General features: G+C 41.5%; 2 protein-coding genes across 9 annotated transcripts; one reads left to right on the top strand and one right to left on the bottom strand.

The window, feature by feature from the left end:
* The first annotated feature begins 31,341 nt into the window (after positions 1–31,341).
* On the top strand, positions 31,342–69,432 carry slc25a15a (solute carrier family 25 member 15a). Of its 8 annotated transcripts, none has more exons than XM_041199264.1 (8): positions 31,871–32,008; positions 33,897–34,043; positions 43,477–43,602; positions 46,567–46,825; positions 48,780–48,920; positions 51,327–51,499; positions 65,092–65,250; positions 68,749–69,432. In XM_041199264.1, the coding sequence occupies exons 3-8, from the start codon at positions 43,533–43,535 to the stop codon at positions 68,868–68,870; spliced, it is 924 nt and encodes a 307-aa protein (XP_041055198.1). In that variant the 5' UTR covers positions 31,871–32,008; positions 33,897–34,043; positions 43,477–43,532; the 3' UTR covers positions 68,871–69,432. The 8 variants fall into 8 exon arrangements, with proteins under 8 accessions (XP_041055201.1, XP_041055198.1, XP_041055196.1 ...); XM_041199265.1 differs by lacking the exons at positions 31,871–32,008; positions 33,897–34,043 and adding exons at positions 32,691–32,929; positions 40,494–40,561; XM_041199263.1 differs by lacking the exon at positions 31,871–32,008 and adding an exon at positions 32,691–32,929.
* Positions 69,433–70,824: 1,392 nt separating this feature from the next.
* Positions 70,825–141,770, bottom strand: tpte (transmembrane phosphatase with tensin homology). The gene is made up of 19 exons (XM_041199270.1): positions 141,671–141,770; positions 135,732–135,817; positions 133,746–133,823; positions 126,535–126,582; positions 122,597–122,758; positions 119,448–119,567; positions 116,715–116,814; positions 112,537–112,600; positions 112,112–112,176; positions 99,893–99,953; positions 94,322–94,403; positions 94,113–94,201; positions 85,870–85,931; positions 85,635–85,715; positions 84,861–84,966; positions 77,511–77,608; positions 72,184–72,279; positions 72,026–72,096; positions 70,825–70,959 (listed from the first exon to the last, which is right to left on the bottom strand). The coding sequence occupies exons 2-19, from the start codon at positions 135,791–135,793 to the stop codon at positions 70,848–70,850; spliced, it is 1,557 nt and encodes a 518-aa protein (XP_041055204.1). The 5' UTR covers positions 135,794–135,817; positions 141,671–141,770; the 3' UTR covers positions 70,825–70,847.
* Positions 141,771–144,179: the final 2,409 nt, after the last annotated feature.

Below are 144,179 nucleotides of genomic sequence, written 5' to 3'. Positions count from 1 at the left end.
GCAGAATTTTCCATTTTTGAGACCCACTGCAGGAGTTCCTCAAGGTAGTGCCATAGGACCAACCATCTTCAGCTACTTCACCAATGACCTTCCTTCCATCATAAGGTCAGAAATGGGGATGTTCGCTGATGATTGCACAATGTTCAGCACCATTCACGACTTCTCAGATACTGAAGCAGTTCATGTCCAAATGCAGCAAGACCTGGACAATATCCAGGCATGAGCTGACAAGCGGCAAGTAATGTTTGCGCCACTCAAGTGCCAGGAAATGACCATCTCCAACAAGAGAAAACATAATCATCGCCCCTTGACATTAGATGGCATTACCATCACTGAATCCCCCACTATCAACATCCTGGGAGGTTACCATTGACCAGAAATTGAACCGGACTAGCCATATAAATACTGTAGCTACAAGAGCAGGTCAGAGGCTAGGAATCTTGTGGTGAGTAACGTACCTCCTCACTCCTCATAGCCTGTCCGCCATCTACAAGGCACAAGTCAGGAGTGTGATGGAATACTGTCCACTTGCCTGGATGAGTGCAAATCCAACAACACTCAAGAAACTTAACACCATCCAGGACAAAGCAGGCTACTTGACTGGCACCATATCCACAAACATCCATTCCCTCCAACACCAACACACAGTGGCAGCAATGTGTACCCTCTACAAGATGTACTGCAGGAACTCACCAAGCCTCCTTAGACAGCACCTTCCAAACCTATGAGCACTGTCATCTAGAAGGACAAGGGCAGCAGACACATGGGGACACAATCACCTGGAAGTTTCCCTCCAAGTCGCTCACCATCCTGATTTGGAAATATATCACCACTCCTTCACTGTCGCTGGGTCAAAATCCTGGAACTCCCTTCCTAACAGCACTGTGGGTGTAACTACACCATATAGACTGCAGTGGTTCAAGAAGGCAGCTCACCAGCACCTTCTTAAGGGCAATTAGGGGTGGGCAATAGCTGCTAGCCTAGCCAGCAACACCCTCATCCCATGAATGAATAAAATAAAACTAAGTGCAATAGCTGGTGGGTTTCGCAACGAGTGTCCCGCTGGGTAACATGGCAGGAATTCGCGGCCAATTTCACACTCAGAAGCTCATTAACTGTGCTTCAGCAGGTAGCTCTCTGAATCACAGGACAGGGCGGGCACTGATTCGTCCACCCCCCCACCCCCGCTTACTTAATGAAGTTGAAGTTCCGGGCACCATATTTAAATGCCATCCAAACACACACATTCACTCTCTCCAGCCCAGCTGTGTGGAGGAGACGTCAAGAAATGGCTGTGTCCAGGAAGAAAGCTGCATCAAGGTTCAGCAATGACTCCCTTGAGACCATCGTCCATGCAGTCTGCCAGCACCGGGATGTCCTCTATCTGAGACCTGTTTCCCGGAGGCCCATCAGCCTCACCTGGCCGGCCTGGGAGGTGGTCACAAGGGAGGTCAGCTCACTGGCCACCTGCCCGAGACACATAATCCAGTGCAGGAAGAGGATGAATGATCTCATCTGCTCTGCCAGGGTAAGTCTACCTTCAACTCACTCTAATCTCACACTCTCATATAGGCATCATGCACTGAAATGGTTATATTGCTTAGGGATCTCACACAATGAGCGGAATTTTCTCCGAATTGCACTAAGTGCGGTAGCCGGCTGGTAAAATGGAGTCCGTCCCGCTGACAAAAATGGCAGGTTTTCACACCACATCTTCCCGAGCCCGCCTCACTAATTATGCATTCCTGGAAAACACGTCATTTCCATGGTGGGCAGGCTCTCATTCGCCCGCTCGCCATCACCCCGCAATTGCATCACACCGGCTTCCGTCTTTAAAAAGCAATCGCCAGCAAAGCACTCACCGCCACCAGCTCACCACTGCTGTCCGGGAGATATGGCCAGCAAAGGCAAAAAGACTGCAGCCCCACCCCCTGCTTCAACAATGGGTCCCTCGAGCGATTGCTGGATGCCGTGAAGGCCCGACAGGATTTGTTCTACCCCTGCTGCTAGGATGGGTAGCAATGTCACCAACCCGGCTTGGGAGACGTTGGCAGCGTTGGTCAGCACGAATGCCTTACAGGGGAGGACAGGCATCCAGTGCCGCAAAAGGATGAATGATCACCTCCATCCCGCCAGGGTAGGTCACTCTTTTCATCACTCCCAACTCTCGCACTCACAAACCCATCACACGTCGACAGGGCCCTCACTCACTGCCAGTGCAAGGGACATCATCATTCACTCTTTCACGCACACCGTCATTGTCCTCATCCCGTCCATGGAGCTACTCACCACCCACACGGGCCAGGCATACTTATCATCTGGCCCACCAGGCATTCTGATACACTCTCCCCATCTGTATCCATGCAGGCCAAACTGGCTCACAACAGGAGGGAAAGGTCACATACAGGTGGAGGGATGCTAAAAGTCAAAGTTCTGACATAATTTGAAAACAGAGCCATCCAGCTGGCCATCGATGATCGGGACCAGTCCTGTGCTGACGGTGAGGTCGCGCTGCTCTACCAAGTGAGGCTCCAGCAGTGCAACATCCATCAGAAAAGCATGCCGTGAATGATATGTCCTCTTTCACAGGCCACTGCCATGCACTAATTATCTCCCCTTGCTTTCGCAGGCATATCTGCCAAACAGCCGACAGAGTCCATGACCCAGGGCCTCCAATCAAGCTCTGAAGAACCCTCTAAAGAGGAATCTGAGGGCACACTCCCTGAAGTCCTGTCACAGTGCTCACCCATACCCTCCACCAGCGCAGACACACACACCTTGGTGGGACCTAGCTTTAGAGTAGCCTCGGAATCACAATCTGGTGAGCACATTGGACTGTCTGATTCACAGCAGGCAGAAGCAGGGACTTCCCAGGTCCCCGGCACTCGGAGGATTGCTGGAGGTCAGAACATTGCTGAGTCGAAGTCAGATGATGAGCCTCTGGATTCGGTCACGTCACAGTTGCTGGAGCTGTAAAGGCAAACTAGGGAACATCAGAAAGAGATGTTTGCTGCACTCCTCAGATTGCAAGGCACGATGGAGGATTCCATCTGTCTTCAGGCTGAGGTGATAGCGCCGGCATTGCAACGCACCGAGGTCAACACTGGCAGGATGGCGGCCACATGGAGACCTTGGTCCAGGTCATCACTCCTGCACTGTTGCGCGGGCTTAACTCCATCGCTGATGCCATAGTTGGTCTCCAACAGTGTGTACGCGAGATGGGTGCTGGGCAGCTCAATCTCACTCCAGCTACCCTTTCCGCTCATGGAGTTCGCCAGGGACCCTCGGGCACCCATCGGGAGGAGGATCAACAGGTGCACGCTCCGGGGCCATCCACCCAGGTGACTCTAGGAGTGACTGGCCTATCTGAAACCTATCTTCCTGTGACCTCAGGAGATCCAACATCACAGGCCAAGGAGGGTGCCACTGCCACACAACAGGACCCCAAAAGTAGGCCGGGGCACTCCAGAGGAAGCCCACCAAAGTCATCACAGACAGGGCATCACAGTCAGCAGGCTGACTCCACCTCCACTGTGGATGTCTGGGAGCACCAAGATGTAGTGGCAGGGTTAGGAAAGTTAGGTAAAACTAGTTGCACAGCCTGACCACAGGTGTTGATCACTTGTACATACTGTTTACTATTGTCAATAAACTAAGAATGTCACCTTGCCTGTGGCTCCTTGTTCTGATGAGCAGTGTTCTGTCACTCAGATGTGAAACCTTTCTGCACAAGATAAAAGGCAGGTGTCTCAGTCCAGGGCCTCTTCCCTGTGCTCTGTGCAGCCTCCAGGCCATAGTGATGGTCCAGCCTCACACTCCCTGGAAACACTACTGATGCCTGCACCTCAGTGGTGCTGGTCATTGCTGCCAGAATGTAGTGGGCAGGCACTACAGAGTTCTCTCATACTCTCTGCACCTTTAAGGTGGGGCTGGCCCCCATCACACCGGCATCTGCGACCAGTGATGCTGTGCACCAGCTCCTGAAGGGCCGAGGTGCTGAAGATAGGCACAGCATCAGATGCGTCTAAAATTTCATGGCTGTGTCTCTGAGATTGCCCTGATCATGGAGCGCAAGCAAGCTGCCTCGGCCAGACAGGAGTCAGACATTCTCTACGTGAGGATCTATGGAGTGTCCTCACTGCATGTCATCATCATCCTCCACAAATCTGGCAGCTGTGAGGGCCTCCCGCGTGCACCTACCTCGTCTAGCCCGAGATCAGGGTGAATCCAATGGCTCTGGCTGTCCCGGTCCCGGGCGAAATGCACAAAGTTGTGTGCCAGGGAGAAGATGGTATCCGTGACCTCCTGGATGCATTTGTGGGTGGTGGATTGTGAAATCCCACAGAGTTCACCTGTGGAGCCCTGAAAGGAGCCACTGGCATAGAAATTGAGCGCCGTAGTCACTTTCACAACTACTGGCAGTGGATGCCCTCCATGTCCCCTTGGCGCCAAATCCTGCAGTAAGTGGCAGATGTGAGCCACCAGGTCTCTAGACATGCACAGTCATTGGCAACACTGGTTCTCAGTCATCTGCAGGAATGGCAGGCGGTGTCTATATACCCTGGGTGTCACTCCTGGGAGCCCCTGCTGCTCCTTCTTCATGAGGTTGCTGCTCCTGTCTTTGAGCGGCAAGATGCCTCAGTCGCTCTCTCCTCCGTCTTTTATGGTCTCTGTAGGCCATCAGCACACAACTAGGTCACCAGGATCCATGATCCTGATGTGGTCCTCCTGCAGCATAAGAGAGAGAGAGTGAGCTGTGGTTATCATGACTGTACTTAACACCTTTCCTGGTCCTGGGTGACGGTCTCTTAATGCTTCCTGGAGGGTGCTGGTCACCCTTTGGATGGCCAGAGATGAATGCGCTGCATGGCTGCCCTGTCAACATGCGACATGGGAGACACTGGCCCGAAACAGGATGCTGAGATTGCAAGGGGCTGTGAGCGCCTCCAGCAGTGACTGCTCCCTGGCCAGCTTTGATGAGGAAATTGTACAACGTTTGCAATCCAACTGCTCTGTGGTCCAATAAAGTTGTGGCGGACTCGAAGTCTGTGCAGGGGGTGGGGAGGGGTGGGGTAAGGTATGGAACGCTTGGTGGCCCATTGGTGCGTCCACGATACTTGCACGGGAAGGTAGGCTCAGAGCCTGATCTGTCTTAGTTACAGAGGCATAGTCAGTATATACAGCTGTCCTAATGCATGGTCACTTCCCTCGCTTACCCTGTCCCCCACCTCGATTACCTATGCACAGGATGCAGAACCAGGGCAGTACTTGACCCCACCTCCTTCTCAGCAGTCGCCTCTGAGGCTGGCCAGCACTTGCCCCCGGACACCATTCCCCCCCCATCAGCAGTCGCCTCCGGGGCCAGGCATCAGTCTCCCCTGCCCCTGAGGCTTGTAAGCAACAGGCGAGCTCTGGAGAACACTGCTGTTCACTCACCTCAGTTCCCCCAAAGTGAAGGCCGCCACTTGCAGGTTGCCTGCGTGCTGTTGTGAAACACATCGGCGCGCTTTCTCGCCGACATGGACGGACGATACAGCGGGGTCCCAAGAGCCTGGTGGGCTGGCCTTTTAATTATATTCTAATGCGTTACAATTAGCTGCCGTCAACTGATGGTGGGAAATGCGGCCCACCATCGGTGGGCTGAGAGGATGATTGTGACCTGTCTTCAGGCTGTCGTGAAGCAGGTCACGCCATATTTTCTGCACACGCCACCTATCACACCCGCCACCAGTGGGCTCGGAAAATTCCGCCCAATATTAGTGGGGGAGACACCAACACTGATTGTTTCACGGGCACTTTAACGTCACCAGCATCTCATCTATCATGCTGCATAAACTCCATCCTCAGCTCTTACGGGGAAGGACTCAGCATACACAGCAGGCATGCATGATCCCGACCTCTCCTCCATCTCTTCTCATCACGTTCCATCCATTTGATTCATGCAGGTCAAGCTTGCCCCTATCAAGAGAGAGAGATCCAGGCTGCAGGATGGACGGCTGTCATGGAGGAGCTCTCCAGATTCGAGGACGATGCCACTGAATTGGCAGGGAAGCACAGAGATCACTCTTGTGGGGAAAGCGAGATCGGCCTCTCCCAGCAAGCCAGTACGGCTGAGCCCTCCATGAGTTGATCACATCCTGACATTTCAGTGAGTGACATGCAATGTTGCATTCAGCCTGTTCGTGGACTAAAACTATCTGCTCTCTCTCTCTTACAGGCGCCAGCAGGTCCAGACGGACCAGCAGAGCCAACATAAACCCAGCCCACCTCAGAGAGGCTGATGAGGATCCATTAGAAGGAGACTGCACCCTCCACCAGAACTGAGACACACACCCCGGTGGGTCAGGGTCACCTTCTGCGAACAACTCACGGACACATCTCCACAGTAGTCGGAGGCAGTGACAGCCCAGGTCTCTGGCACTCAGAGGACACGCACCTGCTGAGTCCTAGTCTGATGATGAGCCTCTGGAAACAGCCATGTCACACATGCTGGAGAGACAGCGGAAAATCAGGTAGAGTGTGAGAGGCAGTCAACAGATTAGAGTGAATGATGGAGGAGGCCATCTGTATTCTCTCTGATGTCATGGCTCTGACATACAAGCACCTCGAGGTCTCAATGGGAAGCATGGTGAACACCTTGGACTCCTTAGTCCAGCAGATCTGCCGGATTTGCACTCGGAACTGCACTCCATCACTAAAGGCATTGGTGGGATCCATCAATGGCTAGCTGAGGGGGTTAGGGGACAGGCACCTGGACCTCCCTCCAAGAGCACCTTCTCCTCAGGGAGTTAGTCAGGAGCCCTCGGGCAACCACAGGGAGAAGGATCAGCAGCTGGAGACCCTGGGGCCATCCACTTAGGTGACTCTGTGAGCGTCCAGCCAATCCCAATCCCCTCTGCCTGTGACCCCATCACCTCCAGCTGTACAGGCTGAGGATGGTGCACCTGCTCCACAGCAGGACACCTAAAGCAGGCCAGGGCCCTCCAGGTCTCGGCCCTCTAGAGGACATCCACAAAAGTCATTAAAGACAACAGGGCAAAGCAGTCAGCAGGCTGCCTTGACCTCTACTATGGATGTTGGGGATGCACCAAGACATCGTGGTAGGGTTAGAAAAATTAAGAAACTTTGCTATCACTTCTGGGTCATGTGTGTTCAATCAGTGTTTATATCATGCACCTTTGTAAATACATTTGCTGTTCATCAGAATGGCCTCATCATTTGAAAGTGTTGTGCATATGCATCTATCTCTTATTGCGAGGCTGAGCCATAATCCCACTCAGTGTTCTCCTCCCTTTGTGAGCCTCACATTCATGTGATGTGTAGCTGACTCATGATAGTTTACTGTTGTGTTATGTTAGGGAGATGTGTCAAAGTCTTTACTGAGAGTGTCTGCAAAATGCGCTAGTAACCTATACTGCTTACAAGACAGCATGGAGTTAGAATTTAACTGCTCACTAACCTCTGAGGGTTAGCTGCAATATTCTCTCAAAATGAGAAGGCTGCCTTTATTAGTAGTGCCTGTAGTCATGGTGCTCTCTCCAACCATGCGCACATCTCAGTGTCTGCTAAAGGCATCTCGTAAAGGTGGCAACTTTCATTTCCCAGAGTGCATGGATACAGGGTTCTCCACTGACCTCTCCAAAGATTAGGGCTTAGTGAATCATAAGGATTGAAGGTCCGAATGCTGATCTTGCTCCCGATATTAGTTGTTGTAAAGGCCTTTCAGGCCTTGGCACTAAGGGACAGAAGGAGTGAGGTTGTGTCCCGTTGCCTGTACCTTACTCCTCTTGGAATCTTGTGGTAACCCATCCCCCTTGTGCCACACTAGCACAACCACCCCTCATGTTCAGGAGGCTGCGTGCATCCTTTTCCATTCATACAGTTCAATACCCATTCACCAACTTCTGTGTCTGCGTTGTAGTCTTCCATGTTGGGCTCAGCTTCCCCAGCTTCGGGACTTTCCCACCTCTGCCTGCCATCATCCACCCCAGCCTCCAACCCCACCATAGCCCATTTTCCCCCATGTTTCCTTCCCTCCCCCCACCAACCCCACTGTAGCCCAATGTTTCCAGGTCTCCATCATCCTTCCACCACCCCCCCGATCCCGGTCACAATGCTGGTTTCTGTCTCAGAGTGCAGCCCTGCCTGAGACCTGCAGAACACACCCTCCCAGAGCATGGAGGAAGCCAGTGAGCAGACCAACCCTACGCCCCCACCAGTATGGCGTCTCACTGGTATTTTTGGGAAGCTGGAGCAGTGCTGCTGCATGTAAGATTCAAATGTTTCACTCACCTCGAAGTCACGAGTAAAGTGAAGGTTGACAGCTGCATGCCACTTATTCCAAACGTGATTTAGACAGGTCTAATTTCCCACTGGGAATGTGATTCCAGCGAGTATTGTTTTTAATGAGTGTTCATGACATGGTAATGCATATGAACATACAAACAAAAGAATTAGGAGCAGGAGTAGGTCACTCGACCCCTCGAGCCTGCTCCACCATTCAATAAGATCATGGCTGAAATGAATGTAACCTCAACCCCACATTCCTGTCTACCCCCGATAACCTTTCACCCCCTTGTTAATCAAGAATCTATCTAGATCTGCCTTAAAAATATTCAAAGACTCTGCTTCCACCATCTTTTGAGGAAGAGAGTTCCAAAGAATCACTACCAACTGAGAGAAAAAAACTCTCCTCATCTCTGTCTTAAATAAGTGACCTCTTATTTTTAAAGAGTGACCCCCTAGTTCTAGATTCTCCCACAAGAAGAAACATCCTATCCACATCCACCCTTTCAAGACCTCTCAGGATCTTAAAGGTTTCAATTAAGTCGCCTCTTACTCTTCTAAATTCTAGTGGATACAAGCATAACTTGTCCAGCCTTTCCTCATAAGACAACCCACCTATTCCTGGAATTAGTCTAGTAAACCTTCTCTGAACTGCTTCCAATGCATTTACATTTTTCTTTAAATAAGGAGACCAGTACTGTACACAATGCTCCAGATGCGGTTTCACCAAAGCCCTGTACAACTGAAGCATAACCTCCTTACTTTTGTAATCAATTCCCCACACAATAAATGATAACATTCTATTAGCTTTCCTAATTGCCTGCTGTACCCGCATACTAACTTTTTGTAATTGATGCACCAGGACACCCAGATTCCTCTGAATCTCAGAACTCCTCGATCTCTCACCATTTAGACAATAAGCTTTTTTATTCTTCGTGCCAAAATGAATGATTTCAAATTTGCCCAATATACTCCATTTGCCCACTCATTTAACCCATCTATGTTGCTTTGTAGCCTCCTTATATCCTCTTCATAATTTACTTTCCGACTTATCTTTGTGTCGCCGGCAAATTTAGCAACATTCCTTCAGTCCTTTCATCCAAGTCCTTTATATAAATTGTGAATAAATTGGTTGGTTTTAGGCCCCACTGGAATTTACTTTCCATTGAAGTCAGTAGAAGGCAATATTGGATCATATTCCTGATATGGATAAAAGAGCGCGAGGACAGCGGCGGAGACACAGGATAAAACTGAAAAAGTGACGTCACAGGAAAGCTGTGACCTGATTGGTTAGTAGGAAATCTGCACCAAATTTGTAAAAAAACACGCAAAGCTAATTAATAAATTATTTAACTAAGTAGAGATGGCTGGGCAGGTGATGTGCTGTAGCTGTATGATGTGGGAGCTGGCAGATCCCATTGCGAGCCGCAGTGACCACATCTGCAGCAAGTGTTGGTTCCTGGAGAAACTCCGGCTCAGAATTGATGAGCTGGAGTCCGAGCTCCGGATGCTGCGGCACATCCGGGAGGGGGAGAGTTACCTGGACGCTTTGTTTCAGGAGACGGTCACACCCGGTAGATTAAGTACTTCAAATTCGGCCAGCGGTCAGGGTCAGCAGGCTGTGACTGCAAGTGAGGCAGGTAGAGGGATCCTGTGTTCAGGAAGAGAGGAGCCTCAGCTCTTGACTTTGTCCAACAGGTACAAGGTACTTGCTCCCTGTTTGGATGAGGAAGAGGGCTGTAGGGAGGATGAGCCAGCTGACCACGGCACCGTGGCACAGGAGGCCATTCAAGTGGGGGGAGCAAAAAGACAAGTGGTAGTTGTAGGGGATTCTATAATCAGGGGAATTGATAGCATCCTTTGTAAGCAGGATCAAGAGTCCCACATGGTATGTTGCCTGCCCGGTGCCAGGGTGAGGGACATCTCTGACAGGCTTGAAAGGATTTTGGAGAGGGAGAGGGAGGATCCAGTTGTTGGTGTCCAATTCGGGACAAATAACAGAGGTAAGACTAGGAAAGAGGACTTGTTTGGGGATTATATGGAACTAGGAACTAAATGAAAGAACAGGTCCTCAAGGATTATAATCTCCGGATTACTACCCGAGCCATGTGCAAATTGGCATAGGGACGCAAGAATAAGGGAAGTAAACATGTGGCTAAAGGAGTGGTGTGGGAAAGAGGGGTTCCATTTCATGGGGCACTGGCATCAGTATTGGAACAGGAGGGATCTGTAGCGTTGGGACGGTCTCCACCTGAACCAATTTGGGACCAATGTTCTAGCGAAAAGGGTAAATAGGGTGGTCAACTGGACTTTAAACTAGAAAGTTGGGGGGGATGGGTAAAACTCCAAGAAGTATGACTAATGGGAAACAAAGCAGCAGGTTAGCATGTGGGGGGGCTGGATTCAACTTCATGGAAAATTATGAAAAAACTGAAAAGGAAGGAGAGCCCAGGAGAGGCTATTAAAGTCTCCAGAACACAAAATAGGACAGAGTGTTTGGAAAGGGCTAGGAATCTAACTTCAAGCACATCAGATAAAGGGATGATAATGAGAAGGGGGACGGGAAATACAGGACTGAAGGTGTTGTATCTGAATGCATGCAGTATACGAAATAAGGTAAATGAGCTTGTGGCGCAGATTGAAATTGGCAGGTATGATGTGGTGGGCATTACGGAGCCATGGCTGCAGGGGGATCAGGACTAGGAGCTAAATATCCAAGGATATACATCCTATCGAAAAGATTGGCAGATTGGCAGAGGGGGTGGGGTTGCTTTGTTAGTAAGAAATGAAATTAAATTGATATCAAGAAATGATGTAGGGTCAGATGATGTAGAATCTGTGTGGGTAGAATTGAGGAACCGCAAAGGTAAAAAAACCATAATGGGAGTTAGGTACAGGCCTCCGAACAGTAGTCAGGATGTAGGGCACAAGATACACCAGGAGATAGAAAAGGTGTGTAAGAAAGACAAGGTTACAGTGATCATGGGGGTTTCAATATGCAGGTAGACTGGGAGAATCAGGTTGGTAGTGCATCCCAAGAAAAGGAATTTGTGGAATGTCTACAAGATGGCTTTTTGGAGCAGCTTGTGGTGGAGCCCACTAGGGAACAGGCAATTTTAGATTTAGTGATGTGTAATGAGGCAGATTTGATTAGGGAGTTAAGGAACCCTTAGGAGGAAGTGACCATAATATGATAGAATTTACCCTGCAATTTGAGAGGAAAAAGCTGGAATCAGATGTAACAATATTACAGTTGAATAAAGGTAATTACAGAGGCATGAGGGAGGAGCTGGCTAGAATTGACTGGGAGATGAGCCTAGCAGGAAAGACAGTGGAACAGCAATGGCGGAAATTTCTGGGAGTAATTTGGGAGACACAGCAAAAATTCATCCCTAGGAAGAAGAAGCATACTAAAAGGAGGACGAGGCAACCATGGATGACAAGGGAAGTCAGGGACAACATAAAAGCTAAAGAGAAAGCATACAATGTGGCGAAGAGCAGGGGGAAGCCAGGGTATTGGGAAGCCTACAAAGACCAACAGAAGACAACTAAAAAAGAAATAAGGAGGGAGAAGATTAAATATGAGGGTAAACTAGCCAGTAATATAAAAGAAGATTGCAAGAGTTTTTTTAGATATATAAAGGGTAAGAGAGAGGCAAAAGTGGACATTGGGCCGCTGGAAAATGACGCTGGAGAAGTAATAATGGGGAACAAAAAAATGTCAGAGAAACTGAATAGGTACTTTGCGTCAGTCTTCACGGAGGAAGACACGAGTAACATCCCCAAAATGCAAGAGAGTCGGGGAGCCAGAGGTGAGTATGGTGGCCATTACCAAGGAGAAGATGCTAGGAAAACTGAAAGGTCTGAAGGTGGAGAAATCACCTGGACCAGATGGATTACACCCCAGAGTTCGGAAGGAGATAGCTGAAGAGATAGTGGAGGCGTTAATGGTGATCTTTCAGGAATCACTGGAGTCAGGGAGGGTCCCAGAGGACTGGAAAATCGCTAATGTAACCCCCCTGTCTAAGAAGGGAGTGAGGCAAAAGATGGGAAATTACAGGCCGATTAGCCTGACCTCGGTCATTGGTAAGGTTTCAGAGTCCATTATTAAGGATGAGATTTCAGAATACTTGGAAGTGCATGGTAAAATAGGGAAAAGTCAGCATGGTTTCATCAAAGGGAGGTCATGGCTGACAAATCTGTTAGAATTCTTTGAGGAGGTAACGAGCAGGTTAGACAAAGGAGAGCCAATGAATGTTATCTACTTGAAATTCCAGAAGGCCTTTGACAAGGTGCCGCACAGGAGGCTGCTCAGTAAGATAAGAGCCCATGGTGTTAGAGGCAAGGTGCTAGCATGGATAGAAGATTGGCTGTCTGGCAGGAGGCAGAGAGTGGGGATAAGGGGGTCCTTCTCAGGATGGCGGTCGGTGACTAGTGGAGTTCCGCAAGGGTCAGTGTTGGGACCACAACTTTTCACTTTATACATTAATGATCTAGATGAAGGAACTGAGAGTATTCTGGCTAAGTTTGCAGATGATACAAAGATAGGTGGAGGAACGGGTAGTATTGAGGAGGCGAGGAGGCTGCAGAAAGATTTAGACAGGTTAGGAGAATGGGCAAAGAAATGGCAGATGGAATACAATGTGGGGAAGTGTGAGGTCAAGCACTTTGGAAGGAAGAATAGAGGCATTGACTATTTTCTAAATGGGGAGAGAATTCAGAAATCTAGAGTGCAAAGGGACTTGGGAGTCCTAGTCCAGGATTCTCTTAAGGTTAACTTGCAAGTTGAGTCGGTAGTTAGGAAGGCAAATGCAATGTTGGCACTTATTTCGAGAGGACTAGAATATAAAAGCAGGGATGTGCTGCTGAGGTTTTATAAGGCTCTGGTCAGACCACATTTAGAATATTGTGAGCAATTTTGGGTCCCGTATCTCGGGAAGGATGTGCTGGCCCTGGAGAGGGTCCAGAAGAGGTTCACGAGAACGATCCTAAGAATGAAAGACTTAACATATGAGGAGCGTTTGAGGACTCTGGGTCTATACTCGATGGAGTTTAGAAGGATGAGAGGGGGATCTGATTGAAACTTAAAGAATACTGAAAGGCCTGGATAGAGTGGACGTGGGGAAGATGTTTCCATTAGTAGGAGAGACTAGGACCCGAGGGCACAGCTTCAGAGTAAAGGGAAGACCTTTTAGAACAGAGATGAGGAAAAACTTCTTTAGCCAGAGAGTGGTGAATCTATGGAATTCATTGCCACAGAAGGCTGTGGAGGCCAGGTCATTGAGTGTACTTAAGACCGAGATAGATAGGTTCTTGATTGGTAAGGGGATCAAAGGTTATGGGGAGAAGGCGGGAGAATGGGTCGAGAAACTTATCAGCCATGATTGAATGGCGGAGCAGACTTGATGGGCCGAATGGCCTAATTTCTGCTCCTATGTCTTATGCTCTAATGGAAAACCCGACCCACCATCAACCCGTCACGAAAGTGGTGAAGGGAAAATTCCAAATTGAGTTCCCACTAGCGGTAATCCGATTTTTGGTATCTCTCTAAATTTTCTGCTCCCGCCCACCACCAAACCCACTGCTGGCAGGACCAGAAAATTCCACCCAATGGCTCAAATTTTTAATTGGAACAAATTTCTGCTCATCCAGTACTGGATGTCAGATAAGTGGTCTGATAACTTAGCAACAATAGAGGTGGTAAAATAAGCTGGGTGCCTTCCTCATACATGTGAAAACTAATGCTGTGCCTTCAATGATGTCGTCAAGGGGCAGCATGTTAATGAGAAATAGGATGGGGCCAAGGATTGATCTTTGGGGGACACCAGAGACAACAGAGAGGATTGATGATGGTACTGCTGTTGCTGTTCCTATGGCAACTGTTCTAATTGAACCCACCCATTGGGTACTCATGATATGGTGCAAAGGTTGGTTTTAGACCCCGCTGGAATTTACTTTCCATTGAAGTCAATGGAAAGCAATTTTGGATGGGGCTTTGTTGTTCCACTCCCTGCTGGGGGCTTCCTGCCTCTCAAATTGGATTAAATCACTCATTATGGATCTACATGAAACAATAGCCTTTGAGCTACATTGGAAGAAAAGAGCGGGATTAAATACAAACAGGAAAAAGTCATAATTTGTTCTCACCATTTCCACAGCACTTCCTCATAGTAAATCACATTTTATGCTCCAGTGGCTCAACCTGCAAAATGTCTCTTAAAAAATAAACCTAACCAGGCAAAAGAAACATTGTAATTTATTCTTATTTACATAAATCACCCTAAGTGCCAAGGGTTTTTTTTTTTGAAAAAAGGATTACAAACTAGGCCGTGGTCACAGCAACATAACACCAATTCCTAGGAATTATTTTCTAAGCTGTTTCTCAGCCAGAGGACTTAATCATGCAGCAATCTGATTATAATTCGAGTTGTGTACTTCAGCTCAGCAGACTCCTTAATCAACCCATGCACAGAATCAGTAAAAGAATGTTTAATGCTGTCAAGAGAGATTAGCAAAGAACTGCAGTCACAATCTCCAAAACAATGGTTTCCCCTCAATGAATACTCCTTTTGGACATCATATACCCATAAAGGATAAATAACAGGATAATCAAATATTAAGGGCCATGAGTAATTAATATGATAGCAGAGAAATTGGAGGATTTAGAGGAGTTTTGATTCCTGGTATAAACAACGTACATATATATTGGCACAATGTTGAAAAATGGCAGGATTGGAATCTAGCCTATTAAAATGTCTCCAAATTGATCATGTGTTCTACAGGTCTAGAAGATAAACAACAAGATAAACTTTCAAAGTAGTGTCTTTTGTGTTTATTCATGCTGATTCTTATCTTCTAGCCAGTTACAATCCACAAAGAGGTTTTATCTAGAATTTCTACTGGGTTGCAATCTTTTATTAAAGATTTCCTGAAAATCCATCATAGAATTTTCCACTGTCCACTTGAGATGTCAATTCCCCCAAAGGTCAAGGAGGCTGAGCAGGCAGGATCGCCTTGCCTTGTTCCCCCATAGGCTTTGTAGACTTTGTTTATCTCACTTTTTGGGTTGCTTTTTAATCCATTCAGAAGCATGTTTGTTTAGTTTCTGTATAAATTTATCCCAAATGGTCAGGAGTATGTCCTAAAGGTATCCATCCTCGATTGAAGTTTCATAAGTGCAACCCCCAATATAACTGAGTTTTTATTTCATTCCCTTTTAAAGTTATATTCCTAATTCGTGGTGCCAATTAAAATCCCCATTGGTATGATCTTTCTATTTGTTCCTTATTTCTTCATAGAGCAACCTGTTTTTTGTTGTTTTAATCCTAATCTATAACAACCTCCTTAGAATTAACTTCACATGCTTTTTATTACACATATGCAACTGGACTAACTCACTAGGAAGGTTATCCTAACTACTAGGACTACTTCCTTCAGCTCATTGGTTTTCTTGATAAGTAAGTGGTAATTCTGTGATGCTCTGCTCTTGGCATGGAGCCTCTCTAGAGGGAGACATAGATTAGGTCCTGTAGAGTTATCTCTAACCTGCATTCATGTCTCTTGAGGCTTTGTGCTGAAAGAACTCATTCAGAAAATTGGCCCCAGTAAATAGGTCTGAAATTTCCTGTGGAAATGCAATCAACAGTTTCCGCTGGACTCTTATGCAAAGAGTAATTCCCATTGTTGATAGCAATTTACGCCAAATTTTCTTGCCAATTTTCCGATCTAGTCTGCCTTTCTTGAAAACTCTAAACCTGTGTATATTGTACTCATCTTCATCATTAGGGGCAAGCTATGCTGCTAGGATAGTTATTTTATAATAATTCCCAATTGTCACACTAAGCTTAAGTTCAGTCACCTTGTTATGCATTGGCATCAGACCTGGTTTGCAGAATGTTCAGGTAGTCTGTTACACATTTAATTTAAACGTTTAGAAGTAAGCTTCTAGCTCACAGAATATTTTAATGTTTCATGTTTGGGGATACAGGTCTATGCAATTACATATCCAGAATCGTGCAGAGCCTAGATGCAGCACTTCCAGTCAGACTGGTTTTGTGTTAAGGTGAACAAAATTTATTTTTAAGTCTGAACTGTAGAGCAAATGCAAAAACAGAACCTGACTTCTCAGGAGCAAATTAAGAATTTCTACCTGACTGGAATCGAACTGCCAACTGTAGTACAATGCATCTTTAATTGGTTAAGCTTATTCTTCAAAATATTTGTTTTCTTTTTTTAATTTTTCTAGTATTGATATAATTAATGTTATTTTATGGTCTGTTTTCTTTACCTATTTGCTTGCCTTAACTAATTTAAATCATCCCCTAATACTGTTCTTACCATTTCAGCAAGGACAATATGATTTGGATGAAAGTAACAATGTGCAAAACAGCACAGGCTGGTAGACCCTTCAACAATCTATCCCATTTCGTAATGGCCTGACTACCATGAACTTCGAAAAAACAGTATTTTAAGATAATTTGATAATGATGCACTCACTTCTCAGGCATTTAGAACAAAGAACAAAGAAAAATACAGCACAGGAACAGGCCGTTTGGCCCTCCAAGCCTACGCCGATCATATTGCCTGTCAAACTAAAACATTTTGCACTTCCGCGTTCCGTATCCTTCTATTCCAATCCTATTCATGTATGTGTCAAGCTGCCTCTTAAACACCACTATCGTACCTGCTTCCATCACCTCCTGTGGCAGCAAATTCCAGACACTCACTACTCTCTGCGTAAAGACCTTGCCCCGCACATCTCCACAAAGTTTTCTCCTCTCACCTTAAATCTATGTCCCCTAGTAATTGACTCTTCCACCCTGGGAAAAAGCTTCTGATTATTTACTCTGTCCATGCCACTCATAATTTTGTAAACTTCTATCAAGTCGATCCTCAACGTCCGTCGCTCTTGTGAGAATAATCTGAGTTTCTCCAACCTCTCCTCATAGCAAATAACCTCCAGACCAGGCAGCATCCTGGTAAACCTTCTCTGCACCCTCTCCAATGCCTCCATATCCTTCTGGTAATGTGGCGACCAGAATTGCACGCAATATTCCAAGTGTGGCCTAATCAAGGTTCTATACAGCTGCAGCATGACTTCCCAGCTTTTATACTCAATACCCCTGCCAATGAAGGCAAGCATGCCAAATGCCTTCCTGACTACCTTATCCACCTGCGTTGCCACTTTCAGTGACCTGTGGACCTGTACACCCAGATCCCTCTGCCCGTCGATGCACTTAAGGGTGCTGCCATTTACTGTATAATTCTTACCTGTATTAGATGCATTACTTCACATTTGTCTGGATTAAACTCCATCTGCCATTTCTCCGCCCAAGTCTCCATCCGAACTATATCCTATTGTATCCTTTGACAATCCTCTTCACTATCTGCAACTCCTCCAACCTTAATGTTGTCTGCAAACAAAATTAGCCCAGTTATATTTTCCTCCAAATCATTTACGTGTACTACAAACAGCAAAGGTCCCAGCACTGATCCCTGTGGAACACCACTAGTCACAGCTCTTCATTCAGAAAAGCACCCTTCCACTGCTACCCTCTGTCTTCTATGACCAAGCCAATTCTGTATCCATCTTGCCAGCTCACCTCTGATCCCGTGCGACTTTACCGTCTGTACCAGTCTGCCATGAGGGATCTTGTCAAAGGCCTTACTGAAATCCATGTAGATAACATCCACTGCCCTTCCATCGTCGATCATCTTTGTCACTTCCTTGAAAAACTTGATCAAGTTAGTGAGACACAACCTCCCCTTCACAAAACCATGCTGCCTCTCCCTAATACGCCCATTTGCTTCCAAATGGTAGTAAATCCTGTCACAAAGAATCTTCTCCAATAATTTCCCTACCACTGACGTAAGGCTCACCGGCCTGTAATTTCCTGGATTATCCCTGCTACCCTTCTTAAACAATGGAATAACATTGGCCGTTCTCCAGTCCTCTGGGACCTCACCCGTAGCCAGTGAGGATACAAAGATTTCTGTCAAGGCCCCAGCAATCTCCTCCCTTGCTTCCCTCAGTACTCTGGGATAGATCCCATCTGGCCCTGGGGACTTATCTACCTTAATATTCTTCAAGACACCTAACACCTCTTTTTTGATCTCAACATGATCCAGGCTATCTACATACTCTTCCCTTGACAAATCAACCGCTAAGTCCTTCTCTTTGGTGAATACTGATGAGAAGTACTCATTTAGTATCTCTCCCATTTCTTCTGGCTCCACACACAGTTTCCCACCTCTGTCCCTGAGTGGGCATACCCTTTCCCTGGCTACCTCTTGCTTTTTACATATGTATAAAAGGCCTTGGGATTTTCCTTAATCCTGGTTGCCAATGACTTTTCATGATCCCTTTTAGCCCTCCTGACTCCTTGCTTAAGTTTCTTCCTACTTTCTTTATATTCTCCATATTTCTTTAGTGTTATTGCAAAGTTAAAACACATTGTGCCACCTCTAAATTTGGCATATAAATTGAATGTGAAAATCCAAGCTGACTTCAAAGGAAATTGGAATGAGGCTGCCTTTTTCATGCACTCTGACGCTATTTTGGTCCAGGTAGAGCCCTGGCGCTGGATTCAGGCTATATTTACGTCATAATTGCAACATCAGTACAAACCAAACTTGCTTCCCTCCTAAATACAACAGTTAGGCTCCAGCTGTAGTTCAAATGCACCCTAATACATTTAGACTTTTATAAATGCCAACACTTAAATGCTTCATTGGAAAATAAGACGAATAGAACAGTAATGTTGCACTGTTCTCTGATAATCACTTTGCAATTGATACACTACCTCAGAATAACCCCTTCTCTTAGATTTGATTATCAGTTTGTTTGCATGTCTTTCAATTTTAAACTGATGTTAACATGTTTTTCTCTAAGGGTTATCAAAGTAATTGCCTGACCTATTCAGTAACTCAAAGTACATAGTTGTTTGTGAATGTTTCATTTGGCTTAAAATAACAAAGACAATGAATACCTTAGATTCATAAAAAGCACATAATGTTAACTGAACAAATACATTTAGAATATATTATTTTATTATTTATAATTCAAATCTGCTCCAACGGTTAATGGCCAATTTGTCCTTTCATGCAATCATCTGAGTGAGAAAAGCAACAACAAATAACACTTCCAAGAAGTTAAAACTCTAGACATCCTCGCGGACCTGACACAATCAAGCAAAAATATTCCAAGATACCAGTGCATAATTCAGCCCAATATGTTGCATTCTCATTGTCATAATACAACTGGAATCTTCACTCTCCATAGAGTATTTGTCAATTTATGCTCCAAGCTGACTCCGTCCTGTCCGCATCAAATGCATCCCACCATGGGACCTCTGATTTTCACATTGGGCTCCTTTCTTTTGTCTTTTCTCTATTCCCCATTTATTACCAAGACATGTTGTAGTAATCTGATGTGTAATATGACTTTAAGACAAGTGTTGTAACATAAGATCACATGATCTTAATACCCAATAGCAGAGTGGCGCGGGCTACCACTGTGAGAGAGTCTTGAGTTAAATACTGAAGAGTGAAGACAGAGTTTTGAGTTGTGAGCACACAAATGTAGCTGCTGAGTTTCGTTTGTAAGTAAACAGCGTGTGTTTATTCTAACAACGATCTACTAGTATTCTCTGTCTCTGTATCAACTCGGTCACCCGAGACAAGTGTGCAACCCAGATCCTTTAGCCCCAGCAAACCAAGGGCACTGCATCTGTTATGCTTTACTTTGAGATTGCTTTGCTTGAGAAATCAGTTGCACGCTTATCTGTCGGCAGGTGAGTCGATTACAATATACTGCAGATACAGAGACCAATATTAAATGAAACACATGCTATTTATTCACATAGATAACAGAGCACTAACACGATGCATGCATCTCCAATCAGACCCTACTCCAGGCTAACTTAACATGGTAGCCCACGCTCCACAGCTATTGGGTCTTACAGTCACGTGGTCAATCTTTTCACACTCTCTTAAAGGTTTATTACACCTCAAATTACCACAGGATCTAACAAACTGGCGACGAGAGTAAAAGCACGATAAACCCCGGAAAAAACGAGGTAAAAAGCCAGGAAGGATGAAAGAAATCAGAAGAACCGAATGGTAGTTGTAAGTAAAAATAAACAAAATTTCCTCCTTGATCGTTGAAGTAATCCCCTCAGAGCATGCCACAATTTGGAAGAGTGGAGTCTTTCAATCCAACCTCGGACAACTAGTCTCATTATGTTGAACATTCTTCTCCCAGGCAAAAGACATTGCCGGGGGAGGAGAAGAGGCGTGCGATCCTTCTGTCCACATGTGGGAGTAAGACATAAGGAATAATTCGAAATCTGTTGGCGCCGAGTGCCCCAGACTTGAAAAGTTTTGATGACTTAGTGAACCTCATAAAGAATAATTTCCAGCCCAAGCCATTGGTGACGATGCAATGGTTTAAATTTAACTCAAGAAATAGAGCTGCAGGGGAGGCAGTTGCTTGTTATGTGGCAAGTCTGAAGCAATTAACTGAATATTATGAGTTTGGTAAATCTATCAATGATATGTTTAGAGGTCGTTTGGTATAAACAAAAATGCGATTCAGAAGAGATTAGTGGCTGAGACTAATTTAGATTTTCAGAAGGCATCGGAAATCGCTTTGGCAATGGAAGGTGCAGTGAGAGACTCAGAAGCCAAATGTTGGGTGGGGAGCCTCAACCAAAATGAGCGCAAAAGCACAGAGCTTTACTCAGAAGTGCGAAGCAGCCACCACTAGCTGACAAATGAAAAGGGAGCAAAAACATGGCATAATAGTAACAGAGATAGAAGCAGACAACCTTGTAATGAACCACAGTTCAAAAAGATTGAATGTTTCTTCTGCCATCGAAATGGACACCTCATGAGACATTGTAAAGATAGATTCAGGCAGACTTTCAGACAAAGCAAAAATGCAAAGCGATAAATAACATTGAAAAGCCTGAAGTAATAGATTCTGATATCAATTCATTATATAATTTAAAGGTAGGAAGAACAGAGCCTATCCATGTAACCACGAGAGTGAATGAGAAGCCTATCAGAATGGAGGTGGATATTGGTGCAGCCACTACAGTGATTGGTGAGCATTGTTTTAAATACCTGAAAAAAAGAGAACGTAAACTGAATTTAGAAGAAACTGATAACAGATTAAAAACTCTCACAGGAGAAGACGTACAAGTCAAGGGCATATGTAAAGTACAGTATATTGTGGAGCACAAACAGTGAGATTACCCTTGAATGGTAGTAGCAGGCGAGGGACCTAGTTTCCTGGCTGAATCTGGCTGAAAGAAATTAAATTAGAATGGACAGAAATCCTCCAACTGAGAACTAATGGGCTTTCAGAGCTACTACAAAAATATGCCTCAGTTTTCATGAAAATTGAAGGGTTACAAGCAACACCAAGATTCATGAAGGCAAGACCTTATGCAATGTGAGATAATGTAGGCGCTGAACTAGACAGATTAGAAAAAACTGGGAGTGATACAACCAGTACAGTTTTCAGTGGGCAGCTCCAATTGTACCTATTCTCAAACCTGACTGAAGCATTCGAATATGTGGGGACTATAAATTAACAGTCAATAAAGTGGCAAAATTGGACAGACACCCCATACCAAAAATTGAAGATTTATCCTCTAAATTGGCAAGTGGAATGGCTTACACAAAGTTAGATTTGAGTCATGCCTACAAACAATTGGAATTAGAGAAGGCATCCCGGAAGTTTGTCACCATAAATACACATAAAGGATTGTACCCGTTTACCTTTTGGCATATCTTCTGCTTATGCCATATTCCAAAGAACCATGGAAAGTTTACTACAGGGATTGCCCCACATTGTAGTTTATTTAGATGATGTTCTCATGACTGGACTCACTGAAAAGGAACATTTGATCAACCTGGAAGAAGTTCTGAAACATTTTTTGCTGATTGGAGTGAGATTGATAAAGGAAAAGTGCATATTCCAGGCGAAAGAGGCAACTTACCTAGGTCACAAGGTAGATTCACAAGGCCTACATCCAGTTGAAGAAAAAGTGAAAGCCATTAGAGAAACCGAAGTGCCAAGGAATACATCCGAACTGAAATCATTCTTGGGGATGATCAATTACTATGGATGTTTCTTGCCTAATTTGTCGACAGAACTGACACCACTGCATTACTTGCTCAAAAAAAAACCAGAGATGGGCATGGCAAACACCACAAGAAGAAGCTTTCACAAAAGTGAAACAGTTGTTACAATCATCTACACTTGTAGTACATTTGGACCCAAAAAAACAGAATTGAAATTAACGTGTGACCCATCACCCTATGGACTGGGAGCAGTGCTTTCCCATCGAATGGATGATGGATCAGAACGACCTATAGGATGTGTGTCAAGAACACTCAGTACTGCAGAAAAGAAGTACTCTCAAATTGAAAAAGTAGGTCTGGCAATCATTTTCGGTGTTAAGAAGTTTCATCAATATGTATACGGTCATTATTTTACTATCATATCGGACCACAAGCCATTATTAGGACTATTCGGGGAAGACAAGGCTATACCCCCTATTACCTAAGCAAGTGTACAAAGATGGGCGCTGATCTTGTCAGCGTATGAATATACTTTTATTCATAGACCCGGAAGTCAAATTACAAATGCAGATGCACTCAGTCGTTTACCCTTGTAAGTAAAAGATGAGGATGTTCCAATTCCTCAGGAGTTCATTTTGTTATTGAGCTTCCTGGACTCATCACCGATAATGTGCAAGACAAATGAAAGATTGGAGAAATCGCGGCCTAAAGTAAGAAATCAAGTTCTTCATGGTTGGTCACAAAAACAAGAATCTGAGGAAATGAAACTGTATTTCCAGAGAAGATACGAGATAACCAGTCAATCTTGGTGATAACCAAGAAGGTATTTTATTGTTGGGAGCTCAAGTGATTGTTCCTCTAAAAGGACGAAAGCCATTGTTACTTGAACTTCACAGTGCACATCCCGGAATTTCCAAAATGAAGGCAGTAGCATGTAGCCAAATGTGGTGGCTGGGAATGGGTGAAGAAATAGAAAACTTAGTGAGATGTTGTATGCAGTGTCAATAAGTACAAAAATTACCTGCAACAGCCCCGTTACACCTCTGGGAGTGGCCAGAAAGACCATGGGTATGAGTACACATCGACTATGTGGGACCTTTTATGGGAACAATATTTCTACTTATCATAGACGCCCATTCAAAATGGATGGATATATACAAAGTGAGGTCACCCACATCTTCCGCTACAATAGACAAGCCATGACAAAGTTTCACAATTAATGGACTACCTTAAGTGCTCGTATCAGACAATGGAACAGTATTCATGAGTGCAGAATTTAACCGTTTTACAAGCCTCAACGGCATTGTTCATGTGAAAACATCTCCATACCACCCTTCTTCAAATAGGCTCGCTGAGAGAGCAGTTCAGGCATTCTATCTGGTATGAAGAAATTGTCTGGAGATTCAATAGTGACTAAATTAGCATGATTTCTTTTCTATTATAGAACCACCCCTTATATGACAACAGGTGTCACAACTGCAGAATCGCTGATGAAGCGTTGTTTCCGATCGAGACTGAGCCTAATCATGTCAAACTTGAGGGGGAAAGTAGAAAGAAAGCAGGAAAGTCAGAAAATTAGACATGATTGTCACAGTCGGGACAGAACATTTAATATAGGAGAGAAGGTATTTGTGAAAAATTTTAGACGAGGGCCAGCATGGTTGTTTGATGAAATAAGTGCCATAACCAGACCTCTTTCCTATCATGTGAAAGTCAAAGATCGAGTAGTCAGGAGACATGTGGATCACATAAGAAGAAGAGAAACCAAATACTCAGAAATGGTTCCACCAGTGTTGAAACTGAATCAACATCTCCTGTTGAAAGAACTCAACTGAGCACAAATGTGTTTGAAGGGCAGACTGCACCTGAAAGAGTCAAAGAAACAGAGTTACATGTACCTACAGAAGAACCAGATGTTCAGACAACTCCAGTAAAGAAGGTTCCAATTCAAACTTCAGAGGCTGTAGAGCTGAGACATTTTACACACATAGGGAAACCCCCAGACTGACTTTGTAAATACTTGGCGTGTGTAAATAACTTGACATATTGAAAAATTACAAAATATATTTTTCAGTAAAGGGGAGGGATGTAGTAACCTGATGGGTAGTATACTTTTAAGACAAGTGTTGTAATGTAGGATCACATGATCTTAATACCCAATAGCAGAGTAGCATGGGCTACCACTGTGAGAGAGCCTTGAGTTAAACACTGAAGAGTGAAGACAGAATTTTGAATTGTGAGCACACAAGTGTAGCTGCTGAGTTTCATTTGTAAATAAACAGCATGCGTTTATTCTAACAATGATCTACTAGTGTTCTCTGTCTCTGTACCAACTTGATCACCCTGAAACAAATGTGCAACCAGATCCTTTAGCCCCAACGAACCAAGGGCACTGGATCCAACACATGTCTGTCCTAATATTAGCAAGTAACCACACCTGAGTAACTTGAGATTCCACGTCCATTCATGTGTTTGTCTTGTCAACTGCTCCGGACCTGGTCCCATCACTTCTTTTTCCCCTCCTTTTCTCTATTATTTTACTTCTTTTCTCTTTAGCCTTCCTAGGCCCTTCTCTCCTGTCATCATGCTTCCTTTCATTTATCCCTCTCCAGTACTCTGCCCTCAGCGCCATTTGACCTTCTTATTCACCTGCTGCTTTCCCAGACTCTTAGATAAGTCTACAGCTTCTCCCTGTGTCTCTCATGGCAGCCTCTGAAGGGCCAACTGAAGCAATTGTTGCTGCCTCCTTTGAAGCAGCAACATGATGTTAGTATAGAAGCTGCGGCTAATGCTATTTTTTCCCCAACCTTCCCACCCAGCATGCTTGCTGAAGGCTAATCTTGCCAGTCAACTTCCTGTCCTATTCTGACCCTTTGGACGCTACCAGAGAATCAGCTATCAACTCCACTTTCCACATCTCCCTTCAGAATGCCCACTCACTTGTGATGGATTTTCGTTCCTGAGCTTATTGTGGATGATTGCATCGACATCATGGTCTTGACAGTAACTTGACCAACAGGTGATGACACCTCCCGATTTATTGAAGCTTCCCTCCCTGGCTCTACCTGTCATCACTTGCCCCATCTAGACAATCGCAGTAGCAATGTGACTCTTAGCACCAAGTCACTCGTTTACCTGTCCTTCTACTCCTCTGTCACCTTCTCCTCCTTTGGACATCTCACCTTGTTCCACCACATTTGCCTCTCATTTAAATTCCACATTATCTACCATCCACCAAAGCGTCAAGGCAAGCTTTTCACCAAGATGTCACTGCTGCCCTCCCTGAACTGAACAACTTCCCAGCCTCAGTGATTCCATCTTCTATCTTAATTCATCACGTTTTCTCTCCTCTGAGTTCCCTGACCTCATATCCTCCCTTAATCAATCCTTCCTGAATCTGCTCTCCTATTCTCCCATAATCTCCCTGAATTTACAGCCATCTCCTCAACCTTGTCACTTCACATGGCCTCTCTACTCCTATCGGGTTAATCACAAATAAGGCCATTTGTCATCACTTCTTTGTCTCACTTTCCACTCACATCCCCAAACCTCCTCCTAACCTCACCCCTTTCTGTACTTGCCCTGGAAAACAACTACCCCAGTTCAGTTACAATTGCTCCTTCAAATTTGCCGTGGAACGCTCCAAGTAATTGGACTGTGCTGTACCACCTGTCCCTTGTGGAAAAATTTATGCAGAGAAACACCTTTGATCACGAGTCCATCAGGGAGTGGTTGGCAAGTAATGTCCTAGAGGCCCTGTGGGAAAAGGAGAGGGTGGATCCTGTCGGATGGTTCCCCGAGCAGACTGTCAAAGTCATTTGGCAGCATGCCTCACCGCCAGAACTTTCCAACAAGCACCAAAATGTAGCTTGGCTGGTGGTGAGAAAGGCCCTCCCCATCAGATCCTTCCTACACGCCAGGAGTCTCACCCCCTCTGCACGTTGCCCTCGAGGTGGCTGTGGTGGAGAAGAGACCATTGTCCACCTCCTTGTGGAATGTGCCTTTGTAAAGAAGGTCTGGAGAAAGATGCAGTGGTTTTTGTTGAGGTTCATCCCGAGCAGTGCTGTGACACAGGACTCTGTGCTCTACGGGCTGTTCCCAAGAACACACACCGAGACAAACATCAACTGCAGCTGGAGGATCATCAACTTGGTGAAAGATGCTCTTTGGTCTGCCTGAAACTTGTTGGTCTTCCAATGCAAAGAATTTTCCCCGACCTAGTGTTGCAGACTGGCACGTTCCAAGGTCCAGGACTACGTGCTGAGGGACGCACTAAAGCTTGGGGCAACCGCTGCAAAGGGAATACACGATGAATGATAGGACCCTGGGAAGTACCAAGAATCAGAGAGACCTTGGTGTGCATGTCCACCAGTCCCTTAAGGTAGCGGGACAAGTAGATAAGGTGGTTAAGAAGGCATATGGGATACTTGCCTTTATTAGCCGAGGCATAGAATATAAGAGCAGGGAGGTTATGCTGGAACTGTATAAAATGCAAGTTAGGCCACAGCTAGAGCATTGCGTGCAGTTCTGGAATCCAAATTATAGGAAGGATGTGATTGCACTCGATAGAGCTGCAGAGGAGATTTACCAGGATGTTGCATGGGCTGGAGAGTTTTAGTTATGAGGAGAGATTGGATAGACTGGGGTTATGTTCCCTGGAGCAGAGGAGATTGAGGTGTATAAAATTATGAGGGGCATAGATGGGATAGACAGGAAGGAACTTTTCCCCTTGGTGGAAGGATCAATAACCAGGGGTCATAGATTTAAGGTAAGGGGCAGGAGATTTAGAAGGGATGTGAGGAAGAATTTTTTCACGCAGAGGGTGGTGGGAATCTGGAATTCACTGCCTGAAAGGGTGGTAGAGATAGAAGCTCTCATAACATTTAAGGAGTATTTGGATGTGCACTTGAGATGCCATGGCATACAAGGCTATGGGCCTAGTGCTGGAAATGGGATTAGAATAGTTAGGTACTTGTTTGACTGGCGCAGACTCAATGGGCCAAAGAGCCTTTTTTTGTGTTGTAGACCCCTATGACTCTATGACTGTATGACTATGACAACTGTGTACCCCTGTGTACAGCCCTCATTTCTTTTGTTCTTTCATGGATGTGGGTATTGCTGGCTAGGCCAGCATTTATTACCCAGCCATAATTGCCTTTGTAAAGGTAGAGACGAGCTGTCTTCTTGAACTACTGCAGTCCATGTGGTGTGGGTACACCCACTGTGCTTAGAAAAGGAGTTCCAGGATTTTGATCCAGCAAGAGTCAAGGAACGGCGATCTAGTTCCAAGTCAAGATGATGTGCAGCTTCGAGGGGAATTGTATGTTGTGGTGTTCCCATGCATCTGCTGCCCTTGTCCTTCTAGGTGGTAGAGGTCACGGGTTTGGAAGGTGCTGTCTAAGGAGCCTTGGTGAGTTGCTGCAGTGCAACCTGTATATGGTACACACTGCTGCCACTGTGCATTGGTGGTGAAGGGAGTGAATGCTTGTGGAAGGGGTGCCAATCAAGCGAGCTGCTTGGTCCTGGATGGTGTCAAGCATTTTGAGTGTGTTTGCAGCTGCCCTCATCCAGGCAAATAGAGAGTATTCCATTACACTCCTGACTTGTGCCTTGTAGATGATAGACAGGCTTGGGGGAGCAGCTTTTGACCTGCTCTTGGAGCCACTGTATTTATGTGGCTTCAGTTTCTGGTCAATGGTAACCTCCTGAATGTTGGTAGTAAGGGTTTCAGTGAAGATAATGTCATTGAATGTCAAAGGCAGGTGGCCATTGCCTGGTGCCAGTATGGCACGAATGTTACTTGCCACTTATCAAGCCTGAATATTGTCCAGGTGTTCCTGCATTTAGACATGGACTGCTTCAGTATCTGAGTTGTCATGAATGGTATTTAACAGTATGCAATCGTCAGCGAACATCCCCACTTCTGACTTTATGATGGAGAGAAGGTCATTAATGAAGCAGCTGATGATGGTTGGGCCTAGGATCCTACTCTGAGGAACTCCTGCAGTGATGCCCTGGGAATAAGATGATTGACTTTCAACCACCACAACCGTCTTCTTTTGTGCTTGGTATGACTCCAACCAATGCAGAGATTTCCCCCTGATTCCCCATTGTCTTCAGTTTTGCTGGAGCTTCTTGACGCCACAAGTGGTTGAATGTTGCCTTGATGTCAAGGGAATACACAAGAGGTCAAAATCAGAGGAATGCAAAGATCTTGGAAGGTTGTGGGACTAGAGGAGGTTACGTAGATAGGGAGAGATAAGCCTATGGAGGAATTTGGTCTTGTATATAGCGCCTATAATGCAATAAAACATTCCAAGGCACTTTACAGGAGATTAATCAAACTGTCACAACTCACTGGGGATAGTGTGCTGCAATATCAAGCCCCACTGTTCCCTGAGTTGCGACAAAAGTGAAAAAATTTGATCAAAGCACCAGATTGCCCCAATTCTACCTGTTTAATTTAGGTTAACAGAATACGAGCATCAGGTTTGTAAACTTAATAAGTAGATAACTGTTTATTGAACAAACTGTTGTTAACCAACGGAAAAGAAAGAAAAATGAACTGCTAATTTCTAACTCTATAACCTAAACTGCACCTTCTTAAATCCCTATACACACAAATACAAGACACATAAGACACACAAAAAACATGGATTTTAAGGGTGGGATAAAATAGTTCAATAGCACCAATTCCAGAGTACAAGATTCACTGGGCTGATTTTGATTGATGTCTTCCAAATTCCTTTCAGTTCTTGTTGATGACACAAGGTAGTCTTCCAGCACCTTCGGTATTTAGTTCACTGGTTGAGCACTTGCCTTTCAATGTCCCTAACAGTGTTTTTCCACTTTGCCTCTTGACAAGGGTTTTCAGAGAGAGAGCAGGTTATAGAGATATGAGAAGAAAAAGCCAGCTAGCTTTTATTGTGGAATTACTGGAATCTTCCACACACAGGAGAAAGCTTTTAGGTCTTGTTCCTTTCAGGTAAGGAGCTATTCTGCTGCACTGCTTCTCACACAAAACCTGGTTACCTGATCAGGAGCCAATTAAAATGTTGTTGCCAGCCAGCTCCCTTGGTCCAGGTCTCCTTTGTGGCACCATCCTGTATTTCATGGCACAGTCTGTTCCAGGACTGCAACATTGTATACATTTCTCATCCCGTTCCAGTAGACATGTCTCTCAAACTGCAGCCGTTGTAATTTTAATCCCCAGACCAACAGAAAATAAGAAAATATGTTTACAACAGTCCAACAGAAATAAAATGATATGTTCCATACAAAACAAACTTTGGCACTGAGCCACATAAGAAGATACTAGGACAGATGACCAAAGTGTTGGCCAAAGAGATAGGTGTTAAAGAGCATCTCAAAGGAGGAGAGAGAGGTAGAGAGGTTGAGGGAGAGAAATTCCAGAGCAAAGAGCCTAGATCAATACTGGCATATACCTGGCTATAAGGAAAATTGCCCAGGTATATTCTGTACACAAAAAGAAAGATAAATCCAACCCAGCCAATTATCACCCCATCAGTCTACTCTCCATCATCAGTAAAGTAATGGAAGGGGTCATCAAGGGTGCTATCAAGCAGCACTTGCTTAGCAATAACCTGTTCACTGACGCTCAGTTTGAGTACTGCCAGGACCACTCAGCTCCAGAACTCATTTCAGCCTTGGTTCAAACATGGACAAAATAGCTGAACTCCCGAGGTGAGGTGAGAGTGACTGCACTTGACATCAAGGCAGCATTTGACAGAGTGTGGCATCAAGGAGCCCTAGCAAAATTGGAGTCAATGTGAATCAGGGGGAAAACTCTCCGCTGGTTGGAGACATACTTAGCACAAAGGAAGATGGTTGTGGTTGTTGGAGGTCAGTTATCTCAGTTCCAGGACATCACTGCAGGAGTTCCTCAGGGTAGTGTCCTCAGCCCAACCATCTTCAGCTGCTTCATCAATAATCTTCCTTCCATCATAAGGTCAGAAGTGGAGATGTTTGCTGATGATTGCACAATGTTCAATACTATTTGTGGCTCCTCAGGTACTGAAGCAGCCTATGTCCAAATGCAGCAAGACCTGGAAAATATCCAGGCTTGGACTGACAAGTGGCAAATAACATTCGCACCACACAAGTGTCAGGCAATGACTATCTCCAACAAGACAGAATCCAACCATCGCCCCTTGATGTTCAATGGCATCACCATCACTGAATCCCGCACTATCCACATCCTGTGGGTTATCATTGACCAGAAACTGAACTCGACTAGCCATATAAACTCTGTGGCTACAAGAGCAGGTCAGAGGCTAGGAATAGTGCAATGAGTAACCCACCTCCTGGCTCCCCAAAGCCTGTCCACCATTTACAAGGCACAAGTCAAGAGTGTGATGGAATACTCCTCACTTGCCTGGAAGAGTGCAGCTCTCACAACACTCAAGAAGGTTGACACCATCCAGGACAAAGCAGCCCACTTAATTAGCACCACATCCACAAACATTCACTCCCTCCACCACTGAGCACAGTAGCAGCAGTGTGTACCATCTACAAGATGCACTGCAGGAATTCACCAAGCCTTCTTCAACAGCACCTTCCAAACCCACGACCACTACCAATGTTTATGCTGTCAGGCAGGTAATTTACAATGTAACTTGCTCTGGGCTAGGGAGGGAAAAGTAGTGAGGCTGAATTCACATTCCTTGCTAAAACTGCAGGTATGTAAATTACAGGTCGGCACATGGTGAAATTCAGCTGCATTATTTTCTTACAATCAAATAGTCTTCAGGCACTGATGCCAATTTTAACTCACTCTGACTTGCATAAACCAGTCAATAGTGGACTCAAATCGGCAGCGGTGCTGCTTACATTCTTGGATTGCCTGCTAACAGGTGAATGAAGATTGTGCTGCTACTGGCATTGGGGAGTGATGAGTGTGGGGAGATTGGATGTGGAGGCTGGGGAACCATCAGATCTCCCAAAGTGCTTTGCAGCTAGTGAGGTACTTTTTTTGAAGTAAAGTCACTGTTGTAATCTCAGAAAATTGATTTGATTGGCATGAGCCAGTGCTTTCAGAAGTGGATAAAAGCAAAATACTACAGATGCTGGAAATCTGAAATAAAAACAGAAAATTCTGTAAAATCCCAGCAGGCCTGGCAGCATCTGTGGAGAAAGAAACAGTGTTAACGTTTCGAGTCCGTGTGGACTTCTTTCAGAAGTCGAGTCGAGACACGGGCTCACAGAATTGTCTGACTTTAAATCCGGTCGTAATTTCCTTAATGGAAAGTTTCCAATTTTAGGAAGGACATGAAATTGAACAGATTTTTTCATACCATTTGCAGTCACCAAGCCAAACAGGTGCTTTCTCTGTACTCCTTGTAAATAAAAAGATTTCAAATAAATGTCGATTTCCATATTCATTTTAAACATGCAGATGTTTCACAATCCTTTTTTTTGGCAAATTGAAGGCTCCATGGTGATAGGCTGGTAATCGAGGAAGCAACTCCTCCCATCAGCGAGGTGGCAGTGACTAGCAGCAGCATGTTGTGGGTACACATTCTTTTCACCTCAATTCTGAAATTAAAGCCAGGCAAAATAAATAGATAAGCAGGAGCAAAGACCTCTGCAACAGCTGCAAGGAGACAGAACTGTAAGTGGAGACCCGTCATCTTTCACCATTTATTTGAAGACTGTTTGAAATGACCGTGGAAATGAGAGATATTAGGGAGGGGTGGAGGCTGATTCATTTTTGAATGATTTAATACTTACCCCCTCCCCCCCCCCCCAACCCAGCGAACTGACAATATTTGCATCAAGCCATATAAGCCAGAGGGTGACGTTGATAGCCTATAAATAACTCGCTTTCCTTGAGGTTGCACAGCCGCTGCTTCTGAGAGCCAGCTCCGCCTAGCGCAGCTCACTGTCCCCGACGCTAGGCCATTTTCCACTGTAACCCCACAAAGCTTCTCAACTTGTGCAGCCAGAACAATATACTTCTGTTTTCGAAAGTACCGATACACCGCGTTGCTCCTCCCGAAATCTGCAAAAGTGGTCGAATTTGAGATTAACGCAAGACAGTTTGTCCCAGCCCCACAAATATAATTCACTGGTTATTTTTAAAAGGGCAATTTTATTCCATTTCAACCATATACTTCGAAAGTATTTTCATTCGTGTGCAATTGATGATGCGGGGGTGGGAGGAAGCGGATGATGGTGGAAGAATCAGCCTCACTTATTGGTGTCTTGAAGGCAAGAGAGAGAGCTCTCTCAATTGCCTCTCAAACGTTTTGGGAAAATGTATTTGACAGTGCATGATGCAAACGCGGAAGAGGTGGGGAGGAGGCGGAAGTTTGCATAGCGACAGAGGCATTGCTACGGTGCAGCCTTTGGGATTTCGTGCAGCAAGGTGATCGCTCCGGCGAAATAAGAAAGGAGGCTGCTCCCAGCTCCAGTTACTGGAGCACAGGGTATTCTGTCCATGTGAGGCGGACACATGTGGGTCAGTGCCTTAACATCATACTGTCTGGCTGCAGAAACTATATTCTAACTGCTGTGCCCTGAAGGACCGGTGGTAAGGATTTTGCATTGCACATTCTGTCTTTAATTTTTTGAAAAACATCGTTGCCCTTTTTTTTAATGAATGCGAACTTTCACACTTGTTGTGCAAGCTCAGCTGTAGCCTTGTAAACTGTGTGATCTGTTGCCAAACTTTAGGGAATACGTTCAATATAAAAATATTTAAAGGAGCGATGGTGTCACTTCTGTGGATGGAGTAAGCGCCACGATGTTTCTGAAGTTTAATTTTAGTTTTCAAACGCAGCTTTCTTCTCTCTTAAATTGACCACGAGGCTACCGTGTGTTGTAGTGTAAATTTGTCATGCACTTTTTTTTTGGGGGGGGGGGTGCGTGGACAGTTTTACTTTGCTAAGCTAAGAACCTTCTGAAATGTTTAATAGTTTACTCCCCTCCCACACTATCACAGCACAGGTAGCCTAGTTATTTAAAAATATCCAGTCGAAGATGCACAGAAGCCACCCAGGGTGACATAATTGCATTTGATTTTAATTCTGGAGTAATTCTCACACATTGCCTTGTGCTTGCAGCTTTATTATCCTTGTCTTTGTGTTGCTATTCCTCCTCCCCTTTCTCCATTCTGAGATGGGATGGCGTAAAATTGTGGAGGTGGAGTGAAAGGAGCACCTCAGTGGAGTGGGGGAGGGGGTTGTCCACCTGCAAGTTTCAATGTGCAAAACGTTGGGGAGGAGGGTTGTGAAATGGGTTGGGGGGGGGAGGTGGAGAAACATCTGAAATTTGGGGACTCTTCAAACTCTCAAACACCTCATTTTTGCCTGGATCAGTTGTTTGGGGAGAGAAGTTGGGTCTGACTTGCTCAGAATGCAGCAGTGGCGTAAAAGTAGTTCTTTACAATCTTTACAGATAGGCAGACTGTCATAAAGGTAAACAGGAAAATATTGGCTAGTGCATTATGGGCATTTAAGCTGTGCTGGCATTAAAATGAGTATCCTTTGTATTTTTAGTGAGGAACTTCAAGTCTTTATCTTATCTCACATCATACTTCAATGCAAAAGAGAGCAGGCTGCATTGTAGGTGAAGGGTCATGAGGACTCGAAACGTCAACTCTTTTCTTCTCCGCCGATGCTGCCAGACCTGCTGAGTTTTTCCAGGTAATTCTGGTTTTGTTTTGCATTGTAGGTGATGTTCAACACACCTCTATCAACCAGTACTAGCAAAACCAATAATCAGGCAATTTTCTTATTTAGTGTTTGTGGGACCTTGCTGTATGTCAATGACTGTGGTACTTCCCTACAGTGCAGGAGTTACTATTTTTCAAAAATGACTATTTGGCTGTACAATGATATCCCAAAAATATATTGATATTTCATAAATGTAAATCTATCTTTCCTTATGTTTGCCTGAAACAGAGAACCCATTCCCCCACCTCCTTTCCATGTGTGGTCATTCTTTCATGTACTTCCTCCCCAGCCTCCACTGCCTGTCATATCCTACTTTAAAGGACACTGAATTTTTTCCTGATATTTCCCGGGAAAGAAATCAAGCAGTACCATTAATATCTTTATTACCCTTGTTCTCTTTCATTTGAGGTATAAAGGGTGCACTAGGAAGAAACTTCTGTGTGTTTGGAATTTCTTTCACCAATTCAATGCTATTATGGATTGACATTGTTAATTTTGGCACATAGGGATTCTTCTGAACACTACGAAGTGGTGAAGCAGCCCATAATGTTTTTAATTGAATTGTGATGTTTGAGTGAATCTTAAGAAGATAGTTTGTGGGCCTCTTTGATTTTGTAGGTATTGCCTCATGGTTGGAATCTATTTATCATAGCTGCATCTTTCAACTGCAAGCGAACCACTTTTACAAGGCCTGATAATGGGTAAACAGCATTTTTGCAGATTAACCATTAAGAGTTTAAACATATTAGGGATTCTTGTGCTAAGCAACAAAAGTTACCTAGCAACCACCCTGCTTTGAAAGGAGGAGAGTTCAGTAACTGATTAGGATGGCCCCAGAATTTGGAGTCAATACAACAAACACATGTCTTTTTCTTTGCTGCTTGGAAAGGATATTGTATCTCCCATCACGTTGCTACAAATTGCACCACCGTAATCTGCAGCAAGAATATTTGACAAATAGCTTCTTCCTTAAAGGCATTCTTTCCTATTTATATTGTAGTAAGCAGGACCACCAACATCTAATAGCCCATATGATGAACAAGGATGCCAGAGACTCCTTGAAAAAAATAAATGGGCTAGAAGAGCAAAGAGACATAGGGGTGGAAGTTCACAAATCATTCAAGGTCGCAACACAAATTAACAAGACTGTTAAATGCAACTGAGGAGGTGTTGCCACCCTGCCTTTGAGCCAGAAGCTGCGAGTTCAAGACCCACCCTGGGATGTGATGACTAAGAAGGCGTAGTGATATTGTCGCTGGACTAGTAATCCAGAGACCCTGGGTAATGCTCTGGGGACCCAGGTTCAAATCTGAATTCAATAAAAAGAAACCTGGAATTAAACGTCTAATGACGACCATGAAATCATTGTCGATTGTTGTAAAAACCCACCTGGTTCACTAATGTCCTTTAGGAAAGGAAATCTGCCGTCTGGTGACTCCAAACCCACAGCAATGTGGTTGACTCTTAAATGCAGCCACTCTGTTGTAACAGACCGCTACAAAGAGACAAAAAAGGAATGAAACCGGACGGACCACCTGGCATCGACCTAGGCACCATAAACAACAACGGCAATCGCAGCCCTGTCGTCCCTGCAAAGTCCTCCTTACTAACATCTGGGGGTTAGTGCCAACATTGGGAGAGCTGTATCACAGACTGGTCAAGCAACAGCCTGACTTAGTCATCTTCATGGAATCATACCTTACAGATAATGTCCCAGATACCACCATCACCATCCCTGGGTATGTCCTGTCCCACCGGGTGGCAGGGATAGTGGCACAGTAGCATACTGTCGGAAGGGAGTTGCTGTGGGAGTCCTCAACATCGACTCCCGAGCCTATGAAGTCTCATGGCATCAGGTCAAACGTGGGCAAGGAAACCTCCTGCTGATTACCACGTACTGTTCTCCCTCAGCTGATGAATCAGTGCTCCTCCATGTTGAACATCACTTGGAGGAAACACTGAGGGTGGCAAGGGCACAGAATGTTCTCTGGGTGGGGGACTTCAATGTCCATCACCAAGAGTGGGCTCGGTAGCACCACTACTGACCGAGCTGGTCGAGTCCTAAATGACATAGCTGCTAGACTGGGTCTGTGGCAGGTGGTGAAGGAACCAACAAGAGGGAAAAACACACTTGATCTCATCCTCACCGACCTGCCTGCTGCAGATGCATCTGTCCATGACAGTATAGGTAGGAGTGACCACCGCACAGTCATTGTGGAGACGAAGTCCTGCCTTCACACTAAGGATACCCTCCATTGTGTTGTGTGGCACTACCACCGTGCTAAATGGAATAGATTTTAAACAGATCTAGCAACTCAAGACTGGCGTCATGAGGTGCTGTGGGCCATCGACAGCAGCAGAATTGTACTCGAACGCAATCTGTAACCTCATGGCCTGGCATATCCCCCACTACCATTACCATCAAACCAGGGGATCAAGCTTGGTTCAATGAAGAGTGCAGAAGGACATGCCAGGAGCAGCACCAGGCATACCTTAAAATGAGGTATATACCTGGTGAAGCTATAGCATAGGACTACTTGCGCGCCAAACTGCAAAAGCCGCAAGTGCTAGACAGAACATTGTGCAATCATCAGTAAACATCCCCACTTCGGTCCTTATGATGGAAGGAAGGTCATTGATGAAGCGGCTGAAGATGGTTGGCCCTAGGACACTACCCTGAGGAACTCCTGCAGTGATGTCCTGGAACTGAGATGACTGACCTCCAAAAACCACAACCATCTTCCTTTGTGCTAGGTATGACTCCAACCAGCGGAGAGTTTTCCCCCTGATTCACATTGACTCCAGTTTTGCTAGGACTCCTTGATGCCACACTCTGTCAAATGCTGCCTTGATGTCAAGGGCAGTCTCTCGCATTGACAGAACTAAGCAATCACACAACCAACGGATCAGATCTAATCTCTGCAGTCCTGACACATCCAGTCGTGAATGGCGGTGGATAATTAAACAACTCACTGGACGAGGTGGCTCCACAAATATCCCCATCCTCAATGATGGGGGAGCCCAGCACAGCAGTGCAAAAGATGAGGCTGAAGCGTTTGTAACAATCTTCAGGCAGAAGTGCCGAGTGGATGATCCATCTCAGCTTCCTCCGGAGGTCCCCAGCATCACAGATGCTAGTCTTCAGCCAATTTGATTTACTCCACATGATATCAAGAAATGGCTGAAGGCACTGGATGCTGCAAAGGCTATGGGCCCTGACAATATTCCGGCAATAGTACTGAAGACTTGTGCTGCAGAACTTGCTTCGCCCCTAGCCAAGCTGTTCCAGTACAGCTACAACACTAGCATCTACCCGGCTATGTGGAAAATTGCCCAGGTATGTCCTGTACACAAAAAGAAGGACAAATCCAAACCGGCCAATTACAGCCCCATCAGTCTACTCTCAATCATCAGTAAAGTAATGGAAGGAGTCATCAATAGTGCTATCAAGCGTCATTTGCTTAGCAATAACCTGCTCACTGATGCTCAGTTTCGGTTCCGCCAGGGCCACTCAGCTCCTGACCTGGTTACAGCCTTGGTTCAAACATGGACAAAAGAGCTGAACTCGTGAGGTGAGAGTGACTGCCCTTGACATCAAGGCAGCATTTGACAGAGTGTGGCATCAAGGAGTCCTAGCAAAACTGGAGTCAATGTGAATCAGGGGGAAAATTCTCCGCTGGTTGGAGTCATACCTAGCACAAAGGAAGATGGTTGTGGTTTTTGGAGGTCAGTCATCTCAGTTCCAAGACATCACTGCAGGAGTTCCTCAGGGGAGTGTCCTAGGGCCAACCATCTTCAGCTGCTTCATCAATGACCTTCCTTCCATCATAAGGTCAGAAGTGGGGATGTTTACTGATGATTGCACAATGTTCAGCACCATTCGCGAATCCTCAGATACTGAAGCAGTCCACGTCAAAATGCAGCAAGACCCGGACAATATGCAGGCTTAGGCTGACAAGTGGCAAGTAACATTCACGCCACACAAGAATCAGGCAATGATCATCTCCAGCAAGAGAGAATACAACCATCACCCGTTTAATTAAAGTTAAGAATGCTGCCCGTCCAACCTTAATGTTGGGCAGGCGAAGAGCCCAGGTGGCCTTCACATTTTTCATGAAACCTCATCCATGGGCAGGATGAGGTTTCATGAAGGATTTATTAATTAAATAAAATGTTTTGAAAAAATTAATGGACCCATGTCCCAGCTCATGTGACAGTTTCACATGAGGGGACATGTCCTTAAATTCTTTTTTTTTAACCTTTCTTCAATGTTTCATAAATGAAAGTATTTTCCCTGAGGCAGCTCTGTGCCTCGGAGATTTCTGCACTCTCGCACATACCCTGACTCGGAATCCACCCACTGGCCTTCACAGGGGGTGTACATTGCTTCCAGGTGTGTGTCATGCTGGGCGGGCCTTAATTGGCGCAGCCCTGATCGGGGGCATTGATCAGGTTTGCAACACCCCCCCCCCCCCACCCAATTGCAGGAGGGTGGGGGGGGGGGGGGGGGGGGGGGGGTGGGGGGGGGGGGGGGGGGGGGGGGGGGGAGGGATTGGGGATTTCTGCCCCAGGTTTCCACCAATATAATTTTGATGCCAATTTCCATAGTAAGCTCATGACTGCTGCAGGCATGGTTCAGAAATGTGGGAGATGTGGAGAAGGGTGGTGATAGCAGCTGCTCTGGAATAGTCCCCAGGATCAGTATTGAGAGGGGTGAGTGGGATGGGAAGGAAAGTTGTAAAGATTAGCCTCCAGTGTGCACACTGTGTGAGAAGGTAAGCAAGAGAGTACTATAGAGCAGGTGGAGTTGCTCCTCCTAAAGTTTGAAGCAACAAGTGCCTCCATGGGCCATTCAGAGGATGTCAGGAGAGGCCTAGTGGAAGTTGAGCCCAGTATGGCGACAGCTAAACAAGTCAATTGAAGAATACTGAAGGTTAAGAATTTGGGAGGGCAGAGTACTTGAGAAGGGTGAAAGGAGGCATTATGATAGGAGAGAAGAGTATAGGAGGGTTAAAGAGAACAGAGGGTAAAAAAGGAAATAGAAATGATGGGTTTGGATTGGCATCCAAATTGTGCATGAATGAACACAAAATTGCATTTTAAAAGTTTAAAATCACCTTTTTTAAGAGAATATAAGTAATGATCTTAGCCAAACAATACATTTAAGCATCACAGTAGTGTAATGGCACAAGCAGATGAGTATTGTTGCATGGGCTCAAACCACTTCCTCTCATTATTGTTGGACAGAGATGTGCTAAATGCCATCACGACAACAGCGTCATCTAATCGTGCAAAGTAAGAAAAATTAAATCATCCCAAATGCTGTGTGATGTTCTGAAGGTTTTTCAAGGGATGTAATTTAGGACGGAAGCTCAGGATTAATGCGCAAATGAGAAAGCTTAACTTGAGTTAGCTGGTAACAATAAGCGTATTTCTGTAAATGTAGAATAAAGCAAGTATGCTAGAAAAAGCAAACTTGCATCCATGTAGTGTCTTTCATAATCACAAGAAATCCCAAAGCCAGCCAGTGAAGTGCTTTTAAAGTGTAGTCACTGTTGTAATCTAATGTCAGTAAACACAGCAGTCAATTTGTTAACAGCATTGAAATAATCACCAGATGATCTTTTTTAGTGATGTTGGTTGAGTGATAGAAATATTGGCCAGGGCACTGGAAAAATTCCCCTGTGCATCTTTTATGTTCACTATAGAAAGCAGTTGAAACCTCTGTTTAACATCTTATCCAAAAGATGGCACTTCTGACATTGCAGCACTTCCTCAGTATGACACTGTTGGCATGGATTATGTTCTCAAGTCTCTTCTGCAGTACTTGAACCCTCATAGGCAAGAATACTACCACTGAGCCAAGGTCTTATCAACATGGAGACTCCAAGCAATCACCAGTGTAACCCCATCATGTACCCAAAGGAAAGATATTCAATGTTTAAAATATATTTGTGTCGTTGCCCATTACACTGATATTACAATGGACATTGGATTTATCAGAATTAGATTAAATTCAAAAGAAAGAAATCAAAATTCACAGAAAATTAAATCTAGATAAATTCCACTAAAAATAATTATACTAAATTATTGTGTATTACTCCAGATCCTCTTGTTAGCAGCATAGTTAATTTAATAAGGGCATTTTCAATGTTCGCTTTACAAGCAATTTTACAAAGGTTTCTTCGTTTTCACTCAGCAGGTGAGCTGTGCCTAGATTTTTGAGCATATATTTATAGCTTTCAAAACGGTTATAAATGAAAGAAACTCTTATTCCCATATCTTCTGACTGGTCTTGTTAATGAGAAGAGATAGGTTTTGGTGGAGATTCACTGAATTGGTGAAAAGGACTAAGGAAATTTGGGTGCATTGTAAAAAAGAATTTCCTCCACCGTTTACTTAACTTGTGCTGATTTTCAGGTCCAGTGATGGCTTGGCTATTGAAGGGACTGCAGGGGCAAGCTAAATCACATGGTCTGAATATTCAGGTCAGCCAGGTTAATGTTTCTTCTAATAATGCTTTGAATCAGAGGCTATAGAAACAGATTAACTATTCACGTTGATATGTAGAACCTTGGAAATTTGGCCTGTGGGGAGAAATGCTTGTCCAAAGCTACTGTTGGACGATATGCAAACAACTATCTTTGCTTTTCACATATAAGTGTGAGAGTATCAAAAGGTGAAATTATGGGTTTTCATTTTAAGAAAAGTGTGAGCACACTAACTTCCACATGCTTCTTGAGAAAACTCTTGCTCTTGTACAACATAAATCCATGCACCTTCCTGAGCATATGGCTACCCTGGAATTAAACTTATTGCAGAAAATTAGATTACTGTTCGGTTTGATTGTGGCCAGAAGAGTCAGTGAATCCAATACATGGGAAAAGGCTAGAATCATAGTCACTTGCTATGCTGCAATTTCTGTTTGGCCCATTATGCATATGCTATCCTTCTACTTTTCAGATTTTTGGCCATAGTGATGCCAGAAATAATGTGACTTGTAAGCTCCTGGTTCCCTCTTTCTGTTGAACATATGACGAGTCAGCTGCGGAGAGTTCCACAATGTAGCTGTCTATATTTAGATCCAAAGGCTTCGGAAGGTTTTTGGTTCTAATGTACTTACGCTGGTCATGTAGGCTTGCAGCAACTACTCAGAATCAGCTACAAAAGCTACCCATTATCTTCCTGTGGAATCTGGCTTGCCATTTGCTAGTACTGACCTGAATTATTCCTAGTGCTTCTCATGTATATTCACAACCTTGTTGATATATTTCTTGGCTGGAGTTTAATACCAACACTTCTTGATGGACCTTATTAAAATTGATAAAAGTTGACTACGTTCCTTTAATGCAAGTAAACTCCACCTCCTTTCTGAAGTGGTGAATGCTAACTTCCACCTATATATCTGGACTGCTAATGTAACATTTGTTCCCAGTACTTTATCTGCTTTTGTAAATATCTGTGAGCGTAGTTCCATAGAAAAACAAATCAAAGTCCCTTTGTTCAATCATAAATGTCAATTTTTTTAAAGAATGCACTTTGCCATCAATATCCAAATATTGAAAAATCAAATGTTTAGAAAAGATGATCAATTTAAAGTAAAACTTAATATAAGTAAACAAGTATGAGGAATAGGACTACATCCCTAGATAAATCCTGGATAGCTTGTTTAAATATTACCTTTTCCAGGCTCTGTCATGGTGCCTGCAGTCATGTATTCAGTACAATGGACACAAGGTGACATAGGCCAAGGGCATTGCGTCTGTTTCTTAACATTTGTCGTCAACAGAATTGATATGGTTCCATAACAGACGTAGGTTGCCACTGGGTGTACTCGTTGCAGAAAATACATGAAAGAAACTGAGAAAACAGCACATGATAATGTATTTGCAATAAGCCTGAATTGATGTTAGAAACTGTTTTAAAATTATCTTGCCAACAATAGAAATTTTAACATGCTGACTCATTTGCCCTCCTTGATACATTAATGAAACATGAACTTCAATTAGGTTAACTTTAGATGTATCTTCCACCTATTTGCTGCCGCCTTTTAGCTTCTCCCTTTTTTTTCTTGTCACCACAATGCTGGTTGATCGCCCTTCTCCATCTACTCCTGTTAATCACCCGTTCTGCTTACAATCCTGCTGTGTTTAAGTCTCTCGCCACCACATCCTTCCATCAGGTCTTAGGTCTTTCACTTCTCCTCCTTCCTGGCAGTCCCATTTTCATCTTTGGCCTCACCACATTTCCTCCCTCTGTCTGCAACAGATGACCATACCGTTTCAGTCTCTTTTTGGCTACTTTCTTCAATGCTTCTGCAATCTTCACTGATCCCCTAATGTACTGGTTACCAATCTTGTCCTTTCTCATTACTCCACACGTCCATCTCAACATCCACAAATCATTAATATCCAGTCATTCTTTCTTTCTCTCTTCTCAATGTTGCCCACGTTTCTGCACTATATAACAAGGCTGGTCTCACAACTTTCTTGTCGATTCTTCCTTTCTGTTTCAGTGGTGCTTTTCAAACAGACAACACTCCACTGCACTTCTTCCAATTACTCCAACCAGAGCTAATCCGTTGCTCAATTTCCATTCCTTTACTTACATCTTCTGCCACCACTGACCCCAGGTACTTGAAACTACTCACTTTCTCCAAGTATTCACCCATAATCTTTACATCTTCACTCTGATCCTCTTTCCTAAGCTCCAACCTGACAGTCCACATACTGGGACTCTGGTCTACTGATCTTCGTACCACTGTCTTCCAGTGCTTTTCTCCAGATACTCAGCATGTTGTAATCATCCCCATCACATAGCTTAATGTCATCTGCAAACATTATTGACCACGGCACTTCCTGTCTCTCTTGTTCAGTTGGAACATCCATGACAATCAGGAAAAGGAAGGGGCTCCATGTTGATCTTGGTGCAACCCTACTTTGGCTTTGAAACTCCCACCCGCCCCCATCCCCCAAACTGCTTCTTAATGATGTCTAACACTCCTTGTACGTGTTCTGTAAAAGTCACGCATACTTCTCCAAATTCTAGCACGTCTCCAGACTATTTCCTAGACACCTGGTCATAAGCCTTCTCCAGATTGATGAATATGGTCTTTATGTTGCTTTGATCTCCCCATTATTTCTCCATCACTTGTCTCAAGGCAAAAATGGCACCAATGATGCTTCTGGGCATGAATCTGAACTGACCTTCATAGGTTTCCACCATTTTTCTCAGTCTCTAGCCCATGACTCTCTCCATATTTTGAATGTATGTGGCAGGAATTTAATTTCACAGTAATTTTGCAATCTTGAATATCCCCCTTTTCCTTTGAATATTGGTACTGTTATTGTACTGTTACCTAAACAGAATTCTATGACTAACTGAATGAACATTTCCATTTTAGACTATCGCCTTTTGGATTTATTGAGTAAGTGAGCCTATACTGGATATAAAACCAACATGCCACAGGAAAATAAAGGACTGCAGCCTCATGTGCAAGGTGCTATCGATCTCACTGCAGGAGCTACAGGTAATGGAAATTTGTCACTTTTTAAAGAAAGAAAATACATGTGCAGGTATGTTTGTTACAACAGTAACTACACTTCAAAAGTACTTCATTGACTGGGACATCCTCTGCTCTTGAAAGGTGCTATAGAAATGCAAGCCGTTCTTTCTCCTGGTTGGGAAATTGCCCATTCAATCTTCTGCTGGATTTTGTCTCTGAAGTGCAACATTGGTACATTTTCAGCCTCCCTTCTACTTTTCCTCCACACCTCAGAGAATGGAGAAATTGTTTGGCCTCTGCAACAGCTATCCACAGGAACAAAGCATGTGGAGTAGCACGGTGACGAGCCCATGTCCTCCCACTCCTTGGCTCCTGCATTTTGTGCTGCACGTAATTATGCAATATGTTTACTGTTTTTGTGGTGCTAGTAGGAACAATTATAAATGTTTACATTTTCTCTTTTTTTCCTGGGCTAGCAGTGCGAAACATAGAGAACAGTCCATGCAATTACTTCTGATCTAAAATGTATTCCCTCCTTTTTCCTTACTCCAACATGGTTCAAACAACAACAACGTGGTCTGGGGGGAATCAACCAGTTGCAGATTATTTACAACGATATCTACTGAAGCACAACCAGTGGGTTGTGGGAAGGTGAATGGTAGAAATGTTGTGTCTGTTTTGCCCCACAGTTCCTTAATAGACCAATAGGTGCTACTGTTGATCGGAACTGTTTACAAGCTAGGAAGTGTACTTTTGAAACACTTCCACGATGGTAGAATTTATTTCCTGCAACAGCTTTCCTAACTCTTGGTAACCTTCTTGTTTTAAAACCCAAATGTGGGGTCACAAGTTCGTTAATCCTGGTTTACATAATTTTTATCAGCCCCTTCAGCCTTTTCTGCTATTCAATTAGATCATATCTGATCTGCACTTCATTTACTGATCTTTGATCCACATCCTTCAATACCCAAGACACAAACTACAGCTGATGCGTAACTTTCCTGCTTTCGTTTTTTTTTTGTATTACTTTTTGTACCTGTGCATTTCTTTTCTTTTCTGATATTATGCATTGCCGCTGACCGGGAGATCTAGGCCCATTATGCATAATTCCAGAAAAGAAATGGGCAGGTGCCAAAAGCAATCAAAGAGGCTACTGAACCATGGGCCTTTATCTCAAGCCATTTGAAATACAACAGTGAGGAGGTTATGCACCAGCTGCCGCTGCCTGTGAAGTTCTTACCCGCCCGACAATACTGCCCTTTCTTCCGTGATCTTCTGATCCTGGCTGACTGAGAAATGTGCAGCACAGTGTTTCCCATCGAAGTCCAGCGGACCATAGAAGAGTCGGGGGAAGAAGATGACATGCCCTCTTTTTATGGCACTAACTGCCATATTCAGGTAAGTTTTTAAAGGCCCAGTCTTTTAATGAATGCGTGTTGGAGGGTGAGTGGTCAGCTGGGTGAATATGTAACAAAAGATGCTGGAAAAACTCAGCCGTCTGACGGCATCAGTGGAGAGAAAGACAGCTAACGTTTCGAGTCCGTATGACTCTTCTTCAGACACTCTTCTTCAGGGTGAATATGTAGTCTGGTTGGGGTGGGGGATGGGAGTCAGGTGGTCGAGAGTAGAGTAGTCTGGGTCTGTCAGGGTTGGTCGGTGGGGGGATGGTAGTTGGGTGGACATCAGATTGGGGAGATGTCTGGGGTTATCAGGTGAGGGGTGTAGTTTGATGATTGGCGTTGGTAGCGGATATCAAGGGTTTTGATGGTCAGTTGAATTACGGAGCTATTAGACCAGGTTTTAAACTGGCTAACATTTCCTGGGTAAGTGTGCAGGTGAGACACATGTATCTAGCCCAAGTACTCCACCCTAAGCTCAGGGTCAGAGACATCCATGGAGTGTCCCGGGCAGCAGGAAATCAGCTCATCGGAAGTTTAAATTTCCTGGGCAATTCCCACGTAGGTTTGCACGTTACGATTTCCGCTGGATTCTTAACTGTTTCCTCACGTACATTCCATCTCCAACGATCTGCAGACTGGGAGATTTGGGCCAATATTTTGAAAAAGAAATGCATTAGCTGAAAACTGAGCTGTTCTTGCACTGGCATTGTCACAGCCATGAATAAGAGGCATAGCTAGCACTATTTGATTTGCATTTGGAAGATTCGGCCCTCCCGTGTCCTTTTAAATGGAGATCATCTTTGTGCCAGCACAAGTGTAGACATGCAACAATGATATTGGAGGGAGGCATGTGGTTTGTGTAATGTTTTCATCTTAACTATGCATTTGCACTGATCTGTGGGATTTGGACTTATGCTAATAAGTGGACTGATTTCTCTGCACTGCAATACCACAGCAATATGCATTAGTTCAGGGACATGCGATCGTTTCAATTATACTGCAGCTGGCAAAGTGTTGCTCTAACACCAGATGACCTGGAGATAGTGGGGGAACACTGATAGTATATTTGGCAATGTTGTATAATCCTTTTGGAATAACTTCAGTGCAAATCATAAAATTCCATAAAATGCACATACAAACTGTAAACCTAAGATGACCTAAACTGGGCATTTTAGCTTTTCGCAGTTAACTACCTGGATTTGGGCCAATTGCTTTTTAATCATATGCTCTTTTTTCTTTTCTGCAAATAGGACCCAGCTTTGTGATCCCATATTAATTAAGCTCCCTGTTAAATGCTTTCCAACCATTATATTGGTGGGCTGGTGTCTGTAACTGAAGTCGCAGCAATGAAAGATTGGTCTGTTAGCCAAGCAAAGTGAATGAATGGAACAGTGTAGCAATAGATTCCAAATTATTGAGGCAAAGTGAAATATAGGAGCTGCTGGAAATCTGAAATAAAAACAGAAAATGCTAGAAATACTCAGCAGGTCAGGCAGTGGAGAGAGAAACAGTTAATGTTTCAGATGGATAATCTTTCATCCAAAATATTGAGGTCGTTTATTAAATTTACGCATATTGTGATTTGCAGGTGGAGTTGCTTGTGTTTATTCGGGGCAACCCTTTGATACTATAAAAGTGAAGATGCAGACCTTCCCTTACATGTACAAAAATGTGTTGGACTGTGTTGTAAAGACATATAAGGAACGTGGCATTCGGGGATTCTACCAAGGCACTACTCCTGCCCTAATGGCTCATATGTCGGAGAATGCTGTGTTATTCTTGTCGTATGGGTTTTGTCAAAGAATAGTGAGGAAACTGTCTGGAATGGATAGCAAAGCTGAGCTCAGGTAAACAGTCATTTAATTCATATTTGAATCTAGTTGCTTGATGAATAGCTCTCAGTCTTGTGTTAAATGAATTTTAGGTTTGGATTGACTTAAACCCAAAACAGACTCCAGCAAATCAGATGAGAAGACTGATGCCTGAGAATGTTTAAAAATTGAATATGTGGGAGTGATAAGATGAGGTGATGTGGTCTACCGTGCTGGGTAATCGTGCAGCTAGATATGGGTTTAATTCTGCTGTGCAGCTGAGTTTCCAGTCTCACCTTTCTCATTGTGATGAACCACGAAGCAGAGCTAGGTTCCTTCACATGGCGAAATGCAAAACGGGAGGGGAAGTAATTAGTTATCGGAGTTCACTCACCTGAAGGTACTGAAAATAGTCAAAGCAGTAAGCTGAAGAGCAATTTTCCCATTGGCCCTCTTCACTGAAAGAGCTGTATAGCCCTAGCAGACCAGAAGAAAGATGTTAGAGGGTCTCCTGCCCTCAAATAAAATTGAAGTAAACCAATCAAAGGTCCAGTTGAGGGCTTCAAATATTAATATAAGCAAAACTACAGTAATTTGTTATCTGTACCCCAAAATTTTAGTTTTGGAAATAACTGTGGGGAAGGTTTTCCTTAGTCATATATGCTGTGAATTTTGAGCTTTTCTGGTGTTGGTGCATATTATTATGCCCACAACATCAGTTAGCAAGTGCCAACTGCTGAAGTGCCCCTTTCCGGTGCAGGAAGACATCCACACTCAAAGGCTGACGATTCTTGTGGCCTGATCACGTCAAACTTTAGCACGTGAAAATCGTATAAATGAATAATGCTACTGTGCAAATCGGTGTATACTAGCTTCAGAACTTGCTGCTAATGAACTACAATTTGTCTTGATGAATGTGCAGGTTGTGGTGGGTTTTTTTCATCCATTCACCAAGAAGTCATGTCTCTGAATTCTGCCACACATTGCGAGCATGGGAATTATAATTAACAACTACTGTATAAAATGGATTGGTCACACTAGAGAGGGTTCAGAGAAGATTTACAGGGATGTTGTCAGGACTGGGAGGTGTAGCTAGGAGGAAGGATTGGGTTGGGCTGGGGTTATTTTCTTTGAAAGAGGAGACTGAGCGGAGGTTTAACTGAGGTGGATAAAATTGAGGGTCCTAGACAGAGGTCAGTAACCAAGGGACTTAGATTTAATGTAATTGGTGGAAGGATTAGAGAGGCGTTGAAAAATTGTTTCACACAGAGATGGTGGGAATCTGGAACTTGTTGCCTTTTTCAAGGAGCACAGATGGGCCAACTGGTTTTAAATCTCAATGATAAAGATTTCAATTACTCCCAGGTATCCATTACTCTATATCATAATTTGTTGATTTAATATGTGGACAAAGACATTCTTGTTATTGATATTTAAGCTTATGTATATTTTGACATGACCTATTATCCTGATGGTGCAGATCTTTGCAAACTCCCAAAATCATTTATAAGGGAATTTGTGTAAAGTGCATTATTGTATAGTTCAGTCTCAATCAAGTAATAACGGCTATTGGTTTAAAATAATGCAAAGAAAATATATTTTCTTTTAAGTAGAAAAATGTAAAATGTCAGCAGTGCCCTCATGTTGAGATTATTCATTAGTAAAGGTTTTCTGAAATCGAGTGATGGTCTCTAATGCTGATGATGAAACGTCATCATTTGTTAAAAGCCTTTCATTTGGATAGACTTCAATGGAGAATACTGACCCATCTATGAAATAATAGTTACAAATGAAGGGAGATGGTTTCAGATCAAAGAATTTTGTGAAAAATAGGTAAACCTTACATATGATTGGAAAAGTTTGCATTCCAAATGTTTTGTGGGGGGGAAGACACATTGTTTTCCAAGGAGGGGGATGGGGTATGGTGAAAACACTCCAGCCCTGAACTTGTCCAACCGTTGAAGAATTTTCTAATCATTTGCTATTTCAGTGATTTACAGAAAGCAGCTTCTGGCTCATTTGCATCAGTATTTGCTTCATTGGCCATTTGCCCAACAGAGCTGGTCAAATGTCGCCTCCAAGCAATGCATGAAATGAAATCCTCAGGAAAGCTAGAAAAAGGACATCCCAGGTACGTCCACTTTTTTAAAAAAAAAAGTTTCTTATTTTTAAAAAGCGTAATTCACTCTTTAAAAAGTACAGTCACATATCGGAGTCCTGCCTTTAATATCCAGGTTAAAGTTGAACTAGGTTGTATGAAAGTATGTTGCACATTTTAAAAATCAGTTATCAGACCAAGTGTTCCCACTTCCTGCCACCTCAACGTGAGGACTGGGCAAACGTTTCCCAGTTTGCTTGTTTGTGCCACTATTTAGTAGCTGGTGTAACTTTGTAGTTCCATGGTGTACATATAAAACCCAACTTAGATATAAATTTATGCCTGAATGTGATTCCTATTGAGATGGAGTTCCTATCACTAATTATATCTAAAATTTGGGCTGTTTGTGGTGTGTTTAGGCTGCAATGTGCTGTACCTTGAAGTGAGAAGTTAGGGGTGTTTGTCCATTATTCACCCAACGGTAAGCAGATGATTTCAGTGTCACTATCATATGAGCTGTGGTGTGTAGTTGGCACTTCTTAAGAGCACCAGAAGATGGGGGAAATTAGAAAGCTTTAGCCCCTGCTCCATTTCTATTGAGTGACAGAAGATTAGCACCAGCAGAAGGCCGAGAGCAAGTATGGAGGTGGTGTGTGTGATATGTAACAAGTTGAAAGAATGGAGAGGGAGGGGAAAAACAAACTTAACAGGAATCATAAATGAGGAAGAATAATCTCCTTTCTGGCAAGCAAATGGATTATTTTTTCCTTGCAGGCTGGGGGAAAGACACCCAAGTAGAAACCTGACCCTTTTCCCACAGTGAGAAGGCCCTTTGAGCCTTCTTCCTGCTGAGTTTTTCTAGTGTTTTCTGTTTTTATTGAGTCCTCTTGCTCTGTTTAGTTAACAAAGCAGTGTTTGCAGATGATAACCTGCATAATGTCTTAGCTGTGGAATGGTTTGTGACACAAAGAAACCTAAAAGGGGGTAGGGAGAGAGAGAAAAATGCTTCTCTTTGTGCAGTCTCCTTTTGGGGTTTTTGGCATGTCTTGTCATTTCATTGGGTTTTCCCTTCTGTACAGTATTTTACTATTCAGTAACATGAACCCTGAATTGTGTGCAAACCATACAGGGAAGATTTTACAAAATCACATTTGGCAGGCAGGGCACCGTACCCACTGAAGTTATATATCAGGGAATCGTAGGACGCTTGCTCACAGATTTCCATCCATTAACTTCAATGGAATATAATTGGCCCTTGCATGCCGACAGCACACATTACTACAAGTTGGTTGCAAGGCAAAATGAAAAGGTTTCAGAATGGACTGTCCTGACTGCTGCCATTAATAAAACAATTCCACAAAGCTGAATTGTGGGTTTACATTCCTCCATGAACTTCTCAAACTTCTCTGCATGTATACTTGTCTATGGCACGCCTACGCTGGGGTAAACCACTAAGATCTTGCATTGCTGTCTGCTTGCAGTGGAACTAATGACTTCAGATCATAGATTGAGACGATTGCGTTTCCTTCAAAAAAATTAAGAAATTTAGTGAGGACTGTACCTTTTTTCTGGATTGTAACTAATTGTGTACATTCTTGCTCTTTCTCCACAAGGGCTACTAATGGTTTAAAAACATGTTTTTATGTGAAATACCCAAAAGGAATGTATGACATATGAATTATGTTCATCTTAGACACCGAAGAAGTAAGAATTCCTGTGCTTACAATACTTAGTGGCACATTTTAAGGCTTCGTTAGAAGCTGCAAATTGAGGGAATGACGATCTTGCTACAATCACTAGAGAAATTTTCACCCCTAGATCCTGTATATAAGTCTGTCCAACATGGTTTTGTTTTTTAAGTCATTGACTTATCAAAATCTGCAATCTCAAAATACTGACAGGCGCTGTAAGCCAACCTATTTAAAAATGCTTGTTAATGCTTATAAACGTGTTAACGCAATAGTGATTTTGAAAGTTGGCATCTTTTGAAATGTGCATCAAAGCTGTGATGTAATCATAAGGTTGCTGTTACCAAGCACTAATTTCATTAGATATAAGAGAGTTAGCTTTATATGATGCAGTGAATTTTGTCAGTGCTATTGATTTCCATCATGCTGTACCACAGATTGAAGAGATTGAGTTCTGATCTTCTTAACCATCAAAGAAAGATAGCAAATAAAATGCTACAAGAGGAGAAGATAGCTTTGGGGTTACATTGATCTTCCTTAAACCTGCTTTAAGAAGAGTTATTGGCAAGAGGTCTGGGAGCAGGTTGTGGTGCAGGATGGGAGTAAATCTTTTTCATTATGTATACGTTTTGCTGTGTGACATTCTTTAATAAAACTGCATGTGAATTCTGATGTAGATTATGGTAGCGGCAAACTATCAACTGTATTCTGGATATTAATTTCAATTTATACGCATTTTTTCTCCCTTTAGCACAGTTTGGGCAGTGATCAAAAATGTTTTGAAAACTGATGGTCCTCTTGGCATGTACCAAGGTCTATCGAGCACTTTGATGAGGGAAATGCCTGGCTACTTTTTTTTCTTTGGTGGCTATGAACTCAGTCGCACCCTTTTTACTACCAGAGGCGGGTCCAAAGATGATCTAGGTAAGTACCTGAAGTGAGGTAAGGGCGGGCAGTGTTTATTATAAGAATAGAATTGCAAGCTAGAAGCAGATTGAAACCAAATGATTACTGTTCTTAACTGTTTGTTGTAACAGGAATTTCAAAGTGATCGATTCACAAAATTAGTAGTCATTATTTGGAAACCAAAAGGCTGAAATCAAAAGTTTAACGTATCACCTATTGGAGTGTGATGGTTCATAAAATTAGGAGGAGCAACATTCTTCACTTGTATTCATTATTATAAGATGAACTTATCCTACAATGAAAATGTCAAGGGGCATATCCTTTTGAGGTGTCTTGTAATGGGTGTCTTGAGGAGGTCACAGATGTTACTAGGCTGGTGCATCTATTGGATTTGACAGTTTGTCACATTAACCCAGAAATTGGGTTCTAAAGATTGCTTTACTCGTTGGGCAAACAAGTGCAGCTGAGGAAACTGAGGGCAGACTTGGAGTTTGGTGACAGGGGGAGTTTAAAGTTTTAATTTTGTTTTTAAATCTAGTCTGTAATTTACAGTAACTGGAAAGTACTGTGTAAGCAGTCTAAGGTTTTTTTTTCTTAGCTTAGACAGGGTAAACTCTCTCTCTGCTGTGAGAGCTGAATAGTTAATTACCTAACTGGTTGAATCTGGTTACTCTAGTCCTAGTTCAGTTGGCTATAAATACAGGCCTCTTTAATGCAACCTTGGCAAATGGAGTGCAGACTTGGAGTTTGGTGAGAGGGGAAAGTGAGGGGGAGGTGGTGTTTGTTTCCTTTTTCTGTCTTTCTCACCCTTTACGAATTGGTTCTTGCTCTACTACAGGGAAAGGAGCTAACTGTTTGGTGAGTGGCTAAGGTCTATTCTATTCCTAAGGTTTAATAATTGGTGGTAAAGTTTATAAAATATATAAAAAAGCAACATAAATAATTACTTAATTATATTATTCACCTATTTAAGACACACTAAAGATGGCAGAATAGGTGATGTGTCAAGGCCACAGCATGTGGGAGCTCCTGGGTAACATTATGATCCAGGGCAAACACGTCTGCAGTTAAGTGTTTGTAGCTCGAGGGACTTCATTGAGTTGGAGGCTGAGTTGCAGACTCTGTGACACATCAGGGAGGGGGAAAGTTACCTGGATGCTTTGTACCAGGAGGCAGTCACACCATTTATGATAGGGTCTTCTGATTTGGTCAGTGGTCAGGGACAGGAGGGTGTGACTGTGAGTGAGGCAGGTAAGGGGATCCAGATGGCAGGAGTGTGAGCCTCTGCAATGGTCTAATAGGTTTTCTCCGCTGGTTTGGATGAGAGCGGAGACTGCAGCAAACTGACCGTGGCACAGGAAGCTATTCATGTCTGGGGATCAAAAAGGAATGCAGTGGTAGTAGGGGACAGTATAGTTAGGGCGATTGACACTTCTCAGCAGCAAAGAACGAGAGTCCAGACAGCTTTGTTGCCTGCCCGGTGCCAGGGTTCAGGATATCTGCTCGGGTCTGGAGAGGAACTTGCAGTGTGAGGGGGAGGATCCAGTTGTCGTGGTCCATGTAGGTACCAACGACATAGGTAGAACTAGGAAGGAGGTTCTGCATGAAGAGTGAGGAGCTAGGTACTAATTTGAAAAACAGAATCTCAAAAGGTTATAATCTCTGCATTATTACCGGAGCAGTATGCAAATTGGCAAAGGGTACATCAAATTAGAGAGATGGCTGAAAGACTGGTGTGGGAGAAGTGGGTTTCAGTTTGTGGGACACTGGCACCAGTACTGGGGAAATTGGAGACTGTACTGCAGGGATGGTCTACACCTGAACTGTGCTAGAACCAGTGTTCTTGCAAATTGCATAACTAGGGAAGTAGAGTTTTAAACTAAATAGTGAAGGCAAGAGATCAAATGTGGAAAGATGTGGTATATAAAATCGTAGAGACAAGGTAAGAGGAGAATAGTAATATGGGAAATGAGGATCAGAGAATGGCAGGAAGGGACAGAGGTGAAGAAAAAACGTAAGAGTGCACCAAGAATCAAAACTAGATGTCCCAAAGATAACAGAAAGATAAAACTAAAGGCTCTATGTTATGAATGCTAAGTGCATTCAGATAAAATAAACAAATTGATAGCGCACATTGAATAAATATGGTCTTATAGCCATTACGGAGATGTGGCTGCAGGATGACAAGGATTAGGTCCTGAATATTGAGGGATATATGACCTTCAAGAAGAATTGGAAGCTAGGTAAAGGTGGAGGGGTAGCAGTGTTAATCAAGGGTGGAATTTGTGAAATAATTAGAGATGACCTTGGTTCAAGAGGTCAGGATGTAGAATCTGTTTGGGTGGAGATGACGAATAGTAGGGGAAAGAAGTCACTACTGGGAGTGGTCTACAGACCCTGTAACAGTAACTACAATGTAGGACAAAATATACAAGAAGAAATATTGGGTGCTTGAGTTAATGGGATGGCAATAATGAGTGACTTTAATCTACATATAAACTGGAAAAATCAGATTGGCAGTAGTAGCTTGGATGAGGAGTTCATTGAATGCTTTTGGGATTGTTGCTTAGAGCAGCAGGTTCTAGAACTAACCAGAGAGCAGGTTATATTAGACTTGGTATTGTGTAATGTGACAGGATTAATTAATGACCTCAGGGTAGAGGCACTCTTAGATAGCAGCGACCACAATATGATTGAATTTTACATCCAGTATGAAAAGGAGAAGAGTGGGTCTAAGACTAGTATTTTAAACTTATATAAGGCCAACTATGAGGACATGAATTCTGAGCTAGCTGAAGTTAACTGGGATACTAAGCTAGGGGATAGATCAACAGAGAAGCAGTGTCAGACATTTAAGGGGATTTTCCAGTACACTCAGAATAAGTATATTCCTGCTATAAAGGAAAATTCTAAATGGGAGGACCCACCATCCATGGTTAACTAAAGTAGTTAGGGAAAGCATCAAACTTAAGGAAATATAACTGCGCAAAGATGAGTGGCAGGTCGGAATATAAAGAATGGCAGAGAATGACTAAAAGGTTAACCAGGAGAAAGAAATTAGACTGAGAGGAAGCAAGCTGGAAACGTAAAACAGATAGCAAGAGTTTCTACCAGTTTTTAAACAGCAAAAGAATAGGTAATTTGAGTGTTGTTCCTCTAGATAGTGAAAATGGAGACTTAATAGTAGATAATAAGGAAATGGCGGATGAAATTAATAATATTTTGCTGTCTTCACAATAGAGGACATTCCAGTAATAGCTATAAATCAGGAGATGGAAGGGAGAGGGGAACTTAAGTGAAATTACAATCACTAAAGAAGCTGTACTGAGCAAACTGATGGAGCTGCAGGCTGACAAGTCTCCGGGTCCAGATGGACTTCATCCCAGGGTCTTAAAAGAGGTGGCTAATGAGGTAGAAGATGCGTTGGTAATTTTCCAAAATTCCCTAGATTTTGGAAAGGTTACATCAAACTGGCAAGTAGCAAATATTCAAGAAGGGAGGAATGTAGAAAACAGGAACCTATAGGCCAGTTAGCTTGACCTCTGTATGGGGAAGGTGTTAGTCAATCATTTAAGGAGGTTATAAATGGGTACTTTAAAGAGGTAATTGGGAAGAGTCCCTTGTGAAAGGGAAATCATGTTTAACCAGTTTATTAGAGTTCTTTGAAGGAGTAACGTGTGCTGTGGATAATGAGGAACCTGTAGACATGCTGTACTTGGTTTGCCAGAAGGCATTTGATCAGTTGTCATTTCAAAGATTATTGCAGAAAATAAAAGCTCATGGTGTAGGGGGTAACACATTGGCCTGGATAGAGGATTGGCTGGCTGGCAGAAAACCAGTATGCATTAATGTGTCTGTCTGATTGGCAGGATGTGACTAGTGAGGTCCAGCAGGGGTCCATGCTGGGGCCTCAACATTTTACAATTTATATCAATCACTTAAATAAGGGGAGCAAAGTCATGATAGCTAAGTTTGTAGATGACACAAAGATAGGTAGGAAAGTATGTTGTGAAGAGGACATGAGGTTGCAGTCAGGTATAGATAGGTTGAGTGGGCAAAAATGTGGCAGATGGAGTATAATATGGGAAACTGTGAAGTTGCTCAATTTTGTAGTAAATGGAGAAACTACTACAGTATTCAGAGACGGATCAAGGTTTTCTCGTGCATGAGTCACAAAGTTAATATGCAGGTACAGCATGTAATCAAGGCGGCTAATGGAATGCTATCCTTTATAACAAAAGGAATTGAACTTAAAAGTAAGGATGTTATGCTTCAGTTATGAAGTGTATTGGTGAGATCACATCGCAAATATTGTGTGCAGTTTTGGTCCATGTGCATTGGAGGCGGTTTACTGGATTGATGTCTGGAATGAGCAGGCTGTATTATGAGGAAAGATTAGACAGACTGGGCTTGATTCCACTGGAGTTTAGAAAAGTGAGGGGTGACTTGATTGAAGTATATAAGATGCTGAACGGTCTTGAAAAAGTGGACATGGAAAGGATGTTCTTCTTGTGGGTGAGGCCGGAACTCGGTGGCCTCAGGAGGCAGTGTGAGCAGGGTCACTGAATATTTTTAAGGCAGAGGTAGATAGCCTCTTGTTAGGCAACAGAATCAAAGGTCATCAGGAGTAGATGGGAATGTGGAATTCAAAACACGAACAGATCAGTCGTCATCTTATTGAATGGCAGAGCAGTCTCGAGGGGCCGAATGGCCTACTTCTCCTATTTCATATGTTTGTAACTCTTTAAAAAATCCTTTTTTGTGGGACCAATTTAGATTATCGTCAATTCAGGGCAACATTTTCTTTGTCTACAATAAACACTCTTGGATCAGGTACTGGTTTCAGAAGTGATGACCTTGCCTCAGCATTTGGTGAGGGCACACACTAATAGCCACCTTCCTGATGCATCCTCACAATACAAAGATTTCCTTTCTCAGATGAGGAATGTTCCAAAGTTAGACCTGTTGGTGGAATATTCCAACAGGAAGCTCCCATGTTTTTGCTCCAGGACTGTAGAGTCGAATATCCTTGGCAAGTGCTTCATCTCAGAGAATTACCAGTTCCTGTATGTATTCCCTCCATTTCCATTCCTTTCCAGAATCCTGTGGAAAGTACAGGCAGATAAATCTCAAACATTCAAACAACAGATTTAAGAGTCTAGAAAACCAAGTTGTTGGATATTATAAAAATGAGTGTGGTCTGACCTCCCCACCACCCCTCACCTTAGAGACAAACTTCAAATTAGCAGGAGTTGATTCTGGTTGCAAAAAAAAAAAACTGACTATTTAAAGCTGGTCCTAATTATAAGCTATGACACATGAAAAAGAAGTTCCAAAAATGCTCTGAACCCTTGAGCTGCAGGCAAACCCAACTTTCCTTCACTGGAATTAAAAGCTTTGGGGTGAGGGCGGAATTGAAATGTTTACAGCATACAATTGGTGCCCCCTCAAATTATATTTTCCCTTTTAAAAAATGCACTTTTATACTTCATGATAATTTAGTTATTTGGATTTTCAGCCATTATTTTCCAAATGCTACCTACAGTCACTCTATCCAACCTCTTTTCTTCCCTTCCCTGAGTTCAGAAAAAATGTATCTCACCTAATTTTCTTTACTCTGAGATTCTTTTCCTTCACATTTCCCAGTTTATACTGATTATCACCCTCTTCCTCCCTCAATTCAACCCGGTATTCTTGCACTTCCCCACGCCCTGTTCAATCTGATGCTATTTTCCCTCTTGCCCTCCCCTATCTCCATCTGCCTCGATTTGTGCTAGTACTCCTCCCCCACTTCCTCAGTTAATGCAGGTACTTCTCACCACTCCTCTTCCTTTCCCCATCCCCTAAAGCACTGCTCAAAGTTTCTGCCCTAATCATTGATAGAAGTGGCAAATGGATGACAGAGTACTGTAGCTAATAAAATTATTCTGGCTGCTGTGGACTGCAGGTGGAAACCATTTTTTTTTTTGCACACAATTCCTGTCTATAAACTGCAGTTGTTAGCTAATTGTCATAACCAACAGTACTCCTGAGCTCTACTGAGGGGAAAGAAGCTGCTTTGTGCTGAGTTTTTAAATCAGCAAATACTGATGTGGACCGAAGTTACAAAATGGTGACTGTTGACTTGCACACTGTAGTACGCTTATAGTTAGACTGGAAAGATGAATCTCAGCTGTGTAGATTCCAATCGAGCCAAGCTGTTTAAGGCTTTCTACTCAAGTAATGGAAATCTAATGACAAAATATTCACAAAGCTCAAAACTGAAGATATTTTTTCTTTAATATGGGGATTAAAAAAACAATGGGGTACAATTTGACTGTGCAGCAAAGTGTAAAACTGGCAATTGCAACTTGGCAGCCCGTTTTACATCTCTTCCGATTTGAAGCCAATGGCAATAAGTCAAGATCTGCTCGCTGATCCTCCCAATCCCCTGCTGTCCCAATCCCCTGCTGTCAAGTACAAATTGAGAAAAAAGATCAATTTGGCTCAATATTTCTAGATTTTTTTTTGGGCACGGGATACTGGCAAGGTCAACATTTGTTGCCCATCCCCAACTGCCCTTGAGGAGGTGGTAGCGAGTCATCTCCTTGAACTACTGCAGTCCATTTGGCCTAGGTGCACCCACAGTGCTGGTAAGAAGAAAAATTCAGTTTTCTGAAGGAGAAGGGCAGCCAACCTAAAGTATTCTTTTCTAAAGGTAGAAAAACCAAAATCAAAGACATTTGGAAGGTTAGATTAGCAACTGTTTTAATCCAACTTGGTAATGGCCCCCACAGCAATATAGTGAAGAGCTCTTAATGATTTGTTTTTTGTTATTTCTATAACCTTATCCTTTTAAAAAAATATACTTAATTGATATAACGTTAACTTTGTGAAAGGATGATTGGCAAATTTTCTCTAGTCTTGCTCAAGGCATTTTTATTAATCAACATGCCCTCTAGTAATCTTGTTTGAACAATTATGATCTAAATCTACAAAATGATGCATGTAAATCATAGATTCAGATGAGCTGTGTCTCTGCTAGGAACCTTCACTGCTGGCCACAGTGGACATTACTGTTTTGTATCATGTTGGCAGGCATCTGCTTGTCCCAAGGCATAAGGTGCCTAGAGTCAGATGGTGGTAGGGCAAGGTCCTGCAATTGGCTCACTTCGTATTTACATTTTCTAAATGCCTAGCCTTTCAAGATGGGATGTAGGCTATAATCCTAATCTGAGCCCTAAAGTGGGACCCACTTATTGCAACTGAGCCATGGGGGCCCAGGAACACTGGCAGTTGGGAGTCTTACCAATGCATTTGCTCCCTTCTCTGCTGGCAGCTGGAGCCCCTATGCCCTACACAACCTCATGGAATCCATGACATGAAGCTTGCTCCATGTAGTCAAGGATTTTGCGCTCCAGAATCTTTTCTCCAATTAATACAAAGTTCTTGTTCAGTTTTTCTGTATCCTTAATAACCAGGTCCAACCTGGAATTGTCCTTAAAAAAACAAGATGGACAGAGTTGAAGATAGGCAATTCTGGGCAGCCTAATTCTGAATATAAACCAAATCAAAGTTTTATACAAAAGGCCAATAGTCTTCCACTTTCCCCTTCTGGAAGGCATCAAGACAATAACACCTAATGTAAGTATACTTGCAGTGGGGAGGGGGCTGAAAAGTAATCACGTAGCAACTGTTTTGACATATTACATCAACTGATGTACCCTCCTTTTTATGCAATTAAATGGGGTTGGGGGAGTCGATGGATATAGAATAGTGTTTTGTGAAAGAAAAATGCAAATTACCTCCTTTTGTAGGTTTGTCTTCAGTCTTCAAATGAAAAGCACCATGTCAATCTTAACCAATTCAGAACAAAATACTAATATAAATGCTAGCATTTCCAAATGTACATTTGTGCCTTCAACTGGGAAAATATCCTAATTACAGGAGATGTACCCTTCACACAAATATTAATTAGGTGATTGTTCCTTGAAATTGTTAGGCAATCTGTTTAGGGTGGTGTTTGTGGGTGATGGTTTGGCTTACACAAGCTGCAGATATGAAGTGCTCTCTGCATTGACTAACTCTGCTTCAGAAATAAAAATAGTAAAAAAGGTAAGATTTCATTTCTCCCACTGAATTTCCCTCAACCCACCACCCCCCCCCCCCCACTAAATCCTTCCTTGTGTATTTTCATTGTTACACATTTTTAATCAAAGCAGCAAGTGAGCAAAACAGTGGATTCTAGCACTGAGCAGGCACTAAACGCTATTGCCTAGAATATATTACCTGAAGTATATAAGGCATATCTTTTTCCAAGCGCAGACTGCATTAAGCTTAGACTGCACATGACTGTGGCCAGCTGCAAACTGCTGTAATCCACCAGCGGTATGGCAGACAAGTTGAAGGATTAACGGCTGGTGGGATTAAAATGCTGTAGTAACCCAAACAAAATAGAATGAGTAAAATCACATATCAATAACTTAAAATTATTGAAGGGAATGAACAGCATGAAAATGTGGAAGGAGTTTGAGGGACCTGTATTGTGATTTCAATTTTGAATGTTGCCATGGTCATAAAATGATGAATCACTTGTACAATAAAATCAAATAGCCTCGATATGTACTTTTTAAATTAAAAAAAAATATTGTGAAGCCTCTTCAGGATAGTGATTGGAGAGAAAAATCTACTTCTCTATCATTTGCTCACTAATGAAATTAAATGCAGAGAACAGTAAAGTGATATACTTTGGTAGAAAGGACAAGGATAGACAATTGAAAATAAAGGATATAACCAAAAAGGGGGTGCAGAAGCAGAGGGATCTGGGAATATATGTGCACAGATTGTTGAAGCTGGCAAGACAGTCTACACCTGAACCGTGCTAGGGCTAGTGTTCCAGTGAGTTGCCTAACTAGGAAAGTAGAGGGGGCTTTAAACTAAATACTGGGGGCAAAGGATCAAATTTGAGAAGATGTGGTAAATCAAAGTGTAGAGGAAAGGCAAGAGGAAAAAGGTATTAATGTGGGAAATGATAGACAGTGACAGGAAGGGACAAAGTACAGGGAGTACAAATCTAAGTAAATCAGCAGATAAGGCTAGAGATTACAAAAATAAAAATGACAAAACTAAAGGCTTTGTACCTGAATGCATGTAGCATTTGAAACAAAACAGTTGAACTGATAGCGCAAATAGAAATAAGTACGACCTGTTAGCCATTACACAGACACGGCTGCAGGATGACAGATTGGGACCTGAATATTGAAGGACGTGACATTTAGGAAAGACAGGAAGCTAGGAAAGGTAGATGGGTGGCTCTGTTAATGATAGTATTAGCACATTAGAGAGGCATAGCCAAAGTTTAGGAAACCAGGATGTAGAAACAGTTTGAGTAGCAATGAGAAATGATAAAGGCAAGATATTGCTTGTGGGAGTGATGTACAGACCCCCTAATAGTAACCATAGAGGTTACTAAAGGAAGAAATAATGGGAGCTTGTCAGAAAAGTATGGCAATAATAATCAGGGATTTTAATCTGCATAAAGACTGGGAAAATCAGATGGGCAAAGGTAACCTAGATGAGGAATCCATAGAATGTTGTTGGGGTAGTTTCTTAGAACACATTCTGGCACCAACCAGTGAGCAGGCTATACCGGACCTAGTATTGTGCAACGAGGTAGGGTTAATTAATGACCTCTGTGAACGTGACCCAGGTAGCAGTGATCATATGATTGAATTTCAAATCAGTTTGAGGGAGAGAAGAGTGGGTCCAACACTAGTATTTTAAACTTAAAAAAGGGCACATGTGGGCATGAAAGCACAACTCACTAAAGTGAACTGACAAATTAGGAATAATCAAGGGATAGATCAATAGAGATGCAGTGGCAACATTTAAGGGAATATTTCAGAATACACAATGGGTACAATCCAACGAGAAAGAAAAATTCCAAGGGCAGGACCCACCATTTGTGATTAACAAAAAAAAATAGTATCAAATTTAAAGAAATAACATACAATTGTGCAAAGATCGGTGGCAGGTGAAAAGATTGGACAGAATATAAAGAACAGCAAAGAATGACCAAAAGATTGATGATGAGGGAAAAATTAGAGTAAGAAAAAAAGCTAACTAGAAATATAAAGACATTTAAGTAAGTTTCTCTAGCTATTTAAAGAGTTCATAAAGTGAGCGTTGGTTCTATAGAAAAAGTGAGTCTGGGGAATTTATAATGGAAAATGAGGATGTGGCAGATGAATTTAACTCATACTTTGCATCGGTCTTCACTAGAGAGGGCATACGAGAAAGGAGCAGGAGTAGGCCATTCAGCTCCTTGAGCCTGCTCTGCCATTTACTAAGATCATGGTTGATCTGATAGTAACCTCAAATCTGCATCCCACCTACCCCCAATAACCCATCATCCCCTTGCTTACCAAGAACCTATCCACAGACTCTGCTTCCACCACCTCTTCCGGTGGAGAGTTCCAAAGACACTCAATCCTCCAAGTGAAAAAAATTCAGCATTTTTTAATTGGGCAGCTCCTTATTTTTAAACAGTGACCCCTAGTTCTAGACTTTGCTCAGTAGGAAACATACCACCCTGTCAAGACCCCTCAGGATCTATTGTTTCAATCAAGTCACCTCTTACTTTTCTAAGCTTAGCCTGTCCAACCTTTCCTCATAAGACAACCCACCCATTCTAGGTATTAGTCTGGTAAACCTTATCCGAACTGCTTCCAACACATTTACATCCTTCCTTAAATAAGGTGAACAATATTGTATACAGCACTCCAAATGTGGTCTCACTAGTGCCCTGTACAACTGAAGCATAACCTCCCTACTTCTGTACTCAATTGCCCTCGCAATATATGATAACATTCTATTGGCTTTCCTAATTACTTGCTGATACAAGTAACATCCCAGAAGTAGCTGTAAATCAGGAATTGGAAGGGAGGGAGGAACTCAAGAAAATTAGTCAGCAGGGAATTGGTACAGAGCAAATTGTTGGAACTTCAGGCTGTCAGGTTCTTGGGTCCTGATTGACTTCATCCTAGGGTCTTAAAAAAAAAGTGGCTAGGGAGATAGTTGATTGGTTTTAATTTTCCAAAATTCCCTAGATTTGGGGAAGATTCCATTAGATTGGAAAATAGCAAATGCAACACCTTTATTCAAAAAAGGAGGGAGACAAAGCAGGAAACTACAGGCCAGTTAGCTTAGTCATAGGGAAATGTTAGAAGCTATATTAAATATGTTATAGCAGGGCTCTTGGAAAAATTCAGAGTAATCAAGCAGAGTCAATGTGGTTTTGCCAAAGGGAAATCATGTTTAACCAATTTATTGAAGTTCTTTGAAGAAGTAACATATGCTGTGGATAAAGGGGAACCAATGGATGTACTGTATTTAGATTTCCAGAAGACATTTGATAAGGTGCCACATCAAAGGTTATTACAAAAAATAAAAGCTCATGGTGTAGGGGGTATTATTAGCATGGATAGAAGATTAGCTAGCTAACAGCAAACATAGGGTAGGCATAAATAGGCCTTTTTCTGGTTGGCAAGATGTAACGAGTGGTGTGCCACAGGGATCAGTGCAGGGGCCTCAACTTTTTACAATTTATATAAATGACTTGGATGAAGGGACCGAAGGTATTGTTCCTAAGTTTGCTGATGACAAAGGTAGGATAGTAGATGTGAAGAGGACATAAGGTGGCTACAAAGGGATATAGATAGGTTAATCGAGTGGGCAGAGTGAGCAAATGTGAAATTGTCCATTTTTGGCAGGATTTTTTTTTTTAAAATGATCCAAATAGGGAGAGATTGCAGAGCACTTGAGATAGAGGTATCTAGGTGTCCTAGTGTACAAATCTCAAAAGGCTAGTATGCAAGTACAGCAAGTAATTAGGAAAGCTAATAGGATACTATCATTTGAGGGGAATTGAATACAAAAGTAGGGAGGTTATGTTTGTTATACAGGGCATTGGTGAGACTCCATCTGGAATAGTGTGTGCAGCATTGGTCTCCTTACTTAAGGAAGGATATAAAAATGCATTGGAAGCAGTTCAGAGAAGGTTTACTAAACTAATACCTGGATTGGGCAGGTTATCTTACGAAGAAAGGTTGGACAGGCTAGGCTTGTATCCACTGGCTAAGAGTAAGAGGCAACTTAATTGAAACAAAGATCCTGAAGGGTCTTGAGAGGGTGCATGGAGAGAGGATGTTTCCACTTGTGGGAGAATCTAGTATGAGGGGTCACCCATTTAGGACAGAGATGAGGAGAAATTTTTTCTGAGGGTAGTGAGTCTTTGGCACAGTCTTCCTCAAAAGGTGGTGGAAGTAGAGTCTTTTGAATACTTTTAAGGCAGAGATAGATAGATTCTTGATAGGCAAGTGAGTGAAAGGTTATTGGGGGTAGGCAGGAAAGTGGAATTGAGGTTACAATCAGATCGGCCATGATAATATTGAATGATGGAGCAGGCTCGAACACCAAGTGGCCTATTCCTACTCCTAATTTGTATGTTAGTTGAGAAAGTGGTTAATAAAGCATATGGGATCCTGGGATTTCTAAATAGAGGCACAGTACAAAGGCCACGAAGTTATCTTTAGCCTGAATTGGAGTAGTGTGTCCAATTCTGGGTACTACACTTTAGGATGTGAAGCCTTGAGAGGGTACAGAAAGATCTTCAAGAATGAAGAACTTCAGTCAAGCAGAGATTGGAGAAACTGGGACTGTTCTCCTTAGAAATCATTGAGAGGAGATATGAACACAGGGGTATTCAAAATCATGAAATCTGAGAGTAGAGCCTGGCAAACACTCACTGTCCTCTGGTTGTTGGCCCTTCTATCAGTGACTTCAGGTGATTTGGAAAAGCAACAACTTGAGGAAAAGCTTTTATGTAGCAGATGGTTAGAATCTGGAATGCACTGCCTGTGTGTGGTAGAGGGAGCTTCAATCAAAACTGTTAGAAGAGAAATGGATAATTATCTGAAGTTAAATTTGCAGGGCTAAAAGGTGAGTGATAAAAACAAAAAACTGAGGATGCTGGAAATCCAAAACAAAAACAGAATTACCTGGAAAAACTCAGCAGCTCTGGCAGTATCGGCGAAGAAGAAAAGAGTTGATGTTTCGAGTCCTCGTGACCCTTCAACAGAACTGAGCGATTCTTAGGAAAGACCTGCTGAGTTTTTCCAGGTAATTCTGTTTTAGTGTTGTAAAAGGTGAGTGAGTTGCTCTTGCAGACAATGAGGGCAGATAAAATGGGCTAATTGGCCTTCTGTGCTGTACTGTAATCCTTCTATAATTCAGCTGTTTGAACTTGTAGAATGTAGGTACCAATGGCAAGGCCAACATTTCCTCCCCATTCCTAGATGCACTGAGAAAATGGAGGGGGAGGGGGCCATCTTCTATAGAATAATTTACCAGTTTATCCTGACCTTATAGGGAAGTACCTTGCCACTGAGCAGTTCTCCGCTGACCAGGTCCTAGATTGGTGTACAAAGATACTGTGTGTATCTAAAAAAATTCTAAATGCATCTTTCCACTTTGATATGTCTCATGCTCAGGTGTAGCTGAATACATGAGGTGGAAGATGACTTGATCTGATGCTGCTGTACAAGTTAACCAACTAATTGTGTTTCAAAAAGGTCCTATCCCCTTGATGGTGAGTGGTGGTTTTGGAGGTGCCTGCTTGTGGATTGCTGTTTATCCAATCGACTGTGTAAAATCGCGTATACAAGTCCTCTCAATGGCAGGCCAGCAGGCCGGTTTCTTTAGTACTTTCCGAAAAATTCTTATAAAAGAAGGTAAGATTTGTCATGTTAACCACATATGCTTTCTACTTGCATTTTCCCTCCTACCACCCACTTTTGGCTTACAATTGTTATTCCATAATGACAAGTAGGCGTAGCTAGAAGCTTCTAGCGCAAAACAGGCAAACTACTAAACATTGTCTAGAATTGGGATTCTGTTTAGAATGGTCAAAATTTTCTGCCCTTTGTTTTGATTTGGTACTTTTCCCCCCAATTCAATTTCACATGGTCAGTCATTCCACAGTATTCGAAGCTGTAGTGATAGTAATGTTGGGAAGGATTAAGAAAAGAGGGGAAGCCAACTGTGGAGGTGCCCCATGCATGAGACCCAGTCTAGGCAACAGCTTTAGCTGATACTAACCCAACAGGGTCAATTGATCTAGCCAAATCCTGTTTTCTATTTTGTACAAAATTTCTCTTACAGCCTCACTTTTATACCTTTTTCCCCCTCGGTTAGTTCACTGTGGCTAACGTAACTTGAACTTCTCCTTTTAGTTGTCTAAGATTGTAATGGGTATTACTATGCAGCAGCCTTTGTGTATTTGAACAGCTCCAGTCATTCAAGCTTTCCATCCATCCAGGTTACATTATATAGACTTGAGTGGATGCATTGTTAAATCACCATCTCCTTTCTGGCCTTTTTTAAAAGTCAGGTTATTGAAGGTTTGAAAAAGTGTATACCATGGTCAGATGAGTAAAGTGCAATATATCTGCATACTAGAGTTTGCAGAGGATCAGTATCCAGAGTTAATGGTGGGGGTATGGAAACTAGTGGGGTAAATATTGTGACCTTCTGTACTACAGGCAAGGAGGAGAGGGGTGGTGGGAGGAATCCAGTGTTCAGAGTAATCCATATATTTGGTGTGTTTGTAGTAGGAAAACCAATTGTTGGACAAACTTAAGGATTTAAGAAAGCCAAACTGTCTGTTCACAGGAGTGCTACCATGTTCTAGAACATGAATGGACTCAGCCCCAACCTAAAAGACCATGAACCTGAAACTAATAGAAAGATGAGAGTGGTTAAAATAATTTGTCCTGTTTTGTTTTTATTGGGGTGGGGAGAGAGAATAGAGAAACTTATCTTGAAGCAGGTGGAGGTAGTGAGGTAAGGGCACCAAAGAGCAAAAAAAAAAGTCAACATAATGTATGAATATCCATTTGGACCTCAAGAATATAAGGGAATGTGATGGGTGGCAACTTGAATTCTTCCCATCCCCATAACTTAAGAGCTTTGGAATCTCCATAGCAATCCATGGCCAGAAAACAAGCATACATTACTTTGGAACATATGATCTTGCAGCTTAGTCAGAAATTTGGTTTCAGCTAGGACAGGATTGGGGAACTATATATTCTAGGCTTTAAGTTTTCAGAAGTAATAATGCTACATTGCTCCCTTGGATTTCTAACAAAGGACACGCATTTAATTTGAAAGATAAGATTTGATGACTGCATTTAGATTAAATTGTTACAAGTTTTGTGACAATATTGGGTGTCCAATCAATTACCAAATAGTGAGGGGGGAAAGAAAACAAATTTCGAATTAGTTGTTATTCGTTATTATGACCAAGTTTAACTGGGATGACCTGTGTAGTCAAAATGGGAAAAGTGCACAGAATATCTTTCAGAAATGTAAAAATGTTACAGGTCCAAAGTTCTAGATGCGATTCTGAAGAATTGAACTATGGTGATTTAAATTAGAGGATAAACAAGTATTAGGCTGCAAACAAGAACATTAAAAAATTGAAAGATTGATCAAAGAAGAAAGTTGACAAATGAAAGCTAGATGGGGTGCAGACTAATCCAACTTGGAGTAAGTTGTTCAAAGTCTAGAGACTGACTTTAAAAAAGGCAATAAGCTTTTATAAGCACATCAAAATCAAGGGTTGGTTAGCAGTATGCTAAGAGACTATTCCAGCTATTCATAAAATTAGTGAAGGGAAAGCTGCAATGGTACCAGCACAATGCAATACTGGAAGGAGTATTGAAAGAGATTAGTGCACTTTGATTACAAAAAGGTACAAGTGCAAATTTTGCAAACTTAAGAGTATGCATGCTGAAATCCCCATTGTCCAAAATATGTATACATATAAGCAAAGGTTATCAATTTGCTGAAATCAAACAAGCAAATTTTTAGAGAAAACAAAATTCCCCCCAAAAAAAGACAGGTTAGTGGATTCGGATATGCAGGACAGAGAGTACACAAGGTAGTAAATGATTCATTTGTACAAGACGGATTAGACCATTGTTAGAATGCATAATTTTGGGCACTACCATTTCATGGAGAAGGTATAAAAAAAACCCATTCATTAGATAAAAACTTAAGGCTATGCAGCAGAGAAGGTTGGCGAGGCATGAAAGAAGGTAACAGTCTAGAAATGTTAAAAATTCAGTGCAAATAAGCATATTATATGTAGGGCTAGAAACAAATGGGAAGGTTGAGAATTTTCACAAGTGATTATAGTACACAAGAGGCTGCTGAAGCAAACCATTGAAGAAGGTCAACCTTAAACAAGGGGGAAAAATTAGGCAAGCAGATAATTTTGTGAGAATCAGCATTTGCATAGCCAAGAGAAGGACCTCATTCTACTGCCTTGCCAAGCAAGCTCCTCGATTAGAATTGTATATATTATGCTAATGTAGTAAATTGCCATTGTTACAGCCTTAAGTCAAGAACATGGAGTGGCAGTATCATCCGTTAAATGGAGCTGAATTAGCAAAGAAAGTAAAACAGCCATCCATTAGGGTTGATGTACATCTGCATCAATTAGATGCTAAAAATGTTAATTAGGACCACTACTTATAAACATTTCCGGAGCCTAGTTAGTGACTTCAGTGGGCTATATAGTCCAGATCAGGATTATGCTTTAGACTGCATTTATTAAATCTGCACGTGCCTACCCTATTCAAAACAAAGCAATTCTTGTGAGTACGGTATAATACTTCAGGTGCTGGGCTAGTTTAATATTGGAATAGATCAGACAAGAGCATGACCCATGCTTAAAATGTCGAATCTAAAAACTAATTCCTGAAGTATGCATCCTCAGGACATGGTAGCATTTGCTGGACCAACACCTGAAACAGATGATCTGGTCATTTATTTCATTGCAGTTTGTGGGATCTTGCTGTGTACTCTGTTACAAAGCAGTGACTACACTTTAAGTTAACTGGCCTCCCCAAAACACTTCGGAATAAGTCTTAAAACAGTCTGGCATTTAACTCGTGCCTCAGTTATCCTAACATATGCATTGAAAAATTTTTGCCCTGGGTTTGGTAGGTGCTTATCTAGCATAACTCATAAGCAGCTTCCATGCTCAGTTTAATGATTCAATTTGTGATTTTACAAAAGTGAGAAGAATTTGGGAAAACAAGAATTTCTGTTCCAAAAGTTAAGTACTGTATAGGGCAACAACTTGTTGCACTGTCAACAAGGTATCTCCACCTAATGCTTCAGCATTAAAATGGCCCTAAAGTTTCATTTTTCTTTACCCACAGGTTTTAAAGCCATATATTCTGGATTAACACCAACAATGATACGTGCGTTTCCTGCCAATGGTGCATTATTTTTGGCCTATGAATTGAGTAGAAAAGCTATGATGGATTACATGAGTGACTGATGGAGATTGAGAAAGATTGAGAAGCCTTAATCCCAAGAGTTTGAGCTGCAAGAAGGAAAAGTATCAAATTTTAGGAGCTAGCTGGAATACTTGGTACTGTACATGGAGAAGTGCATAAAGTAGGTGCAAAGGAATTCAAAAGCAGCTGAACTTAATTTAACTTTCAAGCAATATTAACTTAATTGTTGCCAAATTGAACTGTTTTGTAAAAATTAAAATTGTGTTCCGTTTCCAAGAGAAACAAATCAAAGCCCTTTGCTCGTAAGCAAATCTTATGTTGTGAATTCAAACTTAAAAGGGGCACAGGAAATAGGATGGCAGCTTAAAAATAATTCAGCCACAGGCATTCCTGACACTCCACTATCACAAATCTCAAGCTGGAAGGGAAAAGTGTGCTAATTTTCTTTTTAGTAAAAGAACATGGAGAGGAGTGGGTGGAGTGTGTGACGTAATAGGCAAAGCAATACCACTCCTATTTCAGTACACTTGGCTGGTTGTTAGAAGCTGCCTTTCCTCACTGCCCCCATTTTCAAAATGGATGCCATTAAATCAGAAAGATATGCATCTTTCTCGGGCTGTGTTTATTTTATACTATTTAAAACACTGCATACCTGAAACTTGATGCAGATAGTAAAAGGTATCACAGAGTGGGGCTCTAGTGACATTAGTATATTTGGCAACATTAGAGAAGCTATCAGGTGCAAATTGGTGTTTCCACTGCAAAGCTCTTTTGTGCAGTCATGGCAAGCAGGATGCCCAATACAGTTTGGTATTGAAAAGCACAACTACGTCACTTCATTTCAAAAAAAGTGCACATACCTATTGTACTTGTCCTACTTCCCAAATGTTGCATCTACTTATATGTAGGAAAAGAGCAGGAACTGGATCCTTTTAACCTTCTGTAAACATTACCAAGTTACAGTATCACAAGTCAATTCTATTAACAGGAAAACATGTCAAACATTATTTGCTACTGGTAACAATGGCTAGGAGGAATCCCAAAATAGGAAATCAGTATTTTACTATTTATTGAAGAAAATTTCAAGAACTCTACATAAAAATGGATTCAGTGATAGATGCATTTGATAACTACTGACATTTAATAGTTGAACAAACATTACTAAACATGTAGTTCAAGTATGGGTGGTAGTATTTAAATTTCATATCAAAACATGAAGTGTGCACAAATTCCATTGGAAGTAATCTAGGCTTAAAGTTTTGTAACATACAGAAAAGCCACTTCATTTTAAGCAGATATGAACAGTTGGATCACTTAAGTATTAATAGGATAATTACATTAATGTCTGTGCTGTACAAGTCTCTTTTGCTCCCTTCGCTCCTGCAAGTGCAGTGCTATTTGTGGTTGGAGTCTTTCACCTGAAGAACACAGTATCTAGGTGTTTCAGTGGTACAATTCAATACTGCACAACTATGATTAAATACATTATCCGGCTACTGAAATATCACTGAAAGGACAAATCATTTCAACAAATCATAGCTTTTCAAAGATCGGGGGTGCAGGCTTTTATTAACCCTGTCGTAACATTGCTGACAGCTCATGTTCCTTCTGGAACAAAAAGTGCTACCTGACAGGTGAAAATCAGTTGTTTTCTTTCATAAGTAAAAAATATCCAAGGCTAATTCAGTCCTGGGATAACTGATAATCACACCCTCTTTCTGATGAGGTAAATACAACACTGGCAACTCAAAGGAAAGATGGGCTGGAAAGAGGTGGAGGTGAAGAGTAGGGTGGCCTGCAGCACCAGAACGAAGACTATTTGACCATTTTCCAACAGTTTTTCCTTTAGTTACAAAAGTCTGAAGTTTTTGAACATGAATATTTTGCAGCAAGTAGAAGTTCCCATAATATTCCCCCCCTCCCCAAATGAAGGCAGTACCAGACTCCCATTACAGTATTTACATTACAAACTGCCTGGAATCATTCAAAACCCATTCTGTTCCTGAGGTGGTACTAGCTTAACTGGAATCAGGATCATCAAAATTCACCTCCACTGCAAATTTTTCACTGTAGATCTTCCAGGTTTTTGGCTTGTGTGGGTTGTCAAGTTCATCTCTAGACAAGTAGAGCCTGGACAAAATTTTAAAAAGAAACAAAACTATTTTAAAAACATGAGCAGAAATACTTGTCAGAAACTGCAGAATTGACTGCCAAGTAAATCCAATACAGATCAACTCAAAAACGCTATTTCACTTGATCTTGTGCTTTTTTTTTTCCCCCAATAGGGGTTCAAACCTTTTGACAATAAAAATGTGATTTAGTAGTCAATTCCAAGTGAAAGGTGAATTGCTAATCACATTCCCATAGCATTGAACAAATGTTAGCAACAAAGATGTTTGAAGTTGCAAAAAGGGACCTTATAAGTTCCTCACTTGATACCTGTCTGAAGAAAATGGTCAAGAAAACCAGCTAATGTACTTGAATGAGTATACAGCAATCAAAGTTATTCAAACCAACAGCATTTATTTATCAAAATCAAAACCACAGAACACTGAACACCTCTATGATCATAATTTTACCTTTGTGTCCAATATTGTAGCTAAAGTCCCCCGACACATGAAATTTGGGTTGGAATATTGTGGAAGTGGCCTGAAGCTTGATTTCAGATATCTCTGGTGCGAGATAGGGTAGATTATAAAGACACAGTCAAACAGCAATAGAGTGGAGTATTTGCAACTTTCCCTCCTTCAAAAATGTACCAAGATGCAAACATAATTCAATTGCTTTATTCCTCCTTGCCACCCCTCACCATCTTCCCCATCATCCACACCCCACTTGAAGTTGGAAGATACTAGACACAATTGGCCAGTAAACCTATAAAAAGTTGTTCATTTAAATTATGCTAGATTTCCAGTAGACTATACAAGTCTTCCTGAAGAAGAATGAGAAAACACTTCTGCCACTTTTTAATTGGATGAGAGCTGTTGAATGCAAATGCCTCTCTCCCCAGCAAAATCACAGGTAATGATTTTAAAACATCAAGCCCAAAACCTGGTGAAGAAGTAGTTTCAGAAATGATTTACATAGCCTGATTAACCATATGTCATGAGAGTTAGTAGTCAGCTTGCTCATCACCTGCCCCCTTCAATACATGCTTAAAACTATTCTTAATTCAATAACTATAATTTGAATTTACCTATTATTTACAATGAAAGATGTGTTGAACCAGAAGTAGAATGGGCAGTCATCATAACCTTTAGGAAGGCCCTGGATAGTAGAAAAGGAAAAGGAGTTTTGTAAGTCTTTTTCAAGTGTTTAATTTTAAAAATTGTAGAATAAAGTAAACAAACTTACCCCACTAGACTCAAATCTGACTTTAACATCACCGCTCACTTCAGGACCATTCTCCAAGCTAATTATAGCAGAGTTACTCCCAGCATCAAAAAACAGCTGTACAAAAAAGAAGTTTAATGTATCTGGAAAAAGTAGGTACTGAAATATGTTCATAACTTTAGCACCATTTGTATATCTGTTTTTAAACATTTGAAGACTTAAATTACAATCTAGGAAAGTTGGCTTTCCTCATGTAAAACCTGCAGTAGAAGTCGTTTATTAGAGCATCAATATATGATGTGGACCAGCATTAATGGGCAACCAGGGAGGCATAGAAATAATATCAAAGAAGGGTTTGTGCCTGTACACATACACTAAGTAGACAGGAATAAGTGATGGCATACAGCAGGTGATAATGAACGAGAAACAATTTTGTTGCAATAAAGAAAAGCAGCTGGTGGAGAAGCACATAATTAAATGAGGAACTGAACACCTCTCTTTCTTTCCTCAAGTGAAAGGCGTTATAAAAAAAATGCTCTTAGCATTCAAATTTCTAGATTCTATACACCTCTGAATTTGTAAAGCAGCCAAGGCACTGGAATGTCCAAGTTGGAAGGCATGACTGCCATGATTTTTACTGGTCCCTTTGTCTTAGCTGAAGCAGGCAAAAGCACATGGCATACCTGCCACACCTTAAATGCCAAATTTAAGTTGGTCCTAATAAATACAACGTTTAAAAAGGGATTGCTTAGGTTAATGAGGCAGATGCCTACACATAACTGCCTCGGATCGCAATCTAAATCAAGTCATCTTTGGTTAGGTTCATTGCTGGCTAAATTAGTTCTTTTTTGCCACTGCAGGAAGCAATTCAAACTGATCAGTATTAAAAGGATATTTTATTTTCCCTTATGGTAGCTTATAGAGACAAAAGCAGGCTGACTGTCCTTGTTCTTCAGCATCTTATTCTGCTGTGCCACCCCTCAAACTGGGGACACCTTCCATCCTGTGTGATATTACCACCATGCTAAATGGGTTGGATTTAGAATGTATCTTGCAGCTGTAAACTGGCATCCATGAAGAACTGTGGGCCATCATCGGCAAACCATGACTTGTAACCTCATGGTTTGGCATATCCCTCACTCTTCCATTGCCAAGCCACCAAGGGTTCAACACTAGTTTAATGTGTAGGAGAGCATGTCAGGAGCAGCATCAGACCTACTTTAAAAAGAAAACAAATGAGGTGCTACAACACAAGAATACATGCGTGCTAAACAGCAGAAGGAGCATGCTATAAACAGAACTAAGCATTCCAACAACAGATCAAATCAAAACTCTGCAGTCCTGCCACACCCAGTCATGAATGTTGGTGAATCAACTAATGGGAGGAGACGGCTCCACAAACATTCTCACCCTCAATGATGGGGGAGCCTAGAATAGTACAAAAGAAAAAGGCTGAAGCGTATCCAATCATCTTCAACCAGACGTGCCCAATGAATGATCCATCTCTGCCTCCTCCCAAGCTCCCCAGTTCAATTCTCCTCATGATATCAAGAAATGGCTGAACACACTGGACAGAGCAAAAGGCTGTGGGCCCCAACAACTAGCCATCCCTCTGTCCAAGTTGTTCCAGTACAGCTACAACACTGGCACCTGCCCAACAATGTGCAAAGTTAGCCGGTTATGTCTTGTCCACAAAAAGCAGGCCAAATACAATCCAGCCATTTATCTCCCCTTTTGCCTAATCTCAATCATCGGCAAAGTGATGGGTAGATCTCATTGACAGTGCTATGAAGTGGCACTTGTTCAGATGGGTTCTGCCAGGACCACAATTCCAGGCTATGTTACAGTGTTGGTCCAAAGACTCAGGAGTTGACTTTCACAGGCGATAGGAGAATGGCTGGCCTTGACATCAAGGCAGCAATTGACCGAGTGTGGTATAAGGAGCCCTAGTAAAACTGAAGTCAATAGGAATCGGGAAAAATTATCCACTGGTCGGAGTCATACCTAGCACCAAAGTACGTTGTGGATGTTGGAAACTAACCATCTTAACCCAAAGATATCGTTGTAGGAGTTCCTCAGGGTAGTGTCCTAGGCTCAACTTCAGCTGCTTCAATGATTTTCCTTCCATAAAGGTCAGAAGTAAGGATAATCCCGATGTTCAGTTCCATTCGCAACTCCGATACTGAAGCCGTCTGTGTCTGAATGCAGCAAGACCCGAACACCATTCAGAAATACTCTCCACTTGCCTAAATGAATGCAGTTCCAACACCTGAGAAGCTGGATACCATCCAGGACAAAACAGTCTGTCTGATTATTTAAAGGTGGTGGAGTGGGTGCCATTCACTCCCTCCCCCATATACACACCATCACTACCATGTGTATTATCTACAAGATGCACTGCAGCAACTCAAACTCCTTTGACAGCACCTTCCAAACCATGACCTCTACCACCCAAAAGAACAAGGGCAGCGGGTACATGAGAACACCACCACTTGCAAGTTTCCCTCCAAGTCAAACATCATCCTATTGGAACTAGATCATGGTTCTTTTACTGTCACTGTATCAAAATCTGAAACTCTCACTAATCACACTGAGCACGTAGCTACTGCAGATGGACTGCAGCAGATCAAGGTGTCACCACAATAGGACAGATCAATGCTATGGTAGTAATTGAACAGTTGTCTCCTTCCAATCATAAAATTAATTGGAGTTGTCATCAACAGTGCCATCAAGTGACACCTATTCACCTATAACTTACTTGAACAGTTTCCTCAGAACCACTTAGCTCCACATTTTGTCACAGCCTTGAGCCATCCTTGAACACGAGTTGAAATGCCAGAGCAGAAGCAAGAGTAGCTACCCTGAATACCTAGAGCCCTACCTAATAAAGCTTGGATAATGGGGGTGCAAGCAAAAAACCCTTCAGTGCTTGGAGTCATGTCTGAAACATAGGAAGATTGTGGTGATCAGAGACCAAAGTTATCACTGCTACAGGACAGGACTGCAGGAGTTCCTCAGGAGAGTGTTCTCAGCCCAAACATAATCAAGTTTCAAAGACTATCCATCCACCTTTAGGCTGGAAGTACAGGATTTTCACTAAATATTGTACAATTTGCAACTCCAATAATGTCTTCTTATCAGAAGCTTAACTGGATCAGTAACATCAATACCAAATGGCCACAACAGTGGGGCACAGCCTGCACAGTGAGAGATATGAGCAGTTCACCATTTGATCACAAAGCATCTCCGGCATCAACAAGGCTCAAGTCAGGAGCATGATGCAATAGAGACCAATAACCTCAATTGGTGTAGCTGTAGCAATGTTCATAGCACAATCTGGAACAGAGAAGTTTGCTTGATCAAAACTTGTTATACTGGGGTCAATACCATGGCTTAAGTAGATTTTGCTTCACACTTATATTCTACAGTACTGTGCCCAGTTTTGGCCCCTATATTCAGTGTGGTAGTGGCTTTGGAAAAGGTCCAGAGGAGAGCTACATGACTAAAGAATCTCAGCTACACAGAACAGCTCAAGGACCTTGGTCTATTCAAAAATTATTTTAAGTCTACACTGCCTTAAAAGGGCTGGATAGCATCCCTATTGATCGCCAGTTTATCCGATCAAGGACGATGATAACACATTTAAAATTTCCCTCAGACTCTGGTTTAAAGTCTTTTCAAAAACTTTATTGGCCCCAATTTTAATCTCTTGCAGAGGCAAAAAAATGAGAGTCTACAGGGCTAAGGGGGGAGAGAAAGTGTTTAATCATGATGATCAGGCCACCATGGTGTGGGAGAGGCTTGATAGCCCAACTGGCCTCTTCCTGCCTTCAATGATACTTACCAGTTCCATGACATTTAATAAGGTGCCACAAAGGTTACTAGCAAAATAAGAGCTCATGGTGTAGGGGTTAACATATGATCCTGGAAAAAAGCATTGATTGGCTAATAGGAAACAGAGGGTATGGATAAATGGGTTTTTCAGGTTGATGAGCTGTAACTAGTAGTGCCACAGGGATCAGCACTGGGGCCTCAATTATTTACAATTTATATCAATGACTTGGATGAAGGGACCGAACGTAAGGTTGCTAAATTTGCTGGTGACACAAATATAGGCAGGTAAGTAAGTTGTGAAGAGGACATAAGGAGTCTGCAAAGGGACAAAGGTTAAGTGAGTGGGCAAAACTTTAGCAGGAAGAATAGAAAAGCATATTATTCAAGTGGAAAGAGATTGCTGAACTCTGGTACAGAGAGATCAGGGTATCCTAGCACATGAATCACAAAAGGTTAGTATACAGGTACAGCATGTGATTAGAAGGCAAGGAGGATCTTGGAGTTTACAGGAGAATGAAATATAAAAAGTATAGAAGTTTTACTGCAACTCTAAAGGGCCTTGGTGAGACCACATCTGGAGTACTGTGTAAGTTTTGGTCACATCATTTGAAAAAGGATATAACTGCATTAGAAGCAGTTCAGAGAAGGTTCATTTGACTGATTTCTTGAATGAAGGGGTTATCTTATGATGGAAGGATGGACAGGTCAAGCCTATATCCATTGGGGTTTAGAAGAATGAGAGGTGATCTTATTGAAACAAGATGCTGAAGGGACTTGACAGGGCAAATGCTGAGAGGATGTTTCCTCTTGTGGGAGAGGCTAGAACTAGTGGACACAGTTTAAAAATAAAAGGTCTTCAATTTAAGAGAGATGAGAAGAATTTTTTTCTCAAGATGGTCGTTCATCTGTAGAATTCTCTTCCCTAGAGACTAGTGGGAGGCTGGATCATTGAATATTTTTAAGACCACCATGCAGCATCTTCAAAGAAAGGACAGGACTGAAGAAATTCAAAAAGACAGCCAAATCCCAATTTCTGAGGATCTGGGTGAAGCTTGCAAAGTCATAGTTTTGCCTATCCCTAGTTGTCCTGGCCAAATGCAAGCTTACCAATGTAGGCTAACACCATGCCAAACACAAATTTGTGGGAAGACATTCAAATTGTAACACTAAAAAAATCCTGGAACTTGCTCCTTACACTACATGGACTACTGCAGCAGCTCATGAAGGTGGCTCACCACCACCTTCAAGGACAATTAGAATGGGCAATAAATGCTGACCTAGTCAGCAATGCCCACATCCTGTGGGGAAAAGAATTCCTAAATGACACTGGTTGGTTCATTATATTAGATCACATTTATGAGTAAAAATGCAAGACAAACATTTATGAATAGATGCTTCAATTCAACTTGAACTCCTTCTCTGGAAAGAAAAACATTTTAGTGTAATAAATTTGAATAGAAACCAATACCGTTAACCAGCTTTCCTGACCTTTTGTAAGTTGTTATAGGTTTTACCTTACAGTTTTCTTGTGTTGCACAAACACACTGAAATACGAGCACCTTCTTGACAATGATTTCAACTTTCAGGTCACTGCCATTGTTTCTACCAACGCCTGTATGAAACAAAATGAGCTGGTCTTTATACAAATGTCATTTTTTTGTCAAATTTGATAATTCCTATGATGAAAGGAGTCATGTACATATAATTACACATTACATTTGAGATTATTTGTGCTAATTTACAAAAGCAAGTGCTATTTGCCAGGGGGAATAAAACCTGAAGCATTAAAGCCATGGGGCTAAGCTAACCCCAAGAATAGAGGGTATTCAGCATTTCGACTATTATTTCATCATCCAGATATAACAAAATTTAAACTTGCTCAATCTGAGCACATTTAATAACTATGAAAATTTGCAATGGTAACAGTCATACCACCTTGTGGCTCCAAAGACCTCACCTATCTGAAAATTAGCCAACCATGTAAATTTGTAGATCAGAAACAGAATGAATATTAAACATCCATTTGGCCACCCAGCACAAGCTGTAGAATACACTGGGAGGGAAATGGGCTTTCTGTTCCTATTCTACCTAAGTCTTGTGTGACTACTGAATGCATAACCCTTCCATTCAAAATAGGTTTCTGGCTTCTGATATATTGGGCGGAATCTTCCATTCTGGAAACTAAGTCTGGTGGCAGGCGGTAAAGTCAGAGCGATTCCCACTGGGCAGCGGGATGGCTGAACACGCGCAATCTTCTGCTGTTCAGCTCATTTATGGTGCATCCACGAGGAGCTCAGCGAATCTCATAGGTGGACGGTCAGGAAGCCTCCTGCCCCGCCATTACCTCATGGGGCAGAAGGTCCTGCGGCCATATTTAAATGACACCCACTCACTCAATCACTGCGGGCCAGGAACTCCAGATTCTGTATCAGTCATAGTAAAAAAAAAAAAGGACAGAGCAACCATTGGCCCCATGGCTCAGCAAAGCCTCCCTGGAGACTCTCCTCCAGGCCATTAAGGAAAGGCGGCAGGTCACTTTTCAAGGGACGGGGGCAGCAGGCCCTCTCCACCTGACCACTCTGGTCTGGAAGGAGGTCGCTGGGGTGGTTAGCACCCTTGTGGCCAAAAAAAGGACTGCCCTGCAGTGCAAAAAGAGAATGAATGATCTACTGTGCTCCTCTAGGGTAAGCCACAGACTACTCACAGCAAACTCTCACTCCCATAAGAGCATCAGGCAGTCTAAGGGCTACTCTTCACAGCAATCTTACACACAACCAGTAGATGGGACATCAGCACTGAATGCGTATCAGCCACTATTAGCTCTCCACCTATTAATTCCTGGACAAACGGATTCCCTCCAGGTGCCCCTTCTCCTCAAGGGGCCATCGGGCACACAAAGGCAGGTAGAGCACCAGCCATGCACCTTGGGTGCTTCCACCCAGGGCACTTCAAGGTTGACCTGCTACACCAGCTCCCCTCTGCCAGTGGCTCCATCAAGTCCAGCAGATCAGGCCAAGGAGGGTGCATCCGCACCTGAGCAGGAGACCTTTAGCAGGCCGGAGCCCTTAAGGCCTCAGACCACCAGAGGACACCCGCTAAAGTAATCTGAGATGACAGGGCATAGTTGTCAGTAGGCTACCTACACCTCAGCTGTGGATGGCAGGGCTGCACCTTCGAAGCCCATAGGCTTCCATGCCTCTCTGCAGGAAGATGTAATGTCCGCATTTAAAGCATCAGGTCCTTCCTTGGTGATTTGTCATTCTCTGCACACATAACGTTGAACTAACCAAGTCAGGATACAAAGGGGACCTTACTAATCCCACTTTCAGTCAAGTGTTTGTTTGATTCAAGAGGTGTGATCTCATCTTGATGAAGCCATTTCCTGAACCTCCACAATCTTTATTTGGACCTGCGTGTCTCCTTAGGAAGGCTTCAAGTGGTCCTTAGGCAAAGGCACAGCACTCAACTCAATGAGGAATTCATTGAATGACAGGACTTTCATTGACTTAGGATAAAAAGACAGTAATGGCCTTTGAGAGCTGTACTGTCTTGAGGACTGATGCTCTCAATGCTGTGCAAATCCAACTCTAAGGCTGCTGCAAGGTTCATGCAGGAACAAACTCATTCGCTGTTGTGTCAATAGTGACTGCTCAAGGTATTGCCCTAATGCAAAGGTCATCTAGGACAAACTGGTCAGGCTTCATGGTGGGGGTTCCAAGTGGTTGCACCTCAACAAACAGTCATCCTGGTGAGGTGCGAGGACAAAGCAAACAAATCAAAACCTTACTGCATGATCTAGATGTTAACGGTTACTGCTTCTTGACATGCAAATGATGATAGGGTTGGGGGAGGGGGGGTGGTGGTGCAAATGCACAGTAGCAAACCCCAACATTCTGCATTGAGGAGAACTGGAGAGGAGACATGATGCTCGCACAATGCTGCTCCCTATTGAGCCACCCATCTGGTAATGCCTGAGAATAAATGGTACGAGTAGCCGCGCCATCTTATTCAGGTGTCGGACTGACATGAGTGCATTCCTGTGTTATTTGGATTTCCTGCTGCTTAGAAGTTACCATGCATGCTGACTTAGTGAGGGCATGGGTGAAAGGGCATTGGATTGCCTAAGGACGTGTGTGAAGGGAGTGGTGTTCAGTTTTCACAGTGGCCGTACGTTGCCAAGGCTACTCAGCTAAACGTGGTTTAAACCGTCCCAAGGATGATCCCATCAAGAGGGCAGATAGTATTTCCATAATCGTTATGAGAACATTGAACTTTGGAGAGAATTTATTGTTAAGATAAAGGAGGATGAGGCCTTCAAAGCAGCAAAGGTGAAAGAAACTAACTAACTATTTTGAGAATTTAGCTGCATTTATTCCTGGAATCTTATAGCCATCAGGTTGTCATAGGCACATCTACCAGTGCAATGGCCTCTTCATGTGGCTCGCCTACATCCTGGCCCTCAAATGCATCCCCTTCAACATCCTCCTCTGAGGCGACATCTCACTCCTCTATTTCTCCCTCAGGCAACACATCACCACCACCTGCCCACCCCCCCCCCCCCCCCCCCCCCCCCCCCCCCCCCCAAGCACCTCTTTGCAGCACAGGATGCAGCAGACAATGATGATCTGGGACATTATCTGGGGTGAGTACTGGAGAGTCCTCCCTGACCAGTCCAAACATCAGAAACACATCTTCAAGAGGCCTATCTCTTGCTGTATCAAGGATCTGTTGGCAGATAGAGTACAGCTCTCTCTCTCTCCCTGCAGCAGCACTATATAGATGGCGAATGGGCATCAGCAGCCAGGTCTTCTGGGGGTATCCCTTGTTCCCAAGGAGCCAGCCCTGTAAGCACCTCAAAGATCTCTGGCACCTGCAAGTGTGTCAAGATGCTAAGAGTTGAAAGCGCTCCCTGGATACCTACAACACAAACATGCAGGTTCTGCTTTATGTGATCACAAATTAGCTGAACATTCAGAGTGTGTAAAAATCCTTTTCAATTGATGAATCTCACTGGTTGCTGCCAGGGAACTCTCAAGGCCACCTGTGCAGCCGATTGCACCCTGCACTTGCAAGAAACCAGAGATCAGCAAATCCCACAGCTCTGGCAGCCTGGCTTGCTTTATCCATGAGGAACTGGGCAACCAGGTGAGTTTTTTTGAAAAGGGCGTCTGTTACCTCACTTATGCATTTGTGTGTTGCCAAGTGGGGGATACCTCCAAGATTCCCAGTGGAACCCAGTGAGCCCATTGGCACAAAAGTTCAGTGTGAAGGTTACCTTCAAAGCCACCAGCATGGGATGCCCTCCAAGTCCTTCGCAGCATCAGTTTTTCATGAAGGTGGGGGCAAATATGAGATACCACATCCCTGGACAATGAAGGCACCTGCGGCATTGTCTTTCACTCATCTCCAAATAAGAGCAGCATCTCGTATAAACCCGCAGTCAGGTCACTGGTCTTTAGTTGAATTTTCCCCTTCTTCGGGAGCATCTTTGACTTCTTGAGGCCCTGATCTGTCTTGCTGCACAGATTAATGTTCCTCCTGATTCCTCATTCAAATTAGAGCTATAAACAGGCAGGGTTGCCTGCAGCCTGCATTTTCCCCTCCTTTGCAACTGTCAACTGAAACATGAGAGAATTCATTGCAACTTTCCCTTGATTGGTTTCCCTACATTTCCAAGGTAGGATGCCAGTGCAAAACCTTTGGCCTGGCCTCTGTCTAGACGTGGTATCCCAGGCCACCCCCTGCAGGCGAGGCACATCCTGCAGGTGCACTGGTGGCTGAGTATCCCCCTCAGACATGACTGTACATTCACAAAGAGGGTCTTGATCAGGGCGAATACAGCCATGTGTCAGAACCCTCCATCAGGCAATTGTCAGCTTGCCTCCATGCGCCTAGACCCACTATATAGAAAACATTGCCTAAAGTCATGACATTATTACAAGGCTTTGTGCCTTGTAAGCAACGACCATTAAACTGGGAATATTGAGGCTTGCAGTATGCACGTAGCTTTTGTTAAGTACTGCAGACCTTGAACAATTTAACCTCCATCCCTTTTTACATGCCTCTGTCAGGAACAGGTGGCCAATCACACTATCCCAAATATAGCCCCAAAACTTAAAGCATTCTCGCATGAATGTGCACCATTAGTCAAGGAGCAATGCTCCTTCAAAGGGCATTTGACCCTTGAAACCAGTACTCAGCTGAGCCTTGTTCTCTATAGCTTGAGCAACTAATTAATAGGGTATCCCTTCGCTTGGCCAAAAGAATAATCCTGAACTCCTCCCACACACTTTGAGACCCCTCCCATATTGTGTTTTTCAATGCTCATTTTTCCAACTGCATCATTACTCAATAAAGGCAAAGATGGTGCTGCTAATGTTTGAGTGTGAACAATACCTTCCAACCTCCCTGTCACCCACCAAGTTCCTGCCGCCATCCACCACTGTCACCGCCTCCTAATTCCATTCTTTCCTTCCTGTAACCACCCAGCCTTCCCATTACCCTTGACCCCATTATTGTTCATGTATACATTCCTGTTCCCTTCAATGTTGACGTCCCCATGCCCTTTGTTAATCCCCTTCCCCTTAGAGGCCACCTTCACACTCACTTTGAGACACCCCCCACCCCAATCCATGAGATCATCCAATACCCATCCGTAACTTTAGAATTCCCAACTTACCAGATCCAAATGCTTCCCCTGAATGTGACTGTGCCTCTGTGTCCCAGTACCATGCCTTAAACCCCCAGGACCAAATGCCTTAGTTGACTGGCCACACCCTACACACAATTCTAAATACGATCTTCCCACACCCAAGACCAGGACATGCATGCCATACACAGCCCTCCAACAGGCACCCCCCAGGAAGGTGCAGCCTCATTCCCCATGGACAGTATGGCCTCATTCCCCACACAGTCTTAAACATGCCCCCGGTACAGTCTTTCATCCTTCCCCTCTGGTTCTTCAACCTCCGCGCACCCCACCTCAAGTCCTGCCTCTGTCTTGCCTCTCCCTGTTGGTCATGCCTCCTGTGCCCAGCCTTGACACAGCTTGTACGATAGGTACCCAATATATTTCAATAATGGTGTAAAAGATGAAAGCAGCATCTACTGACCTCCAAGCTGGGGATGAAGTGAAGCTTGCCATGTGCATACAACTTATATACAGTCCTGAAACAGGATGTTCTAATTAGCCACTGGCAGGGAACTTTTATGGAGGGTGAACGTGATTCCAGCTTTGTAATAAGCATTCATGACATCCTAATGGATGCAAATGGGGATCCCGACAACACACAGCGGGAAGCTCGATGCACCTTGAAAGTGGGGATGAACAAAATTCCAAACTAATTTCCCACCATCAGGAAACTGATTTTTCCATCCATGCCAAATTAAGCGCCCCCACCTGCCACAACTCCCACTGTGGGCTGCAGCAGAAGATTCCAACCATTTACTACACTTCCCCTCTGACTAATATTTCCGAGGGAATGCTAGGCTACACTACCAGACATGCTGTCTTTCAGATGAGATATGTTAAACTGACACTGAGGCCCAACAGATGTAAAGGATCTTGTGACACTATTCTGAAGAACAGCAGGGGAGATCACTCTGTTATCCCTTAGCCATCACTTGAAAAACATCTGATCATTACCACAATGCTGTTTAGGAAAGCTTACTCTGTGCACATCAGCTTCCATGTTTCTTATATTAAACCAGTGATCACACTTCAAAAATATATTCAATTGACTGTAAAGCATTTTGGGGATGTCCAGAGGTAGTAAACAGCACTATATAAATACAAGTCTTTTATTAAAATCTTTTGAATTTCAAGCACTTAGAAATTAAATGCTTCAAAAGATGCCTGCAAACCAGAAAAATAATCTACAAGATCCTGTAGATTACCCAATTCTGCAGTGCTAAACCAGCCAGATAAAGGATACAGCAAATAAAAACAACATTTAGATAACAGAAGTCATACTGTCTGACTGCTTCAAAGCACTTTGTAACCAATGGATTATTCTCTGAAGTTTAGTCATTGTTACATAGGCAACCACTGCAGCCAACTACAGGCCAGTCCGTTTAACCTCAGTGGTGGTGAAAGTTTTAGAAACAATAATTCGGGGCAAAATTAATAGTCACTTCAGCGAATGGGAGTTAATTAAGGAAAGCCAGCATGGATTTGTTAAGGGCAAATCATGTTCCACTAACTTGCTTGAATTTTTTGATGAGTTAACAGTGTGTTGAGGAGGATAATACTGTTGATGATACGTACACGGACTTCCAAAAGGCATCTGAGTTGGTGCCACACAACAGACACGTGAGCAAAGTTATAGCTCATGGAATCGAAAGGACAGCAGCTACATGACAATTCATTTTGGTAGGAAGAATGTGGAGAGACGATATCAAATAAATCAACAGTGACTGCACTTCAGAAGTACTTCATTGTATGCAAAGCATTGTGGGATGGCCTGAGTTCACAAAAAGGCTTTAAATAAACTCTGGAGAACTGACATGTGTGAACTCAAGTGGCAACCTTTGAGGGAAGTTCACTTTTGAATTCTCAAATCGATCACCATACAAAAGGAACAGGTAATCATTTCAGTTCTGCCTAAAAAAAAGTGCTTAGATAAAGCATTAGTTTCATAAGCTTAGACACAATAGCATTTAGATATATATAAAGAACCATAGATATGGAATAACTGATATGGTGCCTTAACTCTAACCATAGGTAAATGCTTAAATAGCAAAGTGCCTAGAGTATATACTCAAGTCCTGAATCATTATCTTCTGTCTGAGGCAAGGATGCTATTAACCAAGCCAAGCAGATGATGTTCATTAAACAAAGTAGTTTTGGGATAAAAGTAGCTCACCGTGAATTGAATAGATTCTAATGCTCTTCATTTTTAGCTTCTTCTGCGGTGGGGTTTGCCGTTTGTACTCATTCTTCATTACTTCATAATAGCCAACATATCTACTCTGTAAGGCAAGAAAAGTTTCAAATGCTATGCTTCAAGACACACCCTTTAGCAACTTGATTTTCTATCTGTTAGCTATGTTCCTCTCCACAGATGCTGTCAGACCTGCTGAGTTTTTCCAGGTGTTTTTGTTTTGGATTTCCAGCATCCACAGTTTTTTGCTTTTATCTTGATTTTCTATCCACTTGCCCCTCAATTTGTAAAAGAAACATTCAGAGCACAGTTACACTATTTGTGTAACAAGATTTAAGAGGCCAAATTATGTTTGGACAATACATTAATAAATTGTTCCCTCCAGCCATAGCTTCATGAATTGCAGTAATTTAGGCCAGGATTTTCTAGTAACAAAAGTTCCATTGATGTTCAGCAGGAATGGGCAGGACCAGAAAATCCTGGCCTTCATGTGGGTGGGTCTAAATTTTGTTATATTACCCTCAACATTTTTCAATCTTGTTAATACTTGGGAAGCTAGGGTTAAATACAACTCTGGTACGCAAGTTAACAATTTAAATTATCAGGAGAAAGGAGTTTTGTGGTGGTTAATATGTAAAATGTTGAGCCAAATGTGAAATTCCAGACATTCTAATACGTTAGGCGTGGAGTTACACGCACTCCCTCCAAAACAAAAAAAGGTGGCATGATAAACATAATCTAGTTATTTTACATTACCTGGGAGGGAGTTTCCACCCCTTGAAATTTTGAGCTGACGCTCGTATCAGTTCTTCTTTCTCCAAAGTAGTCTAAACTTTCCTATTAGAAAGGGGGCAAAACGATTACAAGGTTGCAGTTCTTTAATACAATTAGAGTTCAGACACTATCCTCAAAATTTTAATAGATTAGTTAAGACTTTTTACACACTAATATTTAAAGTTCACAAAACTCTGCAAAAAAAAGATAAGTTTACCTTGGCATTCTCAAATTGATCACTGTCAATCAGCCAGGTACAGACCATTGTTCCAGTCCTGCCTAAAAAAAAAAATCAGATAAATTCATAGTTTAAGGCCAACCTGACAGTAGAATTTGAGAGCTAAGGTTATGGGATACCCTAAAAGTGTACCTTAACCCCAACTAGATAAAATGGTAGCTTCACACACCAGGTCATTATAATTGTGATCAAGAATGCCAGTTAGCACCACCAGGAAATTGTGATCGACCAGCACTTAAGGCCTAATGTGTGCAATTGATTATCTTGACTTAGAATCTGAGTTTATATTTATGCATTAATTAACTGCCCTTTCCTCCCCCACAAGTTACTACAAGTTATAGTCCTATAACCAAAAAGCCATACAAGCATTTTTAATTGTGATTTTTAATAAAATCATGACAATGGTCAAAGCATTAATGTTCTAGATAAATGTTTTGTAATCATTGCAAGATTATGGTCCAATGTTAAATTATCTCAAAGCTAGATTTAAAAATTCCAATAATCATTTACACAGCAACATGAAGGTGCTGTTTTACATTTAAAATTTCCAGTGGCCACTGATGAACAATGGAGCAATTTTACATCCTAGAGCTCTGTAATCACAAGAAGCTCAGATTGCACACAGATTGATGAGTATAATTCCAGTTCTCTGACGCACATTCGCTGCAAGCATGATTCCTTCTTAGAATTGTTGGATTACCCCATATTCAGATCCCTTACCTGGAAATGCATTTTCAGCAGTTAATACTAGATGAATAGAATTTTTTTTTCCCCTAGCCAGGGGTGGGTGGGGGGTAGCAGAGCTATGTGTTCTCAAGTCACATCTTAAGAATACATAATTTCATAGGAGTATAAAGTTACAGAAAGGGTACTCAAGAGTTATTCTTAAAATAGATCTTATTCTAGCTTTAATTACATAAAGCCCTCCATACTAATCTTTGTTCCAAAACCTTTCCCAACTTTTCCCATCTTTGTCACAGGAATTATTATTTTTTTAATTATGCCATTTCAGGTTTTTCCCATGTTCTATTTTTCTAAAGTTTAATTCTTAGCAAATGCAGTATTAGTAAACCTTTTCAATTTCGTTTGAAAATGTAGATTTTTTTTTAAATCTTCCCATACAAGATGTGACCATTTTATGGCAAGATTCTTTGAGGTCTCAAAACAGCCAAACTCTCAAAATGTTGTTTTTACTGACTGCATAACATCAGAAAACAACACTGTGCGAGTGTCAATCCAACAAGAACATCATCGTTACTTCTGCATTGAGGTGGAGGGCTAAAATTGATGCCAAAACATCAAAATAGGAATACAAATAGTAATTTAGTAATACAGAACTTGAGTATTGTCGAAATTTTTCATTTTGTACTCATTAGGACAATTTGCAAGAATACAAATGTAAGGGAAAATAACAAAATTAAACTGAATGAGAAGAGTGCTGATTGGTTGGCAAGTGAGCTCTGACTGGTAGAGGCATTGCCATGGAGAATGCACCAGTTGATGGTGACTGAAAGTTAACCGCCAAGCACTGTTTGACATTTCAATCAGGCAGCATGACCGATTCCTCAGAGCAATGCCTTGACCAATGCACCAGCAAATGGCCATCACTTATTTTGTTTAGCTGAAACAGGTGCAATGCGTGTACATGTTCTGTCGGCAAAGAACAGGGTCCTGTATACATGTAGCTTCCAGTAAACACAAATGCACTGCACTGCAAGCCCGACTGAATCTTAAATTCATTGTCAACATAATTCTTAGCATGGAAGATAATTTAACAATTGTTGTGCAATTATGGAACCACATCTAAATGTTGGACAGTGCTGAGTTTTGTAAGTCGTCTGTACCTTGCCCATTGCAAACAGTGGAAGGGACATGCTTCTTGATAGGATCTGCTAGTCTTTGGGGTGTACAGCCTGAATACCTAGCATCCCACTGGTGCAAAATTCACATACCGCATTACTCATCTGAGATAGGAGGATGTCTTTTGGCTTGATGGCAGCATTCTGTTAGTGGCAAACACCACTTGTGTTGCTACTGCATAGTAGCAGTGTGAAACAGCTAGCTTCATCTTTTGTTCAAATGTGGCATGTGAATTTCAGTGATGCTGGGTATGAGGTGTAACGACCAGTCCCTGGGCAAGGTCCCCCAATTTATTAACTTCTCAAATGGGACCCCAACTTTGTTGTGCTCCCAAGTAAGGCAGAATGAGCAAGCTCCCCTTTATTCAACCACCCACTCCCCCCATCCCCGTCCCCTCAGTTGGCGGCAACTAGGTTGATTTAAAAGGGATCCCTTCCCCCTGTCCAAATGTATGTGTTTTTTAGAAGGAGCTAATTTAACCAGCCTTGAGTCAAAGAAAGAGTATGTTTATTAGTTACTAAAAAAGAGAAAAAAAATGCAACACATACACACAGATCAGAAATTAAAAGTTAAGATATACAAATCAGTCTTTGGCTTGTCCATGAGGAGTGGATGGTGAAATATGTTGGCCATTATTTGGGTTATTCTGGTAGAGCTGTCTTTGGCAGTTGATTTGGAGACACTTGGGTCTGCAGGTTGGCTGAAGAAGCTGTCCCATTTCCTTTTTGATTGCGGCTTAGCTGCTTTAAGTGCCCACACGGGCAAGAGCATCTTTGTCTGCAACTGCAGGGGTGACTGGTTGGCTCTCTTGTTGCTGTCTCCCACAGAGCACGCCAGCAAATGAGCACCCTAACACTGTCCTGCAGCTAACTTTTTAACCCATTTTTCCCTGCAAGGGGAAAAAAAACCTGTCTTGCAGCCAGAGAGACTGTTTTCTTTGATCTCCGGCCATGTTACACATTGAGATATGAATCAACAGGAGATGGATTTTCGATGCCCACTGAGACATGGTTCAGTCTTTTGTCTCTGTAACCACAGGAGATTAAAGTTCAGTCTTTTGCATCTTTCCTTTCTCCCTTTTAAGTGTCTCTGCTTGAAGGAGGCCATGACACCTTTTCAGGTGTGACATTCCATGTTCTCTCAGGACAGGTCTGTCAGTTTAATCCACATAGGAATTTTCCAGAAAGTAGTCACTTGGTATTTTCAGCCATCTTTTACTCAGTGTCCTTGTTTGTCTTTCTTTAAAAAATACACATCTTCCTTAAAAAGTTTTATATGCTTGTTAAGCAATTCATGGCTGTAATCAGCTTTTCATGACAGTAGGCCGTATGTCTCAAAACTGGTGGATCATATCAAACAGCCTGTCCCTTCCGCTGTTCGCAACGGGCAAGGTACAGACTGTACCTAACCATCCTGTGCTTGCAAAACTCTAAACAGTATCCAACGTTAGATGTGATTCTGCGATAGGACAACATTTACTAAATAATCCTCAGTGTGCTAAGAATTACACTGAAAACTAATTTAAGATCATCAGTCTTGCAGTGTGGCACATTTGCAGGTAATGGAAACTACATATTAATACAAATGGCCCTGTCTTTTGCAGACAGAAAGACCATGTACACACATTGTGCCCATTTCAGCTACACAAAATAAGTGACAGCCATTTGTCGGTTCATTCCTGAGTGCAATGCCTTGACCAGAGTCAAGCTGCCTGATTTAAATTTCAAACTATGCTTGGCAGTTAATTGGCAGTCACCAGCAACTGGTGCATTTTCCATGGCAATGCCTCTCAAGTCCACTTGTCAACCTATCAGCACTCTCTTCTCATACGGTATAAATTTGTTTTCCCATACATTGGTATTCTTGCGAATTGTCCTGATGAGTGCAAGGTTCAACGATCTTTTCTCCAAGCAATACTCAAAATAGGAACAGGAAGCTTTCTAGGTAAATAATCCATTATCAGAAGTTGGCATTCATTGATGATTGTATAATAGTGTGCAATTTGCAACATTTTCTCCAAATTCTGATGTCTAATTTCTGACCCTCTTGTGTGGTTAACAAAAAAAACCCTATAAAAAGGGGAGTTGGATGTTGGAGTGCTAATATGGACTTTTCCTTCACAAATCAAAAAAAAACGCCAAATGCATCAATAAAAGACAAGTTTTATTAAAGCATTAAAGCACCTAATATTTGGTGAAACAATAATTCTCCACCCAAATATTCTAATGATTTCTATGCATCTAGCTGGCCATTATTTGCTTTCTCGTACCTAGTCTCTGCATGAATTCTCCTGCTGCAAGCTTATTTTAAGCTTTGATCCTCCAATATTTAAAATCAGTTTAAGAATCCAATATTCATCAAAAAGTCACTAAACTCCTGTGAACCAGAACTTCAGTAACACTGCATTGAACTTTGAGCCCACCGATAAATCATTAATGTTTGGTAAACAAATATTTTACTTTATTACACACTGTTTAACTATGTGTTAATACTACTTAGTGGCATTAGGTGCTCCTTTTTGGAAATCTACCTCAATCCATGAGCAATTGGGTGGAAGTCATCAAGTCAAAGTTGTGATTATCGTTATTTATTGAAACAACAAGAGTTTCAAATTATTTAAATTCACATGTTGGAAGATGTTACTTTTGTCTTTTCAAATTTAGAAACCACTGCACCGAACACACGTGTCACATTTGAGTTATGCCCAGTATAATGCCCAAATTATTTTTAACCTGCAAGGCTCTTTTTTTTTTAAGCCTTGCCAACATTATTGCCTCCCAGCTCAGTTTCATCAAGTGACACTGCAGGCAAGCTTTTTGTTCCCCTCTAGTTTCTAACTAACCTATTTAGCTGCTTTAATTTTCCTTTGTCGGCTATCTTCACAGGCCTTGCTCGCTTTCCTCTTAAAAGAATCTCTGGTTACGTCACAAATCACCCCTCTGTCCTTACTATTTTATTTGTTCCCAGTTGGATGGACCTTGCTCCCACCTCAAGCCAATGCAACTGCTGACCCACACATCAGTTAGGCCAAAGGCCTTCCCTAATTTCAAGGCTACCCAACATCCTTTCTTCCCTCTAACAATTAAGCTTCTCAGTAGAGCACTGCACTGAACAGTTTAGATTATGTACTCAATTCCTAGAGTGCAAGGGTTCTGGGTTACCAAGTCCCTATGAATCAGAGTGCACCTACATTGGCCAAGGTCTTTAGTTAAACAATAACATGGCCCCAGCACTCTTTCTGCAGGTTATTAACAGAAGGTTCAAACCCAAATTCTTTGTGCACAATCTAGATTGACACTTCAGTGCAATGTGGAAGGAGTGCTGCAGTATCAGGAAAATCATCTTCTAGACAAGGTGTTAAACTGAGGACCTACCTGCTCTCAGGTGAGTGTAAAACATTCCAATGAAACATTTGAAAAGGAACTCTGCTGTTCATGAAAGCTTTGTGCATAAATTGGCTGCTGTCTGTCTACACTAAAACAGTGACAGCACTTTGAAAAGTACTTAATATCCAGAAGACATAAAACTTTATAAATTCAAACACTTTACTTTCCCACTATAGCAATCGCAAGTCTGTTCTTCATTACAGGCAAATGGACAGGCACTACAGTGCAATAAGACATAATTATAAACCACATAAACCCATCAATTCTCCACCACTCCTTAACCCCTTTAAAATAAAATTGCAACTGTGCAGATACATTTGGGCAAAAAAAAAGCCCACCGTCAGTTATGCTAAATGATCCCATCTATTCTGCTGCAGGCTGCCCAGGTTTTGTGGGGCAGAATTGTCTAAGACATGCTCCCCTAGAAAATTGTGAAAAAGTGATTCATTCTCATTGTGCGCCTTGGCATTTTATAAAAGAGATAGAATTTTAAAAACACATTTGCATTTTCAACCGACCAAACCAGACTATTTGTCCCAAAGTTATCTGCTACATTTAACTTCCACAAGCCCAATAATGGCTAAAGTCCCCACTGAATCTAGTTCGCAGAACAATTTTATCTTTCAGGGATTCTTATCTACAATCCTCACATTTCATACCAACACTTGCCCATCTCTCTCCTCTTTACCACCCAGCAATTCAATCTGGCTTTTGATTGAGGGAAGAGGAATGCAAGTGATCTACTTCCTGCACAGATCATTCAAACTGACTTTCCTTTCTCCCACATTGCAAAACAGTGCTCCCAGTTTGTCACCATTAACAATTCTCCCCCCATTTCTTTCCTCCAGTCTTAAGGGTATCATTGCAAACGAAAAAGACTCACATTTATATATCGCATTCACAGCCTCAGGGCATTGCACTTTACACTTAATGAAATACTTCAAGGGTGGTCAAATAGAAGTCACTCCGCAGTAGACTGCAAATAAACTGTTATTTCACCTCAATTTGCAGCATCATTTAAGGAGTAATGCACATGATACAGGGTCTCAATCTACACTTTATTTATTAGCGCTGTTTGACAGGTGAATCAGACTCTCAAAACTGCCCATTTACTGAACAGTGTCACAAATGCAACAATAAAAAAAAATCCAAGCACTTCTCAAAGAAAGATACAGATGAGTAAATATTAAGAGAACCTCTGCAGAAAAGCATCCCAAGAACACAAGAAATAGGAGGAGCAGACCATCAAACCTGCTCCAGCATTCAAATCGATCATGGCTGATCTTAGGCTTCAACTCCATTTTTCCACCCACTCCTCATATCCTTTAATTCTCTGAGACACCAAAGATCTGCCTATTCCAACCTTAAATGTATTCAACGATGGAGCATCCACAACCCTCTGGGGTAGAGAATTCCAAACATTCATAACCCTTTGAGTGAAGTAATTTCTCCTCATCTCAGTCCTAAACGATTGATCCCTTATCCTAAGACTATGCCTCCGTGTTTTAGATTCTATGACCAATAGAAACAATCTCTCAGCGTCCACCCTATCAAGACCCTTCAGAATTTTGTAGGTTTCAATGAGATCACCTCACATGCCTCTCAACACCACAGAATATAAGCCCAGTTTACTCAGCCTCTCATCATAGGACAGCCCCCTCATCTCAGGGACCAATTTAGTGAGCCTTCACTTTACCACCTCCAATGCAAGTACGCCCTTTCTTAAATGTGGAGACCAAAACTGCACAGAGTACTCAAGATGCAGTCTCAAAAAAACCATGTACGACAGTAGCAAGACTTCGTTATTCTTGTACTCTAATCCTCTTCAAATAAAGGCCAACATGCATTTTGCCTTCCTAATTGCGTACTGCACCCGTATGTCTTGTACAAGGACACCCAAGTTTCTTTGGACATCAACATTTACCAGTTTCACACCATTTAAAAATCATCCTGCTTTTTTATTCTTACAAAGTGAATAACTTCACGCATCCCCACATTATACTCCATCTGCCATTTTGTTGCCCACTCACTTTGCAATCTCCGTGTCCTCCCCATTGCTGACCTTTCGATCTAGCTTGGTATCATGAGCAAACTTGGATACATTACTTTGTCTCTTCATCCAAGTCCTTAATATAGTTTGTAAATAGTGGAGGCCCCAGCACTGATCCTTTCAGCACTCCACTATTCACTGCCTGCCAATTTGAAAAAGCCTCGTTTGTGCCCACTCTGGTTAACAGATAGAAAAATCATCTATCCATGCCAACAAACTACCTCCGGCTCCATGAGCCCTCACCTTGCCTATTAACTTTGTGCTGTGCCTCATCAAATGCCATTTGGGAAAAGCAGGTATACTACATCTACTGGTTCCCCTTTATCTACTCTACTAGTTACATCCTCAAAAAACTCCAATAAATGTCAAACAGGATTTCCCTTTAGTAAAATCATGTTCTAATCATACTAGGCTTTAAGTGCATTAAGATTTCCTTAATCTTCAGTCTCTTCAGGCTGCTGAGAGATGAACATTTTTCATGTTAATTAGATCTGGCTATTTAGGGGCAAGAGCAGGAACCACTTTTTCCGCACACTGTGGTGGCAATCTAGAAGTTTCTCATCCAAAAACACTGGATGCTGGATCAATTGAAATTTTTAAAACAGAGATCAATAGATTCATATTGGGTAATAAGTAAACAGATCAAGTGTGGGTAAGTTGAGTTGAGGTGCAGATCAACCATGATTTAACTGAATGGCAGGACAGACTCAAGGGACTGAATAGGTTGTTATCTTCCTAGGTCAGGGGCAGATCTGAAAATAGCAATTGGAGACAAAAGTTTAGACCTTCATTGAGGCCATGAAAACAGCAATTATTGGATTCCCTCCCCCATCCAGCTATAAAAAAGGACATTGTGTAGAACCTGTAATTTAAAAAATCTGAATTAAATGTAAAAACGTCAACTGTTAAACCAAAAAGTCTCCTACCTTTACCACCTTTGCAATGAATCGCTATAACATTCTTCTCATCAGCTGCCATCCAATCCCGAACATTAGCTGTAAATTTCAGCATGTCCCTGATGTATAAAGCATTACAACTCTTGAAAGTTCATACCAGAAGGCAATGCAAGGTAGTTAAAAGCGTTTTTGTTTTTAAAACAAGAATACTTTCACCTCAATTAGGCAAAATAACTTACTCCAAAGCAGGCACGTTGTGGTCATCAATGAAAACTCTTTCCACTCTGTAATGAAAGAATCTGGGATTGTAGCCTTTTTCACCTACCACAGAAACATCTCCGTTAGAATCAGATATTGAAAATCATTAAATAAATAAATGGTGTTAACCTACTGTGGCCAATTGAACTTTTAGAAATCATTTGCCATGTTTAATTCTCCTTAAGTCCTTGCTGCCACCTTATGGTGCAACAGCTCATATTATTTGGAAAATAGTTTATTCCTTTTGTCCCCTCCCAACATCTCTCAAATACAACTTTTTCTAGACTTTCAGAGAAAGAAACAAATGAAAGAGTTATACAAGATGATCTCCAATTTTAATGTTGATTTAAGATGCATTTTTATTCCCCAGTCGGGTCAGTTTCAGCTTAGGAAAAAATTCACTTAGTGAGCTTGATGGCTATTTTTCAGACTAAAAGATGATAGACAGTGGTGTGACCCAAGTGTCAGCGCTAGGATCACTGCTTTTTTATTATGTATATTACACATATAAATGACTTGCATAAAACAGTAAAATTTCAAAATTTGCTGATGTTACCAAACTCAAAGGATTAGCAAGCTAAGGATGATATAAATCGCCTGCAACAGGACAGATATGCTAGTAGAATGGGCATACAGGGAGCAGGTGGAATTTAGTAGGGAAGTGCAAAGTGATGCATTTTTGGCAGGAAGGTTAGAAAGGCACAATATAGACTCAATTCTAGACTGTTCTAGAGAGTGTGCAGGAACAGTGTCAGGGTTCATATGCGTAGACAATTGAAGGTGGCAGGTCATATTGAGGGTGTAGTTAGCAAAGTATATGAGATCTTGGATTTCATAAAGAAAAGCACTGAGTACAAAAGCAGGGAAGCTATGTTGAACCTTTAGTTATGACCTAACCAGAGCTGTAGAGAGTATTGTGTTTGTTCTGTCACCACATTTGAGGAAAGGTGCAAGGGCCCTTGAGGGGGTGCAGAGGAGATTTACCAGAATGGTTTCAGGGATGGAGGATTTTAGTTAGGTTAGATTGCAGAAGCTGGAGTTCTCCTTGGAGCAAAGGAGATCGCCAAGAGATTTGATAGAGGTGTACAAGTCTATGACAGATTTGATAAAGTAGACAATGAAAAGCTGTTCCCATCAGCTGATGGTACAAGGACCAAGGGACACATAATAAGGTTTTGGGCAAGAGATGCAGGGGGAACATATTCTCAATGGCAAAAACAGAATTACCTGGAAAAACTCAGCAGGTCTGGCAGCATCGGCGGAGAAGAAAAGAGTTGACGTTTCGAGTCCTCATGACCCTTTGACAGAACTCGAGGACTCAACATGAGGACTCGAAACGTCAACTCTTTTCTTCTCCGCCGATGCTGCCAGACCTGCTGAGTTTTTCCAGGTAATTCTGTTTTTGTTTTGGATTTCCAGCATCCGCAGTTTTTTTGTTTTTATATTCTCAATGGCTCCTGAACATGAAGAGGAACTTCTTTTACATAGCAAATGGTGATGACCTTGAAATCACTGCCTATGAGGGTGGTGGAAGTGGAGACAATGATTTCAAAAGGAAACTGAATGGGCACTTGAAGGAAATAAGCTTGTTGTGCTAAGGGGATCAAGCAGGCAAATAGGACTGGTTTGCTCTGCAGAGTGCAAGCATGGACTCCTTCTGTGAGATAAAATGATGATGAATCACTTTGCTCAAGTGTTTCCAGGAACTATAGCAAAAAAAAAAATGGGACTACAGGAGGAGAAATATTTACTGTCAGCAAGCAATAGTGTTAAGAGAACACTGCAAATCACAAATTATCTGCAGCATGTAATGACAAAAAAACATTCAAAATACTTGGAATTATAAGATTGGATTATCTATTTCTCTATAAATGGCATTGCTTGGACACAAGCACAAGGTTGCACTAACAATCACATCATGAACCAAGGGTTAGTGAACTAGAGTTCACAGATCACATCATGAAAGGTTAGTGAATTGAATTCAATGTATTGTCCAGCTTTTCTCCCTGCCTCCCCACCCCTTTCCATAATAAATGTACTCAGCCAACTTTAATGTTAGCAAAGCAATTTTCATTTTATTCACATCAGCTACAGTGGTTTATTAGAAGGCCTTGCAGAGTTGTGACAGCAGAGAAATTCTACTGCAAGCTATCATAAAGATTATTTGCATCTCCTCATTAAATTTTGCATAGCCCAATTTATTGGAGTTTAAAAATGGACTTTGGTCAGCACACTCTTTAGTAGAAGGGTTTACAGTTGCTTTGTTTTAGCCCCCGTAGTGTTTGGCTGATCAAATTAACAGCTTCTTGCAAGAGGGTGGGTACATGAACTACAAACTCCAGAAACATCCCAAGTAGTATTGGCAACAGTTTAATTTCCAACAAACATAACTGCAAGTTTTTAGACTGGAAAAGTAGACATAAGTTATGATCTATAATGGTAGACCCATCAGGAGCCATTGAAAAGATATTATCTAAACGTTAAGACATGTGATGTGAAAATCTTCCTTTGATTTAAAGGATGCTGCTGAAATGATTCACCTTCAGCTCAGTCTAGTTTCAAACTTCAAGCTGCTATAAATTGACATATGCCTCCTACAGAACCTGCATCGTCATACATCACATCAGTACCCTTGTGGATGGATTCACTGCAATGTCATGCTGCAATCCTGGGTCAGGATTTAGAAGTATGGTTATTAGTATTCAGAATGAACTGTAAGCTTTGTCAGCATGGTATATTTCGCTTTTAACAGGGGGCAGGGGTACATGGTTGGAAGCACCTGCAATTACCAGACCAAAGTATAAAAAATAATTTTTAATCCTCTGGCACACTATTCCAATTCACAGAATCCATTACCCCACACACTCTTGAGGGGTAGGACGTATCTACATTTTACTTCAGAGTTGCAACAACTCAATATAGACAAGAACACAAGGCAAGTGTAGGAAAAAAAGCGGGGTGGGGGGGAGCTGGAAAATGCTGGAAAAGGATAAGAAATTGCAGTGACAAAGATTACTTAAATGTCCCACTATAGTATGGCACCCAGAAGTTTTAGTGTAATTTTGTTTACTATGCTTTCTTATTTGTGATCAAACCAAGAGACTGATTACACTTAAACATTTCATTTTGACAACACTAAGCAGTTCCAAATTAACCCTTCATTTGCTACAGATCTCAGCAGATCATCACCTCCCTGTTTCACTTATTTTGTTTAGAAATATTGATCTGAGGATGTGGTCAAGGCCACATTTGTGGTCCAATTCTAACTGGACCAAGATTTTTGTCAGCTTTCTCCCTCTTAACCACTGCTGTCCTTCTGCTGATCATGCTCCCATAAGTGGTAATAGGAGAGGCCTTCCAAGATATTAACCTAGTGACAATGAAGGTATGCTGATACCTCTAAATCAGGGTAATGTGCAACTGGAGGGAAACTTGCAGCTGATGTTGACACAACATTGTTGCTTGTCCTTCCTAGTGATAGAGGTTGCAAGAAAGGTGGCTACTATCAAAGTAAACCTTGTGAATTGTTGTGGTGTATCCTATAAATTGTACAAACATAGGCCTCAGTGTGCCAGTGGAGGTTGGTTCCATTATTAACCCAATGGCAATAGCTGAACTATTTTGCCCTGGGATGGTGTCAAGCTTCAAGTGTTGTCGCAGCTGTGAATGAGGAACATTTTGTCACACTCCTGAATTGAGCTTTTTGTTGGTTGATATGTTTTGAGTAGTCAACAGATGACCCACTCATTGTACAATATGCACCCTTCACTCTGTTCTTTTAGCCAGTGGCAATATGGTTGATCCAGTTGCACCCAATCAGGGGATGACCTGGCCAAAATGCTGATGGTGCTTTTGAGAGTCATGGGGAGATGGTGTTTTTTTTTTCTTGTTCAGGATGTTTGTCACTTCTATGGAATGAACGTTACCTGCCACTCCCAGGTTCTGCTGTAGGCCAACCATAACTGCTCATCAGTTATGAATAGAACGGAGCACTGTGGAATTGTCAACCAGTTCTATTCCTGATCTTTTGAGGGATAAACCAGCAGACAATGGATAGATTAATGAATTCCTGCGGGGATGCCTCAGGTTTGCGATAACAGACTTCCGACAATCACAAACAACTTTTGAGTTAGTTATGACTTCAGTCACTGGAGGATTTTTCCATTACTGATCTTAATGAGGCTAGGGCTACATAGTGCCATACTTGGACAAGTGCTATATTGGTGGAGAGGCAGCTAGTTGTTTCACTTTCCTGCTGGCATGCAGCTCTCCTGTCCATATCTGGATCAAGCCTGTGAAAAAGTAGTCTGAATGACAATGCTTCTGGTGAAGCTGTGGTGAGCATCACAAGCAGGTTACTGTGAATAGGTAAATGACTCGAACACTTAGGGAGATCAATAGAGTGGTTAATGACCATGAGATTTACACTTCGCTTTTTGGGTAAGACATGCTGGGCAAACACCACTTCATCCTTTATATTCTCAGATGGTCATGCTACCTTGGCCTTCCAAAATTGAACTTAACCAAATTCTAAGAGTAAGTTTTAAAGGATTCCAATGGTTATAACCTGGTTCTTTCCTCCCCCTGCCCATGGAAAAAAAAAAATTCTGTAAAGAACAATTAAGCAGGGTTTACCCGGAACAACCTTTATACAACGGATTCGAGCAAATGATGGACTCAAGCAGAGGTTTATTGAAATGATAACTTGTGAGTGCAAATCCTGTATGATTTATGCATTTGTAGCCAGGTGTAACAGGTGGAAAGACGCAACATGCCTGAAAATGGTAAGCAAGATATCAAGCAATCTATGCTGCATAGATTTTGTTTTACCAGAATACAATGGTGTTTAAATCAAATTGATCACTTAATTTATCTGATTCAAATTTCCAAACGCTACAAGTGAACACCCTGATAGAATGATCTTTCCTGTCACCCCTGAAGCCTTTTATTATAGTTAAGTTTGACTGTACATTGTTTGGAGCTGTTTTAAGTTCCAGAGCTAGGTGAGTTTTTCCTCCAGAGATAGCCAAACTAAAAACTATTACTGGGGAAATTTTAGGCTTTTCTGCCCAGTGTTTCTTTTCTGCAATAAATAGTCAAATTCTTTCCCAAATTATTTTTGTTGCTTAACTTTCCAAGAGATTTTAGAAGCAATTCATAAGTTAATATTTGACGAAAAGCATAAAAACCTTTATAAATCTGCCCGATAGAAAAAGCCATATACCTTGTGTCATGTGTAAAGATAAATGTGACTTAATTGATGTATGACTTAATTAGTGCACCTTATGAGTAAAAGATTTGCTGTGCCCCATTAAATTACCTTCTCCAAATATTACACCGCATTACATCAGCAGATTGTCGAACTTCATCTAGTTTGCTGACATTGTGCTGTGGAAACACGCTTACTAAAGAGCAAACTATGTTTAGATCAGTTTTTTTCACTTCATATATGGAGTTTGAAAGACCTTGATTCAAAGTGTTCCTACATGATTCAACATTTTCCACAAGCATATTCACTCCATTTTTTTAAACCTTCTAAAGGACATACTTACTGCAAAGATTATAGACTTTATAGTGATCTTTATGCTTGGTGTCAAAAAATCTTGCAACTTCCTGTGAAAACATTCTATATTAGTGACTTCTTAAAGTAAAATATCTACAATGCTTTAGAATCTGCTCTGAAAGTAACATTTTGCTAAGAATCAGATCATCATGTCACAGTATATACATAGAATAAGTTTCAATGTACAAAATTGACTCAAGATACAATAAGTTGAATCCTAAATGAAATGTCACTATACCTGGTTTTGTTGCCACACATTCATTCAAGGCATTTTATTTAATGTCTGCAACTTTAATAGCAAATTATACAAGTGGAGAATCGCAATTCTATTTGGTGGACACAATTACCCTCTGCCTGTGCTACATATAAGTACTGAATTCACATTCTTACACAGAAGGCAAATGGCAGACAGTAGACAGACAGAATTCCATCACTATAAGGAAGTGCCTTATGTTCAGTCACTTCATACAATAGAAGAATTGAAACAAGGAGATCACTGAGCACTACTACAGGTATAGGTTTGCCTTGCATGATGTAGTACACTTTAGGAAAGTGAACAAGCAGAGAAAGAGAGACATATGTGCAAAAGTGCCCAATAAAAGTTATTGCTCCAATTGTAATCATTATTTTCTTCCCCAAACCACAGCAGCCATCTTGCACATAAATTTCCCAAAAATGAGAGATAAATGACCAAATAGTTTGTGGTAGTTTTGGTCAATGGATGAACATGTTCCAATTCTGGCCAAAGGTCAGAGACCTGAAACTTGAACTCTCTTTTCCCCACATATGCTCCTAAACCAATTATTTCCAGCACTTTCAGTATATATTCCAAATTTCTGGCATCCACATATTTGGCTTTAACATTAACTTGGGCATAGAAAGAACTCTTCACTCTTCAAAAGACTCAAATAGGGTACTTTACACCCACTGAACAGGCAGGTGAGGCTTCAGTTTAACATCTCACCTCTAGCAACACAGCACTGATTTTATAGTAGCCCAGATTTTGTCGTGGCATGGATAGAAAAACTATCAGCATTTGCAATCCTTATCCACTGAAGCTGACAGCAACTCCTGTGGGATCCACCACATTTGGAATAGTGTGGAAATCCAAACATTGCAATCAATGATTCTATGCTCCAGAGGGTGCACTGTTTAGGCACCCAGATGGCAATCAATGGGAAAATCAACTGAATTAACAAGAACTTCACTCATATAATAGTCTTGCCGCAAAATCCCTGGAAAAAAATGCTATCCCTTGTTGGATGAGGTGTGGCTGCATTTTTAAATAGCATAACAAGGTCATAATTATTGCCAAACACCCTCATTAACCCATTGAAGCTAATTTTATATTTGTGGACTGTCAAATTTCTCCATGATAAAAAAAGTTCAGCATTTCAAAAATGTGAACTTGATGTTTCTTTATTTTATTTTCCATCTTAATCCAATAATTTATTTTGCTATCTGTAAATTTAATATCCTATTAAGTGCTGTTAACTTGGCTTGCTGTGTGTGTAGACATTTCCATGTGATTGACTATGCACCAACTAGCTAACATTACTGTTGCTCCATGCCAAGGGATCCCCTTGACTTGGCACCAGATTTAAACTGTCAGGAAAGGGGAAGACCACACAGAACACTAGATCTGTGGGCAGCCTTCGGAGGTCAGCAGCAAGCACTGTTGATTGACCACCAACTAAAATCAACCAATTTTTTTTTATAAATAAGGAATTTTAGGATTAAAGTCAGTACCTGCTAATCCCCTTTCTTCAAAAATAGCACTGTGCTGCTCAGACATCAATCCAGTTCTCTCAAAAAGATTCACATGGTCCTAAATTGCATTGGAAGGGGTGCAGAGGAGATTCACCAGGATGTTGCCTGGGATGAAACATTTAAGTTATGAAGAGAGGTTGGATAGACTTGGGTTGTTTTTGTTGGAGCAAAGAAGACTGAGGGGTGACCTGATCGAGTTGTACAAGATTATGAGGGGCATGGACAGGGTGGATAGGGAGCAGCTGTCAGCTGTTCCCCTTAGTTGAAGGGTCAGTCATGAGGGGACATAAGTTCGAGGTGAGGGGCAGGAGGTTTGGGGGGGCGGGGGGGATTAGGAAATGTGAGGAAAATCATTTTTACCCAGAGGGTGGTGATGGTCTGGAATGCGCTGCCTGGAAGGGTGTTGGAGGTGGGTTGCCTCACATCCTTTAAAAAGTACCTGGATGAGCACTTGGCACGTCATAACATTCAAGGCTATGGGCCAGGTGCTGGTAAATGGGATTAGGTAGGTAGGTCAGGTGTTTCTCACGTGTCGGTGCAGACTCGATGGGCCGAAGGACCTCTTCTGCACTGTGATTCTGTAAATCACTTGCTTCTCATGTGTCCAACATGTGCCCCAATGCTCCCCGTCTCTCTATATTTTTTTGAACTTCATCTTCAACTTCCTCAATCATTTCTCCAGGAAAAAAATATTTATGATTACCAGATTCTTTCATACGAGGAAGGCCATGTTGAACTTTTCATTAGCCAATATATTCTCTGTTCAATCTCCATACAACATAATGGCAAACACATCCAAAAAAAATTAAAGTGAGCATTAAAAATACTTGGGAGCTCGGAACAGTGATCCTTATCTTTTGAAAGCACTCAAGCTTTCATCAAGATAGAGAGAGAGAAACTCGAGGCATACATTCCCTTGAGGCACACTTCGTGGGTGTAGAAGTAAAACTCTACTCTGTTGAACATTTAGTCAGGCAAAAGTCAGCAACCCAAGAAAAACAAAACCATTTATTTTCATGTACAGTAACGCAATTACTTCAAGTTCTTTTGATTTAACAGTATCTAGGTTAGAGCCCAACTTTGGCTTAAGCCAAGGCTCTACAAAATTCTCTTTGGCGGGACCACTAGGGAAAACAATAAAGTTAACATTGTAATCTCTTAATCAAAAATTAAGAACAGGGCCATTCTTCCACCCCACCCCAACTCCAAGTACATACATGACGACATCAGGGAACAATTGTCATTGCACATGCTTACATAAAAAAACCACCAACCACCATCAGTTCTGCCTTATCCAAATATAAGGTTGCTCGATATCAAAAACCTCATTTGGTGTTGAGACAAGTTGTCGCTTAAAAAGTCTGATCACACAAAAAGCACAAACTCAAGTAAGTCAGAGATAAAGAATGTTCTGTTTGAGACAAAACTAGTTACAAGTGAAAAGTATGTGATGTGTGGAAAATAAAATTCAGAAGTCACCAAAATTCATTCACTGAGCTACTGGGAACGGATTGCAGCAAGTAACACAATCAATCGCTGACATGTCCAACAATGGAGCATGTAGAGTTTAAATGTTTGAGCAATACATGAACAAGGTTACGAGGATTAATAAAAATGCTCCTCCAACATGTGAATAGCTTTAGTACATCATTTCAACAACAAGTGGAAGTGCTGAAACACAAAAAACTGGCAAGAGCCCAGGAAGCCATCATTTCTCTGCACCTAGCAAGAGTATGGAGATTAAAGAGAAACCTACAGAAGACTACGAATGCTATTTATTACTTTGAAGGCAAGCATAAAAAGCACAAAAGTTCAAACATATTCCTGTGCCAAGGAAGCTTTAAAATACTGAAATCAGCAATGAGAGAAGGGGAAAATAAATCCTACATATGAAAATCCAGAATAAACGGCTTATATATTCATGAGCTGGATATATAACTGTTCTTGCAGCAGGTAAGGTTGTGCCAGCCTCTTCTCCCCAGGCACACTCTTCATTTAAACTATGAAGTATTCATTTATGTACAAGGCTGAACAAAGTGTTTAAAAGTGTGTTTCGGCAAGGGGGAACTGAATATTTTGTGCAGTCAGACATGATTCTGTTCAACAGATTAACCACACCTTTAAGCCATTGGTTTCTTCATGTACTGTACATATGCACATTCAGAATTACGTGAATGCTAGATATTACAGTTAACAGTAATTGTCCCTATCCATTCCCTTCATAATGAAGGAAAACATTTACATGCGCTAGTTACAAAATTATAGTTACCCAACTAATCAATAAAATATAAAAACAGAAAATGCTGGAAATACTCAACAGGTCAAGCAGTATCTGTGGAGAGAAAAACAGAGTTAATATTTCAGGTCCATGGCCTTTAAGTGTTCTGATCTCTGTTTCTATGACTGACCTGCTGAGTATTTCCAACATAGTTCTGTTTTTATTGCAAACTCCCAGTATCCAAAGTATTTTGCTCATGTATTAGCAGCTAACCATCAAAACTGCTCAGGAGTTCCTCAGAATAGTGTCCTAGGCCCAACCATCTTCAGCTGCTTCATCAATGATCTTCCTTCCATCATAAGGTCAGAAGTGGGGGTGTTCGCTGATGATTGCGCAACATTCAGCACCATTTGTGACTCCTCAGATATTGAAGCAGTCCATGTCCAAATGCATCCAGGCTTGGGCTGACAAGTGGCAAGTAACATTCGCGTCACACAAGTGTCAGGCAATGACCATCTCCAACAAGAGGGAATCTAACCATCGCCCCTTGACATTCAATGGCATTACCATTGCTGAATCCCCCACTATCAACATCCCGGGGGTTACCATTGAACAGAAACTGAACTGGACTAGCCCCATAGATAAAAACAGAAAATTCAGAGCTCTGAAGAGTCATGCAGACTTGAAATGTTAACTCTGTTTCTCTCTCCACAGATGCTGTCAGACCTACTGAGATTTTGCAGTATTTTCTGTTTTCATTTCAGATTTCCAGCATCCACAGTATTTTGCTTTTAGTCATATAAATACTGTGGCCACAAGGTCAGGTCAGAGCTAGGAATCCTGCAGCGAGTAACTCACCTCCTGACTTCCCAAAGCCTGACCACCATCTGCAAGGTGCAACTCAAGAGTATGATGGAATACTCTCCCCTTGCATGGATAAGTGCAGCTCCAACAACACTAAAAGAAGCTTGACACTATCCAGGACAAAGCAACCCACTTGACTGGCAGCCCATCCACAAACATTCGTTCCCTCCACTGACAAATAGTGGCAGTATATGCCATCTACAAGATGCACTGCAGAAACTCATCAAGGCTCCCTTAGGCAACATCTTCCAAACCCATGACCACTGCTATCTAGAAGGACTATAGAAGAGCAATAGATACATGGGAATGCCACCACCACCTGGCAGTTGCCCTCCAAGCCACTCACCATCCTGACTTAGAAATATATCACCGTTCCTTCACTGTCACTGGGTCAAAACCCTGGAACTCCGTCCCCAACAGCATTGTGGATGTACCTGCACCACATGGATGCAGCGATTCAAGAAGGCAGCTCACCACCACCTTCTCAAGGGCAATTAGGGATGGGCAATAAACACTGGCCTAGCCAGTGACACCCACACCTCATAAATGAATAAAGTCATAAAGACATTACATAGAGGCTCGAGTGCCCTTGGTAATTTCAGGACTATTTCAGTAAGTCTTCCAGTTTGGAGGATCTGTAAAATCAAGTTTCTTCAACAGTCCAAATTGTATTGAGATGCACATGCATTAATGACGGCAGCGTTCCATCTTTTACATAATGAATGCAACAGACATGGTGGCATCACCACAGTTTAAATTTGGTCATGATTTATAACAAAAACACCCAAAGAATTGAGATTTATTTATTTAATTTCAAAATGTTCTTGTGATGTGACTATGCTATCAGGGCCCTGAGGAGGTGGCGTTGGGCATTCTTCATGAACGTCTGCTATCCTTGCAATGGTAGTAGGTAGATAATTCCAGGAAATGGAGTAGCAATGATGAAGGAAGCAATAGGTGTACAAATCAGAATAAGACTTGGAAGGGGGCTTGCAGGTGGCTGTGCTTATTCTTGGTGCCAATGCTCGCAGGGTTGGTACTGGCTGTTGAAGTAAACTTGGCAACTTGTTGCAGTGCATCCTATAGATAGTATGTCAAAGTGAAGAATAGATTTTAACGGCAGAGTACCAAAGTGACTTAAAAACAAAAAAACTGCGGATGCTGGAAATCCAAAACAAAAACAGAATTATCTGGAAAAACTCAGCAAGTCTGGCAGCATCGGCGGAGAAGAAAAGAGTTGACGTTTCAAGTCCTCATGACCCTTCAACAGAACTCAGAGGTGAGCTGCCTTCTTGAATCACTGCAATCCATGTGGTGCAGGTACATCCACAATGCTGTTGGGGATGGAGTTCCAGGGTTTTGACCCAGTGACAGTTGAAGGATCATGAGGACTCGAAACGTCAACTCTTTTCTTCTCCGCCGATGCTGCCAGACCTGCTGAGTTTTTCCAGGTAATTCTGTTTTGGTATCAAAGGGACTTTTTCATCCTGAATAATGTTGAGCTTTCACAAAAGGATAACAGTAAGGGATGAATTGGGGGTGAGGGGGAGGGTGGAGAGGAGAGTCAGGAAAATAGCAAGTTGTCAGAGTATCCAGCCACTACCCAGTTCTTGTAACCAGTAATAATGTAGATGGACCAATTAAGCTTCTTGTCACTGATGGTGGTCAGTGGAAGTTTTCATCTGAACAGTTTCATTTTGGAATGGTCATTCTCTGGCTCATCGCCCAAGCCCAGATTTGTTCATACTCTGGTGGGGCTGCTTTTCTTTTTAAAAAAATGTAGTTGCAAAATTGAGCTGAACATGAAATGGAGATAAATCGACCCATTATTGGTTTAATGTGAGGAAGAAAAATCATTAATGTAACAGCTGGATCAAGAATGCTGCATTGAGGCATACCAGCAGTAATGTACTGAAGCCACAAATGACTGGGTTACAATAACTACAAACATTTTCCTGTGACTAGATAGGACTTCAGCTAACAAAAGGCTTGACCTCATCATATCATCGGTTTTGCTGGGCTATATTGGTACCCTATGCAGTCAAATGTTGCCTTAATGCAGAGGGCAGCTATTCTCAGTTCTCTAGCATTCAGCTGGTGTCTGGATGCAAATGGTTCTGGTGGACCCTGAACGGAGTATTGATAAGCAGGTTGGCACCATGTATTACTTATTCCATTTATTTGCTTATAATTGGGAAGAGGCCGATATGAGCATAATTAGCTGGGTTAGGATTTGTTCAGCTTCGAGTAGAAAATACTTGGGCAATGCACTATATTGGAAGGTATATCTTGGTTGTAGAATAACATATTCTCCTCCCTAAGCCATCAAACTTTTGTGCAGAGGCAGTGGATGCTCATGCAAACAGGATAAAATGGAGCAGCCAATATCATACAAAGTTCTGGATACAGCATTCACAAAAACTACTCCCAAAAAAAAATTGGAATGAGCACAGTCGTGAATGAATGTGCCCTTGCCCCATGCCCCAAGTCAGTTCAGCCAATTTGCCTCAATAATTTTGAAAGTATGCTTCAGTAGTAAAAACCAAGCCATTCACCCAATAATACTGAAGAAAAATTAATAAGCTTGATGGATCATCTGCTCTTAGGCAACCAGAAGTGGTCATCTCATTGGTGTTTTACAGCTGGGTTGTACAGAAACTTTCCCTTGTGTTGGCAGACCTGAATTTCATCACCTCTGCAAATCATGACACAGCTGGTACACAAGAAGTAGTTATGTCTTGCATGGCAAGACCTTTTGTGGTTAGAAGTGTGCAATGCTAAAAATGGCAACCTACATTTGCTCTGCATTTCACATGCAGATCAACATTTCCAAAATGCAGTGGAATAAGATCCTAAGAGGACTACCAATTGGAAAATCCCTCAAATGCCTTATATAACTGGTAGAGTCTCAATGATGGTCTTAAAAGTAAGGCAAATCCATCACATTTGTTGAGCAGATATCAACACACTTTTTAAAACACCTAATTTTCTGAATCTAACTTCATTTTAGGGGTCTAATTTCTCTCCTTATTTCCATCCATTCAGTTTTGCTTTGGGACATTCTTCAGCATAATATTTTTAAAAACATTGAGAATCAAAATCAAGAAACCCTATTTGGACTAGATTAAATTAAACATTCAATTGTACAAATTTCATGACCTGGGGCTGGCGATCCAAAACACAATGAGGGAAGCAGAGCCAATGGGATTAAAGTTTGACCCGGATCAATTCTTCAACTATACAATTCCTTAAAATTTGCACATCCTAGACAAAAACAAAAATTTGAAAGCCCAGGCAAAACAATGGGTGCAGCAAAGGACAAAAATTGCACGTGTCTCAGAACCAAAATGTACAGTGCCAAGTAGTGGACAAAATGACTTGTAACATGCTAATTTCTGATCCCTGATACAGGTCGGACAACCAAAAGGGTGAGGGGATGGAAGAGGTATTGGGGCAGAAGAGGATGATCACCATCCTACCTGCATTTTTCTTGTTCTTGCTTATTCAAAGCATAGCAGTTGTCAATCTCTTTATCCAATGATAGGAAAGGAAACAGGCTCAAAAAGAACTCCCTTCAAAAGGAGATTTTGTACAAAAGAGCAAGTCCTTTTAGACACAAGGTAAAACAATATTATGAATTATCCTAACTTTTCTCCATCATGGTTCCATAATTGGCTAGCTAAAAAAAAAGCACCGTTTAGTTTTCATTCTGATATTTATGGGGAACCTTCAAGGACTTGGGAATTTGAATGTTAATGTACGAGATCATAAGCACAACCCATTGTTGGGCATCAAACACCAATAAATCTTAAGCATTGAATTGAAGTGCAAAGTAGATGAGCAGCAATATCTACACTGTAGAAACCAATTTGCCATCTAACTTTGAAAAGATATCTGTATAAAAAGGCAAAATACTTGACAGATTAAATCAAGAACTTTGAAGCAATTATAACAGAATTCATAATCACTCCAGTTAAGTATTTTCCCCAGCAAACTTGCTTATAAATCCAAATGCCATTTTTCTACTAGCGTTTAACCAAGATGATGATCTACCTCAAAAGATTATGGGGCTTAACACGAGTTCCCATAACAGAAAGAAGAAATTTTTGTTCGTTCCTTTATTTTTCAAATTGCCCCAAATTTTGGAGTGCCATCTGATACAACCAGCATAAGTTTTGTTTAGACAGCAATCTCACTCCCTGCCAGTCGTGTTTCAAAATACAAAATTGCTTTGTGTACATTTCTTCACAAAATTTTTTCATAAACATGGACTGTACCAGCTTGTGCTCAATGAATGGCACAGCTTGGAAAAAAGGTTTGGGGGTTGTGGGATGGGAAGATAAAGACGAAGAAGAAATAAAAGTCAGTTTCAGGAAAAGCGGGATGTTTAACAGCACTGAAAATTAGACCACGCCTCTTCCTAGGGTAGGGAATTTTCTTGCTTCCACAACAGCCCCCCCCACCCCGCCACAAGTTTTCTGTCTTTCCTGTCCCATTCAAAATTGGACAAGCCAATTTAAAATGCCATTGTCAGAGTTTTCCCCTAATCAGTTCTGTGCTTGCCACTGCAAAACAGAGTTAAAGCACCACAACCAGGTCTGACTCCACATCCCTAGTCTGGAGCAGAAGCAATTTTTAGATTGCTGGTAATTTGCAAAGTTCATTCTACAATACAGAAAACCATACCACATTGGAATAGTTTGACCTTCAGCAAAATATATACACACTCCATATAACTAGGCAGTGGGACCTGGCGAGACGGTAGAGTTGCCATCAGAAGAAAACAAATGTAGGAGAAGAAAGTGAATGCAGGGCAAGTGGAATTGTTCAATTTTAAAATGAATATTGCCATTATTCAAATAGTTTTAGTGCTACAATGTTGAGATGTTTCAAAAACATATGGAAGCTGAAAACAGAGGTGAGGAGAGGACAATTTTCCCTAGAGATCTTGACATTCACAGGAATTGCTAGTTTAAAGGCTGCTATTTGGCTCTCCTTCGTGCCAAAGTCAACCCGGGATCCAGACAGATTACAAATTGTGTTTTAGCTAGCTTTTAAGTCAATGAACAAGCTTTTGGTTCCAATCAGATTGATTGTTTCAACATGGTTTGAGTTGTAGGAACACTTATTCAAAATGTTTTTTTTAAAAAAAAATCAATATTTGGCACCAAACCCACAACCGATAAGATAGCCCGTTGGTGTAGGGAGAGAATTTGAGTTGGTGTCAGCCATCAACACGTTCAGTTCACTTCCATTGCATTCATATTCTATTGCATGACTGAAAAAAAAATCAGCAAAAATCTTGTAAATTTTAATTTCTGTAGATTGTGAATCACCAGAGCAATGAATACAAGGAACTCAAAATTCAGAGTTAAAAAAAACCAAAGCCAATTTGTGCTAAGGTAAATTCGCCATTTATTGCACTTAAATCATAGGAAGTTTACAGCACAGAAAGAGGCCACTTGGCCCATTTTGTCTGTGCCAACCAAAAAAAGTCACCCAGCTAATCCCACTTTCCAGCATTTGATTCATAGCCCTGCACTTGCATCTGGAAAATGCATATAGTGCAATTAAAACATTAGTTTCCACCAAAACAGATCAACATCTGCTCAGGTTTCTTTGATTGATCAGCCCGTTACAGGTCTTTTGTGGATCAATTATAATTCTGAGAACAGCATATTTGCTTCACTGCTGTTAGGGCTAGTAGCAATTTAGACCAAGCTACTAAGTAGAATTCACTTTATTCCAGTACTAACTAATAGAATATACAAAGTACCCCAAGTCAGCTAACTTTCTGAAACACATAGGCTCTTTCTTTCTCTTAGATCTTTTCATTTTAATCCAGTCACAAATCAAACACTTAATCTTGCCATCACAAGAGCTCTAACTGCCAGACACAACCTACATACAAATAAATGAATATGAAGCACACGTGTGCTCACACGAGCAGGCAAAAGATATTTTTTGGTCAAATATCCATCAATATGGAAAAATTACTAAAAAAATGCAATAGGTGGACACAGAATTGATTTGATCCCAAACTACAATAAATTTGATCATCCAAGACAGGCAAAATACCAAATTTGTTTTGAAACCAAACAGGTCAGCAAGTAATGCACATACCATATTTCACTTTCACCGCTAAAGACAACAAATTCTTCAGAGCCTTTTAACTTAGTTGCCCATAATCTAAGCAACCATCTCCACGGAATCCCATCAAAGCATCGGGGTGATGTAGAAAAAAAACTAATTGTCTAGAAAATAGATTCCATCTAGTCCACCCCACCTTTCATAATATTATATATCAGCAAGACATATCAAAATATCATAAAGTTTGCAGAAAGTTTGCATCATTATATAATGTTAAGACAGTATTGCATATTTGCTCTACCTACAGGTTCTCAAGACGAAAAGGAACCAGATCACAAAAAGCCAAGACTTTGATTGAAAAATTCCAATGTCCGGACCAAATGAAAATTTTTATTCCATTCTAAGTTAGTAATTTTTCAACTCACTGATCAAGACCTTTGAGATGTATTTTAGTTTTGGGGATAAATTTTGCACTAGAAGCATCAGCATTGGTGAATGGAAAATGTGTTAGTCGCCCCAAGTACACCTAAATCGGGTATCGCTCACTAGATGCTGAGTAAAAGCTCCCTCTACCTGGCTCAAGCTAAGAACAGATCTATCCATAGATGGAAAATTTTTCCACCTTACCCAAGTTATATTGGCAATATTGTGCCAAATTGGAAAGGTTTTGTAGTGGTCAACTGGGCCCAAAAATGACTCAAACTAGTTTTATATGGGTACTGGATAATTAATCAATCAAATGCAGGCACCTTTGCTAAAGGGAATCCTTTTATTGTGTACACATTTGGCACATGTATTGCTGTGCATTCCAGCTACATTAAAATCCAGTTACTGTTCCTAATCCAATTGAAAAGGGGGTTAAATCTCATTTTGTTTTTTTTCCCCTTCTATTTCTTGCAGCCACTTTGTTGATCAGCAAATTGTATAACATGAAAATATCAGCTTCATCCAAAGTTCACGAAGAGCATGCACAATAAGTTACCCAGAAAATACATTTAAAATTTTATTTGTACCATAGAAAAAACTTAATCCGGGCACTAATGCATCCTCTCTCAGGTCACTGGTGTATTTCACTATAATCAGGTCCAGAAACAAAGTCTAAAAAAGACCCACAACTTTCATACCCCCAAAACATGAGAATGACTAGGAGAAGGAAATAAAATAGCTGAGCCAGACAAGCAAAACTAGATGGTTAGATATCTCAATTTAGAAAATCATATGTTTCTGGTTGCTTTAAATGTATCATATTTTCATTAAGAGTTATACCTCAATTGGATTTCTGTAGAGCGACTGCTTCCCAGAGGACGGGAATGACATGGCAATGACTCGATCTGTAAACAGCACACAAGAGAAATAATAGACTCTAACAACCTCAGATAAATGTTCCTCATATATCCATCACCATTGTATGGTGCACTGGATCAACTAACATTGTTCCAGAGATATTGACGTGGGAGGAGTTAGCACAAGTTCCATTTTATAACTAACTTCAACTGTGTTACTGTGGGAATGCTAGGTCTTCCCAATCAGGAGAGGAGTGATTCATTCCAAGGCTGCTCTTACACATGACAGTTGGTTTCAAACAAACAAAAGACTGGAGAAAAGTTGACTACTCCTTTAACTACAAGTGCAGGGTGGGAGCTAAAATGTTCTTTTAAAAAGCAAGTGCTTACTAGCAGGAATCTACAAACCAGTAATGTAAGTAAGATCCAAGTCAAATCCATCCTTTTGATAGCGCCTTTTATTTTCAGATACCTGTATATTAAAAGGAAAGTTTATCAATTCTCTTTCAGTACAATATTATAATAAATGCCACTTATAGGTACAGTGTCTCAAATCAAGCTGTCCAAAACCTGGAGTTGTTCAAAAACCAGACATTTTTAGAACATGCCGTGCAGTCTTAATAGAAAAAAATAAGAAAAAGAAACTTACCTGGACAATTTGGCTAGGCGCTGCATTGGCATGGTGTGGCACCTGATTGGCTTTGCTGCTTGCACCGGTTTATTCCCCTGCTCAAAGTGACCCTTGACCCCACCCGACCCAATTGGCCCAAACCGCCCAATCAGAAATCTGGTAAGATCAGAAATCTGGCATGACCTCAGTCCAGAGGTTGCTGGTTTTGAGACACTGTACCTGAACTATATAGCTCTATAAAACAAGTGTAAATAAAATACAAATGTTCTGATGAAGGGTCTACACTGGACACGTTTAGTTGTCTATTCACTCCGCAGGTTCCAACCTACTCGCTGAATATTTCCAGCGACATTTTTTTGCCTTGTTATATAGAAAATATAATTCAGTTAGTTTAATCTTGTTCTAGGGTTTCTGGGAACTAAAAAAGTGCGGGCACATGGATGTGCAAAACAAAAACGTGCATGGCCTTCCAAATTTCTGTAAACAGGAAAAATCAGCCCCAAGTTGATTACAGGGAGGAGCACGAATGCAACTGAAAAAACAGGGTAAGTGCAGGAAATGGGTGGAGAGTAGGTAGCTTAGTTGAGGAGTGAACATCAACGCAGATTTAACAAGCCAAATAATTTCTTTCTGAGCAGTGACTTCAATGATTTCATTCGATCACAATCTGTCACTTAATGAAATTCCAGGCAACAACTCATTTAACACCTCTTTCCACAAAACCACATTCTATGGATATACTCTACTATTAGGGATTATCCCCAACAATAAAAAAAAACTACCTAGAAAGCTCTGCTCCAATCCATAAAACAATGATTACCATAAGACTATAAGACATAGGAGCAGAAATTAGGCCATTTGGCCCATCGAGTCTGCCCCACCATTCAATCATGGCTGATAAGTTTCTCAACCCCATTCTCCCGCCTTCTCCCCGGAACCTTTGATCCCCTTACCAATCAAGAACCTATTTATCTCGGTCTCACATACACTCAATGACCTGGCCTCCACAGCCTTCTGTGGCAATGAATTCCATTGATTCACCACTTTCTGGCTAAAGAAGTTTCTCCTCATCGCTGTTCTAAAAGATCTTCCCTTTACTCTGAGGCTGTGCCCTTGAGTCCTAGTCTCTCCTACTAATGGAAATATCTTCCCCACGTCCACTCTATCCAAGCCTTTCAGTATTCTGTAAGTTTCAATCAGATCCCCCCTCATCATCTAAACTCCATCGACTATAGATCCAGTCTTCAAACGTTCCTCATATGTTAAGCCTTTCATTCCTGGGATCATTCTCGTGAACCTCCTCTGGACCCTTTCCAGGGCCAACACATCCTTCCTGAGATACGGGGCCCAAAATTGCTTACAATATTCTAAATGTGGCCTGACCAGAGCCTTATAAAGCCTCAGCAGCACATCCCTGCTTTTATATTCTAGTCCTCTCGAAATAAATACCAACATTGCATTTGCCTTCCTAACTACTGACTCAACTTGCAAGTTAACCTTCAGAGAATCCTGGACTAGGACTCCCAAGTCCCTTTGCACTTCAGATTTCTGAATTCTCTCCCAATTTAGAAAATAGTCTACGCCTCTATTCTTCCTACCAAAGTGCATGACCTCACACTTGCCCATGTTGTTCCATCTGCCACTTCTTTGCCCATTCTCCTAACCTGTCCAAATCCTTCTGCAGCCTCCCCGCCTCCTCAATACTACCTGTTCCTCCACCTATCTTTGTATCATCTGCAAACTTAGCCAGGATGCCCTCAGTTCCTTCATCTAGATCATTAATGTATAAAGTGAAAAGTTGTGGTCCCAAAACTGACCCCAGCAGAACTCCACTAGTCACTGGCCGCCATCCTGAGAAGGACCCCCTTATCCCCACTCTCTGCCTCCTGCCAGACAGCCAATCTTCTATCCATGCTAGCACCTTGCCTCTAACACCACGGGCTCTTATCTTACTGAGCAGCCTCCTGTGCGGCTCCTTGTCAAAGGCCTTCTGGAAGTCCAAGTAGATAACATCCATTGGCTCTCCTTTGTCTAACCTACTCGTTACCTCCTCAAAGAATTCTAACAGATTTGTCAAGCATGACATCCCCTTGATGAAACCATGCTGACTTTACCCGATTTTACCATGCACTTCCAAGTATTCTGAAATCTCATCCTTAATAATGGACTCTAAAATCTTACCAACGACCGAGGTCAGGCTAATCAGCCTGTAATTTCCCATCTTTTGCCTCACTCCCTTCTTAAACAGAGGGGTTACATTAGCGATTTTCCAGTCCTCTGGGACCCTCCCTGACTCCAGTGATTCCTTCACAATACAAATATTATCTTCATTCAGTCTTTCCTCCAAGGTTAAAATCACCAAGACCAGTCTGTACCACGCTAAGGCTCAACATACACTGCTTGTGAAAAATCTAATGAGGTGCATCTTGTTATTCCCTCATGGCTTCCCACACCCATGCAGCAGACATCCTAAAGACACCAGTTTCTTTAAAGCGCCAACACATAAATGACTACAGCAATAGCAACTCCCTCCATACAATTCCTTGCCGGTCTGTTCTTACAACTACAAACGTTTCCGCAGAGAATTTAAGTGATGCACTGGAGGAATGTTTTCATTCAGTATGCAGAATCAGGGAAGTACTGCAGAATTACATTAATCTGAGTATAACAAATGAACCTCTACATTGATGTTTATTTTGTAATGTATTCTGGGCAGCTGAATTAGAGAATGGGTTAATTTAAAATAAAGAAAATTGTGGAAATATTATATGGTCAGTTGATTAAACAGTGGGTTTCTGAATTTTGACAGAAGTAGGAGCACTTTAGTATAAAGAAATGCTGTGGCAGAGAGAAAAGGTGCAATACTTTAAGTTTAACGTTTTTACCTTTAACAAAAACAACCCTCTAGCCAGATGGAACATTGCTAATTTCAATAATTGTTGTGTAGTAGTTGCTTTAGTAAATAAAGGATTGCAATTGCAATTTTAAAAAATCAACCTGCTTCTCTCGAAGGGAAAAAAACACAGCAACATAGAACCAGCTAAATCCACACGCACTTTATTGTGACCAACTAGAACTATAGTGGAAAGTCAAAGTAACAAGCACAATTACTCAAACACTCCAAAATCTAAAACAGTAAAATTAAACACTACAATAGGCAGCTTGTCATATGAACAGTAGGTGGAAGGACACAATTTGTCTTCCAGGGCTTCTACTCTGCAGCACTGAGAACTTATTTTCTTAGTTGTCTAGGCCAATTGAAGGACTATCTTCCCATCAAAGTAGTCCAGGGAGGAAATCAAACACTACTTTCAAATACTGTGGAAAGGATAAGTTTGGGAAGTTACAAAATGAAATGCAACAAAAACTATAGTACTTCACCTCTGTAACATTATCTGTTGCCACCCATCCACCGCAGAACCCTCTTCATGCTTAAATCACCTGTAATTGATTGCTCCCATATTCTCCTGTTCAACCCCCATCCTCCACAGTCCATGACCTCATTCGGTCCTACACCAAATGCCACTTTTCAAAATTCCTGCTAACCTACAGCAGGCCTTGCCTTGCCCTGTAACCTTCACATTCATTCAAGAATTTATCCTTAAGTTTTAATCTAATTTTAAAACTATGAAATCTTTAGTTTTCAAGACTTTCAGTTTGGTCGAGATGAGTCTCTGCCCAAAACCTTAATCGGTTCATAGTACAACTCGCGGATCATCATGTGCATAATTCCAGATCCATTAACCTCCTTTTGTACTGTAAATGTTCTATAATTTACCAAGAAATGCTTTTGCAAATTTAATATTGTAATGACATTCCCACACCATTCACAGCCCAGTTAGGGAGCTTAGCATATTGGCAGAGGTTTGGGGACACTAGTTTTAAACTGACTTTTAGAAAACTGTACCAATGTGACTCTCCTGCTATTTTAGAGGTGCTTCTAATACAAACTCACCATTCTTCTGGTGGCCTTTTCCAGATGTTTTTTTTGTGAGGCAAGCCTGAAAATTCTAACCAAGATGACAACTCGAAGCACTCGAAAGACAGTCACCACCCTAAGGAACAAAGTTTATTAGTGGAATTATCTATCCTTTAGAAATCTAAACTTCCCTTTTGCAATAAGAGTATATGAATCATCAGCAGAAAAAAATATATTTCTGGTGACCTTTGCTACAAAACACAGGTTTAAAGCAAGATTGTCTAAACATCATCCAAATTTTTATAATGTACAATTTAAGGATTTCAAATACCTTGCATAGATACATTTTAAGTGACTAAGTTCCTTGTAATTGGTCAAATCATCAAATACCATGTTCTCAGCTGAGATCGCCGAATTACATAGCAATATCAATACTCCTTGGAAAATAAGTGTCTGAATGGGGTAGAGGAGCAGAGGAATCTGGGAGAAAGATACATAAATCACTAAAAATAGCGATGTTGGTTAATAAGGCCATCAAAAAAGGCAAACAAAGCACTGGGGTTCACTTCTAGAAAGACAGAATTGAAAAGCAGAAGTCATGCTAAACTTGTATAGAACCTTGTTGGGACCACACTTTAAATACTGAGGGGAGGCGGTGGCATAGTGGTATTGTCCAGACACCCAGGGTAATGCGCTGGGAATGCTTCCGGGTTTGAACCCCACCACGGCAGATGGTGGAATTTGAATTCAATAAATATCTGGAATTAAAAGTCTAATGATGACCATGAAACCATTGTCAATTGTCGTAAAAGCCCATCCAGGAAATCTGTTGTCCTCACCTGGTCAACATGTGACTCCAGACCCACAGCAATGTAGTTGACTCTTAAAAATGCCCTCTGAGCAAGGGCAATTAGGGATGGGCAATAAATGCTGGCCTAGCCAGCATCAACCACATCCCACAAACGAATAAAAAAACACAGTTCTGGTCTCCAGATTACAAAAACGATATAGAGAACTGGAGAAGTTGCAAAAAAGATCTTACTAGAATAATTTCAAGATTAGGATGTTATAAGACGTTATACCTAATCAGCAAATATTCAAGAGGGGTAACCTAAATAAGATCATGAAAAAGCTTTGATAAGGTAGCATAAAGGTGATGTTCCATTTGGCAATAAGGAATTCAGGAGGAGCTTCTACCAAGAGAATGTTTCTAATTGGAACCTAGCTTCATGAGGGTAGTTGGGGCAAAAAGCACAGATGTATTTAAATGGTAATAGATAAACATGGAGAAAGAAATATTAAAGAATATGGGGCTAGAAGGCAGTTAGTGAGGAGCATAAACACCAGTTGGGCCAAACGGTTTGCTCCTACACCCACTGAAATTATGGTGTCTCCACTAAGGATATCAGTAGGCAGCTAATATTTAAGTAATTAAAAAAGAGGGACTTTAGGTACCATGAAACGGGATATAGCCCAATTTATGATACCTGAGAAGATTAGCGAAAACTCGCTGTAATATTTGCTCCAGTTTTCCCTGTTGGCTGACCGACATTATTCCTTCTTAATTATATAAAGGAGATCAGAAACTGAAAGTCAGCGAAAGTTCCAAGACATATTCTACCAGTCCACATAGCAGCCGGTTGATTCAGCACCAGTAAACTATTAGGAACGTGTTTCAGGAACAATTCCTTTGCTATTAAACTGCTTCACAAACACTTTTTCATTCTGCACCACCTTCCACTCCCTAGTTCAGGATGTCAATATCTATGTAGTCAGCTTGTTATTAGTAGATTTCCCTTGCTTTTAAAAAAACACAGTTCATGGCACTCCCCTCAGAATGCCAGAAGTTCAAAATACACTCTAGACTTTACCCCTAATCTAGCCCAGCACTCCAGTAAGAAGTGTTGAAGGAACGTGCCTTTGTCAGAAATGTTGCTTTACAATGAATACATTAAACCAAGGCCTCATCTTGTCTGCTTTTATGTTTCGGGAGGTTTTTCAATAGATTTCAGACACCATTATTCTAAATCCTCCCAAATAGTACAAAATAGTTTAACTGGTTATTCATCTCACTATTTTTGTTGGGTCTCACTGTAAACAAAATTGGCTGCCATGTTTGCCTACATAATAGTTCCTGTACTGTTAGCACCTTTCAGATTCCCTATGTAAATACAAAGGCCAAGCATCAAAGTCTGTCTTATTCCTACCAGTTATAGTTTTATCAAAATTCACTGGAAACACTAGATACATACAAACATCTTAAAAGTGTGATATCAATGAAGCTTGAGACTCTAACTTGTGAGCCCTTCTAAACACCCTTGGCCTCCAATTTCTGTTTCATCAAAAAGCTGATGAACCCTGAACAGTTTAAATACACTAGCATAGTAGTTCCACGCTTGGCAAACCAATTTTTTTCTTTAAATTCAAAATGCTTTTGCTCTCCTTCCTCGCCCCTCAAACATCCATTTGTGCATTTTTAAGTTTTCCTCATCTGTAAGAGTTAAGTACTGATATCATTGGGGTGTGGCATCAGTCTACAGCTCAAAAGAGCAGAATTAACAGGTAACGAAATATCTACAGGTAAATCAGCTGCTTTAACCAGCTCCCATGTGGATCAATGGTCTCTATTTAAAGCTGTGAGATTTAAAGAAACACCCCATAAAAATAATGCTACTGATCAAAATGTAAAAATAGTCTTGAAAATTCTGCTACATTTTAAATCAGTTGTGCCTATGTTAAGTTGTGTGGCTTAAATGTATATCACTATACCTGGGAATGAGAGTTGCTCCACTCAAATCAGAAAAGGCATATACCATTGTAATAACCTGGGTAACAACCACAATAACTGCATCCAAAATATTTAGCTTGGAACGAAAATATACACGGAACCTGCAACAGACAGATTGAATATGCAAATCACATTATTGTAGGTTTGTAAATTTTAATTTAATGGACGAGTAGTTTTCATTTCTGTCTCCGTTTGCTATGTGCTTTCAAAGCTGGCACAGTTTGGACCTGTGTGTTACTTTTACAATATCCAAGATGTATATTCTGGGACAATTATTTTTTTTAAAAACTTGTTTATTGTCCATGATGAGGAAAATGGTTTACCACCATAAAAACTGTCAGGTAAAAATCAAAGAATGAAGAATATACCATGTGCAGATAAAGTATGCTCACTACAACTGCACAAGAACATTGCTATTTTCCTCCCATGCCAAGAATTGCCACTTCAGTCAGCCTTCAGTTCATCAATAAAGAACATTGCAGCTGCCATCTACACTACATTGGGGAGACCAAATGCAGATCGAGATTGCTTTGTTGAATACCTCTGTTCAGTCCACAATATGATTTGCAAGCTTCTGGTCACTTGTCAGTAGTTCTCCACCCTACTCCCAGTCTAACTATTCAGTCCTCTACCTCCTGCGCCAATGAAGCTCAACACAAGCAAGGAACATCCTCATCTTTCAATGAAGCACTTTACAGCCCTCCAGTCTAAAACTCTGAATTGAACCCCCGCTCCCATTTTTCTCAGACAGTAAACACTAGTAATGATCCTGCTGTAACCATCTGCACTTCCTCAAAAAAAAACTGCGGATGCTGGAAATCCAAAACAAAAACAGAATTACCTGGAAAAACTCAGCAGGTCTGGCAGCATCGGCGGAGAAGAAAAGAGTTGACGTTTCGAGTCCTCATGACCCTTCAACACAACTGAGTGAATATTAGGAGAGGGGTGAAATATAAGCTGGTTTAAGTTGGGGGGGTGTGGTTGTAGGGACAAGCAAGCACTGATAGGAGCAGATACTCAAAAGATGTCACAGACAAAGGAACAAAGAGGTGTTGAAGGTGGTGATATTATCTAAATGAATGTGCTAATTAATAATGGATGGCAGGGCACTGAAGGTACAGCTCTAGTGGGGGTGGGGTGGAAAGACTAGCAGGGCATACAAGATTTACCAGCCTCCACATTCAAAGGATCATCCTTCGCCATTTCCGCCAACTCCAGCATGATGCCACCACCAAACACACCTTCCCTTCACCCCCCCCGGTGGCATTCCATAGGGATCGGGGACACCCTGGTCCACTCCTCCATCACCCCCTACTCCTCAACCCCTACCTATGGCACCTCCCCATGCCCACGCAAAAGATGCAACACCTGCCCCTTCACTTCCTCTCTCCTCACCGTCCAAGGGCCCAAACACTCCTTTCAAGTGAAGCAGCATTTCACTTGCATTTCCCCCAACTTAGTCTACTGCATTCGTTGCTCCCAATGCGGTCTCCTCTACATTGGAGAGACCAAACGTAAACTGGGCGACTGCTTTGTAGAACACCTGTGGTCTGTCCGCAAGAATGACCCAAACCTTCCTGTCGCTTGCCATTTTAACACTCCACCCCGCTCTTTTGCCCACATGTCTGTCTTTGGCTTGCTGCATTGTTCCAGTGAAGCCCAACGCAAACTGGAGGAACAGCACCTCATCTTCTGATTAGGCACTTTACAGCCTTCCGGACTGAATATTGAATTCAACAACTTTAGATCTTGAACTCCCTCCTCTATCCCCACCCCCTTTCTGTTTCTTCCCCCTTCCTTTTGTTTTTTCCAGTAATGTATATAGATTTTTCTTTTCCCACCTATTTCCATTATTTTAAAATCTTGTATGCCCTGCTAGTCTTTCCATCCCACCCCACTAGCACTGTACCTTGAGTGCCCTGCCATCCATTCTTAATTAACACATTCGTTTAGATAATATCACCACCTTCAACACCTCTTTGTTCCTTTGTCTGTGACATCTTTTGGTTATCTGCTCCTATCAGTGCTTGCTTGTCCCTACAACCACACCAGCGCCCCCCCACTTCTCTCCCCCCACCACACCCCCCCTCCTTAAACCAGCTTATATTTCACCACTCTCCTAATATTCACTCAGTTGTGTTGAAGGGTCATGAGGACTCGAAACGTCAACTCTTTTCTTCTCCGCCGATGCTGCCAGACCTGCTGAGTTTTTCCAGGTAATTCTGTTATTGTTTTGCACTTCCTCGGGGCCATCTTTTGGTTTTTTTTTTTTTAAAATTGTCCTATCACCATCCCATTCCACATTGCATCATCATCCCTTCTGTCATCTAATCTTTCCTGACAGTTAAATCTTTAAATCTCAAAACTTCAATTCTGGTGAAAAGTTATTGACCAGAAATGTTAACTCTTTCTCTCTTCAAAAATGCTGCCAGACGAGCGTATTTCCCGTTTTTATTTAAGAATGTTGCAGACTTCAAACCGACAATAAAAAGATAGTCTGTACTCCAAATCACTTCAAACAACAAAACAGCGAGTGAATGAACAACAAACCATAATGAATGAATATCTTGCTAAATGTGCAGCTGAAAATTCTTGGAAAATGAGCAACAAATGATTTAAGACACACCATTTACTGCAGGTCAATGGTGAAATTGCTGTAAAATATAGATTCCACAGGACTTAGCGGGCTACAATTTAAGAGGGAATTGACTTTCACCTCACCCAATAGCCACTGAAAAAAATTTATAATGAATCACACACTAACTTCGTCTAGCATTACATTCCTTTGGCAAGAAATCGTCAATAATTGTATATAATTATGCAGGTCCTTCATGCTATCTGCATCAATATGGAAATGCTGTGAAATCTAGGTTTGATTGAGGATGAAGCAGCTATATATAAAAAAATAGTTAGGCGTGTAATCCTTTTAGAAATGGATTTTGTCCATCAGCATTGGGGAGCTGAGATTTATTTCCAATAGTTACAAGTTTTCCAACTCCTTCCCATTCCCCAATCCTTCCCAACATTTGGACACAAAGTGGATTACTCTCCATGTAAATTTAGCAAATCATCTAACAGCAAGACTAAATGTTAAAATATTAATCTTATCTTAAAAAGAAAAGGTGCTTACCCTTCAACAAAGATTCGAAGAAGAACATCAATAGCAAAGAAGAAGGATATAGCCAATGATACTCCTACAATTCCATGCTTAAACGGCTTACTTTTATTTGCTGTTGACAAGTCCACAATTACAAGAACAACATCAACAATTATAAGAACGATACCAAAAATCCTGCAAACAGAAGGAAAAATAGGAATTGGTCAAGTTCCAATTTTCTTAAATACTTGCAGATTCCATTGAGCTGAACACAGGAATCTTGGATTCTGTAGGGAAATGGGAGTAAAACTCGGTTGGAGTGCCAGCAACATCTGAAGGCACACTGGATGAAAGGCCTCCTGTGTCTCAATTCCTAAAGTTCATAAATTAAATAACATAAGTGATAAAGATTGGCCCAAGTTCCAATTACATTTTCTGCAACTTGTTCATTCAAAACTTCAAGCTGCAGTATAGAACAGAGTAAGAAGTTACTGAAACTTAAATTTTCATTTACTGAATGGAGTCTATGCCCTATCCTGAGAGGCAGGGGAACTACTACCTTTGTTCCCAGCCCTGCTTTAAGAAGCTAGGATAACATTGCAAGAGATAAAATGAACTCTTCATAAGAGCTTGCTGTACTATTTTGGCCTCATTTCAATGATAAAAGTAACTGCAAGTTGATGCAAATAAAAGGACAAGTTTCTTGTAACATTTTATTCCATTGGAAAGCAGTCCACATAACTCTTTGAAGTTCACAAGGGGCCAATGTATTGCACACCAAATGAAATATAGTTAAAGTGCCACATGAAGTTTGGTGGGGAGAAAAGAGAGATTCGTTTAGTATGCAATCACAGTTGTGGTGGTTTTATAAAGCATACACTTTGATAGTAGTCAGGTAATATGATGCCACACCAAACTATTTCTAATGCTTTAGGATTAGCTACGCAACACAGTGAAACTTTAGGCTTCTTTGACCAGGTTTAGAATGAACATAGAACCATAGAAAAGTTACAGCACAGAAGGAGGCCATTCGGCCCATCCTGTCCATGCCAGCCCAAGGACACCCAGGTGCCCTTTCTAATCCCACCTTCCTGCACCCGGCCCATAGCCCTGCAGCTTACAGCACTTTAGGTGCAGATCCAAGTACTCTTTAAAAGAGTTTAGAGTTTCTGTCTCTACCACCAATTTGGGCAGTAAATTCCAGACACCCACTACCTTCTGCATAAAAAAGTTCATCTTCATGTCCCCCATACACCTTCTGCCACTTATCTTGAATCTATGTCCCCTGGTTCTAGAATTTTCCACCAAGGGAAACAATTTTATCCTGTCCACTCTATCTATTCCCCTCATAATTTTGTACACCTCAATCAAGTCACCTCTCAGCCTTCTTTGTTCTAAGGAAAATAACCCCAACCTATCCAATCTCTCCTCGTAGCTACACTTTTCTAACCCTGGCAACATTTTTGTAAACCTCCTCCACACTCTCTCCAGAGCTATTACCGCCTTCCTGTAATGTGGTGCCCAGAACTGCACACAGTACTCCAGTTGTGGCCTCACCACTGTTTTATACAATTCCAACATTATATCCTTACTTTTATATTCTTTACCTCTGCCAATGAAGGAGAGCATTCCATATGCCTTCTTTACAACCTTGTTTACTTGAACTGCTGCCTTCAGGGACCTGTGTACTTGTATGCCAAGATCTCTCACTTTATCCACCCCTCTTAGTATATTCCCACTTATTGTGTAATCCCTGTAACTGTTTGACCTCCCTAAATGTATGACCTAACACTTCTTTATGTTAAAATCCATCTGCCACTTTACCGCCCACTCCACCAACCCATCTATATCTATACCCGTAGTGTTTCTATGATTTGGCTGCTGAATTACTTAACTGATGTGGTATGCACAAATGAAAATATTTGTATTAACTGTGCATTCTACATAAAAAACTTCACTACCACTCCATACCCCCACACTCGAAACCGTAAATTCAAGCAAAAATTCAGCAATATCGAATACAAGTTAATACCAAGCCCATCCCAAGAACAGTTTTCTGTCCCTTATTCAAATGGAGAGATGGTGGTTCAGTCACTGGACTAGTAATTCAGAGGCCCAGGGTAATGCTCTGGGGGACACTGGTTCAAATCTCGCCACAGCAGCTGGTGGAATTTAAATTCAATTAATAAATCTGGAATAGGAAACTAGCCTCAATAGTGGCACACATGACAACTCAATTGTTGTATCACCAACATCCAATTGGGAAGGGAATCGATTTTCCTTACCTAGTCTGGCCTAGACTCCAGACCCACAGCAATGTGGTTGACTTAACGGCCCTCTGAAATGGCCTAGCAAGCCACTCAGTTCAAGGCCTATTATAGTTGGGCACCAAATGCTGACCTTGCCAGCAACACTAACATCCCATGAAAAAATAAAGGATTCAAATTCAGTAATTGCTCAATTAGCATTTTGATACATTGGAAAGTAAGCCTTAGAGGATTGAATAAAACAAAAAAACGAACATTTACCCCCTCCCCAACTTCAGTTAGAGCATTTTGGTAAAGACACACCTTCTGCCACCCCTATAATGTCATCCATCTCCATGCTGCTGAAACAGTCATTCATGCCCTGGTTGCCTACAGACTCAGCTATTGCAATGCTATTCTGGTCAATCTCCCAACCAAGTCTGAACTAAACTAATCAAAATTCCACTGCTTGTATCCTAACTTGTACCAAGTCCCATTCACCCATCAACCCAGCCAGTGGTCTTGGTTCTATATTGTGCCCTGGTGCAGCCACTTTAAAAAGCATACCCTGTTATTCAAATCCCTCTACTGCCTTGCCCCTCCCTATTTCTGTAATCTATATCAGCCCTACAGCTCTATATCCCTCCCCCACCTCAGACATCCCCACACTTCTCCTATTCTGGCCTCTTGCTCAGCCCTGGTTTAATATCGCTCCAGCAGGGGCCTTTGGCTGCATAAGCTTAAAGGACTGCAATCCCATGCCTAAAACTCTACCTCTCTCTCCACAAGTCATTTCTTAAAACCTACCTCTTTAATCAAGCTTTTGGTCACCTGCCCTAATAACTGAGGTCTTGTGGCACAGTGGGTAGCATGCCTACCTCTGAGCCAGAAACTCCAGGTTTGAGTCCCACCCTGGATTCGAGTCCCACCCCAGGGCTTAATGGTCAAGGAATGCACATTGTGCAACCAGGCAGATTGAACATTAACCTGCAAATTCTTCCAGCACATGCCAATGGCAGGCAGTGAGGAGAGATTTCTGGTCAGCCATGTGATGGAAAGAACTTTGAAGGCTCTACCATCAATATCCATAGCTCCAGACGATAACGCATTTTTAAAAAGTGCACATCGCCACAGCAACTGAAACTTGAGTGAGCTGCAACACACCACCACCAACTGTGACTCGGTGTCATTTTTTTTCCTCCTGAAAATGTTTCAAATCATTTCTTTGAAGTACCCTGGTATGTAACTACATTAAAGGTGCTATATAAATGCAAGTTGTTGAAGCACCACCAAATTACGAGATAAAACCATCCCATCTGGCAGCCAGACTGATAATCAGTTTGGACTGTTTTGAAGGTCTAGTCCACTACAACATGACGTCACTGTTTCAAATATTTGCATAATTGTCACAAAGGTGGTGATGTGCCACAGCACCATTTACCATCTTAATGGGAAGCAACTAGCTCAAGTGACAAATCACAAATGCAGTGCAAGGCGCACACAGTACGGTGACATCAAACTATGTGCAGGAAGAAAGTTAAATAGATGGTGATTCTAAATAGTTGAAAAGGTTAATTTATTAGTTTAATAGCAATATAAACAATTGCGTCATGGTTTGAGAAAAATTGAAGTTTCAAATTGTTTCTATAGTTTCATTTAAATCGAGTACACAGGTACTCTTGACTTCAAAATACATTACAAAATGAGAGGTAGTGGCCTACTTACCGAAACCAGAAGGACATTACATAAGGTGCAATTGTTTTCTTGATCTGACTGCAACAGAAAGTATACAAATAATGCATCAAATACTTTTAAGTTCCATTTTCTATTGTATTACAGTCATTGCAAAATAGTAATTTTCAGGTAGTCAACTGCGCTATAGACACTAAAAAGGACATGAACATTCTTTCGGTATTGCACTGGTGAACATATTTCTGCTATTCCAGTAGAAAATGTACAAGATATTCTGGTCCTAACTAATGCATATGCATTCCAAGTGTATTATAAAAGGTCCTTTTTTTAAAAAAAAACTATACTCACAATCACTCTTTCCTTATGCTTAAAAATGTTATCCAAATCGCATTAAATAAACAATATAGTCAAAATCAAAAAATTGACACCACAATATACTTACGTTTTCAGACCTCAGGTGCCACTATTTGCCACCTGATCAATAAAGTTATATTAGATCGTGCCAGCCATCAGCTTTTAAAGCATTTTACAAGGGGAAAAATGCATTTTACCCCTGTCCACTGGGTGACATGGACAAAAATCAAATCCCAATCAGTTTTGACTGGATGGTAGAACTAAAGCCCCACTGTAATTGCAACAGCTTGAAAGCAGAATGTTTTCAGATAAGCTGATTTCTGATACATTTGTACCCATTTGGTAATGTGCCCACACATTTATAGTTATGCACCTTATGTCAAATTGTAGCTTTTAACTATAACTTCTGTGGCAATAAGAGTCAAATTTAACTGATAACCTGACTAACTACCAGGGAACCAGGATTTAAATGTTTGTGCAAAGAAACTTGTTAAAATGCAGTTTAAAAAATACTCAAAGAACATGCCCAACAGTTGTGTCACATGCAGACATATGTAACAGTTGTAAGAAGGTCGGGTGTTGTGGTGTGTGTGTGTGTGTGTGTGTGTGTGTGTGTGTGTGTGGCTGGTGGGGGGGGGGGTGGGGCGGCAGGGGTGGAAATGTGGTGATGAATACAACTTTGAACTTCATGGCCAAGAGCCCATTGCCTTTACGGCTATTGGTGATACTAACCACTTACTAGAATACATAAAATATTGTATGACTTCCACGTGCAGTTATTTTTTGAAAACTGAAATGGGTCAGCATTTTTGAATGTTTCAACACTGAAGGTGGTTTTTGGGTTGGACAATAAATATGTTGATATTACAAACTTTCATTATGCTCTTGGAAAAGTCAAGTGGATGGAAAATTGCCGAATGGCAAAAGTCAATAACTCCAAAATTACCACTACAAAGATTTTAAGATTATGGAAAATCAATATTTCCTTTCCTAAGTTTTTGCATAGAGCAAATGGCCTGCCTCTAGTCTAATAAAGATAGAGAAGGGCCAAAATATAAAACCTGCACTAGATGGAGATGTCCTGCTACATGACAGCAAGTTGTGACTGGGTAATATTTTGTTTGGGGAAATTATAGGTTTAGAGATTGAGGTAGCTCAGTACTTTGTTTAAAAATACAAATTCTGTTTACATAATAAAATGCAAACTTCAAACATTGTCTATTGAGAAAGACTGTACTCAACTTTTTAACTATGCATGTAGTGTTAAGAAATGAAAATACATTCCAAGTATTTTTGCCATCAATCTCAAAAGTAGATTTGAAAATATTTGCTAAATGGGGGAAAAAATCTATTAGATACCTGGATATCTCGATTAGTTTATCAAATTTAATTGCACAAGCAGAATCATATTGTATTTTATAAAATAGGACACACCATATTGGCTGCGAAAGTATTTGAGAAACAAAGCTTTTGCATTAAACCCTGGATGATTTTCAGCTTTAAAAACATGAATTCAAGCCTTTAATCCAGGAGTAATATGAAGTTTTTAATTCCAGTCTTAGGCTTAAAAAAACTAAAAAGTTAGTTCAATCTGGGCCCCACTGCTTTTCAGGATAATGGTGCTTTACATGGAAAATGGAAGAATATTTACAAGACACTTCCAAAATTATCACATTGAAAAAAAAAAATGTGCATTGCATGTACTAATCACAGTAAGAGATATTGGTCTCAAAAATAGAAGCGAGTTAAGGCAGTAAAATGGTTGGAACAAACCACTGAAAAAAAAAAACACTGAAGAAAAACGTGTTATCCATTACAGATTTCAAATAATTGATTTATTGTTGAGTTTGATACAATTGAATGTCTTGTTCAGCCACTTCTGAAGGCATTGGCGTGGAACTAGAGCCACATTTAGGCCAGACTGGGCAAGTACAGGTGTATTCCTTCTGTAAAAGGATATTTGTGAATCAGTTGTGTTTTGAGAATTAGACAGCTTCATGGTCCACTTTTTCTTTTAAAATTTCAAAAATCAGAATTGAGATTTTCAAACTGCTATGATGGAATTTAGTTTCATGTTCCCTGGATTATTAATTCAAATTTCTGGATTATTTGTCCAGCAACATAACCACTATGTTACTGCACCCTGATATGAGGGAGGAAGGAGAAATCTTTGCTATTTTATCTTCATATTGCACATGATTCCCAGAGGACAAGTTATTATTGTAACAAATTTAACCTAAGAACATAATGTACAGGACTTGAAGAGATCACAGTTCATTTCACCAATCCTCAGGCTTGCAGAATCAAATGCACCTGAATTTTGGCTTAAGGCCTTCAAAAAAAAAATCAAACCAAGACTTATAGGCCCAGGATAGCATGTCAGAGGCAGTTGGATTCTTTTCTCTCCTTCCCTTTTAAAAGTTATTACTATTAACCAATGTTCCATGTTATTGTTCACTGGGAGTCTGGATGAAGTGCACCATCAGGCTAATGGATAATTGGACTAGAGCTAATTTGCTCTTAAAAGAAAATCAAAAGCGAGACTAAGTTTCCATTATAAATTCCCATGTCCAGATTTATAATGGAAAATGCCTGCAGTAGTCACATCATCCTACCAGCGCTAGCACTATAGTTTTAATACGAGAGAGAAAGAGAATGCATCGCCACAGAATGACAAGTGGAAACTGCCCCACAGTTGGATTTTTAATATAAAAATGTTCCATAGGCAGAATTGAAGTCAAATTCCAAGCCACAATGGCTGGCAGTAGCCATTGATCTGGGCCAGACATACTATTGGGTAACTGGATTAATGCAAGGTATCCAGTTAAAGGCTAAAATATTGGAGTTGCACTGCTCAGCACATTTCAGCAACCTTTTAAGTAACTACAAAACAGCACTTGTCATTGCATTAGCAATTCCTTGGATAAACAGAATTGCAAGTTCTAATTACATATCAACAAAAAAAACCACAAAATGCTAGAAATGTTCAGCAGGTCAGACAGCATCGGTGGAGAGAAATAGAAACCTCCTGTTGGTCACACTGAATTATCAGCTAGTTTGCCCAATTCTTTATAACTTTAGTAGTGTCCTGCACAAGGCAATGGCAAACCACTACAATATTTTGCCAAGCATAGGTATAACTTATGGACCAACACATAGAAGTCCATGGTTGCCAATGCCCTCTTACTGCATTGAAGAGCAAGAGGCACAATGGGGCTGGACCTTTGACCTTGAACGTGAAAAGGTATAGTCCCCACTGATTTGGTGGTTTAGCAAGTCTTAGAAAAATATAGAAAAAAGCAGCATAGTTCACAATACAAGGCCATGACATTTACTTTCTAGTGGTCAAGTTTTTACACTCATTCAAATCACAGCTTCAAACAATGTGTAGGCAGATGGGGGCTTTGGGATCAAGAACATCACAATGCTCAACAAAAACCCATTATGTTGCCCTCATTGATTTTCAGAATCCATTTTGTAGAGGTGAATAGCTCTGGTTCAAACTGAATTCAAGGACTTCAGCATATAATATTGGCAGACACACTAGTGAGGTATTGAAAAGATTGTTGCACGGTCAGAGGTATCACATTCAAAAAAGACATTGCCCTGATTCCAGTGGTTTAGTTCAATAGTAAGCATCATACTGTACTGTTCAGAGAGCAGGAAGTCTGCCTGCTGCCTTGGCCAATAATTGTCCTGCCATTAAAAATAAATTAACCTCATGTGTTGCTTGTAGGACCTTGCTGTGCACAGAACTAATTACACACCAAAGTGGTTCATTCAGAGTTCACTTGAAAGGGACACAATATGGCATTATGGAGAGCTTGGCCTAAATAGCCAAGTGGTTATGTTACTGGGCTTGTAACCCCAAGATCAAGAGTTCAAATCTCACAATGGCAAACTATGAAACAATGTAACTTCATCTGAAACAGATGGAAACAGGTTTACTCAAAAGAGTATCAAGAGTTCAAATCTCACAATGGCAAACTATGAAACAATGTAACTTCATCTGAAACAGATGGAAACAGGTTTACTCAAAAGAGTATCAAGAGTTCAAATCTCACAATGGCAAACTATGAAACAATGTAACTTCGGGGCTTGGCCTAAATGGCCAAGTGGTTATGGTACTGGGCTTGTAACCCCAAGATCAAGAGTTCAAATCTCACAATGGCAAACTATGAAACAATGTAACTTCATCTGAAATTATGGAGGTGGGGGTGGGGGGTGCAAGAATGTTCTCCAGTTGTAAGATGCAAGGCCCATGTAGGGATAAATTGAGACTTGCACAAGGACAACCCTTTTTGTTTTAAAAAAAGAAATAAGGCAAGTTTGACCACCACCCCCCTTCCAACTGAATGTCCTCAGTCAGGTGTTGGATGACACTTCGAGTGTCAGAACTTTTTTTTTTAAATATAAAAGAGCGGAGGTTTTTCCTAAAGGTATTGCAGAATTGTGTTTGGCAAATATGTTGTTGTTGGCATTACCTGGTGATCTATTCACCATCTTAACAACAGGCTGTCTAATGGGATATGGTGATGGGCAACACCAAGCAAGGATTTGGATTTTACACAGCTCAAAATACTGAATATATGTGTTTTATACAAAGATACAAAGTAGTGTCTGGTCCAGGACAGTTATATGATGGTTAGGTGCAGCAACAAAGTCATATATTCAAGGATCGGCACTCTGCACAAAAGGAGATGTTCCACACTGCACCTGACAGAACTACTTAGTATGCATCCGTCCATGCTATAGGGAAGGCTACTGCAATGCACTCACATTTTATGGCTAGCAGCACCCCTCTCCTACCCCCAACCCACCAAGACCATGAGGAGTTTTTGGTATGTGCAATCCATCCTGAGGGCTCAAACACATGTGCTCTGTATACCAGCTGAAGCTCATAGGTAGCATTCCACCTGAATCATAAAGTTGTAAGTTCAAGTCCCATTCAAGAGACTCAAGCACAACATTTGGAAGTACATGCCAATGCAGTATTGTGGGAGGACTGACTTTCAGATAAGACGTTCTACCAAGGTCCCATCTGTCCTCTCAGGAGGACAAAGTTTCCATGATATTCATCCTGTGCTTCATCCTGTGATCCAGCCTAGCCAATGTATATCCTTCAACCAACATCACTAAAACAATTATTGCAACAATGACTATACTTAACTGGCTGTAAAATACTTGGCATGCACCAAAGTTGTAAAAGGATTTATAATATAAAACACAAGATTTTCTTTTTCATGAATTTTAATTGTCCAATGGTCAATTAGTGACTGCATTTTATAGTGAGGAGTAAGACTTTAACTTAGTATTAATTCCACCTAATATGTCTGGTGATGACAGATTGGGTCCAACAACAATCTGTTACCAACGTCAATACCTAAACCAGACAGTTTGATATACCCAGAATCATCTTGGCTGGACAATTCAAGACGTTGATTAGCTACATGGTTTTCATTGTCTGAATCCAGTAATACTCTCACACAAGGCAGGAACAGAAAGGTTCCAGAATTGATTTTTACCAATAAATATTTAAGCTCTCTAGGCTTGACAAAGACACAAAAAAATCAATATTGGGCAAGCAAACTACCTCCGCATAACTCAGCAACTTGGTTTGGAGACTCAAACTTACAAGTTTCTACACATCATAGCTGACTAAGACAGCATTAAAATATATACTTGTAATTTTTTTTTTAATTCGTTCTCTAGATGTGGGCTTTGCTGGCTGGGCCAGCAATTATTGCCCACCCTAGTTGCCCTTGAGAAGGTGCTGGTGAGGTACCTTCTTGAACTGCTGCAGTCCATATGGTGTAGGTACACCTACAGTGCTGTTAGGGAGGGAGTTCCAGGACTTTGAACCAGCGACAATGAAGGAACAGTGATATTTTTCCAAGTCAGGATGGTGAATGGCTTGGAGGGGAACTTCTAGGTGGTGGCGTTCCCATCTATCTGCTGCCCTTTGCATACCCAGGTGCAATACAGAACTTGTATTCAGTCCACAAAAAGAAACAGACACTAAGTGCAAAAGCATGTAATCAGTCAAATTAGAAAGAGAAACAGACAGCCAGATCATATCCATCGTAACCCTCTTCATGCACCCATCAGCCATGGCCAGGCTGGTAACATTCTTGCTTTCGGATTACAAGGTTCTGGGTTCAAGTCCCACTTAAGGGCCTTCAGCACAGAAATCAAGGCTGACACTCCAGTGCAGAACTGAGAAAGCACTGCAGTGTCACAGGTGCCATTGTTTGCATGAGATGTTCAACTGAGGAACCATCTCCCTGCCTGAGTGGATGTAAAGAATCCTATGGCATTATTTCAAAGAGTAATGGGGTTTATCTCTGGTGTCCTAGCCAATATTTATCCTTCAAATCAATATCAAAAACAGATTCTGATCATTATCACAAGGCTGTTTGTGGGAGTTTACTGTCCTCATTCCCTACATTACAACAGTGACTACATTTCAAAAAGTACTTCATTGGTCTTAAAGTGCTTCGAGACATCCGATGTGTGTGAAAAGCACTATCTAAATGCAAGTCCTAGAAACATTACTTTATCAGTAACGTTTATAAATGTTAAATGTGTGTTCACTGCCTATGGCTTTGTTGATTCTCTTCCCACCAAAATTCTTAGTAATCCACTTTTCCCTCCCTCAGCTTCTTCCTACTACATACATTGGAAAACACGTGTTGTGCTTTAAATACAAGAAATTCTGTTTTTGTGTTAATTATGCTGCTTTTTTCAGCCTCCTTCATTGCACAAAAAGTTAACTGAAAATATTATATTAAAGACTGTGTACCAAAGTATTAAAAAACTTACAATTAACAAACATTTTAAAGGTATTGTTTCCTGTTGACACATTTTGAAGAATTAAAAATCACACTTACTTATACCAGGTGTCTGGTCCAATACATTCCATTTTCCCATCATCTATTTGCACTTTGGCTTCCATGTCATCACTGAAACTGCAGAATAAAATCAACATTCCAAGTATTGGTACAGCCACTGTATACACAGCCTCCAGTGTAATAAATACTTATAAGATTAATGTCAACGCCAATCTCAAAAGTATGTGGCCTGGACAAAATGTGTCTTCGGGATACTGTATGCTTAAGCCATAAATTGCAATTCACTTTCAACACAAGTTTACAAACACAAAGGCTTTACATTGCAACAGCCAGAGTTTTTTTTAAAAAAGCACGTGGTAGTTGGATTTTACTGGCAATTAGTTCCACAAAATCAAAAGGGAAGCAGAGTGCAAAAAGCACACGTACATCAGTTGTAAATACATTTAATAGATTAACCAAATAAAAGGCCAGAGGCAATACAAGTACTTAGGAACTCAAAAACACGATTATGGATTTTCTTTACCATGCTAATTAGACCTTGTTCAATACTAAAGTCTGGAGCTAGAGCCAACTGGAATGAGGTATGCTTGCAATATTAACAGCACACACAATATACTAAAACCAATTCATTTTCAATTGGGGAGGTAAAAAAAGCAAACAAGATCTCAAATCCTTATTCATAATACAAAAACTAATCTCAAAAGGATCTAAATTACCATCTCACCTTTTTAAGTTTCTTGGTCACGATAGATTGTTGTATCACTCAAGTCATCAAATCTAAGCAAGACTAGGTGTACAATAAACAAAGAGGGGTTGGACTTAGTTTGGGGAACAACAATAAATCAGGTGTCTTTTGTTGTTCATAAAAACTGGGCAACACATCCAGTTTTTATAGAACGAGCTCGTATCACTTGATAGAGAACGATGGAGGATAAAATTTTCTTTTCTTGACATTCAGTCACTGAGTGTATGCAAGTGACCACCTGAAAAAAAATTGCTTGCTAAAGTCACTTCACCAACCACAAGGAGGTGAGCAAGTACAACTTAGGGCAACTTACACTTTTGCATGACAAATCCCATAACTACTTTCCAGCCTCAACTGGGCTGTCACTTTATTAGTAGAAAGAAACATGGGGTTGTTTTTAAGAGGTTGCGGGGGGGGGGGGGGGGGGGGGGGGCTGCGGTGGTTGGTGGGGGGCGGGGGTGCAGTCAAAAGTGTCAGGTTTCATTCTGTACAATGAAAAGGATCCAGGAAAACCAGGAGCAAAATAACATTACCAACATTTCCAAGGTAAGCAGTTACTGTGACCAGTCAACTCCAATTTCATATATTCAGTAAATTAAGTTTAACCACACGCCACTTCTAGCCCTTCTACGTCAGGCATGAGGAGAGGAATTGGATCAATGGTTTTGTTTGGCAAAAAAAGCAGAGGGATAAATTTCAGATTAGGAAGATGTGAAAAGCACTGAATATCAAACTGGATAATTTTGCAAGCTAAATGGCGTTATCCTGGATGCTTCTCTCTGCTCCTCCTATCACTTTAGCTTTACAGTCAAATCCAGTAATCTATTCAAGCAATTTATCAGTCACCTATCTTCTTTCCTATTCCTATGCCTTTGCTAACCCACTTCATTCCTGCCAAGCCTAGCAATGATGAAATAACATACATGAAAGCTGTTAGACACAGATTTAAGTCATGCTCTTTGGAGCTGCAACCTGATCCATGGGAGGCAGAGAAAAGGCTAGGGAGGGGCAGGGGAAAGAGCATAAAGTAGAAGTGTGCTAGTAAAAAAATTGGTTGCCAGCAAACACCATGTTTCATCACTGCTAATAACATAAGGAAGCTAGTTTCAGGAACTATTCAAGATATTTTGGAGAGTGTAAAAGCTATGCTAATGTTTAGCACAATACGTCCTGTAAACACCATCACTCTGATGATCTCAGATTCTATTTGGGTGTCAAAAGTCACTATCCCATCTTCAAGTGGCTTTTGTGAAAAACACATTTATTAAGCATTCACTCACCCATCAACATCAAATCCATGGTTGTATCTGACAGCTGAAATGTTGTAGTCACTGATCCCCATTTTGCTGTTTCCACAATCAACACCCTGAGCATAAAAATGATATAGAGAGTTAAGAAAAACACGTTACAGAAATAAATTTAAAAATCAGCAAAATGATGGAAATACTAACATCTGATATCATTGCCCATTCTTCCCTCCGCCCCAACTCTTTATATTTCCAGCATCTCTATGTCAAAAAATAGTTCATTTTTGAAACACGGCACAGTTTAAATTAATACAGATGCACTGAATTCAAATCCATAAAAAATCTAAACCTTAAGTAATATTCAATGTTATGTCACCAAGTCTAGGGTATGTAGACAAAAAAAAAGGCAGTTTTAAAGTGCAATACAGAAAGTAATGCTGTGGTGTGTTACAGATCATCCAGAGAGTCAGAGTTGCTGTAGCAACATGCACTTTACATGAATGTTGTAACCTGGAGCTATGGATAGTGATGATAGAAACTCCAACTTTCTTTCCATCACATGGCTCACCAGGAATCTCTCCCTCTCTTACTGCCTACCATTGGTATGCATTGAAAGGATCTGCAGGTTGATCAACCTGTTGGGCCATGTTAGGAATTCACCTTCCTCGGCCGTCAGGTTCTGGGGTGGACATCAATCCAAAGCTCCGAGGAAGGGATACTACCCGCTGCACCACAAGACCTCCACAGAAAGTAATATGTAGGCTTTTTAGTTAAGGGCATGTGTATATTGTTTTTATTTGAGAAGAAAAGCTAGATGAAAAATTAAATTAATGAGGCAGCTTTCTGCAAACCACCTGCCTACCGAATACACAGACCATATAAGCTGCAAGCCATAAATCAAGTCTTAATGATAAAATCAAAACAGATTTAATTTAGATTATAGAACGTTGCTCATGGAAACATGGAAATTCTGTTCATTCTGTCTAGTATTACACTTTATCTGGTGGACCAACATTCATGCAGCAGGGAGGTTTAAATTAAGTTATGCATTCATGGAATAGGTTTGTACATTTGCAGCATGGAAGAGCGTCTATGTTCATCACAACTTAAAACTGTACAGTACTATGTGAAAGTCTGAAGCACACATCATATAACAGACTCTTGGTGGAATTATTTTAAATAAGTGGCGTTCACCATTTTTCAAGCAATGACTCCACCTATCTAATTCCTACCTAACCCTGATAACTTTCACCCCCTTGCTTATCAAGAATCTAACCACCTCTACCTTAAAGATATTCAAGGACTCTGTGTCAACCACCTTTTGAGGAAGGGATTCCAAAGTCCTACAAACAAAAAAAAACTTATCTTCATCTGTCTTAAATGGGCAACTCCTCATTTTTGAACAGTGACCCCAGTTCTAGATTCTCCCAAAAGAGGAAACATTCTTTCCACATCCACTTTGTCAAGACCCCTCAGGATCTTAAAGGTTTCAATCAAGTCACCTCTTACTCTTCTAAACTCCACCAGATACAGCCTAGCCTGTCCAGTCTTTCCTCATAAGACAACCCACTCAGTCCTGGTATTAATCTAGTAAACCTTCTCTGAACTGCTTCCAACATATTTAGATCTTTCCTTAAATGAGACCACCAATACTGTTCACAGTACTCTTAGGTGTGGCCTCACCAATGCCCTATATAATTGAAGCATAACCTCCCTACTCTTGTATTCAATTCCCCTTGTAATAAACAATAACATTCTATTAGCTTTGCTAATTACTTGCTGCCAAGGCACTACTAGGGCCTTTTTTGGCACAAGGGCAATATTAATAAATTAAAGTTATCTAAGAACCTGACTACTATACTGCAATGTAACTAGTAAATGGTCCTGTATAGTTTTTCCAAATTTTAAATAAGTGAAAATGGATTTGATTTACAAGTGGTGGACCAGATACTGATTAAAAACATTTATTTTTTGTAATAATCCCATTTTAGCAGTGTTAATAAAGCTGCACAGGAAGCATCTTCACCACGTGGACTGCAGCAGTTCAAGGAGGCAGCTCATCACCACCTTCTCAAGAGCAACTAGAGATAGTCAATAAATGCTGGCCTAGCCAGCGAACCTACATCCCGTGAATGAATAGGAAAGAAAAACCCCCATCTCCAAGCAGAGATGGGGGAGCTATTAAGCAAATAACAACAGTATATAGGGTATGGAGGACCAGAGCTTAACGTGAAAGAGAAAATAGGAAAGGCTGCAGCGCTTGTAGTAAGGGAGGTGCAAGTCATTTCAGGTAACTCAGGTCTCAGAGAGACACCTTGGAGCTGGAGAAGTAGAGAACATGGGTGGCAGAAATTGGAGAAGGATTTTGAGTGATGACAGAGAAGCCTTGAAAATATGACAAGGGTTTTGAGCAAGCAGTGGCAGGAGGGCAGGAAACTGTACAAGGTACTTGAAGATAGCATCTGGAGTTGGGGGCAAAGGAGAAGCAGAAAGATGCAAGTGATCACAGCTACACCACCAGAAGTTTGGACAGGGTACGTGATGGAAGGAATAGCTCATTAGAGTTGCTATCCATGGTTCAATCTGTCCAAGAGATTCAAGAAGACTGCACTAATACTGGCACTCATGATTTGTTAGGTTCAAAGGCTAACTAGTTTAGTGTAATATAGAGGGAGAGGGGACAAGAAAACAAATTTAAAATGCACCCAGCTTGCGTGCACAGCCTTAATACACTCAAAGGTCACATGGTGCTGCCACTAAGGAGAGGAGGATGGGCAAGCAATTTTCAGCATGCATTTGAGTAAAGATCCTGAGGTGAGCAAGATACCATTTTAGTAAAAGGAGTTGAACCCTGCATGAGGAACAGCCACCTGGAGGATCAGTAAGGGGTCAATTCCCACTTAAGATACCTGTTAACACTAAATCACACTAAAACTACACCTTACACTACACAGTAATGCAAAACAATTTTCCTCACAGTAAATTATCAAAGTAACTTACACAGGGTGATGCCAACAGCCAGTAACTTCCTCACAACAGAATCATAGAATGGTTAAATGACAGAAGGCAGACATTCAGCCCGTCATGTCAGTGCTGGTGCTAAATGAACAATAGGTCCACTCCCCCACAACCCTGCACATTCTTCTTTTTCAGATAATAATCCAATTCCTGCTTGAATGCCTCAATTGAATCTGCCTCTACCACACTCTTTGGCAGTGCACTCCGGATCGTAACCACTCCCTGCATGAAAAATTCCTCCTCATTGTTTCTTTCGCCATTTACCTTAGATCTGTGTCTCCTGGTTCTCAATTCTTCCACCAATGAGTACAGCTTCTCCTGTCCTGACTACTCATGCTTCAGGATACCTCTATCAAATCTCCTCTCAGCCAAGGGAAACAGTCCCAACTTCATTAATCTATTTATCTGAAGTTCCTTATCCCTGGAATTATTCTTGTGAATTTTGTGAATGACTCTTATGTAATGTCTTTGCTCTAATGTCTTCACATACTTCCTAAAGTGTGCTACCCAGAGCTGGACACAATGCTCCAGTTGAGATCAAATACAGGTTTTATGAAGGATTATCATTTCCTTGCATCTATACTTGGTGCCCCTACTGATATAACCCAGGATGCCATATGCTTTATTAACCACTTTCTCAATCTGTCTTACCACCTTCAGTGACTAATGTACATTTATAACCAGGTCCCTCTGCTCCATGCACTCACTTTAGAATTGTACCTTTTAAATTATCTCTCTGCATTCTTTCTACCAAAACAGATCACTTCACACTTCTCTGCATTAAATTTCATCTGCCATTTGCCCACCCTTTTCGACATTCTGCACCATCTTCCTCACAGTTCACAATGCCGCATATCATTTGCAAATTTTGAAATTGTGACCTGTAAGCCAAGATCTAGGCCATTACTAAAAATCAGGAAGAACAAGGGTCCCACCGACACCCGAGCTCCACCATAAACTTTCATCTGGTCTGAAAGACAACCATTCCCCACTACTGTTTCCTGTCCCTCAGCCAATTTTGTATCCATGTTGCTTCTGCTCCTTTTATTTGCCCTTAACAAATCTGTGCTGGCTTTCCTTAATTAACCCTCATTTGCCCAAGTGACGACAATTTTGTACTAAATTGTTGTTTCTAAAAGCTTTCCCACCAGATATTAAACCGACTGGCCTGTGGTTGCTAGGCTGATCTTTTTACCCTTTTTTGAACAATAACATCTGCAATTCTCCAGTCCTTTGACACCACCCCAGAATATAAGATGGATTGTAAAATTATGGCCAGTGCCTTCACAATTTCCACTCTAACTTTCCTTAGTATCCTTGGATTTGTCTCATCTAGTCCTGGAGACTTATCAACTTTTAAGTACAGGCAGCCTATTCAATACCTCATCAATTTTAAACTCTTCCAAGTATCTGAATTACCTTCTCTTTCATCAAGACCCAGGCAGCATCTTCTTCCTTTGTAAAGGCAGATGCAAAGTATTCATTTAATACCTCAGCAATGTCCTGTCTCCATGTGGAAATCCCCTTCTTGGCACCTAATCAGCCTCAGTCCTTTTACTATTTGAGTATAGAAGATTTTTGGGTTCGCTTTTATGTTAGCTGCCGATCTCTTCTCACACTCTCTTTACTGCTCCCTCTGAAATTAATATTCAGCCTGGTTCTCAGTTGTATTATCCACCTGACATCTGTCACAAGCACATGTTTTCTTCTTCGTAAATTTCTCTCTCCTGTTATCCAGTGAGCTCCGGAATGGTTTTCCCTACCTTTTCCCTTTGTGGGAATATACCTTGCCTGTGCCCAGGCTCCTCCTCTTTAAAGATAGCCCATTGTTCAGTTACAATCCTGTCTGCCAACCTCTGATTCCAGCAACACCAAGGAAGCAAGCAACCCACATTAAGCTCTATTCCAACAGCAGGCAGACTGGGACACAGGGAGAATATATACCCTTTTAAACAGGGAATTGTTAAACAAATGGATCTTTTGCTTCATTTGAAAGGAGAAGTTCAATTATATAATGTACTCATCTCTACAGTACATTTAACAGAGATGAAATTTCCTGAATGTTGGTTTAAAGCAACATTTTCCTCAACTTTACACTGGAATGTTAGAACAAGGAAAAGGGCAGCAGACACATGGGAGCACCACCACCTGGAAATTCCCCTCCAAGTCGTTCACCATCCTGACTTGGAAATATATCACCATTTCTTCACTGTCACTGAGTCATAATACTGGAACTCCCTCCCCAACAGCACTGTGGGTGTACCCTACACCACATGGACTGCAACGGCTCAAGACAGCTCACCACCACCTTCTCAAGGGCAATTAGGGATGGGCAATAAATGCTGGCCTAGCCAGCAACACCCACATCCCACGAATGAATTTTTAAACTTTTTTTTTTAAAAAAGTGCTCAGCATTAAACATCACTTGTTTAAAAAAGAAACAAAATCATTCCTTAGCCAAAGGCACTGTTCATTAGTAACAACATGAAACAACATCTTTCCATTACCCAAGGGTACAACTATTGGTGTCGCATTAGTACATTAGTGTGGAAGGCCAAGTTAGCATCCACAACATCATGTGCAGTTTTTTTTTTAAACCATCACCTAGCCAGAAGGAAGATTTTTTTTTAAAAAAGTAAAATGTTAAGAGCCACTGTTGTGCAACTTAAGAGCAGCAAAGAACTGTGCTGGGGTGAGGGCAGGATTTTTAAAAAAAAGTTAGCCCCTTTCATTTCCATTAGTTCCCAGAAGTTAATACCTCTGGCTACAAACTATTCCTTCAGCAAATATTCACATGCATGCTGTCCACACTTGAATCACAATATTGCTAAAATTCATGTAAAAAAAATGGACTCATTCGCTTGGAAAAAAAAAGCAAAGCAGATCAGAAAAATCAGCAGCTGTAAAACATCAGCTATGGTAGCCAAAGATGCAAAGGATTTTCATTACCTTACCCAGTTTTAAGTGTTTTCAGCAATCGTGAGTTTCTGCCAATATTCAAATCACAGCCAAAGCCACAAATTTCCTAATCTTAAAAATTGCATTAAATACATAGACTCCATATAGAACTAGTCACTGTTAGGCTAGTGGGAAAGTCTGTATCTGAAGTATTAAGTTGGCTTTGTAACTGCATCAGCATTTTAATAGGACAAAGGTTGGGAATGAAAAACACTTCATAGCACACAGTTATAAACCAGCCCTGTTTTTCCAAAGGATTGCAGACATAGCAGTTTCCAAAGCTTCCTCTAACATCTGCCCAGTCATGATTTCAGCTGACTGCCTCCTTGGACAGCAAACATTTCCTTTGCTTGTAAAAAAAAATCCAACGCACTAAAAAAAAATCCACAATGCACTATTATCTAACCAATTGGAACCATCATTTTCAGCCTAACAAAAGTGCACTATCCTTTGCTCAATTAGTGGGTTACTTGTATGAAATGGTTCCGAATTCATCTGGTTTCCCATGGCAACGCTTAACATCTGTCAATATTTGCTGAGCAGCATTTCCTCATCAGAAGCAGTAGCATAAACTTCTATCAACAACCCTGAATGAGACAGGAGTAAAGGCAAGCAAACATACAGGAGACGCAAGTAGGCAGAGGATATGGGTCAGAAGCCGTGCTCAGGATCAGGTAGGATGTTGAAATTCAATAGTCTGCTTCAATTTTATATCCTCTCCCCAATTTCAGTCTCTATATTCCCCAGTAATGTCCTTGTGCTACCTTGCAAAAAACCAGTATCAATCCCCTTCATCCCCAGCAAACACTTGCTGCAATGTGTACTATTACAGGATACACCGCAACAACTGGTCAAGCTTCAACTCAACAAACTACTGAAATGGCCCCTATCAATGCTGTGACATCTAATAGAGTAGCAATACTATGGCTCAAAGCACAGATCATCCAAATATGTGTACACCAGAAAATGTCTACAGAGGACAAGGACTGCAGCAGTTCAAGAAGGTAGCCAGACCACCACCATCGCAGATCGACAATAAGAGCATCCTTACCAGCATCAGCCATACACATATCAAGAACAATTTTTAAACCCCCCCTCTTAAATCTGATTATTGACAAAGACACGAATTGTGAGGAGTAGGCCATTCGGCCCCTCCAGCCTGCTCACTTAGTAAGATCATGGCTGTTATGATTTCAACTCCACATTCCTGCCTATCCCAGATAACCTTTAACTGCCATGCTTACCAAGAATCTACCTACCCCTGCCTTACAAGATATTCAAAGATTCTGCTTTCACTGCCTTTTGAGGAGGAGAGTTCCAAAGACTCTCAACTCTCAAAATATTTTCAGACGCGTGGATAGATAATTGGACAAAGATGACAGGTGATGGATCAGATGTGGGGGATTGTGCATATAGCGGACGTAGTTAGATGGAAAATTTCCGAGACAATATTAACAAGTTTTTTTAATTATCAGTTATATTTTCAATAAGTTATGCACAAGTTTAGAATAAATTGAGAAGCTAGCGGAAAATGCAATTTAGGTATCTTAGTGCTTGTGGAGGGATAGTTCAGACTGGAAAGGAAGAAAAAGAGGAGAATTGGAGCCATAAAGAAGAAAGGAGGTGGCTGGGCAGCCGTGGGGGAGGGAGATCAGCTGGGTTTTACAAAAGTCCAACAGCTTCATGGTCACTTTTGTTATACTAAAGGGGCTCATCAGGGTAGATGCTGAGATAGATGATGTTTCCTCTCATGAGGGAGTCTTGAACTAGAGGAGATGGTTTAAAGATAAGAGGTCTCCCTTGTAAGACAGATGAGGAGGAACATCCCTCTTATATCCCAGATGAGCCCCCAAACTTTGTCACAATTCACTGGAGATAATGTGCTGCAATATAAGCCCCACTGTTCCCCGAGCTGCGACAAATGTGAAAATGTTTGACCAAACCACCAGATTGCCCCCATTCTCCCTAACTGTTTAATTTAGATTAACAGAATACGAGCACCAGGTTTGTAAACTTAATAAGTAAATAATCGTTTATCAAACAAACTGTCATTAACCAGTGGCAAAAGAAAGAAATATGAACTGCTAATTTCTAACACTATAACCTAAACTCTACCCCTTTTTAAATCCCTATATACACACATGCAAGACACACAAAAATATGGACTTTAAGGATGGGATAAGACAGTGTAATAGCGCCAATTCCAGAGTGCAGGATTCAATGGGTTGATTTTGATCGATGTCTTCCAAATTCCTTTCAGTTCTTGGTGATGACACGAGGTGGTCTGCCAGCATGTTCAGTATTTAGTTCACTGGTTGAGCACTTGCCTTTCAATGTCTAACAGTGATTTTCCCCTTTTGCCTTTTGACAGGGGTTTTCAGAGAAAGCAGGTTAGAGATACAAGAAGAAAGAGCCAGCTAGCTATTGTTGTGGAATTACTGGAATTTTCCACACACAGGAGAAAGGTTTTAGGTCTTTTTCCTTTCAGGCTAGGAGCTATTCTGC

The sequence above is a fragment of the Carcharodon carcharias genome, chromosome 11 (genome assembly GCF_017639515.1).
Source record: "Carcharodon carcharias isolate sCarCar2 chromosome 11, sCarCar2.pri, whole genome shotgun sequence".
Taxonomy (NCBI): domain Eukaryota; kingdom Metazoa; phylum Chordata; class Chondrichthyes; order Lamniformes; family Lamnidae; genus Carcharodon; species Carcharodon carcharias.
The sequence above is the reverse complement of the archived record's forward strand: the minus strand, read 5'-3'. Positions and strand labels throughout refer to the sequence as shown.

Bases quoted from the DNA above. Each gene is read 5' to 3' on its own strand.
- slc25a15a (XM_041199267.1), top strand. From the start codon at position 43,533: ATGCCACAGGAAAATAAAGGACTGCAGCCTCATGTGCAAGGTGCTATC. The intron at 43,603-46,566 runs GTAATGGAAATT...TGTGATTTGCAG, and splicing joins TCTCACTGCAGGAGCTACAG to GTGGAGTTGCTTGTGTTTAT. The intron at 51,500-65,091 runs GTAAGTACCTGA...TGTTTCAAAAAG, and splicing joins CGGGTCCAAAGATGATCTAG to GTCCTATCCCCTTGATGGTG.
- tpte (XM_041199270.1), bottom strand. From the start codon at position 135,793: ATGGGGATCAGTGACTACAACATTTCAGCTGTCAGATACAACCATGGA. The intron at 112,177-112,536 runs GTTTGTAGATTC...TGCTGTTTACAG, and splicing joins GGATCTTACTTACATTACTG to ATCGAGTCATTGCCATGTCA. The intron at 85,932-94,112 runs GTAGGAGACTTT...TTTTTTTTTTAG, and splicing joins TCATTGCAAAGGTGGTAAAG to GCAGGACTGGAACAATGGTC.